Here is a 144179-nt window from a genome sequence, read left to right as displayed (position 1 = left end):
CCCATGTTACTCAACCATGGCATTAAATGACATGTGCCTGGAAATGCTCCAAAACGGGCTTTTATAAAGATTTGTTTAAATTTCACAGACCAAGGAGTTTCAAGGTACGGTTGCACTTTAACCTTAGTATACCCATTCAGGAGCGGCCATGCATGTTTTCTTTTTGAGAAGATATCTTTATCCAAAAGTAATGATAAGTGCTTTGTTGAACTATCAATTACTTTTTTAAAAGAGTTCAATGTAATTGGCATTTCCCAGACCGAGTTTGCTGAGTATTCCTCTAATGATGTAAATAGGTATTTCCATGCCTCAGATTTCCGATTTAAATTTATTTCCTGCCACAGTAGTTTGGACAATTGATTATCAGTATCGATTCTTATCCTTTCCCACACTTTAATGAATTGGCCTTCACGCGCAAGGACCTGATTGGTCATCCCAAATTCCATTTGTATCTGCGCAGGTGAAGCATTATGTGGGATTAAAAAAAGGGCTTTATAAATCTTTGTGGCTGCGTTGTTAATTATGACAAAATCTTTTCCACACAATGCTTCGCTACCTTATGTCAAAGTTGGTAAGAGTTTTGCTGCTAATACTTTTAACAAAGGGCCGTAACTCTGCATTCCTATGGATTTCTGTATAGTTCTAAATGCCACTAACAATATTTTTGCTTTCCGTTGAATGTCCATCTTGTGTGGTTGACATGATCCTCGTTCGTCAAATAATACTCCTAAGTATCTATATGTATTTACTTGCTCTAATTGTGAGTTATCAAGAAACCATTTATAATTATGTCTTGATCTTGAGTATTTATTAATTTCCATAATTTTTGTCTTTGATTCGTTTATCACCATTCGATTTTCTTTGGAGTAGGTAGATATCCTATATAGCAGGCGTTGTAGTCCAACCTTTGTTTGGCTAAGTAGAATAACAGCACTAAAAATAGGGTGCAACGTAATGCTCCAATATCGTTGTATTTAAGAGTAGCCAGCACTTTACACGGGACACACGGGACACACTCGGCTCCTTAATTGCTCCTTAAGTGCTCTCTCTCTCTCGGATTTCTGGTTCCTATTAGGGTTGCAGGTTACAGGTTTGACACATCAAATGATCACCAAGGGTGGTTGATATTTTGCCACTTTTTCTGTGTTTGGGGTAAATATATGCCCTGTAACTTGGTCCAGGTTACAGAAGGGGAAGAATAAATATGAACTGGACCAGCACCTGAATTCTCTCCAAAACACGAACTCAGTAGGTGCACCTCTCCCCACAGTAACAGCATTAATCAGCAGACTGACAGGATCTCTCCTTATTGAAATGTTTCTGTGGTGATAGGCACAGTTCCGGCGTCTGTTGATAGTTACTTTGATTATTAAAGATTCTCCCGGCAGCAATGATCAGATGTTTAGATATACTAAACAAGCAAAAGCAAAGGCAAGCAATAAATTCTACAACTCCACCTCTCCACAGCTCTTACCCCCTCGCCTTGCTTTGCTGCCTCCTGGCTGCTCCGGCGAACTGCTTGACCAGGCACACTCCGTACTTTATCCGCTATGCTGGGCCAGCTGCAGCCCGGGTACGGGTGTCAAGCTCTCAGTGCCTGCGATGCGTACAGGCCCCAGCTAGGCCCGTAGAGACAAAAGGTTCGCTCTCCTGTATGTAGAATGCAAAAGGAAGTTGGCACGGAAACTGCAAAGTACAAAGACAAAGTTTATTAACTCATAAGAGTGGTCCTACAACCTACACAACACTCTTCAGTATTGCGAAGGGTAGCACAAAGGACTATCGAACATGGTCCCCTTTTATACACATCAGAGGGGCTCATAAGTGGGTGGATACAACATGAGGCAAAGAGTATTACCTTTTATGGACATTTTCGATACAGAACCAATATGTGGGCGGAGCTATCAATCAGCCTGAGCCCGCGAAAACATAACTGACCAAGGAGTTAACTGATAACAGATGTGGTCAAGTCTGGACATGCGCCAAACAGACAAAGAGGCTGTTTATAGACTGTTACTGGGCAGATTACAGGAAGCAGTGAGCAGAGAGGTAGGACTCTCCTCATGCAGAACACGTGGAAGCATAGCAATGCAAAATGGAGTCCAGACATTAGACAACTTAAGGCGGAACCCCATAACTTAGAGCTAGAAAAGCATGTTTTCAGTGAATGCTTAAGTATAACACTGTCTCGTTTTTCACAGACGACCCTTTCAGCATTTACTGAAAACATTAGGCCTAATGGGATAATCATCATACACATCAATTTTCATAATCCCAGCAACTTCCTTGTCTAGGTTTTTCTGATAGATAACATTAGCGACAGCTTTCTTATCAGGAATACAGAAGGAAACACATATGGAACAAAGTAAAGGACCACATTGAATACATAAGCAGCAACTAAACAAAATAGCCACAATAATACAGAGACCAGTTAGAACTTTCCATCCCCATGTAGATCAATGCCCAGAACCATCCCGAAAAGGTCCAGGTGCCATTTTCTGTGTGAACCTCAGCTGCAATTTTATGCAACTTATTGATGGCATTATATACTGATGGCGTATGATCAGGAATAAATACACAACAGCTACTTCCTATAATTCTACAGGCTCCACCCCTATCCGCTAACATAACATCTAACACCATGCGATTTTGCAAGGCAACGATTCTAGTTATTTGTAGTTCTTCTGTCAGATTCCCAAGAGCCGCAGCAGTTTGATTCGTGACAGCCTCTACTACTCTAGTTAATCGCCGAACCTTCCTACTGTTCAAAGCGGCTCCCACGAAGAAAAACAGTCCTAAGTTGAAGTCAACATATTGCTGCAGACTGGTGTCTGTCTGGTCGACATCATCGACAGACAGAGTACGTTTGTACCTATTCACAGTAACATTACTTAATAGTTGTATATCTTTATGATAGGATGCAGGTGCTAAAAACACAGGCGGAAGTAGAAAAGCTACATAACATACTCCAGACCAGCCGGCAGGTAATCGATAGTATCCTCTATTCCCGCACACAAAGTAAGTGTTATGGGAGGCTAAAAACGTACTGTTATTTAAACCATCTATATTTAATACAGTAATACAATCACTAACACCAACAGGAGTAAACCCAACGCTCTGAACACACAGGTCCACTTGAGCTTGAGCTACTTGAATCACAAATTTCTCCTGACCCATAGTGTCTCTAGTGTTCGTGAAGATGTAGGGAGTCGATTCATTGTCCGGTCGATATTCTTCCCACTCCCATATTGTTCCATTCGCTTGTGGGTAGCCTTGTTTGTCCTGATGACATTCTTTATTAAGTCTGAAAAGTAATCGTCCCACAGTAGGCCTTCGAGTGGCAAAAAGCAAAGTATACCATGCTCTACAAGAACCATTGTGAGAAAAGGGAAGAGGTATAAACGGTGTTCCTCCTTTTTTCTGATGTGCTGGCATCATACCACAAATCCAACAGTTCGTAGCGTTTGTAGCAACATGGGTATGATGCAGCATTTGAATGAATGTATTGTTCAAATAAGACTGGCGATGCTTTAACTCTTGATACGGAAGGGTGTAAAAATACTGCTCCTCAGGCACTGAGGTAGTCGAAACAAGCAACTCGCGGGCAGGAGTCACATTCTCAACAAACCATGTAGCTATACCAACAGCAGCTACAACAATAAGAAAAATAGTTGCACAAAAGATGTTCTTCTTTTCCATTCTGCAATGAAGGTCTATATCTTGCTGTTGCTAAAAAGGTTGTCAGAACACTTTTCCCTTAGGCAGCCGTTGATTTCTTCACCAGCGGGCCAAGACGGGTGTCACTACACTAAAACAGGGCTGATCCCCCCCCTTGCCTCATTGGCTCTCCGTTTCACTAACCTAAGGGCCGCTCTGACAACGTGTCCAAAAAAAGGAAAGAAAAATCACTTTCTCGGTCTAAGATGATATCTTCTCGCTCCAGAAGCTGCTTGGTCCGAGAAGAGCTCCTCAGTGTCGTCCGGGTCCACAGCACAGCCTTTCTCTGTGTTCAGGATGTCCCGATGATCAGTCAATACAGCAGGCTCCACTAGTCCGGGTGGCACTTTCCGGACATGAGTGGAGTGGATCCAATTCTTTCGGTTGGAGACCCGCACAGCCGTCCTCGTCGCCAGCAATACTTGCTCAGGCCCGAGCCACCTCGGCTCCAGGCTGTTCGATCTCTCGAAGGATTTAACGAGGACAAAATCCCCGGGTCGGAGACTGTGGCCTTCACCTGTGGCCTGGTCCGGGAGCACTTCTCGAACCTGTTGATGAATGGAAACCAAATTATCAGTTAATTGTGCCAAATAGTCGCTCATCATTACACAAGGTACATCATACAGTGACTGTGGCTTAGGTGGGCCCCAAATATTCATGGGTTGCCCAAATACAACCTCGTAGGGAGTGAGGCCGGTTCGAGAATGTGGTATCGACCTAATTGACAATAACGCCAGAGGTAGAGCGTCTGGCCAAGTCAAAGAAGTGGAAGCTTGAATCTTAGCGATCCTCAGCTTCAAGGTACCGTTATACTTCTCAACCAGCCCCGCAGACTGGGGGTGAAACACTGCATGAAATTTTTGAGACACTCCCAGCCCTTTCAGAATATACTTGATAACGTCCGCTACGAAATGTGGTCCGTTATCGCTCCACAACAACCTGCACACCCCATATCGAGGGAAGAATTCTTTCAATAGCATCTTGGCTGTAGTCATTGCAGTATTATCTTTCGTAGGATATGCCTCAACCCACTTGCTGAAGGCACAAACTATTACTAGAACATACTTTAAATTGTTACAGCGCTCAAGCTGGATATAGTCCATCTGCAGGACCTCAAAAGGTGCAGTGGGTATTGCAAATCCTCCTGCTGGGGTTCGCGTACCCTTTCCTGGATTGTATTTCAGGCAAATCATACAGGTCTGCACTACCCTCCTTGCCGTGCTAGCAATCTCCGGATGCTCCCAAACTGGCGTAAGCAATTTCACAATTGCGGAAGCTCCGACATGTGCTAGCCCATGTGCCATCTGAACCATCGGTTGTACGAAAGCTGTGGGCAACTTCCATTTATCCATTTGCTTATTCCTCCAACACCCTTCATCATCCAATTCTCCATCATTAGACCATTGCTCCCGCTCCTTATCGGAAGCGGTTCTCTGTATTTCCAACACTTCTCTCCTAGCATCGTGCCATCTCTCTGCCTGCGACTTCACAACATACATTGCAGTGGAGGTAGGCTGCATCGCAGTCTCTCGTGCCACTCGATCTGCCAAGGCATTCCCTTCACCTACTTTATCTATCACCTTCTTATGGGCACTACACTTTACAATAGCAATCTGCTTAGGATAAGTTAATGCAGTCAAAAGGTTGTGAACTAAGTCCCCATACATGATTTGTGTTCCGTGGGACGTCAAAAACCCGCGCTCCTTCCAGAGTAGGCCGAAATCATGCGCTACTCCGAAGGCATAACGACTGTCTGTGTAAACGTTCACGCACAATCCTGTACTGAGCTCACATGCTCGTGTTAATGCTATCAGTTCCGCAGCTTGAGCCGATTTCTGCGGTATGCGTGCTGTCTCCACTATTGTCTGCAGAGTGGTAATGGCATACGCTGCTGAAGTCGTACCATCTGGTAGCTTCAGGCATGATCCATCCACCCACAGTTCTCCATCTACATCTGTAAAGGGCGTATCCTGGAGATCAATACGACCCTTTGTCTGTTCCTCAGTCACAAGAATACAATCATGTACTTGTTTTGCTTCGGAATGTGTTTCTGGGAAGGGCAACAACGTTGCTGGATTTAACGTAGCACATCTCTTTAACGTAATATGAGGGGCCAGCAACGTCAACTCATATCCCGTTAACCTAGCACTAGTCAAATGTTGCGTCTTTGTCTGATTGAGCAGGGCATCGACAGCGTGGGGGACTAAAACCAATAGTTTGTGAGATAATACAATCCCCTCACTTTGACGTATTGACACAGCTGTTGCAGCGACCGAGCGAAAACAACCAGGTAATGCTCGAGCAACAGGATCAAGCACTGCTGAGAAATACGCACAAGGGCGCTGTTTGTCACCATGCATCTGTACTAGAACTGATAATGCACATCCATCTCTCTCATGCACATACAACATAAAAAGTTTTGTATAATCAGGGGTACCTAACACTGGTGCTGAACAAAGAGCTTGTCGTAACTGCTGAAAGGCAGTTTCACATTCATGTGACCAAGGCAGAGGAACTGGGGTGTCTTTGGTCAAAAGGGCTAACAATGGTTTAACTATATAAGAAAACCCCATGATCCACTGCCTACAGAAGGAAGCCAGACCCAAAAATGCATGCACATCCTTCTGCGTGGACGGTACTGGCGTGTCCAAAATTACTTGAATACGATCTAGTGTGAGTGCACGTCCCTCCTTAGACAAAAGGTGACCCAAATAAGTCACCTTTGGTCTACAGTATTGCAATTTCTTCCTCGACACTTTGTGGTTATGTGAAGCCAAAAAGGAAAGCAAGGATAACGTACACTTCTCACAGAGCTCAGGAGTGTCAGCCGCCAACAAAATATCATCAACATATTGGATTAGGGCCACACCATCAGGCAGGACAAAAGAGTCCAACTGTCTTTTCAGTGCTTGGCTATAAATACTAGGACTTTCTGTGTAGCCCTGAGGTACTCTACAAAATCTGTACGATCGATTATTCAAAGTGAAGCCAAAAAGATAGCGTCTGTCAGGGTGAATAGGGATCGAGAAAAAAGCATTTTTCAAATCAATAACAGAAAACGTGGTCGCCGTAGGTGGGACCAACGTAAGCAATGTCGTAATATCAGAAACCACCGGATACTGGGGTATCACAATCTTATTCACTTCTCGTAAGTCAATAATAAAGCGATACACTCGCGTATCAGTGACCTTCTTGAGAATGGGAAGAATCGGACTGTTACAGACATTTTAGGGAACTTCTTCCACCACGCCCACCTGAATCAAATCCTGCACAATTTGTATAAGTGCCTCCTCCCCCTCCTTAGAAATCCGATATTGGGGAAGGCATGGTAACACAGCTCCCTCCTTGACACTAATGTGCACAGGGGGAATCACCATCCGTCCCACATCAGTGTCCGAAGTAGCCCACAGAGTACGAGGGAGAGAGGCCAAAGCAATATCCTCTGTAGCCACACACATTCTTTCCGCCATAGGGTGATTATCATTTAATATCACCCGTACTCCAGCAGGGGAACAACGAATCGTAGCTCTAAAATGTTTAAGCATATCAAGACCCATAATGTTATCGGGGGTATTCGGAGCAAGCAAAAATGGGCAAGATGCAGAAAGATCATTAACATGGAATGCAAGGGGTTGGGATAAAGGGCTGCGGGAGAGTGTGCCATCAAACCCTACCGATGTGACCTTCAAGCCAGATGGGGGAGCCCTCGGAACCAATTGTTTGGACAGCGTACTGCGAGTGGCTCCTGTATCAACTAGGAACCGATCAGTAGAACCCAAAACATTAGCTGTAACATAAGGACCCCTCTGATCAACCGGCACTTCAACTGATTCCAACCCCCACCCAACGCAATCCTATGCATGCTGCGAGTCACGATAGTCAGAAAGATCATTCTCAGACATCTGATACTGATTTCGACGATCAAACACATTAGGCCTATCCCGATACTGCACATGGGAGTCAACCCGTGCGTGATCAACAAACCGTGCTCGGTCATTGGAATTGCCCCTGGAATTCGAGAAACCTCCTCTACCTCTCGACGGTCCCTGATTCCGCCCCTGGCGGGATGCATACAGCACCGGACAATCCCTAACCCAGTGACCCGACTGCTTGCAATACGCACATTGATTTCTATTAACATCCGACCGACCCGAAGGGAGACCAGAAAATCCTCCTCTACCTCTATCGTTACCCCGACGAGGTGGGCCGTACACTTGCGCTAACATCACCTTAGTTTTTAAGTCTTTCGACTTCTTTTCTTCATTGGCCTTCGCTTCTTGTTCCTGACGCTCATAATATTGAGCTATTGTCAGGAGGGATGCCGGGGTCGCGGTAGACCAAGAGCTTTCACTCGCTTTTAAGCGAGCTGCTACTCCCGGTAATAAGTTCGCTACATACTTATCGACAAAAAGATGCCGACCCGTGTCATCAGTAAGCGACTGACCACTAAAGTCGTGAAATGCCTCCTCAAAACGCGTAAAGAAATCAGAGACCGATTCATCAACTTTCTGCTTACAAGATGCTAAAATGTTCCAATCTATCTTTTTAGGGGGAATTATCGTTTTCAATTTAGCCAAAATAGCAGCCGGGAGTTCTAAAATAAGCCTGGGTGGCTTCTGTGCAGTTTTTCTCTCCCTATCTACATCTTCTATCTCCTCCCATTTAGCTTTAAAGGCAGTCAAATCATCTACTTTCCGCACAGACCTCCACATATCAGGTGGCAAAATAAGGCCGAAAAACAAATCTATGTCTGCCAGAGTCATAACACATGAATTTAAAGCTCCCTCAACCTCCTCATAAAACGCAGCGGGGTTCTTACGAGGATCAGGCAACGCATTCTTCAATGCCATAACATCAGCCCTGTGCCAAGGAGTATAAACCCAATTATACACAAAATACCCTTTAGCATCTGGGGAAGACGTGTCAGGACTATTCCCCGCTCCCCTAGGGGGAACATACAAACTAGGTGCTGCCTCCCGCATCGGCTTAACATGCACTTGTTCATCCTTATCTGGATTTGAGGAAGACGCTTGCTGGTCATTCGCAGCCAACCGTAATCGCTCCTCCTCCCTCCGTTGGCGCGCTTTGTCCCGCAGTTGAAGCATCTCATCCCGTAGCGTAAAAAGCCACCGAACCACATCAGGCACCTGAGAGGGAGAAAAAGTACCATTACGTAATGCTCTGGAATCTAACGCTACCTCCTGGGGTTCAAGAACATCAGAATATTTCCGAAAAGCGGTAACCACTTCATCAGAAAAAACGGCAACAAAATACAACTTCTCCCGATCCTGCCAACCGTCCAGCATCGGTAATAATTCTGCAAGAGATACCTTATCCGTAACTGCACGAAAAGAAAGTTTCCGAAGCTCACCCGAACGTTCAAGAGATAACATAGACCGCGTGGTCACCTTATCTGTACCCGCATCAAAATCCTGCGGTCCTGGAGCAGACGCGCCAACGTAAGGAGGCGGGGAACGATCTAATAGAAAGAAATCATCGTCAAGATTAGTAAGAACAGGATAAAGAGGCTGTCGAACAGCGTATTGACCGGAAACGTGCAACCTACGCTCCTTCTCTTGCTGTTCCGCCAAGGCTTTTTGTTCTCGGCTCTTAGCTTCTTGCGCTCTCACATGATCACTCTTCCTATATTCCTTATCACTCAAGGCTTTCTCACGCTTTTCACGCTCACGCACTTCTTTCACCCACAACCGTACACACTCAAACATATCTTGTCTAGCACGCCGCTTACACATACACTGCTCTACATACTCAATCTTTCGTATATCAAACGATCCATACAAAGGCCACCGCAACTCAGGATCCTTTTTAGTATATTTCCTCCTCAATGTGCTGTACATAATGGAGGAAAGTCCATACTTCACATACATATCCCTATTAGGAGTCCCCTCCGGGGGAGCTGGTGCATATTCCTCGAGGTTTAACCGATTCCCAAAACAACAGCACCACTTACGAAGTGCGCACAAAACAGGCATGTTCAGAAATAATGCAAAATATGCAATATCAGAAAAAGGGCACTTAAGACGTTGTGCCGTTCAAATTCAAACAGCCTCGGAGAAATATCTCCACATTACCTGCTTATATGTATTGCAACACATATTAATACAAACTCAACTCAAAAATATGACCGGTCATCACAAACAAACTCAAATAGCCAACCCAGGCTTCAAAACTCGGAGCAAGTACCGTACAACGGTTCTTACCAAGCAAGAGTCCAGATTCCATCTGCCAAGTTCCAAAATTCGCCCAAACGGCAGTTGCACGGCGAACCGACAGAAGAGGTCTCAGTCGAGGACCGGTGCCACCCAGATGGTCAGGTCGGAAGGGAAGGAAGAAAACCTCGGGGTGCCAGGACTAAAGACGCCGCTGGCAGTGATCACTTCCCCGGCTAAATTCCTCACCTTCGTCACGACCAATCCTTCGAGCATCCGAGTCGCCGATGAGCCCCACGTGACGGGCGCCAATTGATGCGTACAGGCCCCAGCTAGGCCCGTAGAGACAAAAGGTTCGCTCTCCTGTATGTAGAATGCAAAAGGAAGTTGGCACGGAAACTGCAAAGTACAAAGACAAAGTTTATTAACTCTTAAGAGTGGTCCTACAACCTACACAACACTCTTCAGTATTGCGAAGGGTAGCACAAAGGACTATCGAACATGGTCCCCTTTTATACACATCAGAGGGGCTCATAAGTGGGTGGATACAACATGAGGCAAAGAGTATTACCTTTTATGGACATTTTCGATACAGAACCAATATGTGGGCGGAGCTATCAATCAGCCTGAGCCCGCGAAAACATAGCTGACCAAGGAGTTAACTGATAACAGATGTGGTCAAGTCTGGACATGCGCCAAACAGACAAAGAGGCTATTTATAGACTGTTACTGGAAGCAGTGAGCAGAGAGGTAGGACTCTCCTCATGCAGAACACGTGGAAGCATAGCAATGCAAAATGGAGTCCAGACATTAGACAACTTAAGGCGGAACCCCATAACTTAGAGCTAGAAAAGCATGTTTTCAGTGAATGCTTAAGTATAACGCTGTCTCGTTTTTCACACCTGGGTCCACCGCTAGTGCTTCATCGTTCTCTATTTTCTACTGCTTTCTACTCCGCTCCGGTGGTCAACAATGCACAACCTCTGATTTTACGCGCCCTCCACTCAGGCACGCTCACACCCGGTTAGGCTCACCAGCTCAATACGGCCCAGCTCAACCTGGCACCCAATGCAGTGCAGTGCAGGGAGCAAGCAAGCGAGCAAGAGAGTCACGAAGGCCGGGACCTTAGCGAAAACAACTGCGGGAACCACCGGAGCAAGGAGCGAGAGGACAGAAATTTCTATGGGACAGGAGCAAGGAGTGTGTGGGAGTGAGAGGGTAGAAACTAAACGACTGCCACTCCAGCCCGCTCAACCCGGCTCGACTTGTCTCCGTTCACCCCCCTGCGCCTCTAGCCTCTAGCCGGATCAGACCTGGCCACGACTCCACTCCGCTCCGCTCTGCTCAAACAGCAGCTCTGTGAACCGCGGGAAACTGGGAAGCTCCTCCTCCTTCACTCCACCTACAGTTGCCTCCGATCACCAGTGCTGCCCTATAAACTATAATTATTGAATTTCACTGGTTTTCTACTAGTGAATTCTGAGTATAACTATAACGTAACCTTTGTTTTTAGGTGAGAATTTATACGTATTTTAAATTCTATTTCCCAACTCTAACTTCCCTGTAACGTTTCTTTTTTAAGTAGATTTTCATGGTTGTTTAACAAGTACTCACATTTGCAGAGTGGGGGAGCAAGGGGGCATTTCTTCTGAAGTCCTCCCAGCAATCTTGCACTGTGGGACTTTCTGGAGGTAACAGGAGGGCCTGTTGGTCCCCAGGGACCCTCTGAAGGAAAGAGAACTTCACCTCCAACCACAAGTGCACCAGGAGGTACGTTTGCAGAGTGGTGGAGAAGGGGGGCTTGTCCTTCGTAGTCTTCTCAGCAATTGCGCTCTATGGGCCTCCAAAGAGCATCTGAAGACAAGGGGACTTCATTCCCCAACCAACAGTGCGCCAGGAGACAAGTTTGCAACGTGGTGGAGAAAGAGGACATGACCTCCAATGTACTCTCAGCAATCATGCTCTGTGGGACTTACTGGAGGTAACAGGAAGACTTGTTGGCCCACAAATATCCTCTGGAGCCAAGGGGACTTCATTCCCCAACCAGAAGTTTGGGAGGAGGAGCATTTGCAGATTAGTGGTAAACAGGGTCAGGGACTCTGGCAACATGCCAGACCCTTTTTTTGCGGATTTTGTCTTATTAAGGGAGAGAGGCCCCTGCCCAGGCTGATTTTAGCCCCAGGGACACCACCCCCTTGGGCCCGGCCTCTAGTGTGGGTGTCCTGGTCCCACCCAGGGCACCCATATACATTTTAGTGTTGGGGTTTGCAGGGGGAGCCTCAAGGATCCTGCTGTCCCTGATGGCTCCCTGCCTCATGCAGGAACCAGCATTGCTTTGACAGAGATGGAGCTGTCAAGATGTAGCTCCCTCTCTGTCAGAGCAATTGTACTAGCGTTGAGCAAGCAGGAACATTTTCAATGCTCTTGCTTGCTTAAAGTGAACACAGTTTGCTTTGCCTTGGCGACAGCAGTAAAGCTCTGACCAAGCCATAACAAACAGCAATGTCCCAGGGTGGGCACCCCAGAACATAGGTGCAGCCAGCCATAGGGATATCAGTCCCAAGTGCCATCTATGGCTCTAAGATGGGGCAAGCGGCCCCCTCTATTGCAGGAAACAGCCCTCTGAAGGTGGTGGTCCCCAGGGCATTAGTGTAGCCAGAGCGCCCGGCATTAATATTCCATTTAGCCCCAAGGAGATGGCACACCCAGGGGATGCAGAGGGGCCGCATGGTCCATGCCACATTAATACATTTAACCTGGAGAAATGGCGGTCCACATGGCAACCCTGCAAACATTAATAAAAATGCTCAGGGAAAGTGGCGGTGCCTGGGGCTTTAGGGATCCTAGTAGGGGGCTTCTTTATACATATTTTGAACATGCTACCAGGACCTGTCCCACCCAAGGACAGATTGTTTTAAAATTGCAGGAGCCCGTGCTTGATTATTTAAAAGAAATTTCAGTGGGGTTCGCTGATCCAATGTGACTCCTACTGAATTATTGCTTTAAAAAAATACTTTTTGGGCCCTGCGGTGGACCTGTGGGACCACCCCAAGAGCCGTAGGATGTAAGGGTGTTTCTACCCTGCTCCCTTTACTTTTTAAAATGTTTTTCCTGTGACTCTGTTCAACCGAGTCAGAAGATGACTGCTAACACTTCCTGGTTTGAAGTGTTTGCAGCCAATCAGATCTCTACACAAGATCTTGGGAGGGGACGAGAATTCTCCACGTCCCCAGGAATATATCTAAACACCCTTTTAATAACTCTACAACTATTAACAAAAATAGCAGTTTCTAGACCAACAACAACCTTTCTGCCATATTTGGTGGAATTCCATTCAGCAGTTCAGGCTGTAGCATGTCTAAAGTTTTCAAGACAGCAGCTGAAGTGAGTGTCGAACTAGTTTTGAAAATTTTGTGAGGATTTATCAAACTACACAAAAGTTATTGGCAAATAAAAAAATGCTCTTCCTATGGAAACTAGGTCCTAACTATAACTACATACTGGTGAACGCATACTGTGTACTGACCCACTCAGTCTCTTACACACCCATTCACATAACCGCTCAGCCACTCTCAAACCCAGTCTCTGACTAACTTAGCCACTCACACTGCCACTCACAGATCCATTCAGACACTGTCATATCTACTGGTAGATTTACATGGACCATCTTAAACCAACTCACACACTTACACACCCAGTCACACGCTCACTGGGACACTCAAACACCCACTCACAGACCCAGTAAGCGACTGTTACAGCCACTCACAGACACACTCGGACACTCTCACACCCAGTCAGACACTCACACACCCTCTGAAAAGACCCACAGAAGCCCCTCAAATACCCTCTCACACTCCTACTCAGACACTCTTTCACCAACTCATAGACCCATTGATACTGTGTCACTCCCACTCACTGACCTATACAGCCAGTCACACATCCACTCCCATAGGTCACCGGTTATAGTTAGGAAATAGCATTTTAAAAACCTTTGAAATTCACAAAACAAACTAAATATTACAGGGACATTATAGTTAGGAAATAACAAAAAAACAAAGGTTGCAGGGACAGTATAGTTAAGCTCAGAACCAAAGATATTCAGCAGTTAGAGCTACCTGATCTGTTGTAAGGTGGACGTATAATGTGATATGACTGGTAGGTCTCATCATGTAATACTAACATCTGCTCTGCACCAAGATGGACCTTGGATTCACCCTCTGCAGCCTTAGCTTGGTCCTGGTAGTGTGGCACAAAGCAGTCAGCCTCAGAGGAGCATCTGTTAAGCAGTTCACAGTACCAGAATTAACAATAAGTAAGTGATACGACTCAAAAGAAACCTTGACACCAATTTATAAAAATAGATTTTATTTTATAGAAATATTGACAACCAAACAAACTTGATACGCTGCATAGAACTGGAGTTAAAGATTTTGAAAGTATTAAATAATAAATGCAATAAAAGCTGTCAAATGTTCATCCTTGAAGTCAAAGGGGGAAAACACACTTATGAAAATGATATTTGCAGGGAGATTTCAAATGAACCCTCTTGTGGTTAAGGTTCTGGTGGTTTCTAGACCAAGACATGACAGGTATTACTTTGCTACTTTGCCCAGGGAGTCTCGTGCAGAGGTTACTTGGCTACCCTTGCTACTAAACGCAAGACGCAGTATATGTCAAAAGAGCAGCACTTGACAAAACCACAGTTGGAGCTAGAATTACAATTTACCCTCGGAAAGTAGAGGCCTTTGGTTTCCCTGGTCCGGGGTGCAACAGCTGGATTTCTTCAACCTTGCCAGATGCATGCCTGGATACCCCCGGGGTGATTAGCGTGCTTTACAAAAACTGATTGATTGATTGATTGTTTGCTCGGACACTCCAGATGCAGAGGTAGCTGGCAGCTGCAATCACAGGCGCAAACGATGCTTTGCTACACACTTACCAAAACAAACTTCAGGATGAAGGAACCCAAGAGCAGGGTCGTGTTCCTATGTCAGTCACTGTGAATTGCTCTCAGGCTGGAGCCGTCACTCAGGGGGTTGATCACCCAACTGGGAATCACCAAGCCTTGGCTATGGAAAATGTATGTAGTCGTTGGGTACTTCAGCAGCTGGAGGTTGACAGGAGTGGACCAGCAGTTTGAAACTTGGCATGAGCTTAGCTACCACTCCAGGCTTGCAGGAGACCACTTCTCTTTGTGCTCACTCTCGACAGGCCCAGCAGGTCGCAATTCTTGTGATGCAGCACATCGATTCTTCTACAGGTTGCAGATGACTGGTTCCACCAGTCAGGGGAGTCTGCTTTGGATGTCTGGTATCCACTGGGGTCCCTCTTGCTGAGAGCAATGAGCTTTCACCACGGACACATGTCGACACATGGTTCCAGTCTATGGTCTCTTCGGGGCACTTAAGTGTCCTCTCTTTGTCCAGAGTCCTGTTTTCCGTGACAGCTTCTTCAATGTGACTCTTCTCGGATTCTGATGTTCTAGGGCTGGGGGAGCCCCTTGAATCCTAGTTTAGGGGGAGTTGGGGCATGAGAAATAGAGGTAAATGAGCTACTGGTCCCTGTGGTTAACCCGCTCCTTGAGTGATAACATCCTGTAGGTGTATGTCACTCTACTACCCAGAATACTTTATTTCAGGGTCTATCCAAATAGCAGAACCCTTCCTTGGATATGCAGACCTCCTAGTCTACCCTAAAGGTGTGGTTAGGCTGTGTGGAGTGTACACCTCCTTTATAACCAATTTTCCCGCCTGCCTGAGCTTCAGGCACAGGAAGGGGTTTGTCTTCGAGTGGGGGTCGTGGTCATGTCAAGGGTGGTGAAAACTTCAGTGTACCTTCTGATAGCTTCTTTGCCTCTGTACCCACGTCTCTAATACGGTGCAGGTAGGGAGGCAAAGGGATTACCTCATTTGCAGGCATGCCTGCATGCAAATGAAAGAACAACATCTGAAGATGGTGCTGGTGCTTTATGTGCAGCAGAGCTATCTGTATTACAGATGGGGACAAGCGTCTGGGAGTCCAAAGCTCATAGTCTTGATGACTTCAAACACAAGCCATCCTGGGAGGAGGTGTGACCTTCATCCTGCCCAAGCCTTTGTCTCCATCCTGGGGAAAGGCTAGCATATCCTGTCATGATCGAGTATGAGGGCGGGAGCGAAACCAAGCGGCCCTCCGGCGTGGGACAGCACCCCAAACTACATCTCCCAGGAGGTGCCGCGAAACCACGCCCCCCCGTGGCCATCAGCGTGTCCGGAAATAAAAGCCGACCCGACGCGGGGGGGTGGTGCCAATGTTTCCGGATATGCCCGTCTTCCTTTAGCGGCCCGCACCTTCGCAGCTCCAGCTCCAGCCTAGTTATCGGGACTCCCCGGCTCGTGATTTCCTCCAGAGACTCCCCGAGTTCCAGGACGTGCTCACCTCTGCCTCTACAGCCCCACGTGTGTGAGGTGAGTGACAGTGCCTTTGGATCCTCTCAGACGCCCACGGATTGCCGGGCCGCCATACCTCGGGAGCGCGCTCCTCTGCTCCTTGTTAGGGAGCATAGAGTGGTAGCGCGAACACCTTGGATTGGCCAGCGCGCTCCTCTGCTCCTCGTTAGGGAGCATAGAGTAGCAGCGCGAACATCTTGTATTGGCCAGAACGTACTTGTGTGCCGAGAGCTCTCCAGTTCCTCAAACTGTCGGGGCACCGTGAGAGGGTACCCAAGTACACTCCCGTTCTCTCCTTTTGTGTTGCACTTATTTCCGTTAAGGAACCCGCGGACTCGGCGCTCCTCGGCCCCACGGATTCCTGGGCTTGGAGTAGCAGCACCACCGACGGTTTCTACTAGCTCAAGAAGCATTGGGCTACCCTTGCTCCGGGTTCTGGAGTCCTAGTGCCAACCCCTGAGCCAGCCCTGAGCCGCACCTTAGACCGTGAGTCACCCCACCAGTGCTGTTAACTGAGCAACGACCACGGCCAGAACCAACCGTTGATCAACCGATAGCAGGAGGAAAGAGAGACAGGTAAAGCGGGGAACAGATAGGAGTAGCTCTGTCCACGGGGAGGGGAAGAAAAGCGCAGTGTCTAAACGTCTGCTTGTTTCGTTTCAGGTCTCTCTCCCTGCGGAACCTTCCCTTCCTTCCCTCGCCCACCTGTCTCCCGAGTCCGAGGGTATTATACATTCTGGGCTGGGGACGGATGGGAGGGGGACCCCTCTATAGCATCAGCGTCATCCTGAGGAGAAAACCAGGGTCTGCCGCGACACATCCCACCATGAGGGAAGACTCTTTTCTAAGTGGCAGATGGTTTGAGGAAGTCACCAAGGCATTGGAACGTTGCATCATAGGGGAATTCCCATTCAGGGTGGCACCCATGTACATATCATCATACTCTTGGCATGAACATTTTTTGAGTGAAAAAGCACGGTGTTTGATACCAAACGCAACACAATTTGTTCAATCCATAAAGGAACTGTCTAACTCAGATGCCAGTCACTTACATTAAAACCTTGCTTTACAGGGTTACAGTATGGATATGTGTGCAGGAAAATATATGTCCACATCTTAAATATAATCCACTCTACCTCCTGGGCTTAGGAGGATAACATTAAGAGTGACTTATTTATAGGAAGGCAGCAGCATGGCTCTGCAGCACATGGGGTGTTCAGAGTCACTCTGGAACAGACAGGTTGCTCGTGCAGGGCTGCAAGGGCAAATCTGAAGGCATATATTTATTTGGGTCACACAGGGTGGCACAATAAAATGCTACAGCCTAGGTGACTCCTCTGATCATCCTTGACCTGAGTACCACTGGTACAATATGCAAGGAACTCACAAGAAGTGATCATTGCTTGACAATTGGGTGTACCTCCTGGTCAGAGACTCTGCTCTCTGCTCCAGCAGCTCTGCTGAAATGCCGCTGCCACTGCCTTTACACCTCTCTATAAGGTAGGTGTTCGAGGCCCTCCTCCACCCGCAGGATCCTGCCTGTGCCTCATCCCTGGCAGGCCAGTGGGAGAGCTTTGCTCTTCGGATGGTCCTCTGTTGTCTGTCTTTGTGTTTGTGCCCATTTTTCATTTTTTTCGTCTGTCTTTTTGTCTTTTGTTATTGTGCTTTTAATTTTCTGCCTTTAATTGTAGTCTTCTGTCTCTCGCTATTTTGCCTGTTTCGTTATCTGTGCCCTTGTTTGTGTTTTCTGTGCCCATTTTAGCTACCCTTTTCCCACCGCTGCTGGTTCCACAGCCCTTGCTAGTTCCTGCTCCCACCTCCCAGCTGCACTTCCCTCCCCCTTTCCTATTTTAATGGCGGCCGCTGCTCGGATGTGTGAGCAAGACCTCTGACCTCCTGGTCAGAGACCCTGCTCGCCGCCCCAGCGGCTCCTCTGTTGTGCCACTGCCGATGCCCCTACACCTCTCTGTAAGGTAGGTGTTCGAGGCCCTCCTCCACCCACAGGCTCCTGCCTGCACCTCATCCTTGGTGGTCCAGTGGGAGAGCCTTGCTCTTCTGTTGGTCCACTGTTGTCTGTCTTTGTGTTTTTGCCCATTTTTCAGTTTTTTACATGTCTTTTTGTCTTTTTTTATTGTGCCTTAAATTATCCAAGATTTTACAATGTAAAACAATTTAGTATAAGAATATAATTCTTGGATTGCATTTAAAATATACAGTAAAAAGAGCAGAAGTAAAACATTAAAAACTTTAAAACAAGTGGGGATCCAGTTCACTGCCTTACGATTAGAAGATACACCGCTTGGGAGGCCTGGGAGTGGGATCTTGCGAACAACACTCAATTCATTTGCTCCGTTAGCCAACATTTCACAATCACAAGTTTTGGTTCTAATAATAACAGTCAATGCAGCCCAGGATAAAAACGTCTGTCGATTGATCCAAAAGGAGAATAAGAAATGACTGACTGCAAAATCTACTGACCCTGCAGCATCTGTTTTTAAAATTCTGTAGGCAACCCGATGGTGCCTGACTCCAAGGTTTAGGCAGATCGGTCGTATCCAGCTCCTGCGGATCAATTGATATTTAGTGCAGAAAAAGAGTATGTGTGCTTCTGTCTCTTGTATTATAGAATAGGCGAGCCATAGTTCTAGTGAAAATCCAGCAGCCTGATTGCTAGGGATCCTCAAAAAAGGTTGCTGTACCTGAATCTAACATATAGACTTTTGGCAAGTGGTGGTGTAAGTTGGTCTAGGAAAGGATTGAAAGTGGGACATGACTTGGCGCTTAGGATTTGCGATGTTAATTGGCGTTTGCTGATTTTTGCCCTCTCTGGGTGTTACCATAGTTCTGACATACCGAGTGATTTATACCAGCTTGCGACATGTTGAAACCAGGGTAGACTTTTGTCGTCAGAGAATTGCTGTAATCAGAGAGCGGGGTGTTGTCCACAAATGTAGCCAGTACATTAGGGTTTTAATGAGGCCATATCACGTATTCTTTCCATCCCTAAGTCAAAGAACAGAGGGATCAGAGGGGTAGTGATAGATACTGAGATATGGAATCTAGCAAAGTTGTTTTCAGATATCATAAATTTATTTTTGTTAATATATCCCCATTTCTCTGCTCTATACAGAGCTCAAATCTGGGCCTTTGCTCGATACACTTCTAGTGCTGGAGGCAGCGGTCGGCTGCAAGACTGCCTGTGGTATATCAATATTGCTTTTGACCTAAGACAAAGGGTAAGATAACTCTTTTACAGTTGTTGCTCCCAGCCAAGTGTGTTGCTTAATCTTATCTCTAGGTAGTCAAACATTTTACCCTCTCCAGTGAATCAAATGCGATCCTAACCTCATGTTAATTCCCCTTCGCTTTCCCAAACACCATAAATTTGGTTTTGGCCACGTTATGTTCCAAACTCCTGTCCTTACAGAATTCTAAAAACGTGTCCCCTAGCGTTTGGAGACCCATTGGGGTTGTGGAACTAAGTAAAGAATCATCTGAAAAGAGAAGGATTGGGACTTTTGTACCATTCATAACGGTAGAGTCATTCCTACAGTCCAATAATCTACTAGCCACATCGTTAATGAGCAGGGAGAATAGTGTGGGAGCGAGCATGCACCCCTGACGCACCCCATGCTGTATGGGTATCCTGTCACTTTGTTAACCATTTGTTCCCCATCTAACTTGGGCATAATTGTCCTCATGAAGTCTAGCTATCAGGGTCACCATATCTATGGGGGTCCCTAGATCAAGCATTATTTTCCATAGCATTCTTGTGGCACTAAGTGGAACGCAGCTCTTAGGTCAACAAATGCTACATAGAGTTTTTGGTTTCTCAGTAGCACATATGTCCATATTAGCAGAGTGAATCTCAAAGCCTGGTCGCATATACTCATTTTGGAGTAAAAGCGTGCTTGGTACAGGGAAAACATCGCCTTTCTTCTATCCAGATTTGGAGTTTGTCCAGAACTTGTTGTGCAAAGATATTTTGCAGGTTATCAATCAGGCTGATGGGTCTATAATTGGGGGGGGGACAGAAGTGTCTCCTTTCATGTGTATTGTGATTATCTCTGCTCCCCTTCAAGTTGGTGAGATAGTCCCAGCAGCTGATATGCAGTTTGTCAAGAGATTTAGATATGGAGTCCATGTTATATAAATCACCCGGTATCTGGTCAGGGCTAGAGTTCTTTCCTGCCTTGTGTCTATTAATTGCTGAAAAATTATCGCCCAAGATAAAAATTAGTGTTGTGCCAGTCGTGAGCATGGCAAGAAGGATGTAAGAAATGTTATGTTCAGTTCGTATGTTGTGTTTACAGTGAGCTTGCATGTTCCTCTAGTATAATGTAGCAAAGTGCTCAACCCAAACCACCCACTGGATGTGATAGCTGGAGTGGACCTCTGTCTCGGTCCACTCTCTCCCTGCAGCTCCGCTGTGCCGTCTCTTGCCTCCAGAACCGACCTCCTTCTTGGGAGGTTCAAAGCTGCTGCCCGCTCCTGCACCTGTTGCCTGCTCCAACTGGGACCAGACTGTCTGCAACCACTGTAACCTTTCCCAGCTGTTTTTTTTTCTTAATTTTTTCCCTGTTGTGCCACTGTTATTGTGCCCATCTGTGTCTTGCTCTAATTCCACCACAGTTTTTATTTTCCCCACTCCCGCCTCCCAGTCTCTCCTCCCTCCCCTACTTAATGGAGGTTGCTGAACGGTCGCAAAGTGGGTGTACCGAAAGTGCACCAAGGGCAAGCCCGTCTGTGCCCATCTGTGACCCGACTGCGGCCAGCACCAGGAACCCTGGACCTCCCACTACCCATCGCTACAACTCCACCACCCTCCTCGCACTCAACCCTGAAAGATTTAGAGAATGCGAACAGGCCTCACCGAACATGACCCATGGCCAGTTATCCTGCCGCCAGACCCTCAACGCCACCCTGGCCTCCAACACCGCTGACATCAGCACCGGTGACATCCTAAAATGCATCCTCCTCAATGTACGCTCCATACAGAAACACGCTATGAAAATCTGGAACCTATTCAACTCTCTCTCGCCAGACATTGCCTTCTTCACAGAAACCTGGACCAACACATCCTCTGCCCCTGATAGCAGCACTGCCATCCTTGACGGATACAAGATCCAGAGGAAAGACCATCCCGAACACCCAGGAGGGGGCCTCACCATCGCCCACAAGAGCATCCTCCACCTCACCACCTCCAGCGAATCTTTCTCCTCTGTTGAACCCCTACACTTCCAGATACAGACCACCCCCAAAGCCACACTCCGAGGAACTCTCCTCTACTGAACCCCCGGCCCCTGAACCCTCTTTGCCACCAACATCATCGACTTCTTAGTACCCCAAGCCATAGCCTCAACAAACTACATACTCATTAGAGACCTGAACTTCCACCTCGACAACCCCAGTGACACCAACCCCACTATCCTTTGTGACAACCTTGCCAGCATCAGATTAAACATGAGGGAGGAAACAGCGTCCAATTCAGCCACACAACGCAGTTGCCATGGACCGCCCACCACTGCATACACTTCGCCATCAACAAACCCAAGGCACCCAAACCAGTCCCATGCCCACCATGGAGGAAATGGAGCAAGGTTAGAGATGAGCAACTTAACTCCACCCTCACCCGAGACAACCACAGCTGGGCACCCAACGCAAACGACGCAGCCGGGAACTACACACCTGGATCTCCAACTGCACAGACAAGCTTGCCCCGCTACGCAACCCTGACAGACAACGCCCCAGGAAATCTGTCTGGTTCACCACCACTCTCCAAGAAGCCAGACGCACCTGCAGATGCCTGGAGAAGAACTGGAGAAACACCAAGACAACCGGAAACCACCCCACCTACAGAGAAGCCATGATGGACTGCCACAACCAGATCAGAGCCACCAAGAGGAACTTCATCCACAACAAAATCCTGGACAACTCCACCAAGTCCACCATCTCCAAGGAGCTTTTCAGTGTCATTCAAGAATTCACCAACCCATGCAGCGAAGCCACAGATATCACCCCATCCCAAGACCTCTGCGACAAGCTTGGAACCTATTTTCACCTCAAGATCAAAAACGTCTGAGACAACTTCATCGACCATCCACCAGGTACCCCCAGAAGCACCAGCCAGCCCACCATCTCCAACTGGATACGACTCGACCATGAAAAGTATCCACTCAGGGGCCACCATGACCCCTGTCCCCCTCACTTCTACCACAGAGCCGTGGCCGCCTTCGCACTCGAACTACAATGCACCATCAAAACCACCTTCAAAACCGGCACCTTCCCAGATGACTGGAAGTGCGCAGAAGTAAGATCCCTGCTCAAGAAGCCCACAGCTGACCACACTGACCTAGAGAACTATCGACCCATCTCGTTCCTCCCCTTCACAGCTAAAGTTGCAGAGAAAACTGTCAGTGGCCTTCGACACCGTCTCCCACTGCACACTAGTCACCAGACTACACGACACAGGTGTTCAAGGAACAGCCCTGGACTGGTTCCAATCATTCCTCACCGGAAGAAGCCGAAGGATCTGACTCCCACCCTTCCCCTCCGACCCCACAAAAATCACCTTCGGAGTCCCACAGGGTTCATCACTGAGCCCTACCCTCTTCAACATCTGGCCCCCCTTACTACCATCGTCCGACAACACGGCCTCAACATTGTATCCTACCCCGATGGCACCCAGCTCATCCTCTCCCTCACCAAAGACCCCACCACTGCCAAACTCAACTTCCAGAAAGGAATGCAAGATGTCACAGTCTGGATGACCAACAGCTGCCTGAAGCTCAATGCAGAGAATACAGAATTCCTCGTCCTCGGTACCACACCTTCTGCATGGGACAGCACCTGGTGGCTGACCGCCCTTAGAAGCCCACCTACCCCCTCAGACCACGCCAAGAAACTCGGCATCGTACTTGACTCATCACTCACCATGAACCGACAGATCAACGCCATCACCTCCAGCTGCTTCAACACCCTCTGCATCCTCCGCAAGACCTTCAAGTGGATCACCCCTGAGTCAAGGAAGACAGTCACCCACGCACTCATCACCAGCAGACTGGACTATGGAAACGCACTCTATGCTTGGCATCAACAAGTCCCTACTCCGCAAACTCCAGACAATACAGAACAACGCTGCCAGACTCATCCTTGGCATCCCCCACACAAACACATCATCCAACACCTACGAAGTCTCCACTGCCTCCCTGTGGAGAAAAGAGTCGCTTTCAAAATCCTCACGCCTACAAATGCCAACACAACAACGGACCCAAATACCTCAGCGACAGAATCGACTTCCACGTACCCAAAGTAAACCTCCAATCTTCCAACCTCGCACTGGATGAAATCCGTGCATCCACAGAGCCAGAGCAGGTGGGGCATGCTTCTCTCACATTGCAGCCAGTGCCTGCAACGAGCTAACGGCAGACATCAGATGCGCCCCCTCCCTGAACAACTTCAGGAAGACGCTCAAGACCTGGCTCTTTGACTAAACAGATCTGAGGACCCCCCCCCTCAGTGCCTTGAGACCCCCATGAGTGAGAAGCACGCTTAGAATTCCCTAATTGATTGATTGATTGAAGAACGTTTGTGTTTTCCGCGTTACCCTTTGTAAGGATATGACAGAACAGGCGGTTATCCTTGCCTCTGGCAGCTTGTACCAGGTACTGCCAATTTTCATTTGCAAAATCCCGATTTGCTTTTGAAAGTGCAGTTTTGTATCTATTGCTTGCTATGGTTAACCCAGGTTGGTTACGCTCCTTAACTGCCAGCTTTAATGCCCCCTTTGCTAATTTGCATTCACAATTAAACCATTTATTGTTTGTTTTCCCAGTGGCCTACTACCAGAAGTATTTTTAGTGATCTGGGTTTGCAGTGCACCATAGAATTAATTGGGCCATATTATCAAGAACGGGCAATTACATTATCGCCGCTGTAGCGGCAGGAAACTGCCGCTAAAATGCCGATAAGGGGCTTGATAATATGCTCTATAGAATTCCAATAAAAGCCCAGGTTCTGATGTGAAGGACATCCAACCTGGGCTTCTATTGGAATTCCATAGGGCATATTACCAAGCCCCTTATTGCCGCTTTAGCGGCAGTTTCCTGCCACTAAAGAGGCGATAATGTTATCGCCAGTTCTTGATAATATGGCCCATTGTGTACTGCTGGTATGGAAGTTGGCCCAGTGAAATGTACGTGATCCAAGCAACTACATAGGCTGGAAAAGACGTTTGTAAATATTTCCTAACTCTAGGTCTGCGAGAACTTTGGGCCAGGTGACACTTCTACAGTTGTTGATTATGAGGGGTTCATTCACCCTGGAAAGACAATTCAGTAGCTGCCTATACAGTGAAGCACCCGTCATTTTTAGCAGCAAAGGGTTATGATCACTCTCTAGCCTCAGGGCTATCAACATATCCTCAACTAGTGACAAAATTCTAACATCAAACAGAAAATAATCAATGACGCTAGTGCTGACACCCTGTTTGAAGGTAGCCTGCCTATTTATATCTGATTCGGTCCTTCTGTTACATGCCCTCAAGCTCCTTCGTGTGACCAGTGATGCAATCTGCAGGGACACAGCCGTTTGACGGAGGCAATTATTTGTCGCTGCCATATTGGGTAAATTACTTAGTAGAGGGGAGGGTTCAAAAGAGGCATTGAAGTCCCCAGCAACTATGATTTTAGAGTTGCTTCAGGATGTCCCACCAGATCATCTAACAATGATAATACTGGGGACTCACTGCTATATGGTTCAGATCTAGCATAGATGTTAAACACAGTTAGGTTTAGACCTGTTGCAAAAGTAAGCTGGATCCCCAATATATCTTGTGATTTTATTATCAACTATTTATATTTGCAGGCTATGGTATTCTTCACAAGAATTATCTGTCCCCCGCTGGCTCTACCCGATTCATTTGGCACATTAGCTGCCACACTGCATGTTGTGTAGCCATTTATGTGCACCCTATCCACTGTCCAAGTCTCTTGGAAAATGCAGATGTAACTTTTGCCTATAAAGGAGTGTCATTCGGGGTCTTTTATTTTTAAGTGTATCGCCACCAGGTTCCAGGAGATTAGGGTTAATCTGTTATTTGCCTCAATACTAGGTATGGACAGGCGTTTACAGGTCTCAAACTCCTTAGACAACATCTTATCAGTGGCTGGATCAATTGGTTGGGCACATAAAGTAATTGGTACTGGATGTGCAGCCTTAACTGTGCCAGTAATGCTATTGTGTAATGCATCAATTGTTGCTTCAGGATGCGGGTTAGTAGTGGGTGGCTCAGCAGTATGGTAAACCTATAAAGGTTCAGGAGTGGGTGGGGAAGAATTATTAATATTGCTGAGTCAATTCACATCTCGCGATGTGGATCAGGGCCCCGTCCTTGGTATACAACCCAGCAGTCAGTCAGTCATTCTTTATTCGATGATTAAAACACCATAAACGCACATATATACAAACAATTAAAATACAATTAAATCTTTGTCAAGACCCTGACTGCTAATAGCAGGACCTGATCTACAGATTTACGCATGGGCTTTCCAGTTATCCCATGCCCGTATGCTCTTAAAAATGCCATCTGATCAGGGGATAGGGACAATGTTTTCCACTATGTTGGAGGTGGAAGGAATTGGGCAGTCTGGTTTTTTATTTAAGTTTGGTGATCCCAAGTACTTTAAGAAGGTTAAACTCAAGGTGTTACAGAGTTTTGCCAAAACTTGGTTTAACATCAGATCATCGATTAAATTGGGATACTATTCAGACAGAGCACCCATTTGGGATTTACCGGTGTCCCCGGCCTGGTCGAAGGATGTACTATCAGCCCCTTTGAAAGAGGCAGGCATATCAGTTTGGGGGCACCTGTTTACTGATGGGGTGTCGCTTCCTTGGGAATTCTTGAGTAATAAAATAGGTCTTACTTTATCTGACTGGTGTTCATCAATTTTCCAAATCTCGAAACTTGATTTGGCCAGGTCTGGAAATCCTAGGAAAAGAGCTTTCTGGCTGTTGCTAGATTGGATTGTGTAAGTAGCGGGGTTTTTTTTTTTTTTTTTTCTCCCCAGTCCGATGATTATCTTGCCATGACGCGTTTTGCTACTTTACGTAGCTTATACCTGCCCAAATGGTCAGTTCTGGCAGTATTGGCAGTTGCCGGCTTAACATCTTGGCTCCGGGCTGTACATGTTTGGCAATTGCACAAGGGTTGGGCCCTCCTTGACCAGCCGCCATCCCTTACCAGCTTTATCACTGAGTCTGCTTGCCTTCTATCTCACAAGCCTGTGTTGCCTTGCTTGTTTAGCTAGGTCTTTGCAGTCATGACATAGATGAGGACAAAAAAAAAAAAGACCCTGACTGCTATTACATACAAAGTTAAAAAATAAACTAGAAAAAATAATTAATTATGATGGTGACAATCCCGCTTACTCTCTTGTTACCCTCAGTCGCACCGCAACTTTAATAAAATTCATAATACAGCATAATGTCAAGTGGTCAACCGCTTTTTGCAAAAAAATTAGAGCCTCTTTGGCATGTTTTAATTTAGCTTGCTTTAAAATTCCTACCAAAAATCTGCGCCAAGGCATTGAGTAAAAGGAACATAGGAGTACAAAATGAAGGGTGTCCTGCGGAGATCTTTTGTCGCAGCTGCTCAATTGGGAGTGTAAAACCTGGGGGGTCAGCCAGTAAATAGGGTAAAAGATTGAGCCTAAAACGAGACATTAAAAATCTATCCTGGGCATTATACATGAGATAAAGATACGGCTCCATTCCCTCAGTATTTTTTACAAAGCTATAGGCACTCACAGTACATTTGATCCCTTCAACCTCTGCTCTGTTTGTAGTTCTCTGGGCCAAAAAGGATCTCTTGATAAACAACTTATCTTGAGATACAACCCAGCAAAAGGTCAGTTCCTGATCTGCAGTACTTAAATATAATATGGGAGTTATTTGAAGGATTTGTCCTGATATCTAGTGCCACTAAATCATCCACCATTATAGAATCTTTTAAGGTTAATTCTATTGCATCGAACATTCAATTCTTGGGGGGCTCCTTTGGGCACAGAGGATGTCTTCTCTTATTATTGAGTGGAAGCCTCTAGTGTGCCTGATCCAATGGGTGGTCTCGTTTATGAGGGAATCTTCTGTTTCAAACTTTACATAGGGTTGCAATTTGGGTACCTTCGTCATGACAACTTTGTTTTTTAAATCAATAGATCTGCTTCTAGAGCAAAGGGTGGGCATATAATTCCACCCTCTGAGAAACTAGATCTGAGCTGTACCACTATAGAACAAACAAGTCCATAAGAAAAGCCATCGCTCAGTGAAGCAAAGCATGACGTATTTTCTTCTTTATTTTTCATCCATAAAAAGCAACAGCCAATGCGTTGCATCCTATAACATAGGACTTCTTCAGGGCACTATCAATCAATCAAAGGCGATAACTGGTCGGTTGGAATGTAACCTTGTAGGTGAACAGAAGGTGATATCTGTCATCTGATCTATGCGTAGGATTATAAATCCAATATGATATCATATGCATGAATTGACGTGATCCGATATCTAACATTTCTAAATCAATCAATAGAGGATGTGGTATTATAGTCACTGTCAGATAAAGACTGTGTGGGTACAATAAAGGCATGCACATCCTGATGGAGAGCCCCTGCACTAACTGATGCACTTCATATTAGAAGTGTCATCCGGCATAGTTTCAGTCAGCACTCTACGGTCCGTGCAGAGGATTATCAATCCTTAGAGAATTTGGTGCCTGCATCTGGTGGAGGTTAGGCAAACTAAGGTTGCTCAGGGAACTGTTACTCCGCTGTTGCAAGATGTTAACTCTTGTATTGTGCTGGGGTACAAGGGATACTGGGAGGTTGACTAGCGGCCTAGGGGGCTACTATTCCTACTTCCTACTTCCTACCTCTTTTTATCCATAGGTCCCCTGTCCCCTAGAAAACAATGGGTGGAGATACTGCCTGATCACTCTGTTGGCTTGTTTGGATGGTCTGGGTAGACTGGCCATTCGAAATAGTAAAAGTGTCAGTATTTTTTACACACTTTAATTTACTTATTGTAAGAACCAATCTAGATATGACAGTTTTTAACTCTCCCACTTCAGTTCATACATTTTCAATTAAAGCAGTACATTCCCTGCTTGTTTGAGTCGGGGGAATTATTCGCTTTTACCTCTGTATACCATTTGGGGATCCGCTGGACTCACTACACAGTGAATTTTGTTTTAGCACGCTAAATAGAGGTCCAACTTGCTACATTTGGTGGATCAATGGGGGATCTAACACATTGCATTTGCTGATACCACTTTGTCAATAAGTGAACACATGAATAAATCCAAAATGATCTTTAGTCGGGTCATAATTTTTTTGATTGGCCTATTTTTCCAAGTTTCTAAAATGAGTTGCTTGGGCCTTGACTAAGTCCCTGAAACGTAGTTGTTATAAATTGGAAAGTATGTTAATCTAGATAGGACAAAGTATTTGGTGGTAGAATTGTATTTAACTTCCTAAAAAGTTCCCATCTTTAGTACCATAATGAATGATATCGAAAACCAGGCCCAGGATCTCGACCTTGTCCCTTACATTGCCCTGCTCCTTGCCAGGCTAAGGGCCCTCTGTAAAGGTTATTGTATCAAAACTGGCAGAAGAGCAAACGAAGAAAAGCCTAGAAGGCTGTTAGCAGAATTCGAAAGAGACAACCCAGATTTAGAAGCACAGTCTGAAGAAGATGAGACTACTAGGAGTGAGAGTGCGGAGGTGGCTGGGTCCATCCACTCAGAAACAGATGAGGATCCCTCAGAGGATAACCTCATGCTAAAAAGATTGATCAAGAGATTGAACTTAGAAGCTCAACTCCCGGACATGGAACGACAAAGGAGAGAGCTGGGCCAAGAGTCAGTCTTGGGTGGAATTTGGAGACTTTTCAGTGGAAACACTATCTGGTTAGTTTACAGGTAACAATGTGAATGACTATGAAGTGTTATGCAATTTGATTGTGAAAGTGCATATTTTAAGGAAATATTACAGTGAGAAGTTACATCAGTATCTGGTAGATGTATGTCCACTTTCTCCATTAGAGTTGTGACAGAAGTCAGACCTGTGGGTCAAAACAAGGGAGACCAAAACAAAAGAAAGAGGCAAAAAAGACCCCAAGGGAAAGATGGTGACCCAAAAAATATAAATAATAATGATTCTTCATCAGGTCCCCCAAAATCCCGAAATTCATCACAGTCCAAGGGTGGGTACCAGGGTAAAATCTGGGATCCCAAGAAGGCTTGGTATTTTGATTGTGAGGTAACTGGACACTGAACTGAGACCTTAGCTGTTAAAACGCCTCTATTATGCCTGCAGTAAATGCAATGATGGGTATCCAGATTGGATCACAGGTGGGCCCTGACCATGTCAAGGTGCTCATTGAGGCAACTCTATTCTCAGAGGGAGGGGTGAATGTATCTACTCTGGCTGTCTAGACCAGCAATCGTGAGGGATACAGACAACAGACAAATATCAATGAGGGACATTGGTGTCAGTGTCGCAATGGTAACAGAAACTGATGACCCCAAATCAATATCTGCCAGGAGAGGCCTATACAGTCCCTAATGCTGACAACTAGGCTAAGGTACATCCACTGGTGCTGTTTACCTTAAATTGGGGAGGGGTTAAAGGCCACAAAAGGGTAGGGGTATCTTTTAACCTCCCTGTGCAGTGTCTGCTTGGCAACCATTTGGATTACTCAGCTTTGTCTGAGGTAGAGAGCAAATCCCATGCAGCAAAAGTGGGAATACCTGAATGGATTTGTGTGAAAACCCAAGCACAGAGTAGAACCCAGGGTGAAAAAGAAGTGCTGGAGTCTGAAATTATGGACCAGCCTTCCATATGAAGGACAGGAAGACTGGGAAACCAACTTCTGTACAGAACCCAGACTAAATCTCCTCTCCCCAGGGAGAAGACTTGCAACCCCAGAGTGAACTGAACCCTAGGAGCTTGGGCCTGACCTGGCAGAGCTCCAAGGATCAGGGAGAATATCTGGGAAAGATTGGAAACAGGGGCAGACAACCTGCCCCACTTTTGAGAGTCTGAGACAGCAAACTGTTGATCAGGAAAAGGGAAGTAACAGTAATTGAGAAAATGGACTCCTATACACTGAGGCCAGAGTCCCCAAACCTGGTGCCACTAGGAGAGTGGTAGTGCCTCAGCAGTTTAGGTAGTTTCTCCTAACATTGCTGCATGACATTCCCTAGCTAGGCATCTTGGCCATACCAAAACTTGGAGTTGGTTGGTGAACACTTCTACTGGCCAGGTATGTCAGAAAAGATGAATGAGTTTGTTAACTCCTCTCCCACCTATAAAGCCAGTGGCAAGACAGGTAGCCACCTCAAGGCCCCCTTAACTCTTCTCACAGTGGTTGGAGTACATTTTGAGAGAGTGGGAATTGACATTGTTGTTCCCCTTGCCCATAAAACTGCATTAGGGAACCTGTTTATTCTGGTGGTAGTGGATCATGCCACCAGGAAAACTATGGCAATTGCCATGAGGACCATCACTGCCCCTGAAATATCGAAGACCCTCCTTGGTGTCTTTACCAGGGTAATGTTTCCTAAGGAGGTATATCAGACAGAGGTATCAGCTTCTTTTCTGCATACTTAAAATGCATGTGGGCTGAGTGTGGAGTGATCTACCCAATATCACCCACAGACAAATGGGCTTGTTGAAAGATTTAACAAGACCCTTAAAGATATGATTGATGGACTCTCTGAAAACCTCAGAAGGAGATGGGAGGATTTACGACCATGGGTGCTTTTTGCTTACTAAGAGGTGCCACAAAAGGGAGTAGGGTTTCCCCCTATTGAACTTCTGTTTGGACACCCTGTAAGAGGACCACTCTGTCCTGCGAAGGAAGAATGAGGGAATCCTCTCAGAGAAACTAAGCAGGACATTGTGGACTATGTGATTAGCCTTCATTCCAGGATGGCTGAGTACATGGCAAAGCCAGTAAGTATCTCGAGGCCAGCCAAGACCTCCAGAAGCTCTGTTATGACCAAAAGGCTACCATGGTGAAGTTCCAGCCAGGGAAAATGTATAGGTTTGGAGCTTGTGGCACCTACAACCATCCATGACAAATGGACTAGGCCATACCCTATCCTTAAGAGAAAAGGGGCGGTTACCTATCTTGTGGACCTTGACACATGTAGGCACCCCAGGTGGATCATACATGTAACCCTCCTTAAACCCTTTAATGATAGGCTTGACTTGACCGTGCTCATTGTCATAGATGATTGTTAGACCTGGCACGTTTCTTGCTGATGCCTCATGTGTTTTTACTGGTCATAGTTGTTTTGGGCACTGTGCCACTGCTGCTCAGTGCCACAGTGCAAGTGCTCCCTATGGTAAATTGATGTATGGATTAGTGACTCCATGATTGGCTTGATTGGTTTACTTGTCAGACCCTCGTAGGGTGCACTGTGTGTGCCCAGGGCTTGTAACCAATGCTGCTGGTGGGCTTGCAGCACTTATTGTGCCACCCATCGGAGCAGCTTGTTAAGTGTGTCTCAGGTCTGCCATTGCAGAGCCTGTGTGCAGTCTGGCACTGCCATGCAGACTGGGCAAGTGCACCCACTTGCCAGTTCCTAAATCTTCCCGTTAATACATATTAGTCACCCCTATGGTAGGCCTAAGGGCAGGGTGCATTGTAGGTAAAAGGTAGGACATGCCCTGATGTGTGTGGCTTTTCTTGATAGTGAATTACAGCCATTTTCGTTTTTCACTATTGCATGGCTACCTGTTCTCCATAGGCCAGAATAGGCAGTTTGATTATTACATCTTATAATCCTAACTGACTCAGGGAACATGGTAGAAATTTGAGTTTAGTCTGCCTGAACGCAGAATGATAAAATACACCTTTTAGTGAAGTTGGCTTTAACATTCTGGGTTTGAAGATACCACTTTTAAAAAGTAGGTATTTTCTTGTCTAACCATCCAAACCTGCCTCTGCTAGACTGTGTATTCCTTGTCTGGAGTTTGAGTGACAGGGGCTGGGGGATTACAGGAGACATGATGAGTTATCACAAGGCCGAATAGAGAGATCTGCATCTAGATGGGTGGGAGCGGTTGCACCTGGGACCTGAATAGGGCTGGGGCTTCCCTCCACAATGCTGGCTCCACCTCCTGTGGTGTGTCTGATGTCCCTGGCCCACACTGTCAAAGGAAAGAAGGAGTCCTGTAAACAAAGTGCTCCAAGACTGACCAGAACTGGTTTGGACTAGGCAAAGGCCTCTCTGCCTTCAGAGAACAAAGAGAATATGAGTATGAATACTGGGGGCCAGACCCCAAGACTTTAGATCACTTCTGGGAAACAAGAAGAACCTCTGTAGAGGAGTGGAACCAGAGAGAGAGACTGTAGGCGGAGACTGTCCCTATGCTGTGTGCTGTTTGAGGATTGGCCTGCATTGGTTACCTGATTGCCAAAGAAAGGAGAAAGGACATTGTGCTACATTCATCAACTTGTAAGAAGATCTCCAAGGGCTTGAGTTTGAGGACAAGCTTTACTTCCCTGACTACAACTAGGCATTTGACTAGTTACTTTCCTTCTTGCTTATTTACTTGTATTATTTGTGTGTGTCTCTGTCTTTCCGGTTCTAATCACAACAAATCCATCACCACCGTCTTACTCTTTTATTGCTGGATTGGATTTGCAACTGTGTGCAGTCAGTGAAGAAGAAAGTCCACCCCTCTGAGTCCTGCTCCAGTCCACTCCTGAGTCCTGACTCACCCTAAATCCATTTCCCACAAGCCAGAAATTGGATGGAGAATACTAGTACACAAAATGTCATGTATGCCTGCCTCGTCGAGTCCCTCCAAAGATCCTGACTATAGCTATCCTCCTTTCTGAGCTGAGACAGACTGCCCAGTTAGAACAGGTAAATGATGGCATGCATTGGACTCTGACTCTGAGTGATTGGTGAGAACCAAAAAACTGAGGCTAGAGGCTGTTTGAAGCCGTACCCACCAAATAAATAATGTGTCAAAATATCAAAAAATAGTGCACGAAAGCAAGGAACACTCCCCTCTATGTTACTCACAGTAGGAACTAGTCCTACAACAATATTCAAATCAAAAAGTTTCAGCACTATAAAATGCAATAAACATCTGTCATATTAACATTCAAAAGACAATTAATGCACAGAGAAACAGCCAAATCCAAGATGTGTGTTTCTTGACCTGATGTCTCTTTATTTTTCTTACAAGGATTTCTCTTTCGTGGAACATTAGAGAGAAATCATTGTAAGAAAAATAAAGAGACATCTGAGTGATTGGTGTTTATGTTGTTGTTGTGAATGATGTCTACTAGTATTTAATCTACACACAAAAAAGTAACTCAAATAAATGTGTCCCTTCTTGTTGTTCAGGAACAAAATTGTACTACTGCAGGCCGATCCATTGCATTTTTAATTCTACACTCACACAGTACACTACAGAGTTGGACACCATGATGACCATACCATACATATGTAGGCGAGTGTAGTGGTATGACTGACAGCGGTGAATTGATTTAGTAGCTTAATTTGGAAAATGCTAGGTTGCTGTGTATGTATGCTCAGTGCTGACTGGCTCAAAATCTATGCTCAGTTTAGATTAGGTGGGTGCCGTGGCCTGCTCTGTCCTGTTGTTGGTGTAGGTTAATGCTGGAAACAGAGTAGACATGATTTAGCCATGCCTCCTCTGATGGTTTTCTTGTTGCACTCCTCCTTAATTTATGTATTTTTCCTTTTCCCTTTGATTTTTCAATATCCCTTTTGTTTTTCCATGTGAACTTACAGGCCAGCCTTTACCCTGTGCTATACTGGGAAAAACAACTCACACTTACCTTACCAGTCCGCATCTGCCAGGCAGGCAGTGGCACCCAAGATTGACCGACGAAGTGTCCATGGAAGGAAAGACCAAGAGGAATGCCAAGATGCAACTCCCAATTTGACCATAACATACAGTATCATCTTTTATTTTTCATTTGATTCATTTTTTATCTTCAATCATCATGACTGTGTGTTGTTGTTTATTATGTTTGCTTATGTATTTAACCCCTACAGCTATTTTTTAATTTTCTTTGCTAGCTTTAAAAGGAAGCCTGGTACAACAGAACATACAATGTATGTAACTTGGGTCTCTCGACTCTCTCTTTGGCAGACAGGCAAGGCAATTGCATAATAATAATAATAATTAATATTATACTGTTGCCCTGTATTACTAGTCTAGTACTTCTCATCATCATCAAGTCATGATCCTGCATGCATTTCCTTTTTCTCCCTTCACCGATTTATGATGGCCGTCTGGCAAGATTGTGTGTTGTTCATGTGTAGTGTTTGTCTTTGTCAAACCTTTCCCTCAAATAGCCCTTACCAACCATTCATCAAACCCTAACCCTCTTCTCCCAGGCTGCGTGATTTATAATATTGAGGTGTGACTAAATTACATTTAAACCAATAATTAATCACACACTTGCTGGGGCCACACTGGCAACATATAGATTAGATGCCCGCCTATGCTCAGCATTCACTATTCATTTTTTTCCAGAGGAACATAATTAACCCATCATAATTTTTTAATTGCCGGCATCTATTTATCATCCTTCCATTACCAAAGGTTATGCTTTCAGTTTGTAACTTGTACAAGGCTATCCCTGCCACCATTATGTTTTATTTTACTTTAGCATTTCTTATCCTTCATCATCATGGTTTCTTGCATGGCAGTCTTCTTCTTGTGTATTGTAATTCTACCACTAATTCCCTAGTCTCCCTCAGGTGACGGTCACATTTTATTTTTTTGCACATGCAACTGTCTACTACTGCTACCACCACCCACCATGGCACCTTAGGAAACCAAACCATCACCATGCAGTAATTGCTTTTCCTAAAGATCAATCACAGGTAAGAGAAGAACTGTGGGGGAGGCAGTAATGTATGCACTATGGAAATTAATTAGTTCACAGACCCACATCCTCCCCAGTACATACTACACAGGGGTTTTAGTTGCAGAATGCATAGCCTATGAGGAGAGACTGACATTAGAAGGACAAGTGAGGGTACTGCATCTATTTTTTGGTGTGTTACACTATTGGCAGATTTCAAAAACTGTCTGTGACCCTGCAGCAAAAGGAGGAAACAAACAAGATGACGTAAAAGAGTAACCCCCAGAAAAGATTTACATCATATGTTTTTTAAAACTATAAATAATGTATTACCCTAACAAATATAAACTAGAAGAAACCCACAACACCTGATCCACCCCTCTGCCTTACCCCAACCAATGTCCAGTAAATTTGTCCATGATTGCCCAAGTCGAGAAGTTCAAGAAAACCCCAGCTTTTCTCAACTCCCAACATCCCAACAACCAAAAACAGATTAAAAAAGGGGAAAGGGTTGAAGACTGAGGTCTAGCAGTGGGGGTGCTGGCTAGTGCATTCCTGGACTTCCTCCTGCCTAGCCTCTAGGCCTGCCGTCAGGAGGAGCATGCAGCACTGAAATTTCCTGCAGGAACAACAAGGGAGGCCAGCAGTGGATGATGATGAATGTGATGTCCGGCGGGAGGCTGAGAGAGCATGGCGATGTACCACCAGAGGCACGTGGGGGGGCTGGCTAGGGTCCGGGGCATTGGAGGAAGCTGTAGCTGCTGTCTCCTCAGCCTCCTCCACCAAGACAACCAGCCAGTGATATAGTTGCTGGATGGCCTTCAGCTTCCGTTGCCGGGCCCTAGCTGCTAACTCCTGCCTTTTGGGTTGGGAAGGAGTAGCTATATCAAGAAAGAAAAATCACAATGGTAACAAATACTCTTAGCAAAATAGTAATTAGCAATTACACACATACAAATTATAGTGGCACAGTTGCACAAGCAGTTGTGGTATCCTCCTCACTGCCACTGCCCCTAAGGTTTGGATGTGATGATTAGACTTTCAGGCACTAGACACTATGGAGTAGACAAGCATTCTTCTTCTCTCTCCTGTTTAGCACAATTAATCTTGTAGGCATGCCAGCTCAGTTAGCTTGTGCCCTAGACAGACATACTTGTGTTGCAGACTCATGTTACTTTTCTACTGTCTGTAGGTGGGGCAGCTGTACTACACAATTATCTATGTTTCCATTACGACCATCCTCTGTTAAATCAATGGCAAATGCTCAATATCACTTTCACCCTGACTACTGCAACAAGGCACAACATGACATGCTTATGAATGATGATGATATATGGCACAACATCACGTCACTCATGCGATGATGATGATGATGATGATATACTGGTTTGTCAGTAGTTACCATGAAGCCGATCGGCCACCCTTGGCTGACATGGTCAAAACGACATGGGTAGGGGCCGGAACAGAAGTGGGCCTTGAGTCGGAGGGAGGCGATTGATGATGTATGGGTTGGGTACATAAATATAGTCATGCACAACAATATATATGTTGTGCTTGCAAACTACTGTGAGTCAAGGGAGTATTTCATTATGAAAAACAACCTCAAACCTTTGAGTCAGATTCAAAAACTTTGCAAAAAACAGTCCTTGTTCTTCTCAGGGCTTTTTTTTCGTTTATCATGGCATTGCTCTTCTAGCATTATTTTATTCTTCACCCTTGGTTTTTGTACCCTGGCAATGTTTAATTTTATTTTACATTCTCTTCATTCAGTCTGACTCTTCTTCACACCTACTATGATACCATCCAGGCATCCATGCATCCAAACATGGCTATCATAATCCTTTCACTGACAGCATACATTTGCCATAGATATAACTAACCAGCTACCACCCATGCATCCTGGCTTGCCTTTGAGTTTGACTCCTCAAACCTCCCTTGCACTAATACAGTTTTATCCACTTTGGAAGGCATCCTTTCTGCTTTCTTTTCTTTCACCTTTCACCCATCCTTCACCTACCCATGCATTCTATTATCAACCACCTATATGCATCCAGGGGCTACATCCTTTACTCACACTGCCTTCTCTGCCAGTCATACATTACATGTCATCTGACTCTTTGTCTTCATCATAAAACATGCTCTGCTGAGTTGAAGATAGAATCGAATAGGTAATTAGATACTGAACCCCCACCGCTAAAGCTAATGTTAAGTAAAGGGTGTCTTCTTGAACTGTTAAGTGTTCACGACAACTTAGTCTCATCAGAGGTACAGTGTACTACTGAGTGTGTACACCCTTGCATGTTAAAAAGTGAATTAAATGATAACAAAATCATTGCAATCAAAGCATCTTCCCCACAAATGATAAAAAACCATATCCTATATACTATTTGAAGGTTTACCCATAAAATCATATTTACAACAACATTCTATTGCACATGTTACATTTTAAAGTGACAGCTTGCACAACATACTCTTTCCCTATACATAACAGAAAAAATACTCTAAATGAATACTTCAATAATTTCTACAGCAAAATACTACACATATTGCATTTCAAAGTGCTACTGTGCAATAATTGCAACAACCATCATATTAATACAATGATAAAGTGCATAAAAAATTCTATTTTATATTTCTTGCACAAGTTAAATTTTAATGTGCTAATGTGCAGTTATAGCAACGACCGTCATATTCAATCAAGTCATTTGTAAAGTGCACTACACACCCGGGCGGGGGGGGGGGATGGGAGGAAGTTACTGGTCGAAGAGCCAGGTCTTGAGTTGTCTCCTGAAGGTCAGAAGGTCTTTGGTTTGGAGTAGATGGATGGGGAGGGTGTTCCAGGTCTTAGCGGCGTAATGGGAGAAGGATCTGCCTCCGGAAGTAGTTCTCCGAATGTGTGGGACTGTGGCCAGAGCGTGGTCAGCGGAGCGGAGTTTCCTGTTGGGTACGTAGAAGGAGAGTCGGCTGTTGAGATAGGCTGGACCGGTTTTGTGGAGTGCTTTTTGTGCGTGGATCAGGAGCTTGAAGGAGATTCTCTTGTCGACGGGGAGCCAGTGCAGGTTCCTCAGGTGGGGGGAGATGTAGTCACGGCGCGGGATGTCGAGGATCAGGCGTGCAGAGGTATTCTGGATTCTCTGTAGTTTGCTGATGAGTTCGGCCGAGGTTCCGGCGTAGAGGGCGTTTCCGTAGTCTAGCCTGCTGCTGACCAGGGCTTGGGTGACTGTTTTCCTCGTGTTTGTCGGGATCCATCTGAAGATCTTGCAGAGCATGCGGAGGGTGTTGGAACAGGTGGAGGAGACTCGCCGCCATCCCACGCATCCGCAGAGCCACTACAGGAGGAAGGTCCTTCTCCTACCTGGCCGCCAAGACCTGGAACTCCCTCCCGGCCGACCTGCGCCTGACCCAAGACCACCTCTCCTTCAGGAAGAAGCTCAAGACCTGGCTGTTCGAGCAGTAGCGGCACCCCCCCCCCCCCAAGCGCCTCGAGACCCTACGGGTAGGTAGTGCGCTCTATAAATGTCTTTGATTGATTGATTGATTGAGACTGCGTTGACTTGTTTGGTCATGGAGAGTTTTGAGTTGAGGATGACTCCCAGGTTGCGTGCGTGGTTGGTGGGGGCCGGGATGGACCCCAGCGATGTGGGCCACCAGGAGTCATCCCATGCAGAGGGGTTGGACCCGAGGATGAGGATTTCTGTCTTGTCTGTGTTCAGTTGAGGCAGCTGTCCTCCATCCAGTCGGCGACAGCCTTCATTCCCTGATGGAGGTTGGATTTGGCGGTGAGGGGGTCCTTGGTGAGGGAGAGGATCAGTTGTGTGTCGTCGGCGTAGGAGATTATTTTAAGGTCGTGATGTCGGGCGATGCGTGCTAGTGGTGCCATGTAGACGTTGAATAGCGTCGGGCTGAGGGAGGATCCTTGTGGGACGCCGCAGATGATCTTGAAAGCCTCAGAGCGGAACGGGGGGAGGCGGACTCTCTGAGTTCTGCCGGAGAGGAAGGAGGTGATCCAGTCCAGGGCTTTGTTTCAGATCCCTGCGTCGTGGAGGCGCGAGCGTAGTGTGCGGTGGCAGATGGTGTCGAAGGCGGTGGAGAGGTCCAGGAGGATGAGGGTTGCTGTCTCGCCGTTGTCTAGCAGTATTCTAATGTCATCTGTGGCGGCGATGAGGGCGGTCTCGGTGCTGTGGTTACTGTGGAATCCTGATTGTGATGGGTCCAGGATGTTGTTGTCTTCGAGGTGACGGGTGAGCTGGGTGTTCACTATCTTCTCGATGACCTTAGCTTGGAACGGGAGCAGGGAGATGGGGCGGAAGTTTTTGAGGTCGCTCGGGTCAGCTTTGGGTTTCTTCAGTAGGGCGTTGATCTCTACGTGCTTCCAGCTCTCAGGGAATGTGGCAGTCTCGAATGAGAGGTTGATGATTTTGTGCAGGTGGGCTGAGATGGAGTTGCTGGCTTTGTTGAAGATGTGATGTGGGAGGGGGTCTGAAGGGGAGCCGGAGTAGATAGATTCCATGGTCTTGATAGTGTCCTCGATGCTCACGTTAGCCCAGGTGGTCAGGGCTTCATGGGTGGTGGGGTGCGGTGGGTTAGGTGTGGCGTGGTCGGCCAGGGTCATCCGGGGTCTGAAGCTGTTGTGGATGTCAGTGATTTTCCGGTGGAAGAAGGTGGCAAGCGAGTCGCACAGGTCTTGTGATGGTGGGATGTCGTTGCCGTTGGAGCTGGGGTTGGAGAGTTCTTTTACGATGGTGAAGAGCACCTTAAACATTCATAAAGTGCATCAAAATTTACTATAACGGTGACACTTCTATTATTAAATTTTAAGTTATCAACCTAGTAACAAAATAATTTAGTGATAAAATATATACTAAATCAGGTACCTAAGCCATTAAAATAGTGAAGTTCAGCCCTATTATATCAGATATTTTTCAACTGCCATTAAATATTTTACCAATTGGCATAAGAACTGAATCGAATCGCCAGAGAGTGACATAATTAAATCCTGATGAGCTGATCTGACCCCGCTCATCAAAAAATGTGGTTTCAGAACTATACTTAGAAGGTTGATCGCTTTTGGGCACACAAACATACTATATGTACTACTGTCTCCTGAGGCCATCAACAAAGTCTACATTTAGGATCTGGCCACTCCTTGATTCAAGGTTGAGTGCCCTCCTTTATTGGGTTTATTCCCATATGTAACCTTATAAACATATTTTTAAACTTTGCTTAAAAAAAGCAGTCAGATACTCCTGGATACGCAGGGATTGGTATGAATTATTCACATACCATGCATACATTTTCTCTACTAATGCATTTTTATCCAATTCTAGCGATTCAGCGTTGATACTTTTTTTAGGATTAACTTATAATTGGGCATTTTCAGATCTTTCAGTGCAATTTGCAGATCAATGTCTTTTAGGGAGGTTAAAATATAAGATATCCATTTTGCAGCATAGGCAGACGTATCTATTTCTTGCCAGCAAATATTCCCTAAGGATGTAGGGGCTGGAGTGGACAAAGCGACCATACATATTAGAAAAGTTCCTTTTGATTCTAGGCACTTTCTCTGGAGTCCAAACTCTAATCTTATTCCCGCTTGACACACTGAAAAGTTGCTTTAGAGACCTTGACTACCAGGAGATCAAGGACCTTTGCGTCTTTCCCTTTAGTAATGGGAGAGCCAATTATAAGGGTTGGTTGTAATTTGGCTTTAATTATTTAAGAATAAAATCATATGAGTTATAGGTCAGTGATTTTTTTAAACATTTAAAATCATGGATCAGGGTCACAGCCTTGGCCCTTAGATCCTTAGAATGAAATTTAAGAGATACTTGATTGTCAAACAACACCCCTAAGTATTTACACATCTTGACAACATCAATTGTACCTGCTCTGGCCTTCCATGAATTAAACTTCTGTTTAACTACACCAATTTTCATCACTTTTGTTTTTTTACATTCAATTCAAGGCCATTCTGTTGTGTATAATCATCAAAGGTGGTAATAAGACTTTCTAGGCCAATAGGAGTATGACTCACAAGGATAGTATCATCAGCATGTTGGAGGTAACTAATTTGTACCCCCTCCAGCCTTAGGAACATGCCCATTGATAGCATCCAAATGCTGAGAAAGTTCTGCTCAAAATAAATTAAAAAGACAGGGAGCAAGAACACAACCTTGCTTTAGGCCATTATGGGGCATATGTATCAAGCCCTTTTTCCGTTCACAAATGGGCCGATTCACAGAATCGGCCTGTTTGCAAATGGTAAAGGGCCTTTTGGGATGTATCATCCCAAAAGGGCATCGCAAATTGGAGAATCACAAAATTTGCGATTCTCTATTTTATTCAAGATTGCTTTAAATGCGAGGTAGCAAGCACCTAAGTTGTGCGAATTTGGCATAAGAAATCGCAAATTACCACTAACTGACAGTTGGTGGTAATTAGCGAATTCTTTGAAAAAAGCACTTTTGTAGCTTTTTTCAAAGTCCCATGTGGCACACATACATGCCCTCAGGGCATGTATGTGCACCACATGTGCACACATGCTCCTTTTAGGGGTGCATCAGGGTGTCCTTATGACACCCTTTGAACCTTGAAATTGCATTCTCAATTTGTGATTCTGAAATTGGTAATCGCAAATTGAGAATGTCTTCCCATTCATTCCTCTCGGCCTCTACGCCCATAGGAATGAATTGGAATGTATTCCTTAATTGTGAATAGCAATTTGCGATTCCCAATTAAGGAATATCAAGGAATTGCAATTATTATTGCGATTCCTACATACATAGCATATTGCGATTCCTTAATAGCAATTCACTAAAAATCACTATTAAGGAATCATAAAAGGGCTTTGTTAAACATATTCCCCTATATGTTCTAATTTTCCTTGATAAGGAGTTAATATCATCCAACTTGACTTGTACACAAGTATTAATATACTGAAGAATAATAGCCTTCAACAGTTTCCTTGAAATGCCCCGATCTGACAATTTTTTCCATTGCAGGTTTCGTGGCACAGAGTCGAAGGCTGCCTTGACATCAATAAAAGCAATATATAATTTTTTTTTGTTTAGGACAGCCCACTCTGTAAGTAAGGTTAATGTCAACAGATTAGTAATGGTAGATTGTCCTTTCCAAAAGACAGTCTTATTAAATGGAATAATGCCTTCCAGCATAGCCCAATCTTCCAATTCTATCAAGAGAGTGGAAGCAACATCAGTCAATGAGATTAACCGATAATTGGTGAGATTGGCCACCGGGCCGCTTTTATAGATGGGCTGCAGTATGCTACATTGCCATGATTCTGGTATGATCTCCAGTGTCAACACTTCCCTAAATAAATTATGCAGAATACCAGCCCACATGTCAATTTTGGCTCGGAACAGGGCATTGGGTGGCCCATTAGGTCCGGGGGCACCATTTGCATAAAGTCCACTTAACAAGGTCGATACTTGATTACAACTCAGGACTTCTGAATCAAAATTTGGGCCAAGACTAGAATCTTTGAGTTGGACTGTGGTAGTCAAATCCTGACACTCACCACTCCCCATATATGGTGTTAATATGACACTTCACAGAAGCATTACATTTTACAACCTGGGGGTTATGATCACGTTCAGGGCGGGCATATTTTATCTAAAATTGTCTGATATGAATGTATAGTGAATAATTGAACCTTGTTTAGAATTTCTAAACGTGGGGTTGAACCTAGATTTTATTTTTAACTGGCTGACCCCAGCTTCAGACATAATATCGCAACATTCTTTTGACAAACCATCAGTCTTACGGTTTACACCTGAGAACCAAATTAGTTGCAAATTAAAGTCACCTGAGACTATTAAAACAGCATCTGGGTGCTGGATTATTAATGTGCTTAAAACATCTCGCAGGATATACAACTGTGTAGACTTGTTTTTACTGGCACTCGAATACACCTTGAGAAAAATAAAAACTTAAATCAGTGGTGTTTACCACAAGACATTGTAGCCAACCCAGATTAAAGTCCACCACGTTCACAACTAGGTTTAAGTCGACCACATTGTAGCACGCCAGTCCACATTTTGCATGGCCTGAGTTATTAGTTTTCACTGCTGGGATACTATATTCATTACATCCAAATAAAGGAGTCGTTTGTTCGCACCATGTTTCCTAAAATAATAAGAATGTAAATTAATTTTAAAATAATATCGTATCGGGGTCAGACAGCAAACGGATCAGTCCATGAACATTCCAGGAGAATATACTTATTTGATTTACAATAGCTTTCGTAGCTACGCACATTTTTTTCTGTTGGCTTGATTGTCACATCGTTTTGCGTATGCAGAGAGAGCAACAAGACTTTCGGCTGCTCGCAAGTGCCCACAGGATTGTCAATGCACCAGCAAGTCCCCTGAGGTTTTGCACCCTCTAACAGGGTTTTAGGGCTTGCCAGCTGCTTCCAGTGCTTCTTTTGTGATGTAGTGGAGTGTAATCAACTGTGGCTGCAACCTGGAGAAGTGTTTATTGTGGATAAGCAGCTAATTCTCCTCAAAACTACAATTTGGAGTTAAAAACGTCTCAAACAGATCATTCAACTTGGTTTTCAATGTGAGGAGAACTTTTTTTATTTTACTTTTTTTTATAAGAAGGAAGTGCCCCAGAGACTCCAACTTCCTGTCCTTTCCAGTAGACTCATTCCTGTGTTTTTCCAACTCCTGATCACTTTTCATTTTGATTTGGTGCTGGAAGGATCATTCTCTTTGTCTGCTGCATGAATACCATTAGATTTAAGGACTCTGTTTATGTGATGTCACAAGTAAGTTCAAAAACTGTTGCATAAGAGTGTTTCTTGTTTGACAAAGGGCATGCACCGGGATTTATTTGTACTTATTGAATTTATAAAATGTTTTGTGGTGGGTGGCCTGCAGTTTCAGTAGAGGCCTACTTATTATTTTGCATGTAACTCTTCCTCTATTGTAAAGAAAAATTTTGCAGAGTTTAGTACATTTTCTCCATATTTTGTACAAAATTGCAATATTCATTTCATTCAGTAAGAGGCTTAAAGCGTGTTTTTTTGTAATACCTCCCCTCCAACTGCCTCAGTAGGATTCCTGGTGCTGCACCACCCATGGCCAACTGGAAGATAGAGGGAGGGGTTTCACATTCCCATCCTCCCGGGATAATTTCTGCACTTGTTTTAGATTTAAACTATACCCATTTGTTGCAGCGTTATGGCCCAATAATTATATAAAATGTTAGGAACTGCCAACCCCCCCCCTATATTTTGGCAGTGTCAAAAATGTAATTGATCTCCAATTATTTCTGTAATTCCAGATAAATTGTGAAAAAATCCTGTTTAAATTCTTTAAAAAAAGCATTTGCTGGTTCCAGCAGAATACATCGGAATAGGTAGACAACCTTAGGGGACAATGTCATTTTGATCACATTACTCCTTCCTATAATAGACCGATGTCAATTGTCTATTCTTCTTAGATCTCTACCTATCTTCTCTATGAGAGGAGCCAAATTAATATCCCATATGGAACCAACATCAACAGAAATGTTTATCCACAGATATGTATCAGCCTCAGTCTTGCCTGGGTCCTGACATGTAATGGTTTTAGTACCAGCAATCCTGGTCTTGTCTGTGTTCAAGCCATACCCAGATTCCCTGCAAAATTCCAGGGCCGAAGCTTCAATCCTTCCTATTGCACCCGTTGGGTCAGGGGTGATGACAGCTATATCACCAGCATGTGCTAACACCTTGGGATTAAACCCCCTGACCACTAATGATTTGATTACTTGATCTTGTAAGGCTGCTCTTATGAATGGGTCTATATATAATGCAAAACGGATTGGAGAGCAAGGGCAGCCCTGTCTTGTACCGCGGGCTATCAGAATCCTTTCGGTCTCACTACCCATCAATTGTAACCTTGCAAAGGATTGCACATATATAGCCCTTATGGCAGATAATATACGAGGTCCAAAACCTTTAGTTCTAAGGTTGCCCCAAAGATATGTCGATTCCTCCTGATCAGAAGCTTTTTGTGCGTCAAGAAGGATAAGGGACATCTGCTGTCCTGAGGCTTCCACTATATCAAGCAATGATATTACCCGGCAGACATGGTCCGTAGTCCCTCTCCCTGGTATAAAGCTGTGTTGCCACAAGCTCAACAGAGATGTGATAATTCTAGCTAATCTGAGAGCGATGATTTTAGAGTATAGTTTCTCATCGGCATTTATCAAGGTGATGGGTCTATATGAGGACGGGTCTTCAGCCACTTTCCCTTTCTTCAAGAAGAGAACGATATTAGTCTCTTGCCAGGATTGAGGCGGGATCCCCTTCTGCTGTACAGCAAGGAACAAGTCCAAAAGAAGGGGGGGCTAGTTTTGTCTGTAGAACATTATAAACTTCCATCTGGATACCGTCCGGACCTGTTGCCTTACCTGAAGCCATCCCCTGAAGAGCATCTATAACTTCACTAATTAGCATATCTTCCACTAATTCCTGAGGGAGTTTGCCTCAGTTTCCGGCCGTACTGCCGTTGGAGTTTCATGCCTAGACCGATACAGTTCCCTATAGAACTGCAAATATTTTAGGAACTTCTTGAGGTTCAGTACCCACGATACCGTCCTTCCCTTTGAGCCTCACAATGGTATTTGCCGCTGCCCTTTGTCTTGGGATGAAGTGCCAAATGTTTTCCTGTGGCCTTACCATACTCATAATTATCTCTAGCATGGGTTTGATATAATTTGGTCACTGATTTACTAAAGAACCCATTCATTTTTGCCTTAATCCTTAAAACTTCGACTCCTAGTTGGGTTTGTTGCTCCTCCTGTTTTTGCACGGTAGCTGCTGTATGTTTTTCCTCACACTTGGACAGTTCTTCCATTAATTGATGTATTTCTGCCCTCTGCTTGTTCCTGCATAGTTCTACAAAGCTTACTATCTCCCCCCTTAACCCCACTTTAAAAGCATCCCAAACAATTTCTCTGGAGGTGCTGAACCTATTCATATCAAAGAACTGTCGGGTCCACCCCCCAATGTGTTCTATGAACCTTTCGGTAACCAATAATTTGCTATCGAAAGTCCATTTTGTCGGTAATCGATCATATCCCTGTATTAGAATTTCCAGTATTAAAGGGTTAGGATACAACAGTACTTTAGGCAGTTTCCTAATGTTGGCACCCTCAATAAGAAAAGCAGAAACATAAAACTAATCCAGCCTTACATATTTTTTATGAGGGCATAAATAATATGTAAAACCTAAGTCTCCTGACTTTCTGAGGGACTACATATAGCCCGTGATTTGCAACCAGGGCTTCTAGAGCCTTAACAACCTGTGGCTTCCTCCCTCAGTATTCTTTCACGAATGGACCATCTACATCTAGATGGATATGGATATTGAAGTCACCACAAATGACATGGGGGGATGACCAAGAGGCTAAATCTAATTCGAGCTCTTCCAACAAACCAGGGTCATCAAAGTTCGACCCGTAGACCGTGCAAAGTGTTAGGCCACTCGCTATTGAAACAATAGACCACCAGCACCAATTGTCAGATAATGTATGTTTGTATGTTTGACTGGTGGCATCTGATTGGAAACATGGATTGAAACACCTCTAGTGGTAGTGGATTGAGATGAGCAAATCACCTGAGTATACCCAGGGATTACATTAAGCCCTCCCTTATGCCATGGAATATGAGTTTCTTGTTGGCAGATGATATCTGCCCGCAAGGTTTGTAATACCTCACCTACCCTGCCTCTCTTTCCCCTATCGTTCAGGCCCCCAATGTAGATAGAACAAATAGTCAACCTACCCATCACAAAAGTTCTCCAAACACCGAACTTGATTGTTGTACCATTTACACCTAATCACTCCTGCTTCTCTCCTTAAATTGCACCAGCTTTCTGCTTTCCTGAGTTCCCCCCTTCCACCTAAGCCCCTGTCTTTCCCTTCCCTGCTCCCCCATGGGCCCGCAATCCCCTTCTACTCCAACCCCCCACCCCGAACTACGAAGCTACAGACCTATCCCTGTCTGTGTTGGATGGACGCTGGTACCTTCCCGAATGGTGACATATATTATACATGTTAATGAATTTAGTGAGTGAAGCCCGCCAAGTGGCACCAATAATCCTTCATATTTTAATTTTTTTAAATGACATCTGGACATACTGAAAACGTTAGTACTCCCCTAAAACTCCTACAAACAGTACTTCACCCAGAGGATTAGAGGAACAGTGCTGGGGAAAGCAAGATGGCAGCCGTGTGAGTTGGCCGCAGGTGGCGGCGTTTACTTAATCACAGGATGATGAATCGGCAAACATGCAGAACCCCCAGCTGGTCATAAGATCCTCCGAACCCGTTGGGATCTTACCTTGGGTCACCATGCTGGTGGAGCAGGCAGACCGTTTGATGTTCAGCTATAAGTGCCTTGAGCAAGCGCTCGTCCTCACATCAGGGTGGAACGCTGCAGACAGCTCGTCGGCCGAGAAGGGACCAAAAGCGGGCATGAGAGGGAGAGGGGGAGAGGGGCTGTCCAACATGCTGGCACCCAGACATCCCCACACGCCACCTATAGGTGGGTGAGAGGAGCCGTCCTGTTAAAAGGATATCCCAGCACACTATTTTTCTTACTTCTCATCTATCTTTGTAGACCCAGGTGGCCTTGCTGTGCTATGTGACTTCGATTTTGGGGAGTTGGCCCCACAGGTCCGCATGGTCTATTCTCTGTGTTACTGATATTATTATCATGTCTGCCGTAAGTAGATGTTGGGGATAATAATGCACTGCACATCACGCAATGGAACGGGCTATAAAGGTTGTGTTTACACATTCATCACAAAGTATCCATATGCAAAACTTGAATTTGAAATCAATCAGTCCTACTTTACCCACTGGCCTCGCCCACCATCACAAAATATTTCCAACAAATTAATTCACTGGGCAGTAGGGAAAGGGAACCTGACTTACTCTACTGCAGGGTAAGGTAAAGGGATTAGGCAAGTAGACTGAGCTTTTGATATAGAACAGTGGAGTGTCACTGGTCATCGATTTTTGATGTGACTATTAGGTTTTGGCTCATTCAGTCACTGTAGTTGATGAAGGTCGAAAAGAAAAAAGCTCAAAAGGCACAAAATAAAACTATTATGGGAAACCATGAAACATTTTTTGGAATCATTTCACATGGCCATAAAATTTCTCACATGTTGAGAATGCATTTGTCAATGTTTGGGTAGGCTGGGACGGAAGAACAGAGGACAGAATAAAGCAGTTAAGTACTAGGATGTGACTGAGTGTGTAAAGAGAAACACAACTTATGTGTTCGGTTTGAACTGCATTGAGAAATTTGAAAATACTGCATAAACTGAAGCAGACACACATAAGCACCCGGCACACATATACAGCCAACAATGCAGTCACAAAATTGAACCATACTGCACTTTGGTAATGAGTGGTGAAATGATTTAGGAAGGGAGGGGCTTTTCAGTTGATCAATTCAATTGAGATTATCTGGTACAGAAATAGCAAGCTGGAATCCCACACGCTACACACCAATGTGAGAAGTTGGCCTGATATATGTTGTCCACTAGTTCTAGTGGGCACCTTGTATCAGTTCAAACAACCCCTTATGGTGATAGGTTAAAGACAACCTTTATTGAAAGCTATCCTAGTGCTAGCTATGGAGAGCAGCCTTCAGGCTAAGTCTTGAAGGAATGTAAAGCAGCTTGTTTTACCAGTCTATAATCTCTTGAATGACCAAATGAAAGGACAACCACAGCAGGTGTATATTCAAAATATATGGATTTAAGATAAAACACACCCCTCTAGTCTCTTTATGAGGCTGGAGTTTGAAGTACTTAAGTTATAAGTCAGTATTTAACAGTAAAAGCACAAATACACGTTTGGGCCCTAGGGGCGTACCAAACCATATACCAATAAAGTGGTATAAGAACCACGACTGAACTAGACACAAGACCTAGAGCCTTTAGAAACATTTGGGCCTCAAGGAACCACCCAAGGCGGTGACGTAGGGGACCCACGGGGGACGTGTGCAGTGTTAGAACACAGACGCAAATCACCTTTGACTTCTATGGGGAAAGTCGCGGTTGGTAAATTACAAGTTAAGGACACTTAGAGGATGACTACAGGCAAACCCAGGTTTCTAGGGCCAACACCCATGGGAGCACTGGAGTACTCGAGTTACCTCACCCAGGGAAGCCGGGTGCTTAAGTGTCTTTTGGTGTCGGGTCGCGGCCCTGTTTTCAATGGAAGCTGGCAAAGAAGTGCTGCTGCTGTGAAGAGGAGAAGTTTCTGAAGAGATCCAAGCCTGGATCAAGGATGGAAGGAACCTGAAAACATAGGGCACGATAGTCCAATCCCCACAGATGTCAGGAGCTTCAGGTGAGTTGACGGGTGTCTTGACTCTTCAGCCACAAGGTCCAGGAGGCATCGACGCTGACCAGGAGCTGGATTCCAGCTGTCCCACAAAGTCTGTTGAGTGCTGCGGTATCGGGGACCAGAATGGACCCAACAAGCCTTGGCAATTTCAAGTCAAGTGGAAATAGAAGAAAGACATCGGTGCAGACCAGCAAGGTCTGGGAGACTCACCCAGTGAGGGTAAGTCATGGCATGTCTGGATCAACCAGAAAAGCCCAAGTAGAAAAGGAGTTGCCTTTGTGGGGACCCACTAGCCACCGGGCTAACAACCGCAAAGGAGCCTCAATCAGTCACACTGGAAACTGGCCCACGGGTCACTCGTGGAGTGGAGGCCAGAGATCATTGGTGCAGTAGGTGCCCAAGGCTGGGGCTACTCAGAGCCCAAAGCACAACTTCAAGGAAGACCAGGAAGATGATGTGCCTGCAAAAGTTTACGATGTCCAGGGGTCACGATTCCACGTCACCCACGATAGCCACGGGCCTCAGCTTTGCTGTGGACTCAGGGTAGCCTCTGGGAAGTCTGGAAATCCACCTCTGGTGATGCAAAGACTTTGGCATCCAGCTGAAGCTTCAGAGTTGCAGACTGGACAGTTGCTTCTTTGGTGCCTGCCAAGCAGGGGAGTCAGTCCTTGACCCCGAAGGAGATTTCTTCCATCTTCTAGTTGAAATAGAAAGTCGAAGGTCCAGGATATATGTTGCAGAGTTTCGTCCAGGGTAATTCAAAGTCTCAAGGACTGGGATCGTCTACTTATACTAAGATAGGGGGTTGGACATACTCTGGGAACCCACCCATGGGAGGGTTTGGAAAGAGGGGTGGTTACACCCATTTCATTTGTCCAGTTTCACACCAGAGCAGGGGCAGGTAGCCCCTGCAACCAGTTTGAACTGGACTATGCACAGGGACACCAAGTGTGCCCCTAGTGCAGGACTTCAAAGCACCAGATAGTGCTCCCGCCCAGCCCCAATACACATCTGCCTGTCTGGGGAGGTGGTTACACCTCCCCGAAACCTATTGTCCAGGCCTCCCCTGCCAGAGTTTTGGTCAGCAGCAGGAGGCCAGACCCGTGTCTGTGGCAGTGGCATCCATTTTGTGATGCCAGGGCTCTAGAAAGTCTTTTAAGACCAGTGTGTACACGTCTCTCCCTCTAGAAGGGTGGAATGCTACCCCTGCCGCCAGAACTGGAGGGGGTAGTATTCCAAAGTGTTTGACACCAAACACAACATGTTTCTGTACAGGCAGTCCAAAGTTAGCATTTTCCGCGAGGTTATAATGCACTTAAGAGTATATGGTCAGGCTGCACCACAAACAACATCAGAGGAGGAACTCCGAATGCTGCAGAGGGGCTCTGCTCATGCAGGGGCACCCTTTCACATAAAAACCAAGCACTCTGCCTTCAGGATTGTCAAGGCCTGCCATAGGAGTGACTTATAGGTTTTATATGTGTGTGCAATGGTAGTGATATAGGTAGCCTATACCACTGTAAGGGGTGCATGCACCACCTTACCCAGGCTGCAGTAGCATACCTGTAGTGTCATTTTGGAGTGCATCCCAGGGGTGGCATAATACATGCTGCAGCCCCTGGTAAGCCTCTGAGGTACCTATGCCCTAGTATACCATATACTAGGGACTCATAAGACCCTCCAGAATCCAACTCATCACAACTATTCGATTAGCAAAGCAGTATCTTCTATCCAAAATATCACTGGGGCAAAGACCGGTAGTGAAGCCAGGCGAAAACTATTTATTCTAGAGTGGCAGAGCTATAGCCGATGAAGATGACTCTGAGTCATTGAAACACAATGAAGGAGCTGAATAATAGTCAATGAAGACATATGGTGTTGGTTCGCTAATGCAATGGGACCTCCTACTTTCCAGCCACGCTACAGTGTCATGGAAACTGTCAGAATACTGTATAAATGAATTATGCAGCACAGCAACGGTGTGGTCCATGACCAAGCCCACTCTCTTGTCAACCGTGAGAGCATGATCATGGAAAAGAACGCCTTCTCAACAAACATACATGGTGAATATTATTCATAATACTAGCTTACTTGGTCCTGAAATCTTTGCAGTAGACAGTAGAGTACCAAACATGCGTTCTTAGTTTTACAGTACCACAAGATATATAAGAGAGAGAGAAAGATTACCAGAAAAGCAGAACATAAGAGAACTAGAGACTAGTACACTTTGGAAAAAGTCAGCAACCAAAACAAAAACCAAAGAATAAGGAAAAAGAAAGATAATGCAGTGACAACAGGAATGAAACAAAAATTGGAAAGGAGACAGAATAAAAACCTCCACAAGGCAATATTTTAAAGTAACATATTGGGCAGAGGGAAAAAAGCGAATCCATTGTGCCTTGCATACATAGGTTTGTATCCCGTTCTTATCACCATGTGAAAGGAAGACAGTAGGTAAGGGTGTCAGAGCAACTTTATTTCTTGAGGCTCCAGGCAGTAACTCCTATCTTGGAACCGACCACCAACATTCCAATACTCCAAGATTCTACCCTAAGCCCACAAAAATAAATAAAAAATATTGAAAATTAATAGGAAAAAATGCCCATTTGTGACAACGTTTTAATTTGGAACTTTTCATCATGATGACCGATTTACAAAAACAATATACCAATACATCTGCTAGACACTTCTGATTGCGGGGATATAGGGTTTGTGGCTTTTCCAAGAACTCTATGTACCAAGAGCAAATCGCTAAGCTGCACCTTGCAATGTGTTTTCATAGTGCCACAGGTATAGAGCAATTCACATGGTAAAATATGAAGAGCGAAGCATAGGTATCAAGGACATTTATGCACTTATAAAATGGGCACAAGAAATGTAATTCAGAAACAGTAGTTATGTGCACATCTCTGATTTTGTGGGTACCCATACTAACATGAATTAAAGGTCATTGATCAAAATGTCTTCTGTCTCAGACACTGGCTTACATTTGGAAGGTACAAATGCAGATAAATACAATTGGTAGTAGCCAAATCTTTATATTATTGTGTTTCTCTAAGTTTCTCAATACAAATGGTTCCAAACTTTTGTGGGTAGGCATAGTGCCCATGATAATAAAGGGCCCAAAAAATCACCATGGACACATCACACTGTTCCACTGAAAACTGACCCTTTTTTACAATATGGCTAATTGTGGATTTGGGCCTAGCTCAGCGGGCACCTCAGTAAGCCTAACGAACCTGCACATTTTTGAAAAATAGATACCTGGAGGAATTCAGAGTGGGCTAACTTGACTGGCTCTCACCAGGGTGTTATACCAAAAAGCCCTTGCAAACCTCAAACTTTGACAAAAAACATTTTCTGTGATGGAAAGTTATGGAATCTGTGGGGAGCAACTAATGTTTTATCACCTACCATTCCGCCAAGTCTCCTAATAAAAATGATGCCACACCTATTTCAATAGGGCTAGTGGCCAAGACAGGAAAGGCACCAGAATTCAACGTAGACACATTACATTTTTCCACTGAAAACTGATTGTTTTGCAATGTGGATAGCGTTAGAATATGGGCCCTAGGTCAGCAAAACCTAGGAAAACCTAGCAAACCTGTAAATGTTTGAAAACTAAACACCTGCGGGAGTCCAGGGTGGGGTGAATTGCGTGGCTCTCACCAGACCTTCTTATCCAGCAGCCCTTGCAAACCTAAAACTTTGACTAAAAATCACATAAATGAAAGATCTGGAATCTGTAGAGAACAACTACTTTCCTACCATTCCCCTACGTTTCCCAATAAAAATGGTACCTCACTTGTGTGGGTAGGGGTAGTGCCTGCAACAGGAAAAAACCTAAAAGACAACATTCACACACATGACATTTTTCCACTGAAAACAAATTGAATGTTCTGGAATCTGCAGGGAGCAACTACTTTCTAACATCCACTATTCCAAGATGCACAGCAAACCTCAATCTTTATCTAATATTGAGCATTTTCCTTTTATTTCTGTGACATAAACTTATGGAATCATCAGGAATCCACAAATTTCCTTCCATGGAGCACTCTCCACTCATCACAATAACAGTGTTGCCCACTTGTGTGGCTGGACCTAGAGCCCGCGACAGGAACAGATCAAATGAAGGTCAATGAGTGTCCCTTCCCGAGGACTCCCCTTAATTTTAGTTTGATCTGTTCCCGTTGTGGGTGTGAGGCCCAGCCATGCAAGCAGGGCATCATTTTTATTGGGACAAGTGAGGGAACTCTGGGTGGTGGGTATTTTGTAGATTCTTCTGATTCTGAAAGTATACGTCACAGAAATGCAAGGAAAATTTGCTATGTTAGTCAGATTTGATATTTTCAGAGCGTTATGCATTAGAAAACGTTGTGGGATCTATGAGAGGCATACCACCCTGTGTTCTGCTGGGTGTCTAGTTTTCACAAAGCCCTGGGTTTGGTAGGGTTTCCTGCGTGGCCACCGAACCCAGGCCCAAAAACTGAGACTACCCCTTTTGTTGATGTTGCCACATTGCGTCTTGGACCCCACCTTTTTGTGGGCACTTGGTCCTACCCACATAGATGAGGTACAATTTGTACCTGGAAATGTATGGGAACTCTGGTTGGCAGGAAATGTGAGGCTCCCAACAGATTCCAGTAATTTTGGGATCCACAAAAGCCACATTTGAGACCCCTGGTGTCTCATTTACAACAAAATATTTAGATTTGGTAGACTTTTCCTAGAGACAAGACAAAGACAGAAAAGACAAATATTACTACACAACCATCTACTCAAGTACACACACATACAGGCAGGCAAAAAGTTCAATATGTAAATTTTATTAACAAAGATTACACACAAATTGCATACAATGTTAATAATATAATTGAACGTTCAGAATACTGAACCACAATAAGACACCAACCCCTTTGCAGACCAGTCACACACCTTTCATGCATCACACACACAAAACCATTCACACTGCCATCCCTGGGCCCAACGCATTACAACACTCACAAAAACAAATAGCGCCTTTCAAGGGCCAATCTTTTTCATATGCCCACCAGACTGACACAGCAGTCACACTTCCTGACAACTGATTAAGTGTATGTACGTGTGTTTGACTGGCAATGTGTGTGTGTAGTAATCACCAGCAGGTCACTACACACACACCACCTGCTGGAGGCCAACCAAGTATACAGTCAGTGCACATACCACCAACCAGATGCCAGTTATAATTATGACGCCACATGGATGCTGGTGGAATGTGTGGACTCACATTTCAGTGGCTTTGTATGTGTGTAATGACTTGCTGCTTGTCACAACATACACACACTATCAGCCAAATGCCAGAACACACAAACCACTTGTCGATACACACTGCCAGCCAAACACCAGTCCACGCACACCACCAGCCAAGTGTCAGTCCACACACACCACCAACCAAAAGCCTATACACACTGCCAGCTATGCACCAGTCTACACACACCAAAGGGCATACACCAATCTACATACACCACCAGCCATGTGCCAGTCCACACACACCACCTGCCAAGTGCCAGTCCACGCACACTGCCATCACTTTTTTTTAACAAATAAGAAAACAGCAACCAATTTGAAGGACATGAAAAACCAACTGTGACTACAAATACAACTGGTCTAACTAAATACTTCAAATAACCACCAACCATGAAGCTGAAAAAAACATGGAAAAAGGTACAGACCAGTCAGTTCATTTTTGCTTTCACGGTTGTGTTCAGAGCTTGAGTTGGGTGTGGTGCAAATTAAAACATGCGGTCACATATTGCCCAGGATTAGAGGGGCTCTCAGGGCAATACAAGGCTATCTATTACAGATGGCTGAAACTGAACTAAAGTAATCTTTGAATCTGGAGAGCAATCCTTGAACATGACAAAAGCATTGAAGGTTGCCACATGAAACAAATGAACAGCAACTTCCACCCCCTATTACATAAAAGAGGCGGCAGTGGAATAACTAACAACTGCACAGATACCTCCCCTGATGTGGTGTCAGTAATAGGATCAATACTAAACCATGCTACCGCAGACTTCACCCCTGCTGCACGAGGTGCAAATAAGTTTCTTCCAAGACAGTGACTCCTACAACATGTCTGGAGAACACAAACATTTGAATGAAGTTTTTAGTAACTTACAAATCAGAGATTTCGGGATATGGTCCACGCACGTTTTGTTGGGAAGATTTTCACACCACCTTCATCAGAACCAAAAAAGACGTGTCAATCCTGTTTATCTACTTTGGAACTACGATCTCTCTTTGTCTACAGAACTTTACATTGCACACGATTCTTTGGTGACGGTTTCTTCTTATTTTCAATTTTCCTGTGGGGATTGTATCCTTGTAACAATAGTTCTTGTGTGTTGTGTATTTTTTTATTATTCTAAATCTTGGTTTTGTGCTCCACAGACCGACCACATGCTTATGTGCCCGAAGCCCGACATGTAAATTAGCATTCAGTCTCAAACTAACTACTTGGGTATTTTCATTGAGACTGATATGTCAATTTTGCCCTGAGGAAGGAGCTCACTGCAAAATATTTTGGGATCACCGAAACACACGTCGGTGCTTTTTTGCCTGATTTACTGTGTTTTATGTATGCTATATTGTACTGTGCAATTTTTGTCCATTGTTGTCTTTATATGTATGAATTTGGTATATGTATTGTATTTTATAGTCTTTTTGTGTTGGGCATATGATTGTGTTCTTTAAATTACTTACTGTGTCATAATTGAATTTACAATATGTTTGGTTTTATATGTAACTAATTAGTAGTGATTTCACTACAACACTATAATGCATAGTATCATTTTAGATAAATAAATGAAAATGAAAGAAAAAATAATCTAACTACTTCTTTCGGTCTGTGGGCACATTTCTATTTATGAACTTATTGCCTATATATATATTGTATCAGTGGGGGGAATGTGCTTCTGTTTTTTGTATTGATTATTCCCTGACTCCTTTCCCCTCCTATTTACTGACTCAGGGTCCCTCTATGTTTTTCTATTGAGCTTTTGGCCAATACTGTAATTAGATAGGTCAGTATAGAGGTTTTATTTCGGTTCGATCCAGTCATGGCATCCTATTTGTAAGTCCCTTGTATATACCAGGGCATGAAGGTTTAGAGGCCCAGTAAACATAATGTGCTTAAGTGTGCACTACTGTGTTGCCTGCTGTCAATTTTAAAGGCAGCCCTGCTTTTCAGGCTGCCTTTATATTAAAATGATATGCAAATTTGACTTTAGAATTAACGGTTCTTACAAAGTCTCCAGCTACCTTATGTTTGCATATAAGTCCCACCTAGGTGCCCCAGAGGTAGGGTGCCTTGTAATTATAAGTAAGGACATTATAAAAGAGTTTTTTATGCCCTGATGAGTTCAAGCTGCAAATGTTGTTTTACCCATTGTATCACATGGGCTCAGTAGGCTAACATGGGAGTACTAATATAAAGTATACCTGTTCATAGGAGTGACCTACAAATATAATTCTGAGACTTAAAACAATATCATAATTCAAACAACTTGCAATTGTTATATTTGTGATAGCTATTACAGCAAATAAGTTACAGAACTTTCTTTTTTGAGACAAATAATTTACTGTGGGAGGAGAACTGCAAGCTGCAGAGCTCAAGACAGGATGGGGCTAGAATAGCCAAACTGTTCTTCAAAGGAAGAATGACAGATTATGGTAGCACGGGCCCACCCCCACATCCTGTATACCCAGCCAAAAAGGAGCCACAGTAATTAGAATAGTGAGGGGGCTAGAAGGGTGTTTTAGGGAAACTCAGCCAATCCAGCTGGACGGCTTACCCTTGGATTGGTGTTTTAAACACTTTGAACCTACAAGAGGAACTTCACAAAGAAGTTCTAGAAATTTAGATAAGTTTGGAGCAACTTTTAGAAACAATCAGATGACCGACCTATTGACAAGAGTCAAACTGCCAATGTCAAACTGCAACCAGGCCTGAACTTCAGGTTCATCCCGCTTAAAGCTCCCAAGCTCCAGCCACTGATGAGACTTGCAGTAGTTGACCAGAGCCCGGCCAGAATAAAGCTGATGAAGTCAACGCAGATCTGGCTTGAAGAAGATCCTTTCTCAACAACAAGAGGAAAAGCTCCAAAAACATCTCTAAGTTCGGAAAGTAACATTTTGACCAAGGCCTCCCACTTAGTGTATCTGACCCACCCTCCATTTCATTTGGCCTCAAACTTTGACTTTGTTCCTGGCAAGTGCGACCAGATGTCCCTAGTTGGCACTAGAATGTGTTTATTCTTTCAAAATCATAACTCTCGTTCCCTACATTGCATTTCTGTCAATTTGGTATGTATTTGTTCATACAAATGTAATCTATTCATATAAACTGGAGTTGGATTTTTATTGTGTGTTGTGCCTTAATTATTTAAGGTGTTTTAAAATGCTTTACACACATGTCTTCTAAGTTATGCCTGCCTGCTCACAGTCAGCTATCCGGAATGAACAAGGGAATACTTCTATTAAGATCTTGAATGAACCTTTTATTGTGTTTATGGCCTTAATCGTAGTGTTAGGTCCCTATGTATCACTACTAATAAAGCACTTTCCAACAGTTCTCTACCCAGTTCCCACACAATAATCTCACTGACCCCAAAAGTGGACAGACAACCAGTAGGCTCAATAAAAAAATCCCTACCACTGTACACCCTGAAATTATTGACATATCCAGTGCTGCTCCCAGACAGCATATACATCATTATTCTATACCATGCTCTCTTGCTAGGAATGTACTGCCTAAAAACCAAACAATCCTTGAACAGGACCAAAGACTCATCCACAGCTATTTCTTGTCACGGAACATAGAGAAGGTCACAATCAGGGTTACCCTATGTAATGCTGAAGCATTATCAACAAAATGCAACATCTGAAGCAGAAGCAAATACTGATCACGACTCATGGTTGCAGGAAATATAGCCTTTGCCAACAAGGGACAAGTAGACCAATATGAAGACAAAAATGGCTTCCTTATGAAACTCATCAAAAATGTTAAATCTCAGAACTTCTTCAACTCATCCAGATTTGTGGGAGGGTAGAATATAAAGAAAACAATGGTCAAGAGGAGTGACCCTTACCCAAGGGGTCACTCACCTTCAAAACATAATTCCCTGATGCTAGTGGGCTCTTGTCTCACTCAGAGAGCAGATCAGCCTAGAAATGACTGATATACCCTCAGGTTGGAATGCAAAAATGAAAAGCCCCAAACGGGAGCAACCCTTGTCCAAGGGAACGCTCACTGCAGTAATTTCCAAAAAGTCATCCTTGGTGTCTAGAGGGTTTTAATTCCCCCCTCCCCCCAGGGACAGGTCTGCTGAAAAAAATGGCCGAACTAGCAGACAGGAGGGAAATTACCCTCGTCCAAGGGGGTGCACCCACAACTAAAAACAAAGCCCCGGTGGTCTGATTAATTGAATTACTGATCCACGATCACAGCCCCACCCGCAATTGTGGAACAGGAATTCGCTACAGACAGACACAAGGGCAAAGTGAAAACTATTTCCCTTTCCCTGCGTCTGTCTGTGATACGTGCTAATTGTTTTGATTTTTTTCTATACAGAAAATATTTTGCATGGGAAAAAAACATTGTCTCCTCATTTTCACCAATGTTGGGGCAGGTTCCTGAACATTCCCGCTCTGTAAATGGATTTGCACCGGTCCTTGACTGATGTCGAGCTTCACCATTTACCAGGTCAGAATGGGTCAGTAGAATCGTGTCAGTCCCCTCAAACAAGTATGTTTACTCTGAAGAAAATCTTATTTCTAAAGTAGTTTGACACTTGTTAAGGGTCTGCATGTGTAAGCTTTACCTACACATTCGAGTTGGTCTGTGGACTGGAAGCCCTATGCCTCCTCCTTTGGATGCTAGGTCGTTTAGTATTGTCCTTTAGCCCATTGACCTCAGACTTCCTAGCTCTATAATAATATTCATGTACCCTGTGTCTCTTCCCCATGAAGACCCTGGCTCAATCATACCAGGTTCCCTTTGATATTTCGTCCTCCATTCACTGACACTGATATTATCTCATCTGCCTCACATATCTTACTTTCTAAATCCCTCACACTAACATTACCACATCTGTCTCACATCTCAGTCTCTCTGCATCTCTCATACTGATTCAATCACATCTGCCTCATTTGTTTCCTCCCTGGATACCTCACAGTGATGTTATTATCACATATGCCCTGCATCTCCCACTCCCTGAATCCCTCACATTGGTGTTATCATATCTGCCACTTATCTACCCTTCCCTGGATCCCTCAAACTGATGCTATAACATCTCCCTTGCATCTTTTACTCTCTGGTTTCCTCACACTGATGCTATCACATGTACTCTGTGTCTCTTCTTCTCTGGATCCCTCACACTAATGCAACACATCTGCTGGCATCTCTTTCTCCCTGGATCCCTAGCACTGATGTTAACACATCTGTTCTGCATCTCTTCCTCCATGGAACCCTTACACCGATGCAATTAAAATATGCCCTGAATCTCCTCCCCCTGGAGCCTACAAACAGATGTTATCACATCTGCCCTGTATCTCTCACTCCCTAGGTCCCTCACACAGATACTATCACATCTGCCCTGCGTCTGTAACTCTCTTGATCCCTTACAGTGAGATTGTCACATCTGCTTTGCATCTCTTACCCTCTGGATCTCTTACACATATGCTGTCACTTCTGCCATGCATCTCTTTCTCTCTGGATTTCTCACTCTTATGCTGTCACACTTGACCTGCATCTCCTCCTCCCTGGATCCCTCACATAGATGCTATCGCATTTTCCTGACTTCTCTTTCTCCCTGTATCCCTTGCACTGATGCTATCACATGTACTCTACGTCTGTACCTCCATTGATCCCTCGTAGTTCCTCCATGGCCCCTTGCATCGATGTTATTACATGTGCCCAGAAACTCTTCGCCCCTAGATCCCTCACACTAACTATATCACATCTGCCCCACATCTCCTGCTCCCTGGATCCCTTGCACTGATATCACATGTGCCATGCATCTCCCACTCTCTGGATCCCTTGCACTAATGCTATCACATCTGCGCAACATCTCCTCTTCCCAGGATCCCTCACAACGATGCAGCACATTTGCCAGTATCTTCTCTGCCCTGAGTCCTTACACCGATCCTATCACTTCTGCCCCATGCAGTACATCTGCTTGTATCTCTTCCTCCCTTGATCCATCAAACTGTTAATTTCACAACTGTTCAACATATGTACCTCTATGGATACCCCTAGAACTGATGCTATTGCATGTGCTCTGCATCGCTTCCATCCTGGCTCTCTCACACTGATGCTATGATCAGACCTTCATTTATTTCTTCTCTGATCTCCCAGATGATCAATGTTAGACCTGTCAGCCCTAGGTTGGGCTTCCCTCAAGCGTTTTTCCTGCTTACCTCATCTTTTTGCTGATTCATTTTGTTGGCCTTAGGACTCTAAGCACTTTACCACTGCTGACCAGTGCTGAAGTGCATGGGCTCCTTCCCTAAACATAGTAAAATTGGTGTATACACAATTGGCCTATTTTATTTACTTGTTTGTACCTTGTAAAGTGATGTACCATATACCCAGGACCTGTAAATTAGGTGCTACTAGTGGGCCCGCAGTGATGGTTGTGCCATCCACACAAGTAGCCCTGCAAACAAGTCTCAGGTCTGTCACTGCAGAGCATGTCTGTGCAGTTTTACTGCCACTTCAACTTGGTGTTTAAAACCCTTTTCTATGCCTTAAGCTCCCCCCCAACATAAGCACTAGGTAGCCCATATGGCAGGTTGCTGTTTAAGTAAAAGGTAGGACATGTACTTTAAAATGTTGCATGTCCTGGTAGTGAAGCACCCCTAAATTCATTTTTAACTACTATAGGATAACATTGGAAATTCCTTTCTACACATCCAAGCTGTCATTCCTGGTTAGAAAGGAGTAGCTGTGTCCTGTTTCACGTCTTTGGAATGGCAATTATAAATCCTCTTTACTGGTAAGGTTGGATTTAACAATACTATTTTAGAAATACCACTTTTAGAAAGTGGACATTTCTCGGCTCTTACAACTCTGTATGCATGCAGCCTGTCTCCAATGCAGGCCTGGGGTTGGTGACAGCTACACTTTGTGCATTCCCCCTAGATAGTCACAAACACAGAAGGATTAGGAATACTAATCTACATTCTGATTGCTCTTCTTGCTCAGGAAGGGAGGGAGGGGCTGACACTTACACCTGAATGGGCGGTACCCAATCCACACACAAAGGACTGATTACCCCCTGATGATAGTCTGGAGCCAGGGCTAGGAAGAAAGGACCTTTGTGCACTTCAAAGACCCTTCTTGGAAGTCACCACATCTTCAAAGGCACAACTGGGTATACGTTCTGGGTCTCTGACCACACCAAATCCGACACTTCTGGGCCTTCAACTGGACATTGTGTCAGAAGAACTGCAGTGCTTCATCAAGGACTGACACTCTGCTGGATAGGTTGACTTGGAAGACTTGCTTTTATGCTGTGATGCCCTGTGACCTGCTGCTCTCTGCTACTGTTGAAGAAAGCTGCAATCTGCCTTGCAACTGAAGTGATCTTCAAGGACTTATTGGCTTGTCTTCTGTTGCTTGACACTAATGGATATTAAAGTCTCTATCCCTGCTACTGTGCCTGGTTCACTGGAAGTGGACTCAGATACTTTCACCAGAGAAAATGATCAATCTCTCATCTCTGTGTAGCATATCTGGCACATTGTCCCTATTGCAGGAGTAGGGATTAGACATTGGCACATCACACTCAGAACTGCTGCATCATGTCCTGAACCACCACTTCAGAACCAAAGCATCGCTGCCACTGTTTTGGAGAATAGTGTCTCTCTACCGTGGATCAACCCGGCGGATTCACTTTAGAACTTCAGCACTCGGAACCAGCACTTTGCTTAACAGACCCAACGCATCGCTGCCACTGCATGAAAAAAATTGACAGATCACCTCAACTGTAGGTGAGAAATCGGCGCATCCTTCGTCTGCATCCTGCATCTCGCTGTTGTGACCAGGATCACTGAACTCTGACTAGCGGGCCTGGGTGGCTCTTGTCTCTGGCCTGCACTCCATCACAGTCAGCCTGAACTTTTGACTTTGCCCAGATCCAGCACTACCTGATAACCCCTATAGGCCCTTATTGCTTCTAAGCACTAGAACTCTTTTTATTTCCAAAAGTATTCTCTAGTTTTCTAAACCTTTGTGGAGTCTTTTTGTGGAGCACAAAAACTTTACACATTGCCTCTTTAGATGCACCTGACTGCTCTGTAACAAGCTACCAGAGAGTGAGCACAGGTTATCTTTTAGTGTGTATCTAGCTTTCCCTGACTAGGTGGTCCCTGCTTGGATTGGCTCCCTACCTCTACCAACTTGAGACCTCATTTCTAACAAGAAAATATAAAAATTCTTCCTGAGTCCACAGGGTGTGTGGTAATGTCACATTTCTCCTTTATCTCTTCCCTAGTTGATCTCTCACACATCTCCTTCTTCTTTCCCTTTCCAGGTCCCTCACTCTATATGCAGTGAGAGTTGCCTTCCTGGATACCGGAAGGTCCCTCTAAAGGGGCAACCTGTCTGCTGCTACAGCTGCGCCCTCTGCCCAGAGGGAGAGATTACCAATAAGACTGGTAGGTGATAAAACACAGCATGCCAACCAATGATTCTTTTAAAAGACCCAAAGGAAAAGACGTGTACTTTACTCACAAGTGTAAGTTTCCTTTATGAATAGCCCCCTTCATTTGTACATATTTACTAAACATATGTTCACCATGTCAGTCACATGAAAATAAAATTATTTGAATAGAATGATGATATAATGTTAGGAACTGCCAAAGCTAGAATTAGTCCATGGTCCATGATTAAACCACATGTTTATTTTGTTTAATCTCTCTCTCACTCCATTCTCCCAACCCAGTGCCAGTTTTGAGGTGGTGCGACTGATACAGTCACACTAAGCACCAATGTCAAGGAAGTGCCCTCTGCATGGCAGGCTGAACCGAGATAAGAGCATCCTGCAGAGATATTTTTGTGAGCATCATTTTTAGAGGGTATTTTTAATAGCATGATAACTGTGGTGGTTAATGCACTTGAAGGAGTGATCTTAGATTTATCTATCACAGTTTTGATTTATGATATAGTAGCAAAGAGGGTTAATGTTCCTGCTTCAAAACACAACTTGTGACATGAATATCACAGATTAGTATGTTATGTAGCTAGCTTAGTGGGTAATTGATTTTATCACATAGATCCTTCTGTGACCACATATAACGCATTGAGCTATGAACCGGCCTCAATGTCTTACATGCAAATTGAAAGGCAGAGGTTTAGAACCTAATTGTTTTCTTCTTCTCAATCCATTGTTATTCCACCATTGCTAAAAAGGCATCCTGTGGGGAGCAATGCTTGACTCCTCAATCATGCGTTACATGTATGGGCAGATTTACAAAGACTTTGTGCATAGCTTGCATCACAAAAGTGATTCAAACCTGGTGCAAAGTATTGTTTTGGGCTTACTTTCCAGCACAAATACTATTGCATTGGACAGTAGCCCTAAGTAACACAAAGAAGCACTATACATTATTTAGGAACAGAAGCAAACCATGGGTGGCACATGGACTTTACCGTGCACTCACCCACAGAATTTGTGCACTTACCCATAGATTGTGATCTCTAATAGAGATCTTGATGACATGAGGCAGGTGTAAAGTAAAAAAATATATATTTTCTCCAAATCTTTTGAAATGAACTTAAGTGCTGCACAGTATAACACACATACAAAGTGGCAGATGGTTAACGTTTGTCAAACACAGAATGTGCTGGAAGTGTAACTTTCCAATATAAACCCTAAGTTTTACATCACTCAAGTACCTTTGCACAATGGTGCAAGTGTGTGTGCAGTGGCACAAGGCAGCTAAGGTATGCAAGCACTAGAGGAGAGAGCAACAGCGTCATATCTTATTGCTCCAGACCAAGCACTAAAGTGTAATGCCTACCATTGTGGATGACACCTGACTCCTACACCTTTTAGTCATCATTGTCTTAAATAACATTTCCTATGCACTGATTGACATACTTGTATGGCTCATTGTCTCTGTGTAATATGTTTGTGGTGTAAAGCACTAGGACAGTCTACATTGGGATGAGTAGCGTTATAAATACATGTCAGATAGGGGCTAAAGAGAGATGAAGGGGGTTTCATTGGCAGGTGGCAGTGAGGAAATCTATGAAGAAGGTCATGAGGGGGCCCAACCAAGATTGTTGCACTGGACAACCACAAAGAAGAAGCTAGCCCTATCTCAACCCCTCAGTGAAAGGCCTTCTCACCCTTTCCTTCAGTTTTCAGGATCATGAACCACTCACTAGACCCTCTCCATCTGTCAGCACAGAGATCTCTCTGTACCTTTCTGCTCGCTCTGTGTTGTGTGCTCTCGCTTATTCCTCCTGGCCCCTCCTTGCACCATATCCGTCTTATGTCTGTCACTGTGAGTCTAGCTATCCTATTTTCCCTTTTGTATAATTCTTTATGTCTCTATCACTCTCTTTCCATGTTTTCACTTTCTCCCTTTACATCCCTGTCTCTCTCTCTCTTCTTACACTGCTTTGTTTTCCATTTGACTCTTTCTCTTCCTCTCTTCATCGTTGTCTTCTCTCTCTTCTCCCTTTTCGCCTCACTCTTCTGCTCTGTATCTCTCTTTTGTGCTCTCCTCCTCTCTATCTGACTTTCTTTCATCTCTCTTGTATCTTTTCTGTCTCTCATTTGAGACTGCTTCTGTCACTATACACTCTATTAGACCACCTGAAAATGTGAGCAGGAGACAGATCTGAAGTGTAAAAACACAGAGATTTGAATCAGAGGAGGAGAAGCAAACACCTCCTATATTAAACAATTAGGAGAGATACACTAGGAGAGACACAAGGGGCTGAGGAGGAGTTTTACACAAGATCAAGCATCAGACAAAGATGCTTATATTCAGGTCAATTCAGGCCGATTCATAAGCTGCATTTTAAAGCACATACAATAGTACTACTCACATAATATATAACACTACTCACCAAACTCCACCCAGAGGTCTACGTTATTGATTAAATGCAGAGATCTCTGTCTTGGTGGATGAGATCTTCTTACAAATAAAGCTATGTTTTTGTTGTAAATGTGGGGCAGGGAAAGGGAGAAACTACAGGAAAATGGTGAACACTTATTACAAAATGGGAAGTGTCTAGAGAAGATTAAGGAGGAGTTAAGGGAAGTTTAAGGAGGGGTTTAAGTACGGACAAACATGCACCCATGAAAGAGTAAGGCCATTGCTAATCACAAACCACACTTCAGAAGGCCCAAAAGCAGTTCTAAATATTCTCTAGCTTAGGCCTGAAGTACTCTCAGCACCACGCACAGCCAACCACTGGTACTGCAACATTCCTATAGCAATAACGGTGGCAGGTATTAAAAATAAAACTAAACAGCAAATGATATTAAAAGAAATTAATGTACTTTGAATTTTAAAATATATTCAAATGCATATGTAATTGTTCAATACAACAACCTATATTAATTCAAAATGAATATTATTTTATTATAAAATATTTGAACAACTCTTTCAATGGAATAATGAATGGTACTTTTATTTTTTTAAATTAATTGATTTAAATTGGTTTTGTACATAACTTTTGGTAACTTATATACATAATAAATAATATAGTCATGTTACTTTAGGGTGGATTTTTAAAAATGAAATCTTTAAACATACATTTAAATACAATTTGATATATGTAAATTAATTAAATATTAAATTCAAAATTAACTTAATTGTGCTGCAACATTTTTTTAAATGTTGTTCTATTGATAAAATCCACATGTATTATTAATGTATGTTAATACTTACAATAAAAATATTTATTAAAATTTGTTTTTTTAAAGTTTAATTGAAAATTTCACTATACGTTACCATGGGAAGTCTGCCCCCAAGTGATATGATCACAGCGCACCAGGCAGTAACCAATTTGGGGATGTTGTGCCTGGTGGCCCTATAGGGCATAATGCCTGACTGGTCGGGTCCACCAATGTGTCAATCACCTTTATGAGGTGATTAGCTAGGGCTTTCACTAGGATTTTTGCTTCCAAGTTCTGGCAGATTATGTGACGATAAGAGCCACAGTCTTCCCTAGGGTTCCTCTGTTTGTGTATGAGTACTATTGTTACTCTACGGAGTTCCCTTGGCAAAGTCCCCTCCCCCAGGGCTCCGATGTACATCAATAGAAGGGGGGCTATTAGATGTGTTTTCACATACCTAAACATTTCTAGCAGAAAACTTTTTGGCCTCGGAGTCTTTCAGAATTTTATTTGGCTGATTGCCTCGGCTAACTCTCCTTTGGAAAGTTCCACATCCAGGGGTTCTTTCAAATCTCCCAATAACATAGGTGCTGTACCTCTCCTACAAAGTCAGCAAGGGCCCTTTGGTTGGCCCACCCTCTAGCTCTGTATAGGGTTTCCAAATGTCTCATAGAGGCTTCTGCTATGCTTGACAGTCTCTGCCTTTGTCCTAGATTCCCCTGAATTTCTTTTATCTACCTCATACAGTTTGTCTTGCTCTGCCCTGTAAATTGCCCTTGCCTCTTGATGGAGCAGGTGCCTCAAATCCTCCCTCCCTGTTTCTATCCAGCCCGCAATGGCCAGGGTAGGGTCTTATATATAATACACCTCCCACTGAGCCAGCTGTCTCTCATGAGTCGTCACCTCTTTATCTCTGTCTTTGCATTTGCCTGTAATGTGTGCAATCAGGCTCCTCCTCATAACAGTCTTGTATGCCTCCCACGGGTTGACCTCTGAGGCTACTGTCCCTGAGTTCTCCTGAAATTATTGGGTTCTGGTCACCAACACAAGGTTCTCATTCTCCAGGCTGCTAGCTCCCAGGGGTGCAATTTCCACTGCCCCTTGATCTCTTTATGTCTGTCTGAAGAATTACTGTCAGTAGTAAATGATCATATATGCATCGTGAGTGCATCTCAAGTGTTTAAAACATCCTAATTTATATGTTAATGCATGGGAGTAGTAGATGTAGTCTAATCTACACATGGATCCATTTGGTTGAAGTTATAGGTGTATTGACAGGCTTCCAGATGATCCATTCACCACACGTCTACCAATCCCATGGTCTTCGGGAAGATCTCTAGGTGTGGGCCCCATTTTGGTCCTTCCCCTGATTTTGTCATTCCATCCCTTTCCCCATAATATGGTAAATTGAGGGTCCCCCAATCAGTAGGAGCACTGTGGATTCAAAACTTCTCCCCAATTTCCTCAAAAAGCAGCACTCTTTATTCTGGAAAATACCTAATAGGACTGATTAAATTAGAGTTGATCAAACTGCCATGTCGTTAATTACTCCCTAACATAGGGGAGATCATTTCCAGAAGACCTTCATCACCCCACTGGTCTCAGTTCAGAAGAGATCAGAGACATCTTTGACTCCTCTGTTGTGCACCAAGTGGCAGTGGATAGACCCAGTGACTCTTTATTATCTCTTTGACTCCTACCATCCTTTCGGGCTTAAACCAGACATGTCTTCCTTTGGTGAGATGCAAAAGGTTCTGCTTGAATTGATGAACATTTCTATCCTTAGTGCACTTAACCTTAAGAAGGCGCTACTACCACCTGAGAAAACACATGAATCAGAGTATGGTCAGGTGTTCCTAACAATACACAGCAAACTGTTTCTCATAGTATCATTTATATTAGGGGACTGGCCCTCATTATGAGGGGCCTCATACCTTGTGTAATATGTATCGCACCCGAGAGGAACTGATCTGCAGATTTGGTTTTTATCAGGTGCGATAAATATCTCCTGATCACAAGTTTTTGGGGATTAACATGCAGATTTTGATGCTGAATCCACCGAAATCTGCATGCACTGGTGAATAGCTGCCATTATTTCAATGATAAATATCAGTAGCTTTGACCCGGCCAGTTGAATCCGGGGAAAACTTGAGGGTGTGATAGTTAGTTATCACACAACTCATTATTCTGATCCCTGTGCAGACGGGTTTTGACAGTGATCGAAATTTAGCCCTGTACCTGTAATCAGGGTCTTAGTGAGAGTTGTTGACTCCTGAATCTTGAGTCCAAAGCAGCACACCTAAGCTAGATTCTCACATCTTTGTAGCACTCGCCGAAGAGGTTCCCCTGACCTGAGGCCCAGTGCATGAGGTATGAAAGCAATAGAAGAAAACAAGCATCTGCATTTGTGAGAGTTAGAGCTATTGGCGTTGTTAATGACAATGTATTTTACCCATGAGTTTTGGAGTGGAGTAGATGTATGCAGTGGAATTATGTGGGTTTATTCGGTATTGCTAGTTGTGGAATTGTGTGTGGTTGATTTGTGTGGTGTGGATTTGTGTAGTGAAATTATGTGGCACGGTGTGCAGTGGAATTATGTGGAAAGTAATTATGTGGTATTCAGTGTGCTGGAGTTATGTGGAGTGGAACTGTGCGTAATGTAGTATAATTAGGAGGAATGGTATTTTCTGAAGTGGAGTGGTATATAGTGGAATTTAATTATGTGGTGTGCTGTTGAATTTAGTGGCATGATGTGGAATCCTGTGGTATGGACTGAATGTATGTGGTGTGTTGTGTATTTGTGTTGTAGAGTTGAATGTTGTGGTTTGGTGTTGAACTCTGTGGTGTGGAATGGAAATGTGTTGAGTTGAATTGTGTGGTGTAAAACTCTTTGGTGTTGGGTGGAATTATGCTGATTGGAACTATGTGGAATGGCCTGGAGTATGTATGTGGATTGTTGCTATTTGACAGTGGTTTTATGTGTGGTGTATTTATGTGGAATTGAGTAGGGTGTAATTTTGTAGTTGAATCATTTTGAGTGTAGTGGTATGCCGTTGTGTTATTTATTTCATACTATAACCTCAAACTAGTTTAGGTGATGTCACGCACTGTTATTGAAGACATCTTTTAGGTTCATGAAAACAAAATCATTGGGCCCGATTCACAAAAGTAATCTGAGACAAAAGTCTAAATTTACGACATTTGGTATTCACAGAAATCACTTACGACTCCTATCTTTACGTCCGCACTTGGGCCTGAATCTCAGCACCCGGAGTGGAATTTCCATACTGGGAGCGGAATTCACGCTCCTGGGCTGGAATCTTCACTTCCGGGCCACAATCTCTGAATTCAGGCCAGAATCTTGAATTTGGGCCGGATGATCATTTTCATCAATGCTAAGCACCTGTCCAAGTGCCTACCACGTCCCCACCATGCTCCAGCTGAAACACTTCAGCCCAACAGCCAATCCCAGCCCTGCAGCATGTATGAAAGCAGAGCAGACACACGCAAATCTTCCAAAATGTTGCTTAATGTGTTTGTTGCTCTGCCCCTTGCTATGCGGCAAGAAGACTTGTGGCGGAGAAAGAGGAGGAGAGTAGAGGAGATATTCATACAACGGATAAACCTATTTGTGATGTCCAGCAACGACATCAGGGCCAGATACCGCTTCCCTCCAGAAGTCATCTTGGAGATGGTATGTGAGTGGGAGCAAGAACTTGACTCTGTGACCTGGTGCTCCCATGCCATTCCAGCATATCTCAAGGTACTTTATGCTCTCCATTTCTTTGCGACCTGGTCATTCCAAAGGGTCTCCAGTGACCATGTGGCCATCTCTCAGACAAGCCAGTTGCGGTGCTTGCATCAGGTACTGAGCCACATCAATAAAATAACCCACATCTACATTCAAATGCCCCATACACTGGAAAGGTGACAAAGGGCAGCAATGCATTTCTATCTCATATCTCACTTCCCATGTGTGTTGGGTGCAATTGATTGTACCCGTGTGGCCCTTCAGCCTCCTCATCTCATTGCACACATATTCTGCAACAGACACAATGGCATTCCATCAATGTGCAGGCTGTCTCTGGAGTGTACACCTCGTATGTGGGCTCAACGCTATAGTTTCGGAACCTACGCTCCGGAAATGGAGAGAACGCATTCAGGCCGGAATCTCAGAAAATGGACCAGAACCCATTCTTTTATACAGGAAATGACATGCATAAGTGGTAGACAGGACATACATCACAGGAAGTTGTTGACAGTCATTTTGTCTTCAGTCTGAGTCATTCTCTCACAGATCAGATCCTCTTCCATCCTGCTGATCAGTTTAACCTAATTACCCTTAAAAAGGCTAAGGGCTATGAGGAGAAAGCACCCCCTTCTACTGAAAAGGAATTAGGCATTTTAGCTGAGGAGGTGCTTACAAAATATCCTCAGCTATATGGGGGCAAGAGGACCAGCTGAGCAATGGAGCGCAGGCCACGCTGTTGGCCACCATTGGTGAGCGCTACAGTGCAGTGGGCATGTACACCCGGAAAGACAGGCCATGCTGCAAGCACTGGGAGGACCTAAAACACTGGGCCCGGCACAAGGCCGAGGAGCTATTGGACCAGTTTTCCCAGCTTAAAAAACAAATGATCGGTGGTATAAATATAGGGATCCTGGCGCTCTAAGGGTGAGGTCAGTGAATATGTTAGTCTATATATAGCTGAATGGTGCTGAAGGGTGGAGCGAACCACCAGCCTCCCCAAATCTAGTGGCCATAGGCTACAGAAATATGCAATAACAATCCCCAGCACACGTTACATAATCAACAAATACTGGGCAGCTGTAGCACACGTAAGTCCACTTGAATACACAATAAACAGCACAATAAAGTTCCTTGTTCCTTAATTTCTTTTCTTCAGGTTCCTTTTTATTCAAGCCAGTCAACACAAGTTTCGTCGCACAGTGGGTATAAAAGCCCATGACTTATTCACGGTTATGTAGAGATACAGAAAAAAATCACCAATGTAATAGCGTCTTCACATGTCATGTCACATACACAATTCCTCACTACCACCGCCGTGTCTAATTGAAATGGTGTACAGCAAATCTTTAATGATATGATATCAACCTGCCCCTTGTGCTACACAGCTAATAAATAGACTTAATTGGCCAAGTGTACAAAACACAAGAAGGTCTGGTGCGCCAATATTCACAAGATGAGCGGATATAACAACAGAAATGTGCAATGTGCGTGTATTTAGTTTCTATATTAATTATCACCATTACTCCATATTCGGCGTCCGAGCATTGGACCAGCCCATGTCATGATATGCTCTATAGTGACACACTCCCAAACATAAAGTGCCTGAGTGCTTAACTATACAATAACAGAATGTACTTCCACCCAAAATAATCACCGAGCTTACACATTAATCTGTGCTATACAACGGGTAATCACTGACCTCTAATGTCTCTCGTTCTTGACAATCTGTAGAACAAGAGGGAAAATGTATAGTATATTCAATGTGTAGAAAGGCTACTATCCCGAGTAAGCACATCCAAACTACGGAAAGCCATGAATGTATCCCTTGTGGCCCACCTACCTCAAGTGTGGTGATAATTCCAACCATCGCGATCCTCCGGCTTGGGGACACGTACTCAAGTAACTTCCAAACAGTCCATAAAATGACCACTGAACGTACGGGTGTGTCGTCTGTTAAAAAAGGGGTAGAATTCATTATTAAACAATCAGATTTCCTGGGGCTTCGTTTCCTTAACTGATATACCCATAACAACCAACCACTAATACCAATGACACTTGAAGCACAAATAACCATACTAGCTTATCAATCATAGCCATTTAAAATTCATCATCTGCATCTATGTCCTGACTTAAACTCTTCCACCTTAGCTACTCTTTACCGTGTATTTTCTTAGTTGATTGCATAAACGTTGCATGCTGGTCCCTTGAGTACGAGGTTGATTCCCTGGCATTGAAATGCTTCCGTTATTAGTCACGTGTGAGTTACGACTAAAGACGGCTAGCCATAAATCCCAAAAGGACGGGCGTCATCTTGGACAGTGTTCCATCGTTCCAACACTCAAATGCTTTTGCTATTAGTCACGTGTGAATAACGACTAACGACGGACTAACTGAAAAACCAGAATGGGCAGGCACCATCTCGGAATGTTTTCTAATCATTCAAATTGCATCAGGGTGGTGTATAGGGCATGCCACATTCAACCTGATCAATTACAACACCAAATAGTAGTCCAATTATACTTCACTTAGGCTATTATGCATATCATACATCTTTCTAGTTTATAAAACACAGAAGAGATTATTCTGTGATCCTCACACGACACAACTTTAATTGGTACAATTGTTGTAACCAAGTAATCATCAGCATTATATGCAACTGCGCCCATCCACATCTTACTTTGATATATGTTCGATTACTGGTACATGAAATATCTATATACTCATGTAAAGATCCAAGTCTTCCTAGTTCCAAGTTCCAAGTTTAGAAAATTATCAAATACATAATCCAACAATCCTGTACGAATACTTAGTAAGGGTGAAGGGATATGTGTAATTTCAAAAGCAACCTCAATAGAGGTCAAATCTCAAAGTCAGTGACTATACCTGTAGTAACATCTGCTGTTAGATAACATATTACATCAGTATGAATTAATCAATTCAAATTGTTAATCAGCTTATGTGTGCTACTGCTGTCCAGTGTTTGTTTTTTATATGATGTGTGCTGGGGATTGTTATTGCAGTTTTCCCTGCACCATATGCATTGTCCCCGCCTCTCGCAACTGTACAGGAGGGTACTGCATGCAGCTTTGCCGACCCTCCATGCTAAGCTGAGCAGCAGAGACCTGATAAGAGACCTGATAAGTACATTATATGCAATATGTGTCTGAAAGTATGATGTGAGTGAAGACAGAGCTGTACCATCATGTGTCCCAATCCTCTATTGACCTATTCTGTGTGTATTCCTTAGGGGCCTATAGCTGCATCCGCTACAATTGGTTTCCCTGATAGTGGCTTCCAGGATGACACCTACATTGGCATGTGCATCGTCCCTGCCTCTTGCCACTGTACAAGACGGTCCTGCATGCAGCTTGACTGACCCTCGATGCTGAGCAGGAGGAGCATGATCAGCAGAGACCTGGTAAGTGCATCATATGCAATATGTGTCTGGGAGTATGATGTTAGTGAAGACAGAGCTGTACCATCATGTGTCCAATGCCTCAATTTACCTATTCTATGTGTATGCAGCAGTCATCATGAAGCAAACGGCTCACTGTAGCACATTGACTGTACAGGGCAGAGTGCATTCTGGGATTGGTAATTGTATTATTGTAACTGTGGAATTAGTCCACACATGTGTATTTGTACAGAGTTTTGCACTGCCAGCACCACTAACAGTGAACCAAAAGTATCACAACTGAATGTTACAGACACTGTCCAGTGTGTGTATGAGAGGCCAATGGGTTTTGGATGCTGTGACTTGCATTGCATTCCGTGAGTTTGGGTTCTTATTGAGACAGATCATCATGTGCCAAGGAGTCAATACAGACTTTGAGATCCTTGCCTCACTCTTAAGTGTTTACAATTTCACCAAGTGTGTCCACAGACACGTGTCTTACCTTCAGTGGCATGTATGCCATATTTCAAGTCCACATAGCTGCAACAACGAGCCACTACTGTTCACCAGCGTATAGCACTACCTGATCCATCCTCAAAGCCGATATGTGGCAATGGAGTGTCAGCTTTTGTGAGGGAATATCACAAGATTAGACTCACAACTTAGCAAACCTAATAGTTCATACCATATATGGATGTGTGACCCCCAATCAGCATTGAGTTGTCCCATACAATGCTACACAGCAGATGACATTTGTCCAGAAGTAGAGGTACAGAGACTACATCTCACAGGCCCATTCCAATACCATCTGGACTCTCTCTCATCTCCTTTTGTAGACTGGGTTAGGAAGCTGCCTATGTAGCAGTGACAGGACACACAGTTCAACAGAATGCCAAACCTGAGGGTTGGTCAGTACAGATGTGTAAGCCACCAAAAGTCAAGTGAGATGTCCATGTACGACTCAAATCAGGAGATGACAGTGAACATACACGTAATTTAAGCTCCTAATCATTGAGAACTTTATAGTGTGATCAGAGGAGAACAAAGTCAGCCCTTGGCTCATCTATTCATGTGTCTTGTTCTTACGTCTACAACTACTACATCATGATTTGTCTTACATTTCAGTTGGCTCAGCTGGATAAGAGGACCATCAGCAGGACACGGTTCAGAGCAGGACATCTACCTCTACCCAAAAGTGAGGAAGAAGAGGATGAGGTGGGACCTTCTACATCAGGAGGCAGGGGAATTGCGCTACCTGGTCTAAGCAGGAAGACACCTCTGGTGCTACGGACCGGGTGGAGGCTGACAACATTGAAGGGGAGCGAAATGGACACCTCTGTCCAGGGAGGGAGGAGATCTACACTCCCAGTGCTGTACACAAATTTCTTTTGGTGAGTTGTCCCCCGGCAGTCAACTACACAACCTGGGTCTGCCCTCAGCCCTTCCCTAACTCTAGAGGCCCCATTCCATCGGGGCCTCCAGCTGCATCTCCTGCAACTTGTCCCCCTCAAAGTAGCTGCCAGGAAGACACCCACATTGGCTCCAAACGTGAGACACCACACCCCTCATGTTCCACCCAAACCCTTCCCTGTGTTCTAACTCCTATGGTTGCATCGCAGGAAGTGATGTGGGAATGCAAGTGTCATCCAGACATGGCGTCTCACATTATGCTGCAAATGTGTACAGAGCTGCACATGTTGCGAGAGTAAAATGCATTAGCCAACCTCACTGCCAGTGTCACTTCCTTGGGGGCAGCCATGAGGTCTCGCCTATTCCAACCTCCCTTCCACACCACCTTCAATGTCACCTCCTGTCAGTTGTGCCACACTGTTACCTCCCATAATCATCGTGTGTCCTAACCCAATCTGGTGCCTGGTCATGCACCGCAACCCAGAAACCGGCTTCAGACTCAGAGGAACTGGACATTGAACATATTGAGGATGACCAGATTGACACTTGACCTGTTGGACAGATTTCTTTTTAGAAAATTATTTACTTCGCCCCTTGTATATAGACTGGTTCCCCTGACTCTCCGTGACGTGTTATATTTATGTTGCTCCATCGCTCTCAAAGTTACCTTCTTCTTTATTAAGAATATCATTTGTTTTCCTTTCTCCCTTCCAAATGTACTGTAGTTGTATTTCTAATCCCACACTTATTTTTCATAAAATGTTATTTTGAATCATACTTTCTCTATCTTGTTTAACTTGATTGTGAATGTCTTGGATAAAATATGGACATATATTTTGGGAATTATTTGCTCTGCACATGAGAGCTTGTTGCAATGATGGTGTTACACTTGTACATGTGTCACACACACACATTCATCCTCAAATCTGTGGGCCACCACAATTGGTAAACATTTGCCTATCAGGAAATAATACATAACATAGTCTTGACTTGTGATGAGATTTTATTTTTATTTACACATATTCACACTAGACAATTGTTTTTTAGATTTCATCAATGGGCATCATGCTTGTGAGATCCCAATTTTAGAAGTGTGGATCTCTGTGAGGGATTATGTCTGGGTTGTCGCTGAAGTGCAGGTTGGTGTGGTCCATGTGCCTGTACAGGGGGAAGTTCATGTGCAGGGCAGATGGGGTCTGTACAGTTGATGTTTGTGCATTGACAGGGGTGATAGTGCAGGTGGTCATAGTGCCTGTTCAGGGGTTGGGGTGGATGTGCACGTAGAGGGAGTGCCTGGATAGGGGGCGGTGGTAGATGTGCAGACGGCGGAGTACCGGCATAGGGGGCAGTGATGGGTGTTTACCCTTGCTGTGGTTCTGTGCAATTTGTGGTACAGGTGTGTGGGTGTGATGTGCTGCAGAGAGATGTGATGGCTCCCCTCCCTGCATTGACCATGGAGGGAGACTTTGGGTCACTTTCAGCATGCCCTCCATCATCTTCATGGCGAAGGCATGGTGTCTTGAACTCTCTTCCCTTTGGATGGATATCATGTCTCCGATATTCTTGGACATGTCTCGTCAAGTTCTATTCATCCTGTCCAAAACATGGGTCAGTCTTTCCACCACCTGAGGGCCTCAGACATGTCTGACAGGGTAGCCCCTATGGCGCAAATGTCCAGCCTCACACCTGCCTGCTGTTGGAAGAAGTCCTGTTCCCACTGGCCACCATGGTCAGGTGCAGGCCCTCTCTGCAGGGGTTGACCATGGATGAGACCACCAGGTCTACTAGGAGGAGGGTGGCAGGTGGAAGCCTGTGGACAAAAGAATGGTACCCAGGGGATACCTGTACCGCAACAGGGTCGGTACTTCCCTCAGATTGCAGAGAGAATGCCTTGGATATGCTGTTTAGGGAGGAGTTTGTAGGGGAACCACCACATCTGCCCTGGATGTGAGGGATGTGAGGGAGTGACGTCTGTGTTGGGGTTTGTGTGAGCTGTGGCTGGTTAGCTCTATCCTGATTGTATTGTATTGTATTGTATTAGTATTTGTATAGCGCAGACTGTCACCCTACGGGTATCCTGGCGCTCTGACAAAAACGGAATCACTAGTACTGAGGGAGAGAGTCAATCAGGGATCATCAAGCTGACGACAGGCAATTTTTCTTTTTGGAGGCTGAGGCACTTTGCTGGGCAGAGGGTGTGGGGCCTTGCCAAATTTGACCTTTGAGGGAAATTTTCTGGCCATGGCATCTGAATCATCATCCTCTGAGAGGATAGACAAATAGTCTTCATCATCATCGAATTCTTCAGCCTCCTTAGGTACTTCCTCCTCCTCCTCTTGCGCAGTACTTGCAGCCAATATTACTGCCTGCAGGAGCAGTGGATTTTCCCCTTTGATTGCCCGTCGCTCAACACTGGTGGAAGGTCAATCCTTCACATCGTCATCATCATCACCTGGAAAACAGAGGTTGTTATAGGCAAAGTAATTAACCTAGTTTAATATGTGGTGCAACACAAGGGTTGGTTCTACTGTACTTTGCATCAACAGATAAAGCACATGTGACCTGGTTTGGGTACCCCTACACATGGCAGCTCATACAATAGCACTGAGGTGTTGAACAGAGATGTACATTGCACAAGCAAACTCACCAGCTCCAGCCACAGCTGTTGGTCTCTTTGTGATCTCCCCTGATATTAACTGCTGAACCTGGCTCCTCATAGGTGGAGTTGACAAAGCAGTCCCCGATTCAGCAGCTGTAGAGGGAAGTGACACCATACTCAATGATCTGCATTACTAATTTACAAACAGGCACATGTGACACTTATATTAATGAAGTGGTATGTATGTAACTTTGTAAACACCAGCTGCAGATTCTATGCCGAAGGGCATTTGGATCTTTGTCACGGTTTTAGAATCTATGAAAGGGAAACACTTCACACCACACTTACCTGATGGACAGGTGCGAGAGGGTTTCACTGCTGCTGCCAGGATGTATTGCATTCCCCTGGGTGGTGTTGTACGTGGCACTGGTGTCATCTTATCAGCAGCTGTGTTGAGACATAAATATCCATATTTCAGTACACCAGATGGTAGCTATGAGCTAACATGTATATGTTATTCTCAAGGACCAATGATTCCTTGCCAATGTGCAGCATGTTTACCTCATGGACTTTACATGTGGGCCCCTGCTCACATGCAGCTGTTAATTCCACACAACACTGATATCAATGAGATGACATATCAACAAACAAACGTGTATGAGAAGGTTACTTATATTTGAAGGAAGGGGATAAATATTCAGGACTCCTCCGCATTACATTGATTACACCTTCACCATTAAGACTAACATGTTTCCTGCATATAATATTGTCTGTTGACAAGTCGAAGCAAGTGTACATCACCAGGCTGACCAGTTTCACATTTGCACATCAGATCAAACTTGTGCTTTTCAGCCAAGAGAATTGAAAAATTCACTTCTTCAAGATTCACCTTAGCAACCCATACGTTCATCACAAAAGTACACAACTGGCATCAATGCAATCCTCAGCCACACAAATTTCAATAGGATTTGTCCCTTGATATTTTCCAAGAGTTGTTTATATCATTGAATCACAAATCAATCCAGTTGTGGCTTGTAACCCTGGGCAGAGTTCGCGGAGTTGCACTAAAATGAAGCTAGGCAAAGTGCAATAAAAACTCCGCCACACTACGCGGGGCTCGGTGAGTGGCGGAGTATGGTAGAAAAATGCCATTTGTGGTGATTGCAGTGATTGCACAGTGATTGCACAGTGCCGGATGCTTTTCTGCACTGTGCAATCATTGTTAACAGCTGCTGCTCAAGTAGATTTTTACTCGAGCTGCAGCTTTCTCAATACGAATGGGCAGTTTCTCAACACGCGCGGTCGCGAGCATACGCAACCACTTGCAATGAGAAACCAGACCCCCCCGCGTTGAGAAATCTCGCCGGGAGGTTTATTTTCCACACTCGTCAACTAGAGCAGAACTACCAGTATCATGAAATTATATGATGTATTTCGAGAACAGATCGCGAATGAGGAAAAATCTCGCCAGGAGGTGGATTTTCCTCGGTCGCGCTCGCCAGTTTGACGTTGGTGAATGCGAGCGAGGAAAAAAAAACGCAGAGTGCAGGAAACTCTGCAAACTCCACTGCTAGCATACTTTATATGACACTAGCCACCATGGTGTGATCTGGTATGTGGTTAAATGCCATAAGTAGGTGTGCCGGGCAGAGTTGCGCTGCTCTGGGGACCGGCGCACCCAGTCGCAGTTGACGCACCGGTGGTCCGACATCCTGGACCGTGAGCAGGACCTGCTGGACCTGCTAGGAGTGGAGGTCCCGGGTCTTGGTGAGTACCTATTTAATTATTACTACTTTATGTCTGTTCTTCTGCTCTGTGTTATACATTGCGAATATCTTTTTTTCTTCCAACCAGCTAGAATGTTGCTGCTTACATTCCAGGTTAATTACGTTTAAAAGTCATTTGTGATTATGACACAGGTGCTCCTCTGTGCTACTACTGATCTTACTTGTTTGCAACTTTGCGTTTGCGCTCGCTTATCGTTATTCTGTAAGAGTTTATTTTAGAGAAATTAAGTTACGTAATGCTATAGTGACTCTAGTCTTTACTTTGTCCTGCCACTAAGAGATAGGGCTGGATTTATACTTAGGTTTAGGTACTTTGTATGAGTTTGTAATTTTTTAGTGGTATGCATGATGCCCTCTCAGTTACGTGACGTGCTGCTAGTACGGCAGTCTTTATTAGAACCGTTTCTAGTTTGTTCAATGAGTGGTGGCAATTGGCATAGCACTAGCAGACCATCAGCATCAATCAATCAACCCAAAATTTGGTCTATACAAAAAATATAGTCATGTGTCCTCCATTTGACCATATGCATTGTTGAGGAATAAAAGTGGAAATGCATGCTTAATGTACAATTGGCATGCCTGGAACAGGTGGGCTAGGTCGGGTGGTATGTCGTAATTAGGCTTAGTTGTAACTTAGTATTCTGGAATCAGAATGGAAGACTAGATTCTTGTTGATAAATAGTAACTTAAGTAGTCGATCCACAAATCCCCCGATACTACTTGTTGACCAGATGAGATCGGTCAATTTAGTTATTGCAATTGTTGTTTACATAAGTGTTTTTTGACCGTTGTTGAAAAATATTGTATTTGTTTGACACCATCCATCAATGTTTGTCTCTTTCTTATATCTTTCCTGTTCATCAGCACCCAGGGGCAGACAGACAGGGAGTGGGGAGTCGGCGGGACAACAGTCCGAACAGCACCAGGAGGACACCAATGAGGGCTCCTTTGCTGGCCCCAGTAAGTCTTCTTGTTTTTAATAATATTTCTTATTCCATAACTTATACTGCACCATATTTTTCATGAACTATTGTTTCAGTTTCCAAATGCTATTTTTTCACCAACAATTATCCTTCGATCTGTACGGTTTCAAAAATCTTGTTATCCCTGCCTCTGCTGTGATGACTCTCAGTACTACGACTACTATCAGTCTGTCTGTACTGTAGTAGCTAAGCGTGCCCAGTTGGCCAGTGCCACTCTTTATGTGAAAGGTTGTAATAAAACTCAGATTCACCAGTAGCTCTAGCCATTGAGTCCAGTCCTTTGGGTCGTCGTCTTGTACTACTTCTAGTCTTATTGATCTTGAGTCTTTGTTAATCTTTAGGCTTTGAAAATTCACAGCAACAAAAGCCCACCCAGATGTATTACTATTTTGATATGATAGCCTATAGGACATACTACTACTGTTGTAGGGATCTTGCACATACAGACCTTTGCACAAGAAAATAGGATGTTGGACCTTCCTCACACACCTCAATCAGAAATTAAGAACCCACCACAATCCCCTGCTCGACTATAGTACTGTCTTGTCATAACTATTAGGTCTCTGAACCCTCCCCCCAAGATACCCAACAAGTAGACAACCCAGAACATAACACACCCAACCTCTCAGTCGTGGAAGCAATGCACACCCTTACTTTAATTTGCTCACTCGTGTAAGTTAGTCCACACCAAATACCACCAAGTCTATGTAAGTTCAAAATGTTTATTTTGAATTGAGAAGCTCTGTACATTGTTCTATTATACAATGCAGCACCAACTGGAAAATCAATAACATTTAAACAATAAACATTGCTACACTTACTTACAGTTGGGAATTAAATCATGATAACTGAACAGTGGTGGAAGGCAGCACCACCATCCCCTAGGTATTTAGTTTATATACATTTATAAATGAAGATCTGAGTGAAGGGACCCCTCACCTTCGAAGAACCTAGTACTGGTTGTTGTTGCATCATTCAGAAGCTCTGCAAAGCTCTGGTTCGTAGAAGGGAATCTTCCGTCTGTAATGCGAAAAATGAAATGGTGCGCGTTAGTATATTGCAACTTGCAAGCATTTCTCAGCCGTGCCAATAAGTGTAGCATTTATGGATAAGCAATATGGACTAACAGCACACCAGTACTTCATAAAAAAGTGGCTTGTTAATGTTTTTGTTGACCGCTTGTACACAGCGCGTAGACAGTAGCAGTGTGAGGCAGGTCATGTGGGCTCAAAGGTGTCTTATACAAAAAGCTGCAAGTTAACGTCACATGTGCAAAAATAAAAGACACAAAGGTAAAATGGTTGCATGGCTCGGGCTAACTAAGCAAAGGCTAGAATGACCATATATAACTATTAGTGTCTACTCTACTACTACCTGATTTGTACTAGTGATGTATGTTAGTATTAACTCATTTTTCAACCTTGCTACTGATCATTAGGGGGAGGTGTATATGACGCACTACCCACCACCATTGCTGGGGCCAGCGAAGGCGACGCGGAGGGAGAGGATGCGGCAGTTGCTGCAGATACTGACGGAGCGGTAGGGGGAGTGGCAGCACCAGTGGCGGGCGGTGGTAAGTTAGATTCATAATCCTTAACTATTGTTGAACTTGACAATACACTCACTGCAAGGGTGTACAGTATGTATACTGTACTGTTGAGACTTAGGGCCCCATTAAGATTTGCCCCCGCCGGGTCGTCGGTATTCACCACCGACACCGCAGGGGCAAACCTCCCGCCATCCTTGTAGAAAAGAGTAAGACCCCCCACATGTCGACCAGGCGGAAAAGGGTTCAATACGGTGGTGGTGTCTCTCTGAACACACCGCCAGCCATATAATCTGCATTTTGGAATGCCTTTGCGTGGCGGCAATGCCGTCCGCCACGGAAAGGCATGCAGACATTGCAGAGTATGCTTGGGGGCCCCCATGGAGGGTACCTACCTATGCTATGGTACCCCCCCTGCCTTTCAAAGCAAAACGTGACAGGCTCCGTGCGGGGCCTGTCATGTTGTGCTTGGAAAAGCAGCACAACATGTATTTTTAGCATTGCTTTCGGCACCGCCAACCAGAATGTAAAAAAAACAGGATGCGCCCGCCACTGTGCCGGGTGCATCCTCCTAATTATTTGTCCCTACGGGACCCCCACCCTTTTTAGCATGAGGATGGCCGGCGGAAAAAGTCCTTATTTACTACTGTGCTTTATAGTGCCACTCTACCATGCCACTATGTGTTCAAATAATTAACTTGTATTACTGTTTTTCTAAGAGTATATTTTAAAATTGTCTTGTTTTTTTCTTTTTGATACACAGCTACTCCTAAACTCAATGGAAAGGAGTTGGCCGCCAAGGCACGGTGCCGGAAGCTGGAGGCAATCCTGCGCGAATACCGGCGGCTGGTGGTCTTGGCAGAGGAGGAGGAGGAGACTGCAGCAGCAATTGAATCCTCCTCCAGTGCCCCGTGCCCCAGTCACCGCCCTCCAGCGGTACGGCACCACCGTCTGGCGGCTGCCCGCCACCACCCAGTGCCATCTCTGGTGCCCCCCCAATGTAGATGCAACTTTCCTACAGACATTGGTTGGGGTTAGGGAGGGAGGTGAATCAGCTTTTGTGGGTTTTTAGTTTATTTTTGTTAGGGTAAATTAAATATATTTTTCTATGTTACATGCAATGTTGTTAATATTTTGTAGGTGGGGTAACTGTTTAACATCAGACTGTTTCCCTGCTGGTGCAGGGCCGCCCACAGCCTGTGTTTGATTTAAATAATTGGCTGACTGTGTAAGACACAAACAGATAGATGCGACACACCTCACTGATTGACTTGTCCTTATAATACTTTCAGTCTGTCCTCTAGTCTATGCATTCTTTATCTGGACTGGTGTGTGAAATTGAAATCATTGAAAACATGTCCATTATTAATTCTGCCTCCCCCAAACTTCTCTCTTACCTGTGCTTGATGTTTATGTTTAACTTAAGCACAGCAATGGCTGCATGGTGAAGATGGTTTCCTTTTTCTAACATGCCATGATTGGGGTGGTGGTGGTAGTATAGTAGTAGTAGTAGACACTGGCAGGGAGGCAGCATTTGCAAAAAAAGAAAAGGAGACAGTCAATCGCCTTTGAGAGACTGTTAGAGGAGTAAATGTAAATGTATGGTTTTTTATATAGTGCCGATCACCACTACGGGTATCTCAGCGCTGTACTCATACCGCTGAAGGAACCCTTCCTGGCTTTCCATGTGAGGTGTCCACTCCTGGGCACCCCCATGGTGAGGCCAGGCATCCCAGCGCTGTTGGGGCTGTTGTGGAGATTAAGCAAGCTATTGCCCAGGGTTGCAGCGTGGGACCCATGATTAGAATAGGCACTGAGGCGAGAATATCCGGTCCGCGGAATTTATAGCCCGAGACCCTGCCGCGACGGGAATCGAAACCTGGTCCCGGACCAGTGCTCTGCATCGAGGTCTGCCGCTCTAACCATTGAGCCACACTTCTCCACTACTCCAGGAGTAGTAGAACGAAGTACAGTACAGAACTTACCGAGCAACAATATAATGCTAAAATATTTTACAACAAAACATAATGGTGGTTGGGAAGGGATAGCCTACTAGACAGAGTTACAAACTATAGTTGTGTCGAGTCACTTGACTAGGCCTACAGCCTAACAGTTAGTGCTGTGTATGAGGAATGACAACAAACAAATCCAATCAATGCCGGCAATTCATGCTGAGGTATATGTTCCTTTGTTAAATAAAATAACCTCTGAAATATCCTACTCATGGGTGGGCAAGCAGAAGAAGATCATCGCTCTGCCTTGAAATTGAAGTAGTGTTGCTTTCACCACATCCGCCCCAGCAAGTGTGTGATTAAGTATTGGTGTACATTTAATTTAGTCACACCTCGACAATACGTCACACAGCCCGGGGGAAGAGGGTTAGGGTTTGTTGAATGGATGGGAAGGGGGTTTTTGGGAAAGGTTTGACATTGAAAAACAGTATGCATGGACAAACAAATGACAATCTTTGAAGACTAACATATCCATATGTTAAGGGAGAAAAAGGAAATGCATGCATGATGATGAGAGACCCGGATTACATACACTTCTTGTTCTGTTGTTCCGGCCTTAATACTTTTACAGATAGCAAATAGAAATTTTAAATATTGGTAGGGAAGAATCGTAAACAGAGAGCAAACCTAATGATGATAATACCAACAACAAGAACACACTGTTGTAAAGATTGTATACAAAAAAATATTCAAATTATTTAAAAGAAGATAAAAGTGGATACTGTTACTGTGTTATCCTGGTAAAAAATGTGGACTGGATTTGCATCTCGGCATTCCTCTTGGTCCTCTCGTCCATCAATCTTGGGTGTGTCTCCTCGCCACTTGCCACTGCCCGGCTGGAAAAAAAATGTTGATTTATTGGTAAGGTAAGTGTGCATTGTAATGTTTTCCAAAGTATAGGGCAAGGCCCGGCCTGTAATTGTAGATGGAAAACCAAAGGGAATATTGAGAAACAAAGTTGAAACAAATGCACAAGTTATGGTGTAGTGCAACAAGAACACTTTCCGAGGTGGCATGTATGCATCATCTCTAGTCTCTACTCTAGTCTGTTTCCAGCATTGACCTTCAACAATAACAGGAGAGAGCAGGCCCACAGTGACAGGCCTGACGGCATGTTGCTTAGCAGTAGCACATCCTACGTTTAGACTTTAGAGTACTTTTTTTTTTTTTTAAAGAGTTGGACAAAGGCAAAGCACATTATCCATTCCAAACATAGCATTTTACAGTTTAAGTTAGTAAATCAATCCACCGCAGTCATCCCACCGCTACACTCTATTCCACTTCTACACAGACATTTGGGTATGCTGTGGTTGTTGTTGACGTGTTTACCTTTAGGTTTTTAAGTTTTATGCCACTCATGAAACGTCCTCCTGACTTCATCATGATCTCCGATACTTTTACTGACTGACTGTGAAGATCGGCCTGCAGTAGAAGTAAAATTGTTATTACACAACAAGAGTAGAAATATTATTGACTTGAGTCAGTCTTTAGTGTGTACAGAAAGATAGATTACTAGTAAACTTTGACTTCACTTTGTGCACAACAAACAAACAACGAAAACACAAACACCAATCGCTCAGAGTCAGGTGTCCAATGCATGCCATTAATTGTCATTACCTGTTCCTTCTCATCTTAAGTTAACGAGCCGTCTATTTCGCCATCATCATGGACAGTGCTGTTGTGTCAATAATACTCATTGCGCAGATCGAGTGAGTCCCCTTCCTGTATTGAATTAAAAGCAATGTATCACCAAGCTGCAGGAGAAGTACAAATTTCTTATTTGCAAGAAGGGGAAAATTGAATTCACCTTGAGTTACGTTTAGTGTGTTCTGTAGAAAGATGATTAGTGGCTGTGCACAATTACATAACTTCATGCACAACAAAAACAACAAAATCATTCAGTCTGCGACTCTGCGTCCAATGCATGGCATCAATCATTACCTGTTCCATCTTATTTTCAGTTAATGGGCAGTCTCTCTCGGCTCTGAAAGGAGGATAGCTATAGTAGTCATCTGATTCATGCTCCACTTCTTTTGGCAGGACTAGGAAAGTTTGAATTTGTTCTTCTAGTATTTTTACCATCATCCAATTATCATTCATGAGGGCAATGGATTTGGGCGGAAGATTCAGTATGATGGAGTGGAGGAGCTGGATTCGGAGGACTGTACTGTCAAATTGCAGACACCTGAAACTTGTATATTAAATAAGAAGAGTAGAAGACGGTGGTAATGGATTTGTTGTGATTCACAAGTTTGTAACCGGAACGACAGACACACAAATAAAGGGGGGAAAAAAGGGAGGAAGACAGTAAGTGCAAGCCTAATTGTCAGGGAAGTGTAGCTCATCCTCAAACTCTGAGGGGTCAGCCAGTTGTAGGGAACTATCATGTGACACACTACTTCCGTCACCTGAGGCGCTGTCCTCATCTTCCTCCATTGCTTTATGTATTGTGTAATTCGGTGGTATGAAGTGCTGATTCATTTTGATCATTGGTAACCTCTACACGTTTTTGGGCGAGAGACTGGTCCTTCTCAATGTTACAATGGAACCAGCAGCACTGAAAACACGTTCGGAAGAGACACTTGCGACAGAGCAAGCCAGATAGCTTATCGCCAGCCTGCTGAGCAGTGGCCATTCTGACCTTTTCCTATACCAATACTGCAATGGGTTTTGATCAATGTACACCTCTGTTGGGTCGTCCAGATAGGCCTGTACCATCCGCTCAGTGTTCATGGGTGCTGCTGGTAAGCTTTCGTGCTCTTTTCTCTGTGCATCAGCACTGTGCTTATTAATGCCTAACTGTACATACCAATCGTCTAATGATTGTACTGGGCCTAATGATCCAGTTATTCTTGCTGTTGTCGATAGTGATGGTGAGTGTTGTGATCCAAACGCACTGCCCTCAGCCGACGAAGTTGCACTTGATCATGCATGGCCTGCTGCAGTACTTCTTGTGGGTTGATCTTGCAGGCTTTTAATTAGCAGCCGTTCGTTTTCCAACTTACTGGCTGCTTCAGCTATACAAGTTTTGTAGCGGGCAACATCAATCTCGGAAAAAGCAAAGAATGTCTTCAGTCCAAATTTTGCACGTGGATCCAGAATTGTGGCACAAATGTAATGTTCTTGTGACAAAATTTAATTTTGTATCCTTACATTTTCAGCTAAGCGACGGGCTAAGCTCTCCACCAAGTGACAGGCTTCCCTTTTGTCCTCTACACCTTTGTATGATTCAGACACATTCTTCAGCTGATGCTCTAGCATTTGCAATAATGGGATAGCTTGGCCCATTGTACAGTCCTCCTTGCTGACTTCACGTGTGAAGACCTCAAAAGGACAAAGCATCTCAGTCAGGCATTTAATTAGGCTCCATTGCTTCATCTCAAGGTTCATGCCTTTAACAGTAGCATCCCCTCTTTTCCAGACATATTCATGGAGTGATCTGTACTGCTCATACAGACGATCAAGCATGTAATACGCTGAGTTCCAACGTGCTGCCACCTCCTGGATGAGTGCCTTGACTGACATCCTATGTTCACGTTGGATGATCCTCAGCTGCTTCCGAGCTTTAAAAGAATGGCTGAAATGAGTGCATATTCTTCGGCAGATGGCCAGTAAATTGCTGACTATAGGTTCTTTTTTCAGAAAGTCTTGAACTATAATGTTTATGCAGTGCGCCAAACACGGAGCCCTGAAATAGTAACCAAGTTCCATGGCCTTAAGTACATTACTGCCATTGTCTGTGGCAAAACAAACAATACTAAGCCCTCTTGGCCGCAGCCATTCCAAAACCTTGCTGCGAAACTCGTGAAAAATGTTTTCAGCCGTATGAGATTTCTCCATGGCGAACATGGCTACAGTAGCATGTTTCCGAGTACCTTTAAAAATCGCAGCTGTGTCAACAGCACCTCGTACAGATAGCTTATGTCTAACTCCCACAAAAGAGACCCAGTGTGCAGTGATGCACATGTAATCTGTGGCTTGGCAACTGGTCCACATGTCTGTTGTCAGGTGAATATTGTGAACAGCACTCTGCTGCAAAGCTTGTCCAACCAATTCCAGCACATCATGATGTAGTGCCGGAACAGCAATTCTTGCGAAATAGGACCGGCTGGGAACCGTCCATTTAGAACAGATGGCTGACACAAATTCAAGGAAACCCACCCCTTCCACAAATGAAAAAGGAAGAAGGTCCAGCGCTAACATTTTAGCTAGCTTCACATTGTACAACCGTGCCGTTGGGTGGTTGCTTTGGAACTGCCCCTCCAACCTAAACATGCTCTCAATGGTAGGCTGGACTACTTTCCTTTGTGGTGCTGTTTTCATTAACCCACTTAGGCTCAACGACAGAGTTTGTCTCATTGCGGTACTCGGTGGCCTTGGTGTCTCAGCCTGACTCTGAGTATGGCTCTTACTGCGGTGCCACTCTGATGTTACTGAGGAGAATGTGGACGGTACCACTGCACTACTGGGGACAGGGCTAGAAATGCCTTCCTCTTCTTCACCTTCCACGGCAATAATATCGCTCCCTGATTCTTCCTGACCAACTTCAATGGGTTGAGTTTTTCTACTTTCTTTAACTGAAGTAGGTGATTCTGCCGGACGATAGTGTGGTGTATTCTGAGATAACTTGCTTGTCCTCCGGTACCATAGTTTGTACCAAGCTTACCTCGCCGAACACCTTGCCGACAAATTGAGCATATAGCAACCTTCTCCTCCTTGGTGCTAACAGAAAAGAACTCCCAAACTGGGCAGGAGAACTTTCTGGCACTGCTGGATGTGCCACTTTCAATACCAGATGAACTGGAGCGTGTGCTTGAAATGTGACCCTGTGCACCTAGACTGTGACTTTTACTACCACTACCTACTGAGATGGTTGAGCTGGATGCAGGTCCCTGCCGGGCCTTGGAAAATATGGCAGCTGGAGGTAGTGGTGGTGTAACCTGTGTTGGTGATATCCATGCTACATCCCGCTCAATAGCAGCCTTTCTGGATAGGGTGAGAATGTTGGTCTCCAATCCCTTTGGGGCGGGAGTAATGTGCGTGATGACTGCCTTCATCAACATCACCCCCCTATTCTACATCTACCTCCATAATTCTAAGTTTTTCTGGGACCTTCCTTTGCAGAAGCATTGTCTTGTGGGATATATCACTCTCAGACTGAGCTGGTGGGTGCCAAGTGGCATCACGATCATCAGAAGCGGGGCTTGAAGAAGAAGATGATGGACCAAGCCTCCTTTTCCTTGCTGGTGGTCTGGAAGACAATAGGTCTTCTGAAACAGTGGTTTGACTTTGCTCCACTTTGTCTGCAGGAAGCTCGATTTCCTGAAATGCCCCTACGTCAGGAGCAACAACTACTATGGTGGGCTGATGCGGCTGCTGCTTTTCTTGTTGCGGCTGTTGCTGCTCTTGTTGCGGCTGCTGCTGTTCTTGTTGTGGCTTCACACTTATCTGCTGAGTTTGCGCCTGCGTTGATTGTGTACTACTTTGCGATAATGACATTTCTTCAACATCGCTGCTCGTTAGTAGACTGGCTACCTCGGCGACACTAAAGCCCTTGGGGCTAGGTTGGTGGGGTTGGACCGCTGTGCTGCTCCCAGCTTGGTTCCCGGACAACGCTGCTGCAGACGTAATGTTTTTCATGCCAAAAAAAACATTGGCCGGCACACCACCAGTCGTGGTTAATGGCACTTCCTTTTTCTGTTCCTTCTTCTCACCTGCAACTTTCTTGGTACTGGACCTGGTACCTTTCTTTGGGGCCATCTTCTTCAGATGTCAGGCAGGATGCAGATGCACAACAAGTTCTGGTCACATGTGGACGTGATGCGCAGCAGGACTTCTGTCTGGCTGGCATTACAACGGGTAGCCGGGTGATGCTGATGACACCTCTTCCTCTGTCTTTTGTGCACCTAAAAGCAAATAAGCCAGGAGAAGAACATCAGTGAAATGTTGCATTTGTTGTTGTGGTTCAGTTACTTAGTACTGTACTAGTGCAAACAAAAGATACAGTCTAGCCATTTATGACTTTTTTTGAACAAGGGCTATGTTATACTACTTTGTACAGTCAGTCACACACTACACTCTCAGGAAGGATAGGAAAGTTAATAATAACCACCAAAATAAAAATGTATAGGAAGTGGGGTGGACCCTATTTGCCATTAAATTATTTGAACATCTCAGCATCCATGGAGCTGCTGCTGGCAAAGGGGGTGGATGGATGAAAGCAGTAAGCCAAATAGCCAATAGGAAAACCATGCAGGCCTATGGCAAAAGCAGGACACTAATAACTCCCAGTCCAAACACAAAAAAGGCCACCAGCCACATGGACACTCACACATCACAAACAAACAAGCAGAGGGCCTGGAAAACACCAGGAGCTAACAAAAGGCCTATAAAAGCCAGGTAAAGGATGCATGCTAAAGCACACTGCTCTGCCTTTTTAATGCAACAAAATGCAAATACGAACATTCACAGGCCCCAAAAAGGTCTACAGGGTGCATGCATTGCACACCAACACACCAGACACATACAACAAAAGCATGTCTTTAAGACAACCAACATCAGAAAGCCCACCCCAAAAAAACACACTTCCCCAACTCAATCTAATGCCATCCATGCTGAGGTTCTGTAGCGATCCGAACCCGTGTATTCGGTATCGTAGTACTGACACGATTTTGGTACCAATGAACCGTAAATGATCCATTATATGTATGACAGTGTTTTCGCTGCGCAACTAGCATGAATTCACTGAGAAATAGGGCATTCTGTTGTTAAGTTATGGCATCCATTTTAGTTACGACATCCATTTTGTTTCTTGCCCTCACATAGTCAATGGACGGGCGATGACCCCGGCAGAATCACCTTGTTAAGGACACGTAAGCTCGAGCCCCGAGAAAGGCTGACGCTGCATGACTAGGCAGAATCAAGCTGCCTCCCTTGCCTGAGGCCAGTCCTGCTATACTGGTTCTCGTGTCCATTGTCCTGACTGAGAGGCCGAAGACGGTAGCCATGCCCGTTTATGATCCATAAACACCTCTTATCCTACTTTTCAATTCTTTGCACCTGGCTCTGCTCCTCTCCTTCTGGGCTTTTACAATGGGGAGGTTACGATTTTTATGATGGGGAGGATCGGGCAAAGAATGGAAAACTGACAAGGGGACCTGATCGAATACCGAAAACCTACGACTAATTATTGTTTGATGTCTATTTATTGTTTGTTTGGGATACCGGGTTGGGCATGAGAAATATTCGTGTAATGTTGCCTAAAGACATATTTCGTGTATTTAAGGAACAACCCACTTAATGCAATTTGAACAGTCTCGTAGATTCTGCCTCTGTGTGGTTCCTATGACTTCTGTGTCCCTGCAGTGAATAAATCTTGGTCTCTGACGCCACCATCGAGAAACCCGCGTCTCTGTTTATTTGTGCACCGAGACAGGAAGGAACTCAGGGGTCTTCGGGTGTTGTTTCCCTGACACCTCTGGACTCTTAAAAGTCCAGAACCTCAATGCCCTAAATGATGTCTAAATTCAACAGACCACACAGAAAACACCTGATTAATAAAGCTGTGGCTACCTGCTCTGATCCTACCGGATGAAAGCAGTCCTGTTGGCAGACAAGGCCAGGCAAGCTTGCAGGCCTAGGCTTCAAAATGGCCATCAGCCACATGGCCAGGCCCAACAACATCAGAAAGCCCACCCCAAAAAAACACACTTCCCCAACTCAATCCAATGCCATCCATGCCCTAAATGATGCTTGAAAATCAAATACATTAAAGAAACACCAAAGGAACAGTTGCACACACCCATGAGGCCATGCCCATGACTAGCTTGGGCCTACTACTGATTACTACTACCCACAACATTTAAAAAAAAAAGGAATGATGATAGTTACCACAAATAAATTGTAGTTACAACAACTGCAATGCCCCCAATGAAACAGACACAACAACCACTTACTTGTAAAATATCCAAATCAAAAAATCCTCAAATCCAATTGCAATGATGCAGCAGACAAAAAGATTGATCTTTCCAGCTCAAAATCCAAAGGCAGAATGAGCAGGAGATGGACAAAGCACTGGGAGGAGCCTGCTGGACAGGAACAGGAAGTTGGAGATTCTGTGTCACTTCCTTCCTCTCCCCACCTTTTTAAAAAAGGACTCCTTGCACAAAAAAGGACAGTCAAATGTCAATCTGAGGAGTTGTTTTCATCCAAAATCATCATTTGCAGAAGGTTTCATGCTGCTAGAGCTGATATTCTTTTCCAAATTGAAAATTTTACATGTTCGAGTTCTCGAGCTTCACATTACTTCCGCCGGATGTCGATGGCGTGTCAAAAATGACTTGATCGCGTTCTCTCGCTCCCTGTCGCGTTGGATATGACGTGTTTGGGGTCTCTTTCTACTTTCGCGTTTGATTAGACGTGCCCGCGTCCTCACTCTCTCGCTCGCGGTGGAGAATGACGTGTTCGAGATCTCAATCTTCTCATACTCGTGCGGTGCATGATCGCGAGAAGAATAATGTGATCGCGCAACAAATGACGTGATCGCACGACAAGTGACGTTAACGCGCGCGTGAACTGTTGGGAGACAGAGCAAAATGGCTACCAACAATCCAATATCTTGTGGAGAACGCGACCGGGTCGGGAAAACTTGTCGGCGAACGTGGGGATTCAGGTAAGGCGATCGCACGAACGCGAGAATGTATTTTTTTACGGTGCGAGCAAGAAACAAATTACCGCTAAGATGCAGATTGCGGAAATTTTGACATTTTCGCGATTTCCGCGGAATGCGAAAATGTCAAATTATCGCAATTTCCGTCAACGGAACGGAATTTTGGCCGAGGCCTACCGTACTAGGAGAAATGTCTGTTGCCTACAACACTACATCATATGCAATAGCGACTCGATCAGAATTGTAAACACTGCTGTCTGCAGTGTAGGCCAGAGAGCGGTCAGCAAGGGCCCACAGCCACGTGGCATTGACTTGAGTTGCCCAGTTTGCCAGTACCAAAGCAACAAAAAGCGTGTGCGGACCCTGTGATGATGAGTATGCGTGATGCGGACAGAGCGCACAGGAGCAATGTCTTTTGCCTACAGGACTGCGTCATCTACAATAGCGACTCGATCTGAATTGTGAACACTGCTGTCTGCAGTGTAAATTGAAGGCAGTAGTGAGCACAGTCTTCTATGAATACTTTTTCTCACGTCCTCTTTGCAAAATACAACAACATAAATTAAACAAAGCTCTGCAATAAATAAATCAAAACAATTCGAATTGCGATCTCTGCTGTCTAAAGTGTACACTGTTATTCAGTGTTCTTTACCACTACCTAGAAGAATTTGGTCATTGAACTAGACCTATAAGTCATCTTAAAAAACTTCTTCATGCAAGTATACTAATTGTATATTTCAATAGACATTGTGGTTAGTTGCCTACTGGATTCTGTAATTAAACAATCACCACTCGATCTGAATTGTGAGCCCTGCTGACCGCAGTGTAGGCCAGAGGCAGTGGTCATTAATGCCTCACAGCCATGTGCTGTTGGATTCGGAAGCGCGCAGTTGGTGGCACCTGATTGGAGCGGGTACACAGAAATCATCACAAACTTTAACTTCTGACATCCTCAATCACAGAATCAAGACCTCGTTTCACTGTTCCGACCTGCTGTACCACGGTGTTCTCCACCGACTGCAGTTAGCCAAGCCCAATAATAATGTGCAGCAGTTAGCTGTGGAATCACAGACTGTGATGCACCTCAACGGAGGGAGTTCTCTCAAAACCAAGCAGCAAGTAATATCGGACATCGTCATTTTGGGATCAAGACACCGTTCCACTGTTGGGACCTAGAGTTGGTTGCACCTTGTCGAAGGGAGTACCTTCATCTCCACTCTCAGATGTAGTTCTAACATCGTCCATTGTGGGATCAAGACACTGTTCCACTGTTCGCACCTGCTGTATCGTGGTGTACTCCACCGACTGCAGTCACCCAACCCCAATAATCATGTGCAGCAATTAGCTACGGAAGCACAGAGTCTGATGCACCTCAACGGAGGGAGTGCTTTGAAAACCAAGCTGCACGTAATATCGTACATCGTTCATTTTGGGACCAAGACACAGTTCCACTGTTGGGACCTAGAGTTGGTGTCACCTGGTCGAAGGGAGTACCTTCATCTCCACTCTCAGATGCAGTCCTAACATCGTCCGTTGTGGGATCAAGACACCCTTCCACTGTTGGGACGTAGAGTTGGTTGCACCTGTTTCGAAGGGAGTACCTTCATCTCCACTCTCAGATGCACTTCTAACATCGTACATTCTAGGATCAAGACCTCGTTTCACTCTTCGGACCTGCTGTACCACGGTGTACTCCAACGACTGCAGTCAGCCAAGCCCAATGATCATGTGCAGCACTTAGCTACGGAAGCACAGAGTCTGATGCACCTCAACGGAGGGAGTTCTCTGAAAACCAAGCAGCAGGTAATATCGGACATCATCCATTCTGGCATCAAGCCACCGTTCCACTGTTGGGACCTAGAGTTGCTTGCACCTGGTTGAAGCAAGTACATTCATCTCCACTCTCAGATGTAGTTCTAAAATCTTCCATTCTGGGATCAAGACCCCGTTCCACTGTTCGGACATGCTGTACCGCAGTGTACTCCACCGACTGGTGTCAACCAAGCACAATAATCATGTGCAGAACATAGGTGCGGAAGCACAGAGTCTGATGCATGTCAACGCAGGGACTTCTGTGAAAACCCACAAGCAGCAGATAATATCAGATGTCGTACATTCTGGGATCAAGACCCCGTTCCACTGTTGGGACCTAGAGTTGCTTGCACCTGCTCGAAGGGAGTACCTTCATCTCCACTCTCAGATGTAGTTCTAACATTGTCCATTGTGGGATCAAGACACCGTTCCACTGGTGGGACCTAGAGTTGGTTACAACTGGTCTAAAGGATTACCTTCATCTGCACTCTCAGATGCAGTTCTAACATCGTCCATTGTGGGATGAAGACACTGTTCCACTGTTGGTACCTCTTCGACTACTGTGTTAGTAGTATACAGAGCACTTCACGGTGCTGGGCCTCAGGCTGGGCGCTGTCTGCCTGTGTCGCGGTTGCCAGCGTTGATCTCAGGAGCCTTCCCAGCTCACAGACCTCGGCTCAAAAGCTTACGTCGGCACGTAATGGGCCCTCTTTCACATACGATGGTGTTAAAAGGTGAACTGTTGGGCATATGTGTGTCGCAGCAGCCATGACGGTTTCTGGGTAGCAGCAGGCTGAGAGCATTATTCCCGCAGCCACCTTCGCTCACGCCTTCAGCCTTGTGGCGGTGTAAGCTGCGCAGACCTGACATACATGTTCGCCATTCCGGAAGAGAACCACACCCAGAGAAACGTCCCTTTTATTCATACCCCTACACTAGCCTTCCGTACTCCGAGCCAGCCCACTACTCTAAAGATTTGGGGGGGCACGTACACGCTATGTTTTCATAATCTTCCCTACTGACTGTACTTTCATGGTTGCGTCCACTGTCGACTTCACTCAATAGACCATCAGTGTATGTTGACATGTAAATGTCTGTGCTCTGCATACTCAAGTCGATCCGGCACATCCCCGCAACACTTTGCATTGTATACTTTTATAATCGAGAATCACTTGCCACCTTTGCACACACTTTGCTCCCATCTCTCCCCACATTCTGCATTGTGTGGCAGAGGTGCCATGCCATGTTTGGTTTGTGTACATTGCTAGCCACAGCTCCCACAGTACGTAGTGTTGTTGTGTCTGCTAGGTGTACATGTTGTTTGTTATGTTGTATGTGATTATATAAGGTACCGCGTTTATTCACGAGCAGTGGTTTCTCCCATTTACATATCGCTGTCTTAAAGAGGATACCAAAGTTTTTCTCACAGCTGAAAAGTGTTACTCAATGTGAGCTGGCATACCGTATGTTCTTACTGTTTCAAACCGGATAACTTTCTCTGGCAATCTCTATTCCCACCCACACAAAGTAACTCCCAAAGTTCAACTTGGCCTTCAATACCTACTTTGAAAACAGATTTTATTAAACAGAACAAACTGAAAGCGCTTTTGTTTCAAACAGAAGTGTCCCTCACTTCTCCAAAAGTAATTTATCGACTGCAGATAGCACAAACTGCAAGTAAAATAAACTCCCTTTTAAATACCAACCTCCCATTACACTTTGGGAATTGTTACACAATTTTCAACACATTCAGCACACTTTTTTAACATTGTCTCCTCCGGCCTACTCACAGGCTTCCAAACTGTTTTTAGTCTAATACCAGACTTCATTCATTCGATCATCTCTGGAACAATCGCAACAGTGCCCAAACTTCTCGCTCTGTTTGTGGCCATCCTACTACTATTTTAGCTTGTTAAAAATGGCTGCGCTCCCTGTGGTAACAAGCATGTCCGACAGAATACGCCTCTACGTGAAGCTACATCAATACCGTGAAAAAATTGAACAACTTTTCGGCTGCCTGACTCTATCTATTATCGGAGCCAGCTACAACATGACATTTATTTACACAAATACAATCTGCGTGCAACCATCTTTTTATTGCAAAACTTGCCCAATCGACTGGCGAATGGATCTATGCTTGCCAACATCCCAGCAAACGCTCCTGATATCCAGCAAGTAATGGAGTATCTTGAAAATCATGGACTTGCTTGGACGGGCAGTGGAGCAATTGTGGATGCAACGCAAAAAGGTTTCCTGGCGGAATGGGATTTCTGCACCGCCGCGAAAGATCTCCTGCAACGTGCGACCTTTGACAGCATCGCAGATTGCCTGCCAATTCAAATTGCCACTCCAACATTTGAGGAACATTACTGTCCCTTCGAGGATATGAATTGGATAGCGTTGCATTTCTCACACGATGGCAAAAATCGCCTCTTGGAACATTATGTATCTCAAGCCGCTGAAGAACTTCTAGACTTCAATCTCCAAGACTTGTAAGAAATTCACTTTATTCTTGGATTGATTTTTTCCAACTTTCTTGACTTTTTCCTATTCAATTTTTTAATACACTTAATTGAACTATTTTCATATAATAACTTTCTAAGTATGCTTAGGGATTTGAACTCTGTTTTCATTATTGGCCCTCACCTCTCCACACTAACCAGGGATGGATGATGTATGGACTATGCAAATGCACTATTTACCTGCTAAATTGGCCTAAACCCAACATCCATTTTGAAACCATATCTATTCATTGTTCACACATCTCTCTGCCTGCCTCTTGTCCACGAAGACCTTTCACACAAATTAGCTCATCCTCAGCCTCTGCTCATGAACTGACGATCAAGAACAAAAAACACGGCATTGTTTAGGAACTGGTTGGCACAGTGTGGTATTCGTATCCTACCTTTATTTTCATTATAAAATTTACAGTCATTCATGTCTAATAGGTATTGTTTATATCACATGGAACTGTAACATGTAATCTGGAATTGACTGATGAAGGAGCTTAGGTTTGAAGCGGTTGGAGTTTGCCTCAACTGGATTAACCCTGGGCGTAGTTTGCGGAGTAGCACTTCGCGAAGCTACGCAAAGTGAAGTTCGCACTACGCGAGCTACGCGTAGCACTTCGCGAACTGCGTAGTACCTTGTTCGCACTGTGCCAGATGTCGTTTTCAAAGATTGCACAGTGCGGACAAGCAACCGGCACTGTGCAATCATTGAAAATGGCATCTTGCACAGTGCGAGCTGTAGTTTTCTGCTGCTCGAGTAGATTTTTACTCGAGCTTCAGCTTTCTCAACGCGAACTGGTAGTTTCTCATCGCGAGCGGTCGCGAGCATACGCGACCACTCGGAATGAGAAACCTGACCTCCTCGCGTTGGGAATCTCGCCGGGAGGTTTATTTTCCATGCTCGCGATCTCCAACTTGAAGTTGCTGATCGCGAACAAGGAAAAAGTCTCGCCGGGATGTCATTTTGCTTGCTCGCGGTCGCCAACTTGACGTTGAGGACCGCGAGCAAGCAAAAAATGACCACAGCACTACGCAACACTACGCTACGCGTGTTCGCACTGTGCTACGTGCAGTTCGCGTAGTGCGAAGTAGCGCGAACTTTGCAAACTACGCGAGCGTAGCGTAGTGCTTTGCCCAGGCTTAAACTGGATGCCTTAGCTCTTTCACCAATAGGTCCATTTATAGCACCTAAATAAAGACACTTTGGGGCAGATTTATGTTAACTGGCGCATCCCTGCATATCCGCAGGGATGCGCCAATTATTATGCGCCACAGCTGCGCCACCATGGATGCGCCGCATTTATAATGCGGCGCACCATGGGGCAAAACGGCACAGATGCGTGATGCATCTGTGCCGTAAAAGTGGCGAATTGCTGGAGTTGCGTCGCAAGCGCGACGCAGCTCCAGCAATGTTCTGGGGGGCCCTATCTGTACAATGCTGCGTCAATCCTTACGCCTGCTTCAAGCAGGCGCAGGGTTTTGAAGCAGCATGGGCCTAAAAGTGACTGAGTGAAATCTTGTAGATTTCACTCAGCCACTTTTAGGAGGCGTTCCTGCGCCGGAACGACCCCACCTGCCCTGGAACGCCTACATGTGGCGCAGGGCTTTACAACGTGACGCATCTCCCAGATGCGTCACGTTGTAAATTCCCCGCACCATGGCGCAGGATTTGCGCCGCTGCTGCGTCACAAAAGTGACGCAACGGCGGCTCAAAACTGGCGCAAGTGCAACATAAATCTGCCTCTTTTTATATATTCTGCATTATATTCTTAACAATTATTTCTTTATTCCTGCTTGCTAAAACACTTCATTCGAGTCTTGAGACCGGTAGGGGTGAGTAGTTTGCTTCCCAATCCCGCTATAGTCTAAACCCATACTAACACCACTTGCACAGCTGTGCTCCAGCGGCCAGTATGCTACAGTGTCCAGAGCACATCAGTTTACAGCAATCAGCTCACGGTTTCATCCCCGAGTGTACCCGCACCTCACCTCAGCACCATCTCACTCTGGGCAAAACAGCACTTTCACACCGATTGGGGTGAAGACTACGCTGCACACTCCCTGTGTAGCACACCCTAACCACCCCACAGACCTCACAGCGCTCCTACCCTCCTCTTTCCTACTCTTTTTGCCCTTTTTTCCCCTTACTCACTTCAACGGAATCACAAAATGGCAGCCAACACTTCCTAGTTGCAACCGCTCACAGCGCTCACAACCAATAAGCAGCAAGCTTGTGCTCGTAACGCCTCAGCCAATCAAAATGGCAGAATTCCCAATTACCAATATCTGTAAATTTCGATATTTCTCAAAAAATACTGAACAGATTTACACCAAATAAACAAAAGCGTGCTTTCTAGACCAAGACCCTTCGCCCTGCCAAATTTGGGGTAATTCCATTCACCCGTTTGACCTGTAGCCTTGTCTAAAGTGTCCTATGGAACTTAACATGGAGAAAACACATTTTGGGACCCCCCTTTTTTCTCAACCCCCTTGATGAATCACCCCCTAACTTCCCACATAGGAGCTGATATGAACAAAGAATTAGTTTAGAAAATTTCATGAAGATTCATCAAATTACGCCAAGGTTATAACCTAAACAAAAAATGCTCTACCTATGGAAACTTGGTACTAACTATAACTAACTATTGGCGACTGCCAGTAGGTAATATATACATGGGTATAATATGATATAAACTGATTTTAGATTAACCTAAAAAACATAGTAGACATTAGGCAATCCTAAATAGTATTGGTACTCCCAAAACAGTTTAATAATCACTATTGTAGATTTGTAGCCACAATATTCGATATAAAACAATGTAAATTGATATCAAATTCTGTTTATTGGATTTTACTTTGAGAGTGATAAAGAAGTGCAATACATATGCAACAGTTGTCAAAGGCAAGCCAAGAGTTACAGCTCTCACGTGTAGGTTACAGCTTGTTCACAAGGTCTATTGCATGAAAAAAGGTTATGAATCAATAAAATCAAATCTTGTTGCATAAAGTATTCCGCAGTTGCATGTCTATCCACCCCCCAAAGAGAGTAACAAGAAAAGGAAACTTAACATACCTAACAAACCAACAAAACTATAATGTCATGGTGCACACAATAATGTAGTGGTCATGGGGGTTGGGATACCGAGCCCCTACTTAGGTAACTGATGAGCTGCTCGCCACCTGCTCTGCTGCTATGGAGTTAAATAAGGAACAGGTTGAGAGCTCTAAGCCGTGGGGCCAAAGCCGTCAGTGGAAGCCCCTCCTCGACAGATAGCTCACCAGCAGGGACCATATGTAATCAAAACCTTTTCTGGTGTTGTCTACTGTGTCGGTCATGCGTTCCAGCACCAAAACCCTCCAAAGCCTCTTGTGCCATTGATTTAAGGATGGTGCCTCTTGTTTTTTCAACACAGCAGCTACTGCCATTTTAGCAGCCCCCAGGCATAACCACATAACTGACTAATCGCTCTGTGTTTGGTGTTTCAGGATTGGGTCTCCCGCCCCCAGCAAGGTGTGTTCCAGTTATAGCGGGAATGGGTAGCCTAAAATAAGTTTAACTTGGGACAAAATCTCTTTCCAAAAGGACTGTATGGAGGGACAGTCCCACCAGATACATCGAAAATCACCCAGCAAGCCACAACCCTGCCAGCAACTATTCGAAGTGTTGGGGAAGTTCTTGTTTAGTTTCTGAGGGTGTAGGTAGCAATCATACATGACCTTGTAGTGCGCCTCCCTCAGATACATTGAGCGATTAATTTCACTAAATCCCTACTTTGTTGATCCCATTGTTTGTCCACTGGGGGGCATCCAAGAGTGCATCCCAAACAATGTCAATTTATACAATTTTGAATACCTTTACTGCCAGTCATAGCAATTTGCCTTTATTGTTTATTTCTAAATATCAGGTAAACTAAATAATATAGAAGACATTAGGTATACCTAAACGAAATAGCAGTTACTATTGTAGGGTCTCATTTACAATATTTTTAATACTAACATTATTAATTCACGGTATCTTTAAATACTCTTACAGCTAGCCATAATGTTTCTTCTATATTGTTTATTTTTAAATATCATATAGGGATTGCCCCGAAAACGGAAGCGATAGCACAGGTAGTGTGCAATACATAACGATGAGCCCACATGAGACGTTGACGTATGTGATGTCACACATATGTTATTGAAGCTCCGTAAACCACCAGGTGTACGGGATCAACAACGGATATTTAAGTCCGCATGAAAAACGCTTGGGCCATCCTACCATTGCGGAGCTGTATGGGACGTTCTTTCATGCAACGGACCTATTTTCCAAAATGTAAGAAATAGGGAATATGGGACTTGACAGAAGGGTGAGGTACTATATCCCCCTTTTAAGTTTACCAAATGAGGTCACCTTTTGACCCGTTTTTGACATGGATAGGTATGAAATATTTAGCTTATAAGTATCCCAAATACTAATTGTTGGATGGCTTACTTTAATTTTTTTAAATACCATATTTATTTTCCCTAGAACTCTAGGATAACGTATCGTGAAAACATATGGGGATACAACTTCTATGATCAAGGGAGATTTGAAACCCCTCTTTATTAGAAGCAGGACTAATTTGCCTCCGGTTACAAGATTGCCATCACTGAAGGACTGTGGCCCCAGTCCATGATATTATGGTTTTAAAAAATGAGAGCTTGAAGTCATGTAGAAACATAACATTCATAAACTTTATCTATATTCTCCGCAGGGATGCTGAACCCTGTTTATATTGCTCAGCCTTTTTTTATAGAAATTCCTCATCTTTTAGCGTATGCTATTCCGAGGAATAAGAGAACGTCTAAGTCCAAGGTGGGTCATTATAGTTACTCAATAACAAGTATTTTGAAAACATATTTCATACAGGATTTTTTTGACTTGTATTATTCTATAAAATTTAGAATCCACAATCTCATATAAAGAAGATATCAAATGCCAACAATACACTATGATTGAGCACTTATTTCTACTCAATGGGACAGTGCCATTACGAGGTATATAATATGAGCATAGTGATATACATTAAATTAAAAAGATGAATATAGATAGAAATATCTTTCTGACATCCTATTGACTCTTTATGGATACATAGTTAGGCCTAATCCCCAGATAGAATAATAAGGTCTGTAATAGGGATAGCAATGAGTATTCAATACTGGCAACATTCTCTTAGTTCTGTGAGGGAGGTGGGAAGTGATACTTAATCATTAGAATAAAAGGAGAGTGAACGATGGTGACTGATGCCAAGCATTGTGAATGGATTGATTAATTAAAACAAGGGACCCTAAAACAATTACAAACTGCAACATGATACTGTCTTATCATGAAATTAAGAGCATAAAAGTATGTTAATTCTACTATTGCTTCTATTTTAAACTGTTGACTTGTATGTGCATGGTTTTTGATTAAAGATAACTATAGGTGCTTTCCTTACTAGTTTTATTTGATATAGGTTGTTGATATGTTTTTTATATATTTTATTTTAATACAGGCACATATGACACCGTGGTAACTCTAAGAGAGGCATTAAGATTAAGAGTCCTGAAGAAGGTGGCGTAAAAATATTTAGCTCACTGAAACACATTGACGCTCTTTTTTTTTGCTATTGTTAAATTCGAGGAACGTTTGAGCCTAATTACAAAAGGATTAATAGTCTCCTACGCAACAGATTCAATCAAATTAACATATTTATGCAGATTTTTAATGTGTCACTTTTTTTTGTCTCTCATGCATATAGACATTAATTTGTTATATGTATAAATCTGCCAAAATATTTTTTAACTTGTCTAGAAATAATTGGTCATATGATTGTGTTTTATATTACTGATTGTGGTTTTAATAAATTAATTTTTGTAACACTTATAGAATATTCTTTTTGTGTTTATTATTGGTTTATGGGTTCTGAAACAATAGTGGATTGACTATACTTGTATGTCCTGTATATGGTTCAATGAGGTAAATGGACCCTTTGTGAGTTGAAATCTTTATCTATACACATGTACTTCTCCTTCACCCGCCTCTTTCGTCCTACCACTTCTCTATGTCATAGACTGTGCGCACATCCTCCCCATTGCTGTGACAGCAGTGGCTAAATGCTGACATAGAGCTGCCTTCTGTGTGCTACTGGTGCAGTAAAGGGGGAGACCCTATTGCCGTTTTTGGTACTTCACAATTAACTCCACAATCATGGTGGACTCCTTATCAGTGAAGTTTTTCTTCCTCCTCAGTTGGTACATTTTCCATTAGTGATGCACAGCAAATGAAAATAGGAACTCTCTGTAGCCAAACTTGTTCCTTGAATATGTGCTGCTTTTATGTAGTTTGTGGTTCTGGTCTTGCAGTTGGTGTTAATTGACTTCATATGACGCTGGTGGGGGGGCAGTAAGCACTTGGACAGGTGTATAGCATTGCTGAAAATTATCATCTGGCCCAAATTTGGAGTTTCCGGCCTGGAAGCAGAGATTCTGGCCCGGGAGCTGAAATTCCACTCCAGGTGCAGAAATTGAGCTTCGGGTGTGGAAATTCCGGCCTGAGTGCAGACGTAAAGATAGGAGTTGTAAGTAATTTCTGTGAATACCAAAAGTCATAAATTTAGACTTTTGTCTCAGATTACTTTTGTGAATTGGGCCCATTGTATTTACCTCAGTGGTTTCTGCATCACCTAATGCCAGATAATAAGCACCTTCAGCCACTGACTACGCCAGGGATTTAAAGGATAAACTTCCTGGGTTAGGCTAAAATGGACTGTTAGCAAATATTCATTGCCATTTGTAGTGACCTTCAAATTTACTTTATTTTTATAGATGTAACTAGATATGAAATCTTCCATTTCTGTGAGTGAAACTGAAAGAAATACACCATCCATTTTTTCCACGCTGATTAATATCAGTGTGTGCTCTGATTGGACGTGTTTTGTGCAGACAGGGAATAAACTATCACAATTACATGTTTAGACTTAGGCACACATTTGGGAGTGTGCTGAGTGGGTCCACTCCTAAAAGAGATAGAAATCTGAAAATAAATAATTTCAAAGGTGAGGGGCCACATACATATTTAATTTGGTTGAACGAAAGAGGTTTCTCTGAGGGATTTTTTCCAATAAATAAAGGAAACCGAGAAACGAAATGCAGAAATTGATTAATTGATTTATGCACACAAAAAGGTCAACCTAGTAGAAATTATGTATATATACATTTCAGATAATTCTTTAAACATCTTCGCTCCAACTTCCACCATAGTGCCGAATTCACAGCGGGTACTGCTGTACGTGAGGATGGAACTCACGGGTTATATATCGCTCAAAAGAATTGCGAGCACTCATGAAGTAAGAAGTTTTCATACTTAAATTCCAGCAAGCACGTTTCGACGAAAATGCCTTTCTCAATGCTTCTCATTTAAATTAACACTTGCACGCACATTTTGTGTTGTTAAAAATGTCCCAATTACAATCGTATTGGTGGTTTTGCAAGGTTAACAGCAATGCCGGACTCTGCACAATCCCTTGGGAATTTTGTTGTTTTGTTAACCATGACAGCATGTTCTTGTTACATTGCGTTTCAAATGACATCCTTTGTATTACATCTTTTACATTCTCAATTGTAAGGTTTGATACCTCCACCAACATTAGTTCCTTATGGGCAATCAGAATAGAAATGGCATATCCGTTTTTCTAACATCCACTATAAATCAGAAGGCTTTGTCCAGCTGCTTCTCACAGTGTGCCGATACTCCTCGCTTGCCACAATACACAAAATTCAGCCTGCTGGAGCCCTTTTGTAACACTGGGTGTCCTTGAGTTTCAATATCTCAGTCTATGGCAGGCTCCCGCGCTTCATTTTAATGAGCCTCCGGGTGGGCCAGGTCCCAGGGGCAATGCCAAAATTATATAGCGGGGACCCGCAGGGGCCCCTGTAGTCCGGTGGACCACTACCTCCCTGGGGCTTCTTTAATTGGATGTGGGGGGCCTCCCAGGCTCCCCCAAGCCTCAGCGGTTGCCACCTCCCTGGGGCTTTATTTAATTATGCACAGGGGGCACATGGCCCCCCCACAATAATTATTAAATAGGTGTAGGGGAGTTCATGCTCCCCCCACACTGCCCCTGGGACCACCACCTCCCCGGGGCTCTAATTATCCAAATTCGGGGGGTCCTTTATGGCCCCTTGGCCCCGGGGACCACCAACTCCCAGGGGCTTTACAAATGAGGGGAGGGGGACATCCGGCCCCCCTCCAGGAGCTCTTGATGGCCCTGGGGACCGCCACCCCCCAGGGCCAGCTCCTGCAATGTCTTGGGGTAACCACCCCTGGGACATTGCTGTTTGCTATGACAGTTCGGGAGCACATTTCCCGCCCTGTTATTGCAAACTATGCTTTGGTTTTTGGACTTCCTGCTCTTGCTTCTAATAACCAAAGCAGAATTGCTTTTGAACTAGAGGAGCCGCATGTTAGCAGCTCACCTTGTGCAAAAGCACTGCCGGCTCCCGCAGGAGGCAGGGACCTGGTTGGGACCATGGGGGAATTGGGGCTCCCCCCACGGTCCCCAACGCTAAGGGCCAGCCCCAGGGAATGGAGTCCAAAGGGCCTGGAATGGCCCAGGATGGGGGCCACACGGTCCCCTTTACTTAAAAAAAAAGAATGGCCTGGTCCTGGGGGATGGGGTCTCTGGGCTGAAATCAGCCTGAGGAGGGGGGCTGCGTGGCCCCCTTCCTCAAAATAAATATTTAAAATATTGGCCAAGCCCCAGGTAATGGGCTCCCTGGGGCCAATAGTGACCCAGTGAAGGGGAGCCACAGGGCTCCCTTCCCTGAAAATATTTAAAAACAGAAGGGCCCACGCCCTGGGGATGGGGTCCCTGGGGCCAAAATTGGCTTAGGGAAGGGGGCCACGTGGCCTCCCTTCCCTATAAATATATTTCTAAAAAAGAGGCCATGCCCCGGGGGATGGGGTCCACAAGGCCAAAATCGGCCTCGGAAAGGGGCTGCGCGGACCCCCATCCCATTTATTTTCTCATTTTATTTTTTTTAAAAAGGACATGCCCTGGGGGATGGGGTCCCCAGGGCCCTGAAAATACTAAAAAAAGGAGGTCCACACAGCCCCTCTTCTAAAAATGTAATTTAAAAAAGACGGATTCTTACCGGAGGCCCCGCCCTCTCCCTGCCGCACTCTGCAAACGCACCATCTGGAGAGTTCTAAGTTGAATAATTAGGTCTCCTAGAATACTGAGGGTTCCTGGGGACCAACTAGACCACCAGGTAACTCCACTAAGCACCACACAGCTGGATTGCAGAGAGGTGGTCCAAGGCCATGCCCCTTTTTACACCACTCTGCAAACGTGCCTCTTGGTGCACTGCTGGTAGGGCAATGAGGTCCTCTTGTGTCCTGAGGACCTCAGGAACCAAACATAGGTTTCAGGGACGTTATAGTTAGAAATTATCATTTATAAAAACTGAGAAATTCACTGAAAAAAACGTAGGTTTCAGGGACGTTATAGTTAGAAATTATCATTTAAAAAACCATAGACACTAAATGAACAAAAACATAGGTTTCAGGGACTTTATAGTTATTTGCACATTTCACTCGTACAAAACCAGAGAAATTCAGCTGTTATAGTTAGTTGAGATAACTACAACTCACCCCCGCAATTTACTGCTGATGACATCACATATTACATCATTCATGACATGGTCAGTGACATCACTGATGACATCTCAAATGAAATCTCTGATGACATCAATAATGACATTATCCACGTGATAATCTGATGTACCTCCTCACGCGCTAGTATAACCTTTGATACACCCACTCTAAAATACAGACTACCATTTTCGAAACAATAGACAAACCAATACCAGTTACTACATACCCACTCTGATTCCTAAGTCTACACAGGTGTCCATTCATTCACCCCTACAGTCACTCATACATGCAGTCACTTATCAATACAGCACTATCATTTGCACTCATACACCTATACAGACACTCACACATCGCCACTCATCCATAGAGTTACTCACACACCTAGTCAATCATGCAAACAATCATTCACACTCCCATTTACTCACCTATATAGTTATACACATACCACCTCACTTATTCATACAGATACTAACATATACTTACTCTCTTATATAATCACTGATGCAAGCACACACTCATCCATACAGCCACTCTAACAATCACTCACACTCACATATAGTGATTTATATACTCCAGCACTCACTTATACTGTCTTTCACATATGTATTTACTCATACATGTACCATTGAAACATCCATTCATTCACCAACACACCCATACACACACTCAGCCACCCATACAGACCTTCACAGATGTACTCTTGAACCCATACACGCTGTGAATTACCTACTCACACATCTATGCACACACTCCCCAACCACCCATAAAGATAAAGTGCTTTGTATTCCTGTGTGTTGTCCTCCTGTGTGTTGACCTCAGCTGAGGTTTTGGCCTCTGACCTTTTGTCAGTAAGTTCAGTATCAAACTATGGCATTTGTAAAGGGCAAATGTGTTAGTCCATCTCAAGCAGGTTACCCTGGTTAGACGGAGGTGTCAAGTGGCTCATATCAGGTGAGAGTGGGGCATCCAGAACAATGTATTTTTTTTAGGATTTTGGTACTTTCATTTCAAGAACATTCGAGGCAGAATGGAAAGCTAAAACAGACATGGATGTGAGATTAACATCCCACATAAAATAACCCAGGATCACAGATTACAAATGTATCTGTTTCTCTGTACTTTTGTAAATCACATATTTTTAAGAAAACACTCTCAATAACAATTAAGAGCACACACTAAAATAAAATCACCTAGGAACATAGGGGCTTATTTACAAGCCTCTTGTGCAGCCGGTACATTACTTTTTATATGGGAAACAGTGACGCACATGCGGCGCAAGGGGCTTGTAAATAAGCCCCATAGTTTTCAATGCTCCAAAGATATTTGGTTAATCTATTGCACTGTTTAAATTAAGCCTAATCATTATTTCAAATATCTAGTGTGCATGCATTTTCTCAGTAATACAGGCAAAGGGGCAGATTTACAAACCTCTTGTGCCACTTTTGCATTACTTTTCCCATGTTAAAAATGATGCAAACTGGCACAAGGGCCTTGTAAATCTATCCAAAGTATTTTGTTGCTTTGGTATGTATTAACGTGATAAAAACACATTTTAATATGCACCTTGTCAAGGGATTCCATGGAGAAACAAGGGTGCACTGGAGTGTTTACAAAACTGATTAAAAGCTAAGACTGAGATGCGTGATAGCTAATGCAAATACTTTTTAATGTTTGGGCAAAGTAGCCAGTCTGCTGCAAGGAAACTTCAGCTGAATTGCTCTGCTCAAGAAGATCTGCCTTTCCCCGAAGTTGATGTCTTTTAAGGTGAGTCCCCTTAATAATACTGAAAAATAGGTCTTTCAGTTTCAGTAATTGCTTTAACATGAAACCAGAGGTCTAGTGTAAAGTTGGAAAAAAAACAGATTTCGTAATGGATCAAAGGCTGGAGTTAGAGGAAAAAGCTTAAAAAAATGCTACGGGCATTGCTTAGAACGGACATGAATAATTTTCTCATTTTTATGCATTGAAACACTACTGAAGCTGCAAGTTATCAGCACTATGCCATCAATATTCTATTTACAGAGTTAGCAAATGCCACAAAGAGTGTGAAAGGCGATGACAAAATCAGTAGTGTCTGGGTAAATTTTGAATCCTGAATATTAAGAATGTCAAAAAAGGCACCAGCGCTTGCCAGAAACCACCCTTGTTTACGGCGCTCAACTACAGGTACAGCCCCTGTGACTGGTTGAAAGGGAGATGGAAGAGAGAGAAGAGAGAGTGGGGTGGAGGAATGGTGGGGAAAAAGACAGGACAATAAAAGCAAAACCAGCGCAGTGATCATGAAAGGGCGTCACACTGATAGAAAGACCTCATACCGCAGTTCTCTGCAAAGAATAAAGACCAGGGACATTCCACGTCCCGGGTAGCTGTGAGAACCAGGCACAGACAGCAGTGCCCCCTGCTCTGAGGGAGGTAGCAGCACAGCCCTCCCTCTCCATCTGCCTGGCTCCCCTGCTCTACTGTGAGGCAGGCTGATTGGAAGGAGGTGGGAGAGCACAGGAAGTCAAACGAAGGAGCTGGAAAATACACAAAAATGAAGGTGAAACCAGCACTGGGCTCACAAATATTAACCAAGCACTGGAGAAGGAGCCACGGTGGGGGAGGCAGCAGTAATAAAGGCAGCAGTAACACAACTGTGGTATTAAGAGGCAGTGGAAGGAAAAATGTTACATTGAAATGTAAGCAGCTAGGGTACTGAACCTAATGACAGACACACAGTAACAGAGCAGGAATTCAAGAAAAAATTGTCCCTCAAAAGAACAGATAAAGAAAAATAGCAGAATGAGACAGTACTAAGTCCCTGCTCTATAGGAGGAACAGAAGAGAGAAAGGAAGGACAAAGATGCAGGACTGCCCACTAGCAAGCAAGGATTTTTAGGGAATATTGACACGAAAGGGGATGGGCTTCAAGCCCACAGACAGATTCCCTCAGTATGCAGTCATACATGGCCTTAGACGGACGCGAATGAAGAGCGTTTCCCAGTTGTCAATGGATTTTGAATGTATGCGGACCCAATTTAATATTAGTGAATTGCATTGACTCATAGATGCACAGCACTTTCGGACATATATGCCTTAAGTCTTCAAGTTTCTGCATGAATGTTTGGCCGCATTAATTAATTGAATTACGGACTTTAGCCCTTCACTTCTGACTAGTAGACCACAATTAACGGTATGTGACTAGGCCCCATACCCCATTGCTAGGTTGCCCCACCATGTCCTGATGAAGATCCGCAAGGCCGAGGATCTAATCGCCCTCATGGCCATAAGACGGGTCGAAACGTCGATGCTCCTTTAACCAAGCCTGGACCTTGAACGCTATTCCCCACGTGCCCCTCTAGAATGGAAGTCTATGTGAATTGAAATTGCAATATATTTGTGATTGTTTTGTGGCCAGGCTCCTAAGGACGGTGATTTACAACCAGTCCTAATTGTTTTTGATATATTAAACTCTTCTATGCCATCCTTTGAATATCTTCCTTCCTCACTACTTCACACTTGAGCACCCTTATTCCTATGCACGTTCCCTCTGGAGCAACCTTCTCTATCAAATTGATAATGTAAGATAATACTATCTGACTTTCACCATTTGACATGAAAATAAAATGCATGGTGACCCAGATTATGGTTTGTTTGCACGTCTATGTTATGAATAATGTATTAAGTCATATGAGCCGATAGCTCATAATATCATTGGTTGATTTATAAATGAAGGTCTAGGACCACTGTTTTTTGTATTATACTTTACCCATGTCCTTTGATCATTATTGGGTTACCCCATTTTTGTAATGGCCACAGACAGATTACAGCAAGTCTTAACCCCTCCAGTACCTATGACGAGCTGGACTCGTCATGGAGCACAGTCGCGCTGTGCCCATGACGAGTCCAGCTCGTCATGAGGCATTCCCTGGTGCGGGAACCAGAGGGATTCCCTTTAATTAAAAATAGCCTTGGGAGCTGGGGAAGAGCTTCCCCGGCTCCCGGGCCCCCCCCCCCTTCACTGTAATGACGATCGGCGCGCACGTCGCGTGGACGTCATTACAGTGAAAGTGAAACTGAAATGAGCCAAGAGGCTCATTTCAGTTTCACTTTCTACGTGCTCAGGGGGCTATCTCAGCCCCCTGAGCACGTAGAAAGACGGGAGGGGTATCGTTGGAAAGGGGGGAATGTCCCCTTTCCAATGGTATCCCTCCCCAGTGGATCCCTGCTTGGATCCACCCACTAGACACCAGGGAGGGGGGAGCGGCCCCTTGGGCAAGGTTTGCCTACGAGAAGAATGACGTGATCGCGCGACAAATGACGTGATCGCGCGACAAGTGACGTTAACGCGCGCGCGATCTGTTGGGAGACAGCGCAATATGGCTACCAACAATCCAATATCTTGTGGAGAACGCGACCGGGTCGGGAAAACTTGTCGGCGAACGTAGGGATTCAGGTAAGGCGATCGCGCGAACGCGAGAATGTATTTTTTTACGGCGCGAGCAAGAAACAAATTACCGCTAAGATGCAGATTGCGGAAATTTTGACATTTTCGCGATTTCCGCGGAATGCGAAAATGTCAAATTATCGCAATTTCCGTCAACGGAACGGAATTTTGGCCCAGGCCTACCGTACTAGGAGCAATGTCTGTTGCCTACAACACTACATCATATGCAATAGCGACTCGATCAGAATTGTAAACACTGCTGTCTGCAGTGTAGGCCAGGGAGCGGTCAGCAAGGGCCCACAGCCACGTGGCATTGACTTGAGTTGCCCAGTTTGCCAGTACCAAAGCAACAAAAAGCATGTGCGGACCCTGTGATGATGAGTATGCGTGATGCGGACAGAGCGCACAGGAGCAATGTCTTTTGCCTACAGGACTGCGTCATCTACAATAGCGACTCGATCTGAATTGTGAACACTGCTGTCTGCAGTGTAAATTGAAGGCAATAGTGAGCACAGTCTTCTATGAATACTTTTTATCACGTCCTCTTCGCAAAATACAACAACATAAATTAAACAAAGCTCTGCAATAAATAAATCAAAACAATTCGAATTGCGATCTCTGCTGTCTACAGTGTACACTGTTATTCAGTGTTCTTTACCACTACCTAGAAGAATTTGGTCATTGCACTAGACCTATAAGTCATCTTAAAAAACTTCTTCATGCAAGTATACTAATTGTATATTTCAATAGACATTGTAGTTAGTTGCCTACTGGATTCTGTAATTAAACAATCACCACTCGATCTGAATTGTGAGCCCTGCTGACCGCAGTGTAGGCCAGAGGCAGTGGTCATTAATGCCTCACAGCCATGTGCTGTTGGATTCGGAAGCGTGCAGTTGGTGGCACCTGATTGGAGCGGGTACACAGAAATCATCACAAACTTTAACTTCTGACATCCTCAATCACAGAATCAAGACCTCGTTTCACTGTTCCGACCTGCTGTACCACGGTGTTCTCCACCGACTGCAGTCAGCCAAGCCCAATAATAATGTGCAGCAGTTAGCTGTGGAATCACAGACTGTGATGCACCTCAACGGAGGGAGTTCTCTCAAAACCAAGCAGCAAGTAATATCGGACATCGTCATTTTGGGATCAAGACACCGTTCCACTGATGGGACCTAGAGTTGGTTACACCTTGTCGAAGGGAGTACCTTCATCTCCACTCTCAGATGTAGTTCTAACATCGTCCATTGTGGGATCAAGACACTGTTCCACTGTTCGCACCTGCTGTATCGTGGTGTACTCCACCAACTGCAGTCACCCAACCCCAATAATCATGTGCAGCAATTAGCTACGGAAGCACAGAGTCTGATGCACCTCAACGGAGGGAGTGCTTTGAAAACCAAGCTGCACGTAATATCGTAAATCGTTCATTTTGGGACCAAGACACCGTTCCACTGTTGGGACCTAGAGTTGGTGTCACCTGGTCGAAGGGAGTACCTTCATCTCCACTCTCAGATGCAGTCCTAACATCGTCCTTCGTGGGATCAAGACACCCTTCCACTGTTGGGACGTAGAGTTGGTTGCACCTGTTTCGAAGGGAGTACCTTCATCTCCACTCTCAGATGCACTTCTAACATCGTACATTGTAGGATCAAGACCTCGTTTCACTCTTCGGACCTGCTGTACCGCGGTGTACTCCAGCGACTGCAGTCAGCCAAGCCCAATGATCATGTGCAGCACTTAGCTACGGAAGCACAGAGTCTGATGCACCTCAACGGAGGGAGTTCTCTGAAAACCAAGCAGCAGGTAATATCGGACATCATCCATTCTGGCATCAAGCCACCGTTCCACTGTTGGGACCTAGAGTTGCTTGCACCTGGTTGAAGCGAGTACCTTCATCTCCACTCTCAGATGTAGTTCTAAAATCTTCCATTCTGGGATCAAGACCCCGTTCCACTGTTCGGACATGCTGTACCGCAGTGTACTCCACCGACTGGTGTCAACCAAGCACAATAATCATGTGCAGCACATAGCTGCGGAAGCACAGAGTCTGATGCATGTCAACGCAGGGACTTCTGTGAAAACCCACAAGCAGCAGATAATATCGGATATCCTACATTCTGGGATCAAGACCCCGTTCCACTGTTGGGACCTAGAGTTGCTTGCACCTGCTAGAAGGGAGTACCTTCATCTCCACTCTCAGATGTAGTTCTAACATTGTCCATTGTGGGATCAAGACACCGTTCCACTGTTGGGACCTAGAGTTGGTTACAACTGGTCGAAAGGATTACCTTCATCTGCACTCTCAGATGCAGTTCTAACATCGTCCATTGTGGGATGAAGACACTGTTCCACTGTTGGTACCTCTTCGACTACTGTGTTAGTAGTATACAGAGCACTTCGAGGTGCTGGGCCTCAGGCCGGGCGCTGTCTGCCTGTGTCGCGGTTGCCAGCGTTGATCTCAGGAGCCTTCCCAGCTCCCAGACCTCGGCTCAAAAGCTTACATCGGCACGTGGTGGGCCCTCTTTCACATACAATGGTATAAAAAGATGAACTGTGGGGCATATGTGCATCGCAGCGGCCATGACGGTTTCTGGGTAGCAGCAGGCTGAGAGCATTATTCCCGCAGCCACCTTCGCTCACGCCTTCAGCCTCGTGGCGGTGTAAGCTGCGCAGACCTGACATACATGTTCGCCATTACGGAAGAGAACCACACCCAGAGAAACGTCCCTTTTATTCATACCCCTACACTAGCCTTCCGTACTCCGAGCCAGCCCACTATGCTAAAGATTTGGTGGGGCACGTACACGCTATGTTTTCATAATCTTCCCTACTGACTGTACTTTCATGGTTGCATCCACTGTCGACTTCACTCAATAGACCATCAGTGTATGTTGACATGTAAATGTCTGTGCTCTGCATACTCAAGTCGGTCCGGCACATCCCCGCAACACTTTGCATTGTATACTTTTATAATCGAGAATCACTTGCCACCTTTGCACACACTTTGCTCCCATCACTCCCCACATTCTGCATTCTGTGGCAGAGGTGCCATGCCATGTTTGGTTTGTGTACATGGCTAGCCACAGCTCCCACAGTACGTAGTGTTGGTGTGTCTGCTAGGTGTACATGTTGTTTGTCATGTTGTATGTGATTATATAAGGTACCGCGTTTATTCACGAGCAGTGGTTTCTCCCATTTAAATATCGCTGTCTTAAAGAGGATACCAAAGTTTTTCTCACAGCTGAAAAGTGTTACTCAATGTGAGCTGGCATACCGTATGTTCTGACTGTTTCAAATCGGATAACTTTCTCTGGCAATCTCTATTCCCACCCACACAAAGTAACTCCCAAAGTTCAACTTGTCCTTCAATACCTACTTTGAAAACAGATTTTATTAAACAGAGCAAACTGAAAGCGCTTTTGTTTCAAACAGAAGTGTCCCTCACTTCTCCAAAAGTAATTTATCGACTGCAGATAGCACAAACTGCAAGTAAAATAAACTCCCTTTTAAATACCAACATCCCATTACACTTTGGGAATTGTTACACAATTTTCAACACATCTGACATTTAAGGTCTGGCACACTTTTTTAACATTGTCTCCTCCGGTCTACTCACAGGCTTCCAAACTGTTTTTAGTCTAATACCAGACTTCATTCATTCGATCATCTCTGGAACAATCGCAACAGTGCCCAAAATTCTCGCTCTGTTTGTGGCCATCCTACTACTATTTTAGCTTGTTAAAAATGGCTGCGCTCCCTGTGGTAACAAGCATGTCCGACAGAATACGCCTCTATGTGAAGCTACATCAATACCGTGAAAAAATGGAACAACTTTTCGGCTGCCTGACTCTATCTATTATCGGAGCCAGCTACAACATGACATTTATTTACACAAATACAATCTGCGTGCAACCATCTTTTTATTGCAAAACTTGCCCAATCGACTGGCGAATGGATCTATGCTTGCCAACATCCCAGCAAACGCTCCTGATATCCAGCAAGTAATGGAGTATCTTGAAAATCATGGACTTGATTGGTCGGGCAGTGGAGCAATGGTGGATGCAACGCAAAAAGGTTTCCTGGCGGAATGGGATTTCTGCACAGCCGCGAAAGATCTCCTGCAACGTGCGACCTTTGACAGCATCGCAGATTGCCTGCCAATTCAAATTGCCACTCCAACATTTGAGGAACATTACTGTCCCTTCGAGGATATGAATTGGATCACGTCGCATTTCTCGCACGATGGCAAAAATCGCCTCTTGGAAAATTATGTATCTCAAGCCGATGAAGAACTTCTAGACTTCAATCTCCAAGACTTGTAAGAAATTCACTTTATTCTTGGATTTATTTTTTCCAACTTTCTTGCCTTTTTCCTATTCAATTTTTTAATACACTTAATTGAACTATTTTCATATAATAACTTTCTAAGTATGCTTAGGGATTTGAACTCTGTTTTCATTATTGACCCTCATCTCTCCACACTAACCAGGGATGGATGATGTATGGACTATGCAAATGCACTATTTACCTGCTAAATTGGCCTAAACCCAACATCCATTTTGAAACCATATCTATTCATTGTTCACACATCTCTCTGCCTGCCTCTTGTCCACGAAGCCCTTTCACACAAATTAGCTCATCCTCAGCCTCTGCTCATGAACTGACGATCAAGAACAAAAAACACGGCATTGTTTAGGAACTGGTTGGCACAGTGTGGTAATCGTATCCTACCTTTATTTTCATTATAAAATTTACAGTCATTCATGTCTAATAGGTATTGTTTATGTCACATGGAACTGTAACATGTAATCTGGAATTGACTGATGAAGGAGCTTAGGTTTGAAGCGGTTGGAGTTTGCCTCAACTGGATGCCTTAGCTCTTGCACCAGTAGGTCCATTTATAGCACCTAAATAAAGACACTTTTTATATAACTTGCAGACTCCATTGCTTTATTACAAACAGCCACTTTCTTAAACACACCTGATTTCACCATTTGTCTTCTGTGGCATTGCAAAATTCTGCATTATATTCTTAACGATTATTTCTTTATTCCTGCTTGCTAAAACACTTCATTCGAGTCTTGAGACCGGTAGGGGTGAGTAGTTTGCTTCCCAATCCCGCTATAGTCTAAACCCATACTAACACCACTTGCACAGCTGTGCTACAGCGGCCAGTATGCTACAGCGCTAGGCCTGGGCGGTAAATTCCGCTCCGCTCGCGGAATTTGCGTAATTTGCGTAATTTCGCGTTCCGCGGAGAACGCGAAAGTGCCCAAAAATCTGCATTCCGCGACTTCGCGGAATTTTTTGCTTGTTCGCATTCTCAATATGCGTGTTCGCGAGATATTTCACCCCGAGCACGCAATCAGCGATCGCGAACAGGAAAAAAGTATCGCGAACAAGCAATTCCGCGTGTTCGCGGAATTTCTGCGTGTTCGCGGAGATTTTTTACCGTTTCGCGGAGATTTGCGTAACGCGATTACGCAAATTCCGCCCACCCCTATACAGCGCCCAGAGCACATCAGTTTACAGCAATCAGCTCACGGTTTCATCCCCGAGTGCACCCGCACCTCACCTCAGCACCATCTCACTCTGGGCAAAACAGCACTTTCACAGCGATTGGGGTGAAGACTATGCTGCACACTCCCTGTGTAGCACACCCTAACCACCCCACAGACCTCACAGCGCTCCTACCCTCCTCTTTCCTACTCTTTTTACCCTTTTTTCCCTTACTCACTTCAACGGAATCACAAAATGGCAGCCAACACTTCCTAGTTGCAACCGCTCGCAGCGCTCACAACCAATAAGCAGCAAGCTTGTGCTAGTAACGCCTCAGCCAATCAAAATGGCAGAATTCCCAAATACCAATATCTGTAAATTTCGATATTTCTCAAAAACTACTGAACAGATTTACACCAAATAAACAAAAGCGTGCTTTCTAGACCAAGACCCTTCGCCCTGCCAAATTTGGGGTAATTCCATTCACCCTTTTGACCTGTAGCCTTGTCTAAAGTGTCCTATGGAACTTAACATGGAGAAAACACATTTTGGGACCCCCCTTTTTTCTCAACCCCCTTGATGAATCACCCCCTAACTTCCCACATAGGAGCTGATATGAACAAAGAATTAGTTTAGAAAATTTCATGAAGATTCATTAAATGACGCCAAGGTTATAAGCTAAACAAAAAATGCTCTACCTATGGAAACTTGGTACTAACTATAACTACCTTTTGGCGACTGCCAGTAGGTAATATATACATGGGTATAATATGATATAAACTGATTTTAGATTAACCTAAAAAACATAGTAGACATTAGGCAATCCTAAATAGTATAGGTACTCCCAAAACAGTATAATAATCACTATTGTAGATTTTTAGCCACAATATTCGATATAAAACAATGTAAATTGATATCAAATTCTGTTTATTGGCTTTTAGTTTGAGAGTGATAAAGAAGTGCAATACATATGCAACAGTTGTCAAAGGCAAGCCAAGAGTTACAGCTCTCACGTGTAGGTTACAGCTTGTTCACAAGGTCTATTGCATGAAAAAAGGTTATGAATCAATAAAATCAAATCTTGTTGCATAACGTATTCCGCAGTTGCATGTCTATCCACCCCCCAAAGAGAGTAACAAGAAAAGGAAACTTAACATACCTAATAAACCAACAAAACTATAATGTCATGGTGCACACAATAATGTAGTGGTCATGGGGGTTGGGATACCGACCCCCTACTTAGGTAACTGATGAGCTGCTCGCCACCTGCTCTGCTGCTATGGAGTTAAATAAGGAACAGGTTGAGAGCTCTAAGCCGTGGGGCCAAAGCCGTCAGTGGAAGCCCCTCCTCGACAGATAGCTCACCAGCAGGGACCATATGTAATCAAAACCTTTTCTGGTGTTGTCTACTGTGTCGGTCATGCGTTCCAGCACCAAAACCCTCCAAAGCCTCTTGTGCCATTGATTTAAGGATGGTGCCTCTTGTTTTTTCAACACAGCAGCTACTGCCATTCTAGCAGCCCCCAGGCATAACCACATAACTGACTAATCGCTCTGTGTTTGGTGTTTCAGGATTGGGTCTCCCGCCCCCAGCAAGGTGTGTTCCAGTTATAGCGGGAATGGGTAGCCTAAAATAAGTTTAACTTGGGACAAAATCTCTTTCCAAAAGGACTGTATGGAGGGACAGTCCCACCAGATACATCGAAAATCACCCAGCAAGCCACAACCCTGCCAGCACCTATTCGAAGTGTTGGGGAAGTTCTTGTGTAGTTTCTGAGGGTGTAGGTAGCAATCATACATGACCTTGTAGTGCGCCTCCCTCAGATATATTGAGCGATTAATTTCACTAAATCCCTACTTTGTTGATCCCATTGTTTGTCCACTGGGGGCATCCAAGAGTGCATCCCAAACAATGTCAATTTATACAATTTTGAATACCTTTACTGCCAGTCATAGCAATTTGCCTTTATTGTTTATTTCTAAATATCAGGTAAACTAATTAATATAGAAGACATTAGGTATACCTAAACGAAATAGCAGTTACTATTGTAGGGTCTCATTTACAATATTTTTAATACTAACATTATTAATTTACGGTATGTTTAAATACTCTTACAGCTAGCCATAATGTTTCTTCTATATTGTTTATTTTTAAATATCATATAGGGATTTCCCCAAAAACGGAAGCGATAGCACAGGTAGTGTGCAATACATAACAATGAGCCCACATGAGACGTCGACGTATGTGATGTCACACGTATGTTATTGACGCTCCGTAAACCACCAGGTGTATGGGATCAACAACGGATAATTAAGTCCGCATGAAGGACGCTTGGGCCATCCTCCCATTGCGGAGCTGTATGGGACGTTCTTTCATGCAACGGACCTATTTTCCAAAATGTAAGAAATAGGGAATATGGGACTTGACAGAAGGGTGAGGTACAATATCCCCCTTTTAAGTTTACCAAATGAGGTCACATTTTGACCCGTTTTTGACATGGATAGGTATGAAATATTTAGCTTATAAGTATCCCAAATACTAATTGTTGGATGGCTTACTTTAATTTTTTTAAATACCATATTTATTTTCCCTAGAACTCTAGGAGAACATATCGTGAAAACATATGGGGATACAACTTCTATGATCAAGGGAGATTTGAAACCCCTCTTTATTAGAAGCAGGACTGATTTGCCGTCACTGAAGGACTGTGGCCCCAGTCAATGATATTATGATTTTAAAAAATGAGAGCTTGAAGTCATGTAGAAACATAACATTCATAATCTTTATCTATATTCTCCGCAGGGATGCTGAACCCTGTTTATATTGCTCAGCCTTTTTTTATAGAAATTCCTCATCTTTTAGCGTATTATATTCCGAGGAATAAGAGAACATCTAAGTCCAAGGTGAGTCATTATAGCTACTCAATAACTAGTATTTTGAAAACATATTTCATACAGGATTTTTTTGACTTGTATTATTCTATAAAATTTAGAATCCACAATCTCATATAAAGAAGATATCAAATGCCAACAATACACTATGATTGAGCACTTATTTCTACTCAATGGGACAGTGCCATTACGAGGTATATAATATGAGCATAGTGATCTACATTAAATTAAAAAGATGAATATAGATAGAAAGATCTTTCTGACATCCTATTGACTCTTTATGGATACATAGTTAGGCCTAATCCCCAGATAGAATAATAAGGTCTGTAATAGGGATAGCAATGAGTATTCAATACTGGCAACATTCTCTTAGTTCTGTGAGGGAGGTGGGAAGTGATACTTAATCATTAGAATAAAAGGAGAGTGAACGATGGTGACTGATGCCAAGCATTGTGAATGGATTGATTAATTAAAACAAGGGACCCTAAAACAATTACAAACTGCAACATGATACTGTCTTATCATGAAATTAAGAGCATAAAAGTATGTTAATTCTACTATTGCTTCTATTTTAAACTGTTAACTTGTATGTGCATGGTTTTTGATTAAAGATAACTATAGGTGCTTTCCTTACTAGTTTCATTTGATATAGGTTGTTGATATGTTTTTTATATATTTTATTTTAATACAGGCACATATGACACTGTGGTAACTCTAAGAGAGACATTAAGATTAAGAGTCCTGAAGAAGGTGGCGTAAAAATATTTAGCTCACTGAAACACATTGACGCTCTTTTTTTTTGCTATTGTTAAATTCGAGGAACGTTTGAGCCTAATTACAAAAGGATTAATAGTCTCCTACGCAACAGATTTAATCAAATTAACATATTTATGCAGATGTTTAATGTGTCACTTTTTTTTGTCTCTCATGCATATAGACATTAATTTGTTATATGTATAAATCTGCCAAAATATTTTTTAACTTGTCTAGAAATAATTGGTCATATTATTGTGTTTTATATTACTGATTGTGGTTTTAATAAATTAATTTTTGTAACACTTATAGAATATTCTTTTTGTGTTTATTATTGGTTTATGGGTTCTGAAACAATAGTGGATTGACTATACTTGTATGTCCTGTATATGGTTCAATGAGGTAAATGGACCCTTTGTGAGTTGAAATCTTTATCTATACACATGTACTTCTCCTTCACCCGCCTCTCTCATCCTACCACTTCTCGATGTCATAGACTGTGCGCACATCCTCCCCATTACTGTGACAGCAGTGGCTAAATGCTGCCATAGAGCTGCCTTCTGTGTGCTACTGGTGCAGTAAAGGGGGAGACCCTATTGCCGTTTGTGGTACTTCACAATTAACTCCACAATCATGGTGGACTCCTTATCAGTGAAGTTTTTCTTCCTCCTCAGTTGGTACATTTTCCATTAGTGATGCACAGCAAGTGAAAATAGGAACTCTCTGTGGCCAAACTTGTTCCTTGAATATGTGCTGCTTTTATGTAGTTTGTGGTTCTGGTCTTGCAGTTGGTGTTAATTGACTTCATAGGACGCTGGTGGGGGGGGCAGTAAGCACTTGGACAGGTGTATAGCATTGCTGAAAATTATCATCTGGCCCAAATTTGGAGTTTCCGGCCTGGAAGCAGAGATTCTGGCCCGGGAGCTGAAATTCCACTCCAGGTGCAGAAATTGAGCTTCGGGTGCGGAAATTCCGGCCTGAGTGCAGACGTAAAGATAGGAGTTGCAAGTAATTTCTGTGAATACCAAAAGTCATAAATTTAGACTTTTGTCTCAGATTACTTTTGTGAATTGGGCCCATTGTATTTACCTCAGTGGTTTCTGCATCACCTAATGCCAGATAATAATCACCTTCAGCCACTGACTACGCCAGGGATTTAAAGGATAAACTTCCTGGGTTAGGCTAAAATGGACTGTTAGCAAATATTCATTGCCATTTGCAGTGACCTTCAAATGTACTTTATTTTTATAGATGTAACTAGATATGAAATCTTCCATTTCTGTGAGTGAAACTGAAAAAATACACCATCCATTTTTTCCCCGCTGATTAATATCAGTGTGTGCTCTGATAGGACGTGTTTTGTGCAGACAGGGAATAAACTATCACAATTATATGTTTAGACTTAGGCACACATTTGGGAGTGTGCTGAGTGGGTCCACTCCTAAAAGAGATAGAAATCTGAAAATAAATAATTTCAAAGGTGAGGGGCCACATACATATTTAATTTGGTTGAACGAAAGAGGTTTCTCTGAGGGATTTTTTCCAATAAATAAAGGAAACCGAGAAACGAAATGCAGAAATTGATTAATTGATTTATGCACACAAAAAGGTCAACCTAGTAGAAATTATGTATATATACATTTCAGATAATTCTTTAAACATCTTCGCTCCAACTTCCACCATAGTGCCGAATTCACAGCGGGTACTACTGTACGTGAGGATGGAACTCACAGGTTATATCTCGCTCAAAAGAATTGCGAGCACTCATGAAGTAAGAAGTTTTCATACTTAAATTCCAGCAAGCACGTTTCGACGATAATGCCTTTCTCAATGCTTCTCATTTAAATTAACACTTGCACGCACATTTTGTGTTGTTAAAAATGTCCCAATTACAATCGTATTGGTGTTTTTGCAAGGTTAACAGCAATGCCGGACTCTGCACAATCCCTTGGGATTTTTGTTGTTTTGTTAACCATGACAGCATGTTCTTGTTACATTGCGTTTCAAATGACATCCTTTGTATTACATCATTTACATTCTCAATTGTAAGGTTTGATACCTCCACCAACATTAGTTCCTTATGGGCAATCAGAATAGAAATGGCATATCCGTTTTTCTAACATCCACTATAATTCAGAAGGCTTTGTCCAGCTGCTTCTCACAGCGTGCCGATACTCCTCGCTTGCCACAATACACAAAATTCAGCCTGCTTGAGACCTTTTGTAACACTGGGTGTCCTTGAGTTTCAATATCTCAGTCTATGGCACAGAGGTGCAGAGAAAAAAGAAATGAAGTGCAGGCTCCAGCGCTTCATTTTAATGAGCCTCCGGGTGGGCCAGGTCCCAGAGGCAATGCCAAAATTATATAGCGGGGACCCGCAGGGGCCCCTGTAGCCCGGTGGACCACTACCTCCCTGGGGCTTCTTTAATTGGATGTGGGGGGCCTCCCAGGCTCCCCCAAGCTTCAGGGGTTGCCACCTCTCTGGGGCTTTATTTAATTATGCACAGGGGGCACATGGCCCCCCCACAATAATTATAAAATAGGTGTGGGGGAGTTCATGCTCCCCGCACACTGCCCCTGGGACCACCACCTCCCCGGGGCTCTAATAATCCAAATTCGGGGGGTCCTTTATGGCCCCTTGGCCCCGGGGACCACCAACTCCCAGGGGCTTTACAAATGAGGGGAGGGGGATATCCGGCCCCCCTCCAGGAGCTCTTGATGGCCCTGGGGACCGCCACCCCCCAGGGCCAGCCCCAGCAATGTCTTGGGGTACCCACCCCAGGGACATTGCTGTTTGCTATGACAGGGCGGGAGCACATTTCCCGCCCTGTTATTGCAAACTATGCTTTGGTTTTTGGACTTCCTGCTCTTGCTTCTAATAACCAAAGCAGAATTGCTTTTGAACTAGAGGAGCCGCATGTTAGCAGCTCACCTTGTGCAAAAGCACTGCCGGCTCCCGCAGGAGGCAGTGACCTGGTTGGGACCATGGGGGAATTGGTAAATGGGGTCTGAAGGGCCTGGAATGGCCCAGGATGGGGCCACGTGGCCCCCTTTACTTAAAAAAAAAGAATGGCCTGGTCCTGGGGGATGGGGTCTCTGGGCTGAAATCGGCATGAGGAGGGGGGCTGCGTGGCCCCCTTCCTCAAAATATATATTTAAAATATTGGCCAAGCCCCAGGTAATGGGCTCCCTGGGGCCAATAGTGACCCAGGGAAGGGGAGCCACAGGGCTTCCCTGAAAGTATTTAAAAACAGAAGGGCCCACGCCCTGGGGATGGGGTCCCTGGGGCCAAAACTGGCTTAGGGAAGGGGGCCATGTGGCCTCCCTTCCCTATAAATATATTTCTAAAAAGGAGGCCATGCCCCGGGGGATGGGGACAACAGGGCCAAAATCGGCCTCGGAAAGGGTCTGCGCGGACCCCCATCCCATTTTTTTTCTCATTTTATTTTTTTTAAAAAGGACATGCCCTGGGGGATGGGGTCCCCAGGGCCCCGAAAATACTAAAAAAAAGGAGGTCCACACAGCCCCTCTTCTAAAAATATAATTTAAAAAAGACGGATTCTTACCGGAGGCTCCGCCCTCTCCCTGCCGCACTCTGCAAACGCACCATCTGGAGAGTTCTAAGTTGAATAATTAGGTCTCCTAGAATACTGAGGGTTCCTGGGGACCAACTAGACCACCAGGTAACTCCACTAAGCAACACACATCTGGATTGCAGAGAGGTGGTCCAAAACCATGCCCCTTTTTACACCACTCTGCAAAAGTGCATCTTGGTGCACTGCTGGTAGGGCGATGAGGTCCTCTTGTGTCCTGAGGACCTCAGGAACCAAACATAGGTTTCAGGGACGTTATAGTTAGAAATTATCATTTATAAAAACTGAGAAATTCACTGAAAAAATGTAGGTTTCAGGGACTTTATAGTTATTTGCACATTTCACTCGTACAAAACCAGAGAAATTCAGCTGTTATAGTTAGTTGAGCTAACTACAACTCACCCCCGCAATTTACTGCTGATGACATCACATATTACATCATTCATGACATGGTCAGTGACATCACTGATGACATCTCAAATGAAATCTCTGATGACATCAATAATGACATTATCCACGTGATAATCTGATGTACCTCCTCACGCGCTAGTATAACCTTTGATACACCCACTCTAAAATACAGACTACCATTTTCGAAACAATAGACAAACCAATACCAGTTACTACATACCCACTCTGATTCCTAAGTCTACACAGGTGTCCATTCATTCACCCCTACAGTCACTCATACATGCAGTCACTTATCAATACAGCACTATCATTTGCACTCATACACCTATACAGACACTCACATATCGCCACTCATCCATAGAGTTACTCACACACCTAGTCAATCATGCAAACAATCATTCACACTCCCATTTACTCACCTATATAGTTATACACATACCACCTCACTTATTCATACAGATACTAACATATACTTACTCTCTTATATAATCACTGATGCAAGCACACACTCATCCATACAGCCACTCTAACAATCACTCACACTCACATATAGTGATTTATATTCTCCAGCACTCACTTATACTGTCTTTCACATATGTAGTTACTCATACATGTACCATTGAGACATCCATTCATTCACCAACACACCCATACACACACTCAGCCACCCATACAGACCTTCACTGATGCACTCTTGAACCCATACGCGCTGTGAATTACCTACTCACACATCTATGCACACACCCCCCAACCAGCCATAAAGATAAAGTGCTTTGTCTTCCTGTTTGTTGTCCTCCTGTGTGTTGACCTCAGCTGAGGTTTTGGCCTCTTACCTTTTGTCAGGTAGTTCAGTATCAAACTATGGCATTTGTAAAGGGCAAATGTGTTAGTCCATCTCAAGCAGGTTAGATGGAGGTGTCAAGTGGCTCATATCAGGTGAGAGTGGGGCATCCAGAACAATGTCTTTTTTTTAGGATTTTGGTACTTTCATTTCAAGAACATTCGAGGCAGAATGGAAAGCTAAAACAGACATGGATGTGAGATTAACATCCCAAATAAAATAACCCAGGATCACAGATTACATATGGAGCTGTTTCTCTGTACTTTTGTAAATCACATATTTTTAAGAAAACACTCTCAATAACAATTAAGAGCACACACTAAAATAAAATCACATAGGAACATAGGGGCTTATTTATAAGCCTCTTGTGCAGCCGGTACATGACTTTTTATATGGGAAACAGTGATGCACATGCGGCGCAAGGGGCTTGTAAATAAGCCCCATAGTTTTCAATGTTCCAAAGATATTTGGTTAATCTATTGCACTGTTTAAATTAAGCCTAATCATTATTTCAAATATCTAGTGTGCATGCATTTTCTCTGTAATACAGGCAAATGGGCAGATTTACAAACCTCTTGTGCCACTTTTGCATTACTTTTCCCATGTTAAAAATGATGCAAACTGGCACAAGGGCCTTGTAAATCTATCCAAAGTATTTTGTTGCTTTGGTATGTATTAACGTGATAAAAACACATTTTAATATGCACCTTGTCAAGGGATTCCATGGAGAAACAAGGGTGCACTGGAGTGTTTACAAAACTGATTAAAAGCAAAGACTGAGATGCGTGATAGCTAATGCAAATACTTTTTAATGTTTGGGCAAAGTAGCCAGTCTGCTGCAAGGAAACTTCAGCTGAATTGCTCTGCTCAAGAAGATCTGCCTTTCCCCGAAGTTGATGTCTTTTAAGGTGAGTCCCCTTAATAATACTTAAAAATAGGTCTTTCAGTTTCAGTAATTGCTTTAACATGAAACCAGAGGTCTAGTGTAAAGTTGGAAAAAAAACAGATTTCGTAATGGATCAAAGGCTGGAGTTAGAGGAAAAAGCTTAAAAAAATGCTACGGGCATTGCTTAGAACGGACATGAATCATTTTCTGATTTTTATGCATTGAAACACTACTGAAGCTGCAAGTTTTCAGCACCATGCCATCAATATTCTATTTACAGAGTTAGCAAATGCCACAAAGAGTGTGAAAGGCGATGACAAAATCAGTAGTGTCTGGGTAAATTTTGAATCCTGAATATTAAGAATGTCAAAAAAGGCACCAGTGCTTGCCAGAAACCACCCTTGTTTACGGCGCTCAACTACAGGTACAGCCCCTGTGACTGGTTGAAAGGGAGATGGAAGAGAGAGAAGAGAGAGTGGGGTGGAGGAATGGTGGGGAAAAAGACAGGACAATAAAAGCAAAACCAGCGCAGTGATCGTGAAAGGGCGTCACACTGATAGAAAGACCTCATACTGCAGTTCTCTGCAAAGAGTAAAGACCAGGGGCATTCCACGTAGAAAGACGGGAGAGGTATCGTTGGAAAGGGGGGAATCTCCCCTTTCCAATGGTATCCCTCCCCAGTGGATCCCTGCTTGGATCCACCCACTAGACACCAGGGAGGGGGGAGCAGCCCCTTGGGCAATGGCCTTTGCTCCCCCCTCCTTATTTTTGCACAATTTAGTCTTTTTGCCCCCCCCGGGGGGCAGATGGGGGCATTAGTCCCCATCTGTCCCCCCGGGGGGGCAAAAAGCCCACTAGACACGAGGGAATTAAAAAAAAAATAGGGGTGGGGGCATGGGTCTGCCCGTTACTACAGTCTTTCTGCCCCCCCGGGGGCAGTTGGGGCATTGGCCCCTAATCTGCCCCTTCTGGGGGGCAGAAAGCCCACTAAATACCAGGGATTAGTTTTTAGGTTTTTTTTAGGGTGGGGGCTGCTCGCAACGGGCATGCCAATGCCCCAACCCACCCGCCACCATTACAGCCTTTCTACCCCCCCTGGGGGGCAGATGGGGCATCGGCCCCCAATCTGCCCCCCCGGGGGGGCAAAAAGCCCACTAGACACCAGGGAATAAAAAATAAAAAAATAGAGGTGAGGGCTGCCCAAAACGGGCAGGCCCATGCCCCCACCCCACCCCCCAATTACTACAGTCTTTCTGCCCCCCCGGGGGGCAGTTGGGGCATTGGCCCCTAATCTGCCCCTTCGGGGGGGCAGAAAGCCGACTAAATACCAGGGATTAGTTTGTAGTTTTTTTTTTAGGGTGGGAGCTGCCCGATACGGGCATGCCAATGCGCCGACCCACCCGCCACCATTACAGCCTTTCTGCCCCCCCTTGGCGGCAGATGGGGCATCAGCCCCCAGTCTGCCCCCCCGGGGGGGCAAAAAGCCCACTAGACACCAGGGAATTAAAAAAAAAATAGAGAGGGGGACGGCCCAAAACGGGCAGGCCCATGCCCCCCCAATTATTACAGTCTTTCTGCCCCCCCGTGGGCAGATGGGGCCCCTAATCTGCCCCTTCGGTGGGGCAGAAAGCCCACTAAACACCAGGGATTGATTTTTAGATTTATTTTAGGGTGGGGGTTGCCCGAAACAGGCACGCCAATGCCCCCACCCACCTGCCACCATTACAGCCTGTCTGCCCCCCCCTTGGGGGCAGATGGGGCATTGGTCCCTAATCTGCCCCTTCGGGGGGGCGGAAAGCCCACTTGACGCCAGGGATCTTTTTGGCGCAATTTTCTTTAGGGTGAAGGATTTTATTTAGGGTGGAGGCTGCCCAAAACGGGCACACCAATGCCCCCACCCCCCGCCACCATTACAGCCTTTCTGCCCCCCACCGGGGGGCAGTAGCCCCCAATCTGCCCGCCCCGGAGGGGCAGAAAGCCCACTATCCACCAGGGATTTTTTTGCGCAATTGTTTTTAGGGTGTGGGCTGTCCGAAACGGGCACGCCAATGCCCCCACCCTCCCCCCCCACAAAATGACAGTGTTTCTGATCCCCAGGAGGCAGATGGGAGCTGTAGCCCCCAATCTGGCCCCCCCTGGGGGGCGCAGAAATCCCACTAGAATCCATAGATTTTTTTGTTTTATTAGTGTAGGGGCTCCCCAAAATGGGCATGACAATACACCCACCCCACCCCCAGAGAAACTCCAGTCGTTCTGCCCCCCTGGGAGGGTAGTTGGTGACAGCGGCCCCTGATCTGCCCCCTGGGGGGGCAGAAAGCCCACTAGGCGCCAGTGAGTACGCAGGCTTTTTTTATGCGTGGGGGTGGGGGCTGCCCAAAATGGTCATACTAATGCCCCCACCCCCACAAAAAATATCCACAGTCTTTCTGCCCCTTTAGGGGCATATTGGGATGAAACCCCCTTCCCCGATTCCGCCCCAGGGCGGCAGAAAGCCACTGGGCTCCGTTTTTTTTTTAGCAATGTATACCTGTGGATTTTGGGTCCTAGCGCAGTTGGCACGTAGGCAAACCTAGCAAACCTGTACATTTTTTTAAAACTAGACACCGAGGGGATTCCAGGATGGGGTGACTTGACTGGCTCTCACCAGGTTCTGTTACCCAGAATCCATTGCAAACCTAAAAATGTGTCCAAAATAACAAATTTTCCTCACATTTCTGTGGTGGAAAGTTCTGGAATCTGCGTGGGTCCACAAAATTCCACCCACCCCGCGTTCCCCGAAGTCTTCCGAGAAAAATGGTACCTCACTTGCGTGGGTAGGCCTAGTGCCCACGTCAGGCAAGGGCCCAAAACCAATTGAGGAGACATCAAAATTACCTATCACAAAACAACCTGGTTTTGCAAAGGGGTCCCATGAGTTTTTGGCCTCGGGCTTGGCGGCTATCTAGGGAAACCTACCAAACCCACACATTTCTGAAAACTAGACACCCGGGGGATTCCAGGGAGGTATGGCTTGCGTGGATCCCCCAACGTTTCCTTACCCAGAATGCCCTACAAACCTCACATTTAGCTTAAAAAATCACCTTTATCACAAATAAAGATAAAAACGGTGCCTCACTCGTGTGGGAGGCCTAAGTACCCGCGGGCCGCGACAGGCAAGGGCCCACAACGTAGTGAGGTGACATGAAAATTGCCTATCTCAAAACGACCTGGTTTTGCAAGGGGGGTCACTTGGGTTGTAGGAAATTTGTGTCAGCCCGGTGATGCCACAACTTTCCCACACAAAAATCTGTGTTGAGGTTTGCAGGGCATTCTGGGTAAGGAAACGTTGGGGGATCCACGCAAGTCATACCTCCCTGGAATCCTCCGGGTGTCTAGTTTTCAGAAATGTGTGGGTTTGGTAGGTTTCCCTAGGTGGCCACCGAGCACCGGGCCAAAAACCCAAGTGACCCCCCTTGCAAAACCAGGTCGTTTTGAGATAGGCAATTTTCATGTTGCCTCACTACGTTTTGAGCCCTTGCCTGTCGCGGGTACTTGGGCCTCCCACAGGAGTGAGGCACCGTTTTTATCAGGAGACTCGGGAGAACGCTGGGTGTTAGGAAATTTGTGTCAGCCCGGTGATGCCACAACATTCCCACACAAAAATGTGTGAAAAAGGTGATTTTTTCAGATAAATTTGAGGTTTGCAGGGCATTCTGGGTAAGGAAACGTTGGGGGATCCACGCAAGCCATACCACCCTGGAATCCCCAGGGTGTCTAGTTTTCAGAAATGTATGGGTTTAGTAGGTTTCCCTAGGTGCCGGCAGAGCTAGGGTTCAAAAACTACAGCTAGGCACTTTGCCAAAAAAAGTTCATTTTTCACTGCGAAATTGAGGTGTGTCCACGATGCGTTTTGCGCCGTTACCTGTCGTGTGCACTAGGCCGACCCACACAAGTGAGTTACCATTTTTCTCGGAAGACTTTGGGAAACACGGGGTGGGTGGAAATTTGGGGATCCACGCAGATTCCAGAACTTTCCACCACAGAAATATGGGGAAAATAGTTTTTTTGGGCAAATTTTGAGGTTTGCAAGGGATTCTGGGTAACAGAACCTGGTGGGAGGCAGTCAAGGCACCCCATCCTGGATTCCCCTCGGTGTCTAGTTTTAAAAAATGTATAGGTTTTTTAGGTTTCCCTAGGTGCCGGCAGAGCTAGGGTTAAAAAACTACAGCTAGGCACTTTGCTAAAAAAGGGTAATTTTGCATTGTGAAAATGTGGTGTGTTCACGTTGGGTTTTGAGCCATTTCCTGTCGTGGGCACTATGCCTACCCCTACAAGTGAGGTACCGTTTTTATTGGGAGACTTAGGGTAATTCAGATTTGTAAAGGAACTGTTATTACCTATTGACTTTTGATGCATTTCTGCCTTCCAAATGAAAGACATTGTGTAAAAAAGAAGTCATTCTAAAAAATGACTGATAATTCTCAAGCTAGTATGAATATTCCCAATTTCGGAAATGTGCAAATATCTACTGTTTCTAAACTCTATATTTTGTTCCCATTTCAGAAATACATAGGTGTCTTTCATGCCGATTTTTCCATGTACACATTTTTACAGAATAATTACTATATACCCGGTACATAATAAAAAACCATTGCAAGTTGCTGCTCAGTTTTTGGCTCTGGGTTCGTCGGGTTCTTGGTGAACCTACAAGTCCTATATATCCTCACAACCAGTAATGTCCAGCAGATGTAACGGTATATTGCTTTCAAAGAGCTGTCATAATTAGAAGAAGTTACAGGTGAAAATGTTGACACAAAAGGCTTTTTTATTCAACAAATTTTCAATTTATCCTATATTTAACTGTTAGTTTCTATAAAAAAACCTTGATGGATCTACACAAATGACCCCTTGATGAATTCAGAATTCTGTCTACTTCTATAAAATGTATAGCTTTCCAGGATCCATTATTGGTTTTGTACCCATTTCTACCATTAACTGGAAGGAGGTCGAAAGCACAAAAAATAGAAAAAATAGGCTATGTCCCTGAAAAATGCCAAAACTGTGTAAAAAATGTTGGGTTTCTGACAAAAGTCTGGTATCCCCTAAAAGCTGGGAAAATGGTGATCTCAGCCCCACAAACCCTTTTTTGATAACACTTGCAGGGAAAACCCCAGAAGCTTTCATTTGCAGCCCGTTTTTCCCATTTTCCCCCCAAAAAACTACATTTTGCTGTATTTTGGCTCATTTCTGTGACCCCTCCAGGGGAATCCATAAACCCTGAGTACCTTCAGAAACCCCATGATGTTGGAAGAAAAGGACGCACATTTGGTGTTGATACCTTATGTGGTCAAAAAGTTACAGGGGCCTCAGCGCGCACTACCCCAAATAGCCAAAAAAGGGCGTGGCACAGGAGGGGGAAAAGGCCTGGCAGCGAAGGGGTTAAAGAGACAGCACATGGCCGTCTGGCTTGACCTAAATATGAATAACACAAGTTAATGAAATGACAATGTTGCTAAGGTTTATAAAGTGCACTTGTGTTTGAGAAGAGAACATTCTGGTAAAAATCTAAAGATGGCACGTGCGCATTTGTTCAGTATCCAAACAATATCGTTTTGTTGTGTTCAGTATGATGTTTATTTATTTATAGGTGTAAATGGTTATAGAGGGAACCCTATTTAGAGCAAAACAGAGCTGTGCGTTGAGGTATTGGGGTTTAGGAAGAGGATACATTTCAAGATTGTTCATATAATACAGAGGAGGGGCCTTGATATTTATGAGGCTTACATAATGTCAAGACATTAGATTGAAAAACTGTAATAGTCACATAAATCAGCAGAAGGGGCAGCATTTCAAACCCACCAGCACCGGTGCAAATACAATATGGAGACTTTCTCCAAGCAGGGCCAGACTTTGACATTACAGGTGCAGCTCCATGATCCCTTCTCTAAAGACAGATGTAAACTTCTATTACAAACATAAACATCTGGGTATTCATTTATTTCTTGATGGCAACACACTGTAAAAAGGAGAAACGTTCTGTTTCCAAAGTGCACGCCCACATCACAGATTCATATATGCACTTATGCAGATAGGATGAGTGTATGCACACCCTACACCAAGTACTTAAAAAATAATCTAGGGCTACTCCTAGGTTTGTAAGGGATTTTATAAGACACCCAAGAGCTGGAGGGACACCACCGTAATCCGCCAGTTATAATTACACTCTGAAAATACCCTGCGTTTGTCATCCTGGTAGTCTTTATAAATCTACTTGGCCAATGTGTTTTTAGGACTGAGTAGGAAGGCCCAGTCTGCATGTTCCACTGTGAACACACCCACAGACTGGTACACCATTAGCCATAGGGTAGGTCACACTAACTATATTGTGTCACTTTCCATTCAACTATATATATTTAAAATTATCTTTTTTAATTCTGAGCAATGTTCTTTTCATGCAGATTTGGCAAACTGCATAACGTGCCCTGAAGACCAGCGGTCCAATCAGAAGAGAGATACCTGCATTCCACGGGTGGTAGAGTTCCTGGCCTATGAGGATCTGCTGGGAGTTGCCTTAACCTCTGTTACAAGTTTGTTCTCCCTCCTCACTGCTGGTGTGCTTGGAGTCTTTATTAAACACAGGAACACACCTCTGGTTAAAGCCAATAACAGGGATCTCAGCTACATCCTCCTCATCTCCCTCCTGCTGTCTTTCCTCTGCTGTTTTTTGTTTATTGGACACCCTTCAAAGACTTCCTGTCTCCTCCGGCAAACTGCCTTTGGGATCATTTTCACTATAGCTGTTTCTTCAGTTTTAGCTAAAACTATCACAGTTATTATCGCCTTCAATGCTACAAAGCCGGGCAGCAAGCTGAGGAAGTGGATGGGTCCCCAAGTGTCCACCTTTCTGCTGGTTCTCTGCTCATTGGGGGAGGTGGTGATCTGCACTGTGTGGCTCATCAACAAACCCCCACACCCAGACATGGACACCAGGTCAGAGACTGGTAAGATACTCTTGCAATGCAACGAGGGCTCAGTTGCTGCGTTCTTTGCTGTGGTTGCTTATATGGGATTCTTGGCTCTTCTGAGTTTTGTTGTTGCCTCCATTGCAAGAAAGTTACCGGCCACTTTCAACGAGGCCCAGTTTATCACCTTCAGCATGCTGGTGTTCTGCAGTGTCTGGATCTCCTTCATCCCAGCGTACCTGAGCACCAAGGGCAGGTACATGGTGGCTGTGGAGATCTTTGCCATCTTGACTTCCAGTGCTGGACTGTTGGGCTGTATCTTCATCCCCAAAGTCTACACCATCCTCCTTAGGCCTGAGCTCAACACCAAGGAATATCTAATGGAAAAGCAAGTGACCACTTGAGACTTACAGGACTGGGACAGTTGTATCTCACAACACTGAGTGGCAAAATATTGACCTGCAACAATACCACGTGCAGAATGTTGGATAACACTATATCGTCAAGGTGGGCATATAATTGTGTGTTTTGATTTACTATTCTTAACTTCACATCGATGTATCTTGACAACATATATATCATCAAGGTACATCAGTGTGGGGTAAAATATTAAGGGGCATTTTTATGTAGGTTTGGCGCAAGAGGGCACAAGAGCGACGCTAAACCTAAGTAGTATTTATCAAGCCACGCAAGGCCACCTTGCATGGCCCTGAGTGGCTCGATTAATCCATAGTGACGCAACCCAGCGCAAATTGATGCGTTGTATTTCTCTGACCTGGGGAGGCATTCCTTGGGATCCCACGCACGCACCCATGGATTCTGAAGCATTCCCTGATTTACCAACATTGGTAAACCTGAGCATGCGTCAGAATGCTAGGCCTTCCCAGGTAAGGCGTAACGAGGAGAAATGTCTGTATTTCTCCTTGTTCATCTTTCTACCTGTGAAGGTGTCCATTCCTGCACAAAAACAGTCCTGCTCACAATGAAGGCACCCGGGTGCAAGGGTGCAGGCGTTGGCACTAGGAATCACGCCAGCGCAGGGAAACAACAGGAATGAACCATATATTGTTAAGTACGGCATATTCATGCCCTTTCCCTATCATGCAGTGCAGTGCTTATATCTTAGTAAATATGCCCTTAAATCTAGACTTAGCAATATACGCACCTTGAAAATACAGGGGCAGACGCCGCCCTGAATTGATATTTTTGGCTTTCAATATTCTGCACTGAGTTTTGTGGTAGAAAATCCACAAGAACCTCAATGAAGAATAGGCAAATAGCTGTCACATTGTGCTGGTGTATTGACACAGTTCATCATTTACACACAAATAGATTTGTATTGTACACAGCAAAATTGTACTGACTTGATTTGAATTTATTTAAATGTAGGCCTAACTTTATATTTTTGTGCTAAAAGAAAAGCACTGAGCTTAGTAAAATTGTGTGTTTCCTGTGCTTGTCAGAACCTTGTGTAATCTAGTCCTAAACTCCATCTTGAATTCTAAAGCAGCCATGATGTGTGTTTTAATTTATTTTCTCATCACACATAAAAAAAAATTGTGTAATGTGTTGACATGCAATTCTTGAAAAATGTCAGAGGATTAATTTACTTCATTTCAAGGCTTCTACTATCTGTACTCCTGCAGTGCACCTTATGTTTTGAGATAGTAAGGGTTTAAGTGTAACTTGATTTGTACTGAGACATCTGGTTGCATTAGGGAATATTCAACATTGGGGTTGGTGTTGGGATGGTGGTAAATGATACTGCATTACATTGTGTGTTTTTTTTGCTGACTATGTGATTTTCATTTTGAAATGTGTTTCACAAATAGGTTGTTTTGGATATGAGCTGTGTCTGGTTTGCCCTGAATTTAGAGAGCAGACCCATGTTAGTCTATCTCCTGATTATGACGTCGAGTAGTTTACTCTGAGATTCGACTTCATGTCCTTCTCTTTGCTGCATTTGTCTCAGCCTCATGCTAATTGCCTGTATTGATTTAACATGCATGTTTACTATCTATTAATTGTAGCTTCTGTATCACACTTTATTATTAGATAAACCTTCATTGGTTCAAAGCCTTGTAGCAGGTTTATTCAATCAACAATTCTGATTTATTTGCTGCCACACTGTTATCTGTTGGGGACATTTCCTCATATGTTCTTGAGGTTAACACCATCTCCGATCCTGCACAGGTGCTGTATCTTAGATATGTGAGAAGAAAGCGTCGGCACTTTCTTGAATATGAGGTCATTAGAGGTTACCTTAACTGCATATTGTTGCAAGAGGATGGCATGGGTTGTAGCTGTAAGTGGAGGTTCAATGTTGTTACAAAAGCGTGATAAGCTGCTGTCCAAGGGTATGTACCATCTGAAGTGCTTCATAAACCCAATAGAAGCTCCTTCATCTAAGCCTGTCTCAGTGAGGTGCAGAGTTGGCCAGCCTTACGGAAGCACAGTTACCGCTTGATGATACCGCAGACCCATGAGGGTATTGAAATCACTTCCTCCTCTGCTCTTTCCAGATGACATGGGGGTGAACAACAAAACTGGTGAAACTCATCGCTCTCTTCCTCTTTCTCCATATCCATCTCTTTCTCGCCCTCTATCTCCCTTTTCTTTCTCTCTCCATTTCTCTTTCTCTCTCTTTCTACCCTCTCCATCTCTTTCTCTCTCTCTCCATATCTCTTTCTCTCTTTCTCTCTCTCTCCCTCTCTCTCTTTTCTCTCTATCTCCACATCTCTTTTTCTCACATTAAATAAGTTAAAAAAGTGTCTTCAGTGCAGTAGCTACCGCATTTGCTGTGTTACTTTCACCTGCAATTGTTGTTTAATACTCACCAACTGGCCCTACCTTCACCAGAAACGGATGTGCAAATTTAACAACCCTCATATTCAAACTGGTATTTTCAGGGTTAAGTGCTCATCTACAAGTTCTAACATCAGACTTGTGTAAAAGAGCCTCTGAATAGCTTTTTAGGTTGAGCCTATCGAAGGGAGCATGTGCTGCTCTGTGATGCATGGTGTTTCTGGGATGTACCCTCCAAAGTGATTGCCCCTGTTTTCATATCTGTTTGTTCCTGTGCACTCTCTTTTGCTTTCCCTTTGCTTGGCTTCACAAACACATTAATAATCACTTCTGTCTGCCTGGTTCTGCCTTTCCCCCTCCCTCCTTGCACTCAAAGCCCTCCCCCACTTTCCAAGCACACACACAGATGTGGGTTTCTCATGGCAAAGAGACCTCACACTGGTAATCCCCCACTGCAGCACCAGTGTTCCCCCCTGCCTGACTCTGTTTGCTCCAACAGTGGCTGCGGCATGTACAAGTGGTTAACACTTTCTTTCCCTGTTTCCCTTGTCCTTTTGTTCATTTCTGTGTAGCCTCAGTGCATGCCCTGGCCAAAGTTTGCAATTGATGTCTCTTCACTCACTCACTCTCCTCTATCTAGCCTCTTACCCCCTGTCAATCACACTTCACCCTATGCAACAACACTCCAAGCAGTGACACTCAAGACAATTAGGCCCGGGCGGTTCACTCGGTTTGTGGAGTTTGCAGAGTTTTCTGCACGCCGCACTCCGTGGAGCTTGCGGAGTGCAGAAAACTCCACTTTGCAATGTGCAGCAGAATTTTTTCCCTGATTGTGATCGCGAACGGTAAGTTCACAGATGCAAACAATAAGTTTGCAAGCGCGAACTGCCGCTCGGGTAGAATTTCTACCCAAGCGGCAGGAAGACTAGCACAAACTGCAGTTCGCACTGCACTTTGCTACTCGCAGAATTTTGCAGAGTTTTTTTGTAACTTCGCAGAGTTCCGCGTAGCAAAACTCAGCAAACTACGCCCAGGCCTGAAGGCAATGTCGTTTTAGGCAGCTCACTGTGCTCGCCACATTGCCACTCCTTGCAGTGCCACTGAGCTCTACACAACCCCACTCCATGCAGTACCACTCAGCTCTATGCAACGCCACTCCAAGCAATGACACTCAAGGCAACGCCACTCTACACAGCGCCACTCTAGACTGCACCACTCAAGGCAACATCACTCTACACAGCACCACTTCATGCAATGCTACCCATTTAACGTAACTCAGCTCCATGCAGCTCCATTCCATTCAGTACCACTTCACTCTATGCAACACCACTCCAAGCAATGACACTCAAGGCAATGCCACTTTACACAGTGCCAGTCAAGGCAACAACACTCTACACAGTTCCACTCCACACTCCACTCCACGCAACACCACTCCATGAAATGCCACTCCATGCAGCACCTCTCCACACAACTGCACACCTCACCACACTCCATGCATCACCACTCTATGCTTCACCACTCTGCTCCACCCAACACATCGCCACTCCAGACAACTCCACTCCAAACAAAAACACACAAGGCAACACCACTCCATACACTGCCATGCCACCCTGCTCTAGGCAACGGTACTCCATTTTATGCAACTTCACGCATTGAAAATTCCTTCTATGCAACTGTATTCCATACAACTGCACTTCACCCTACTAATCCACTCCACTCTATTCAATGCCACTCCAAGCAGTGACACTCATGGCAACATCGATCTACACAGCGCAACTTCTCACAACCCTGTTTCACACAGTGCCTCTCCACGAGATGCCAAGCAATACAATTCCTCTCCATGTAACTGTGCTCAGTGCAGTGCCACCTTAAACAGCGACACTTCACTCTGCTGAACTCCACACAACTGCACAGCGCACACCACAGCACACAGCGCCACTCCACGCAATGCCACTTCAAGCACTGGCCTTCACAGCAGAGCCAGTCTACGCAGCACCACCCTCTGTAGTGACACTCTATGTAGTACCACTCCCCTCTATGCAGCACCACCCTATGCGGCGCCACACCATTCCACACAACTGCATGACACACGCCACTCCACGCAATGCCACTCTCCACAGCCCCATGCCATGCAACACCACTCCAAGCACTGGTACTCATGGCAGCGACACAATGTGAAGCAACACTCTATGCAGCCCCACTCTACACAGCCCCACTCTACACAGTACCACTCTACATAGCATAAACTCAACACAACCCCGCTCCAAGCACTGACAATCCATTCAATACCACTACATGCAACACTGCTTTTAGAAAAAACACTCAAGACAACTCTATTAAGTACAATGCCACTCTGTACACTGCAATGCCACACCACTCTATGCAACACCACTCACTTTATGCAACTTCATGCAATGCAAATTCACTCTATACAACTGTACTCCCTAAAACTACAATTCATCATACCCAACCCACTCCATTCAATGCAATGCCACTCCAAGCAGTGACGCTTCACGCTACCCTGATTCACACAAAACCACTCCAAACAATGCCACTCCACACAATGTTGCTCCATGCACTGCCACTTTACACAAGGCCACCATAAACAGCGCAAATCCACTCTGCGCCATTCCACACAACTTCACAACGTACAACACTTCACACAATCCCACTCTACAGAGCGCCACTCCATGCAGCCGTACTCAACTCAACCCCACTCCAAGCACTAACACTCCATGAAATGCCACTCCATGCAACGCCACTCCATGCAATAACCCTCAAGGCAATACCAATCAGTACAATGTCACCCCATACACCATCATGCCACCCCGCTCTACGCAATGGCACTCCTTTTTATGCAACTCCATGCACACTATGCATCTGTACTCTATATACCTGCACTTGACCATACCCAACCCATTCCACTCTATGCAATGCCACTCCAAGCACTGACACTCAGGGCAGTGCCATTCCACGCAGTGCCACTTCACACAATGCCACTTCTTGCAACACCACTCCATGCAATGCCACTCCACTCAATGCTAGTCCACGCAACACCACTCCACTCTGCTGCACTCCACCCAAATGCACACCGCATGCCAATCCATGCAACACCACTTCAAGCACTGGTACTCATCGCACTGACACTCCAAGCAGTGACACTTCAAGCAACGTCACACCACCCACCTCTATGCAATGACACCCTGTTCTATGCAACACCACTCCATTTTATGCAGTGACACTCCACACAAACCTAATTTACTCTACGCAACTGTACTCCATACAAGTGCAAATAACTCTACCCAACCCACTCTACTCTATGCAGCTCCACTCCAAGCAGTGACACTCAAGGCAATGCCACTCTATGCAACACATCTCTGCTCCACAAAAGCCCACTCCTTGCAATGCCACTCCACGCCATCCAATTCCACTCTACGCAGTGTCACTTTGCTGCACACACCACTCATCACCAGTGTACTCTATGCAATGCAACTCCATGCAACCCCACTCCACACAATGCAGCGCAGCTGCACTCCACACAACTGCATGTAACATGCCACTCCATACAATGCCAGTTTACACAGCGCCACTCCATGCAACGCCTCTCCAAGCAGTGTCACTTACGGCAATGCCACTCTTTGCAGTACCAATCCACACAATGCCACTCTGCTACAAGCAACACCACTCTACGCAGAACCACTCTGCTCCACAAAAGGCCACTCCACACAATGCCACTCCATGCCACTGTACTCCACACAACAGCACACCTCACCCAACTCCATGCAACGGCTCTCCACACAGGAACACTCTGCTCCACACAACACTACTCTACACAGCACCACTTTGCTCCACGCAACACCCACTACTCCATGCAACGGCACTCTTTTACAAATTTGATAGATCCAACTACATATTCCTTTTAGTAAACTCTCACTTTACTTTAGCCACTCATACTTTCTTTAACTACCACTATCTTTAGTATCATAATCCTTTACCAATAAAACACCTACCACATCATTACAATACACAAATACAGTCCACACCACACACAAATGCACTACTAACAGATAACAAAGTAAGCACATTTCCACTACACAACACATACAGACACTACAATAAAAAACAAAACACATACGTATAAAACATCACTATTTACAAAGAGTCCATTAACTTTATACATGCTCCCACAGCCAGCATTTGCGAGCTTTGTCTGTCTTGGACCAGGCAGGGATCTGATCCTGGAGCACTGGTCACCAAACACAGTTGCATGAACTCTAACTCTAGAGGAAATGGGTATCCCTGGTCAAAGTAAAACAGAGGTTTTAAAACTTTGTAGGAGTCAATAACTTGTATCATGGTCAGAGTGGATTCGTCCTCCTGGAAGCAGTGCCTTGGTGTTAGAATGGATATGTCTCTTAGATTCTTCAGGCAAGATTTGCAAGTCGCATATGTTTTTTGTATGGAGAGATTGCATTACATTCTTTAGATAGACGTTTGCCGCCTCTTTTGAGATGCCTGAATTTATTTTCTGCCGGGCCCGAGCTGACACAGTGTTGGTATTGGCCTGAAGAAATCAAAATGAAGGCTTTTTTAATAGCCCAGCAATGTTTTGTGAGGCCAAATTCAAAGGCGCAGCTAAGGGTGGATAGGCAATTTAAAAACAGAGCAGTAGGTCTTAGCAGTTAACAGATCTAAAAAATTGCTTTTTTCTTTCCTACAATTTAAGAGTTTGGCTGCCATCATCTGCTGCACAGGACAAGGATGGGAACATGCAGTGACACTGGGTAAGAACACACCCTGCTTCAAGCCCATTGTTGTCTGTATCTTCTGTGAAGGTGTGTTACCTCCCCCCTTCGTGGAGCCAGGTGTCAGTATACAAAAGTTGAATTACTTTTAGAGTTTCGGTTAGGATCTCAGCGCACACTAATTCGTGACGTAATAGGCTGCCTGGGACCCTATGAAATGCTGCTTTAAGTCCCCGAAATAAGTGTAAAGCGTGGTTTTGGTGGTAAGGGTGGATAATGAGAGCACTTAGATTTGACAAAGTGACCTGCCCCGTGTAGAAACCAGATTGATTTCACGAAATAAGCTCCAGGGAGTTGGCCTACGCTGCTAGGTCCTGTAAAAAGAGACTGGCAAAGTATTTGGCTTCGAGATCTAACAAAGCAATTTATTGGTAGTTTCACAGATTGCTCCTTCCTCTCCATTTATAAATTGGATGTATTATTGATCCATGCCATGACGCTAGTATCAAAGGGTTCACCAACACTGAGTTATATAAAAGATCATGGGTCCTTTTATAGTATTTTCACAAAGACATTCATATAAATATATGGGGCCATGTACAGGCTGGATAATGTAACCATAGAAGAAGTCAGTGTTTATAAATATTTAGGTTTTAATTTTGATAAAAAATTTAACTTCCGTGCACACCAACAGTATATGGTTAGGAAAAATAATGCTCTAATACATTCATTCAGTTTACTTGCTAAAAAACTAGATGGCCGCTCTTATCAACCATTGCTCTCTGTAATCAAAGCTAAACTGCTTCCATCTCTTACTTACGCAAGCACGGTGATGCATGGAAAGGAATCCAAAATGGTGGATAGACTACAAGTCAAAACAAACAGACGGGTCTTTTGTCTGCCCTGTAATGCCTCTCCTGCTCAAATTCGTTTGGAATTCAGATTGACATAGCAAAATATAGCAAGAAGATATCACTTTATCAAGTCCATGCACGAATTACTTAACAGTCAGTCTAGCCTTCGAATCAGTGCCGTGTGGGATTCGGTGAATAATGATGTGAATTCAAGCTACAACACATACTTGTCATCATCGTGACAACTAACCAATACAGGTGACTTATGGGACTTGATTCTATCGCATTCTACTTTCTGCCAAGCCATGAACAAAACTGCAAACATACATTCGCTAGTTGAAGACAAAAGCATATTTCCGCAGCGATCCCATGTCTGGATGACAATTCAAACCTACATCACATTGCAACCTATCTACACCTAACATATTCGGTGTATTTTAAGAAAAAACTATTGGCCATGCACTTAGGTGAACTGCCGTCTCTGTCAGACAAACCAGCGATAGATAGATATAAAGATGACCAAAAACGTGCAGACTATGTAATGCTCCAAATGAGGATTTTGTGCATTTGGTCACCATATGTCCCAAACTGAATAATGTACGCCGCACACTTTTAAAACACCTATTTAATGAGAGAGGGATACTTCACGATAAAGCAATCAAGCAGAATTGTAAGCTAAATACTATGGCATGAGGAATTGCCTCGTACAATGAGTACACAATATTTATATGCTGTTAAAACAGTAGTAAGATGTTGACACTTGGAGTTGTGGAATTTTATTTCGAGGTATATGTCACTTTATAGCAACGGTGAATACATTTTACAATGATAATGTTTTTAACGAGACAACAAGATTTTCCTGAGCAGAAGCAATATTAATTCATGTTGCAAAGATAAGAGATTATTTTTAAAAAAGGATTGATTTTATATGTATATTGTGAGGGTTTTTATTAACTAATAACAGTAAACTCTTATTGGATTTGATACATGGGGCCTCATTTACAAGAAAATGATGCAGGGCGGCGCCACAAGCCATTTTGCTGGGGCCGAGCTGCATCATCTTCAAAGTACACAGATGCATCGCATTAATAACAATACAACAAATCCTTTTGCTTTCCCCTGTGCTGGAGCACGGTCAGCTGCCCTGCGTCAGCTTGGGCATCCTTGCGTCATTTTGTAAGGGTGCCTGCATTGCGGGGATGATTGTATTTGGGCTTCCTGCACAAACACTATCATTGATGGCATTTACCACTTTGTATGTGTTCTGCAGAATGAAGCATGCATAGAAAGAGAAAACAACAAGGAGAATTAAAAGTATTTCTCCTCATTGCACCACTGCTACTCCTCCCCTGGGGAGGTGTAGGATTCTGACGCGTTCCCAGCTTTACAAAACATTGTAAATCTGGGAATGTGTAGGGTTCCATGGAAGTTGCGTGGGAACACCCACAGCAACACCCATGGAAAGCCCCTTTTACGCAGTGTAATGCATGAAAGGGGCCCATATTGACAGCGCCATGTAAAGTGACTGCACGTTGCCCTGTAAGCATGGGAATGCCCAATGAGCCGCTCGTGCATCAAAAAAGTGACGCACCAGCGGCTCAATTGGGTTGTTGATGAAGCCCTGAGAGTTTTTACCCAATATTCTATATTGGACGCTTCCTGTGTACACTCGTTTTGCAGCTGCAAGTTTGAGTCCTATGCTTTTTCTATAGTGCTGTATAATTCCATATTGAGTACCTTATAGTTATCTTATAATAATTCAATGATCGGGTTATGGCCCCTCAGGGACCAATCCCATAACTCCTCAGTGACTTTAGAGTTGCAGGAAGATGATGGATATCTATTGATATCATTTATGATTTTCCAAAAGGCTTTGGGGGTTTTTTCTTGCGTGGATGCTGGACCTTGGCCGTCTTTTTTGGCTGCCACACTGCACACTTATAATTCTGGTGCATAGTTCTTAATTGCTCCCAAATTTGGACTCTATGAGTACCTGGTAATGCCATATGGTCTATGCAATGCGCCTGCGGTGTTTCAATACTTCATCAACGATGTTCTCAGCGATTTCATTGATCGTTGTGCTATCGTCTACATCGATGATATTCTAATTTATTCAAACACTACGGAAGAACACTATGACCAGGTCAGAGCTGGTTTACAACGCTTGCAAGAAAACTCCCTATACGTCAAACTGGAGAAGTGTCTTTTTAATACAGATACGGTGGAGTTTCTTGGCTTTGTATTGTCGCCTAATGGAGTTCAAATGGATGAACAGAAGGTGAAAGCAATTAAAGATTGGAAGACTCCTGCTAGTGTCAAAGAACTTCAGAGTTTTATTGGCTTCTCCAATTTTTATAGACGATTCATTCACGGATTTTCTTCTAAGATACTCCCTTTGACTCGTCTTCTGAAGAAAGGTGTTTCTTTCCATTGGTCAGATGAGGCGGAAGAGGCATTTCGTTTGATGAAAACCAGTTTCACTACAGCTCCAGTTCTACTTCATGCAGACCCTTCTGAGCCCTTTTATCTGGAGACGGATGCTTCAGATCTCGCTATTGGAGGAATACTCTCTCAACGACACAAAGACACCGGGCAGTTGCATCCTGTAGCCTATCGTTCACGTAAACTCAATCCTGCGGAGTGTAATTATACTATTACAGAGAAAGAACTTCTGGCCATCAAAGACGCCTTCAAGGATTGGAGACACTACCTAATGGGGGCTAAACATACTGTAACGGTGTTTACAGATCATCGCAATCTGAAATTTTTGCGCTCCGCCCGAACACTCACACCACGTCAGTTGCGGTGGTCCCTGTACTTCGCGGACTTTGACTTTGTTATCACCTTCCGTCGCGGCTCCAAGAATGGAAAGGCCGAT

The 144179-nt window shown here is 44.3% G+C and overlaps 1 protein-coding gene across 1 annotated transcript; it reads left to right on the top strand.

The window, feature by feature from the left end:
• Positions 1 to 30651: 30651 nt before the first annotated feature.
• LOC146788732 (vomeronasal type-2 receptor 26-like) lies at positions 30652 to 133301 on the top strand. Its single transcript, XM_085630953.1, has 3 exons — positions 30652 to 30924; positions 63196 to 63319; positions 132394 to 133301. The coding sequence occupies exons 1-3, from the start codon at positions 30652 to 30654 to the stop codon at positions 133299 to 133301; spliced, it is 1305 nt and encodes a 434-aa protein (XP_085487079.1).
• The last annotated feature ends 10878 nt before the right edge of the window (positions 133302 to 144179 follow it).

This window comes from Triturus cristatus, chromosome 10 (genome assembly GCF_964204655.1).
Source record: "Triturus cristatus chromosome 10, aTriCri1.1, whole genome shotgun sequence".
Taxonomy (NCBI): domain Eukaryota; kingdom Metazoa; phylum Chordata; class Amphibia; order Caudata; family Salamandridae; genus Triturus; species Triturus cristatus.
Note: the sequence above shows the minus strand (reverse complement) of the source record. Positions and strands in the feature narration are given on the sequence as shown.

Excerpts from the sequence above, each read along its gene's own strand:
- LOC146788732 (XM_085630953.1), top strand. The coding sequence starts at position 30,652 with ATGAATGAGTTTGTTAACTCCTCTCCCACCTATAAAGCCAGTGGCAAG. Across the intron at positions 30,925-63,195 it reads TCCTTGGTGTCTTTACCAGG|GTCCCTCACTCTATATGCAG; the intron begins GTAATGTTTCCT and ends TTCCCTTTCCAG. Across the intron at positions 63,320-132,393 it reads AGAGATTACCAATAAGACTG|ATTTGGCAAACTGCATAACG; the intron begins GTAGGTGATAAA and ends CTTTTCATGCAG.